The 112,979-nt window shown below is 56.0% G+C and overlaps 4 protein-coding genes and 1 long non-coding RNA gene across 10 annotated transcripts; 3 read left to right on the forward strand and 2 right to left on the reverse strand.

The window, feature by feature from the left end:
* The first annotated feature begins 8,713 nt into the window (after positions 1–8,713).
* Positions 8,714–52,202, forward strand: P2RY8 (P2Y receptor family member 8). 3 transcript variants are annotated; one of them, XM_032474450.1, is made up of 2 exons: positions 8,714–9,162; positions 50,922–52,202. In XM_032474450.1, the coding sequence occupies exon 2, from the start codon at positions 50,957–50,959 to the stop codon at positions 52,037–52,039; it is 1,083 nt and encodes a 360-aa protein (XP_032330341.1). In that variant the 5' UTR covers positions 8,714–9,162; positions 50,922–50,956; the 3' UTR covers positions 52,040–52,202. The 3 variants fall into 3 exon arrangements, with proteins under 3 accessions (XP_032330341.1, XP_032330343.1, XP_032330342.1); XM_032474452.1 differs by lacking the exon at positions 8,714–9,162 and adding an exon at positions 29,651–29,781; XM_032474451.1 differs by lacking the exon at positions 8,714–9,162 and adding an exon at positions 37,167–37,569.
* A 6,657-nt stretch (positions 52,203–58,859) lies between these two features.
* ASMTL (acetylserotonin O-methyltransferase like) lies at positions 58,860–79,894 on the forward strand. Of its 2 annotated transcripts, none has more exons than XM_032474422.1 (13): positions 58,860–59,064; positions 60,767–60,898; positions 62,156–62,203; positions 64,190–64,254; positions 64,975–65,036; positions 66,409–66,517; positions 67,978–68,374; positions 69,942–70,104; positions 71,854–72,038; positions 73,353–73,470; positions 74,266–74,409; positions 76,227–76,349; positions 78,804–79,030. In XM_032474422.1, exons 1-13 carry the CDS (start codon positions 58,972–58,974, stop codon positions 79,028–79,030), a joined length of 1,866 nt encoding a protein of 621 aa, XP_032330313.1. In that variant the 5' UTR covers positions 58,860–58,971. The 2 variants fall into 2 exon arrangements, with proteins under 2 accessions (XP_032330313.1, XP_032330312.1); XM_032474421.1 differs by having other exon boundaries at positions 58,876–59,064; positions 64,111–64,254; positions 78,804–79,894.
* Positions 79,895–79,958: 64 nt separating this feature from the next.
* LOC106731126 lies at positions 79,959–83,784 on the reverse strand. Of its 3 annotated transcripts, none has more exons than XR_004317793.1 (3): positions 81,259–83,784; positions 80,323–80,436; positions 79,959–80,082 (listed from the first exon to the last, which is right to left on the reverse strand). It is a non-coding gene; the product is annotated as an uncharacterized LOC106731126 (long non-coding RNA). The 3 variants fall into 3 exon arrangements; XR_001367547.2 differs by lacking the exons at positions 79,959–80,082; positions 80,323–80,436 and adding an exon at positions 80,760–81,032 and having other exon boundaries at positions 81,259–81,406; positions 82,423–83,784; XR_004317794.1 differs by lacking the exons at positions 79,959–80,082; positions 80,323–80,436 and adding an exon at positions 80,760–81,032 and having other exon boundaries at positions 81,259–81,406; positions 81,721–83,784.
* Positions 83,785–83,908: 124 nt separating this feature from the next.
* Positions 83,909–87,061, forward strand: SLC25A6 (solute carrier family 25 member 6). Its single transcript, XM_032474457.1, has 4 exons — positions 83,909–84,153; positions 84,824–85,310; positions 85,959–86,099; positions 86,512–87,061. Exons 1-4 carry the CDS (start codon positions 84,043–84,045, stop codon positions 86,667–86,669), a joined length of 897 nt encoding a protein of 298 aa, XP_032330348.1. The 5' UTR covers positions 83,909–84,042; the 3' UTR covers positions 86,670–87,061.
* Positions 87,062–88,656: 1,595 nt separating this feature from the next.
* IL3RA (interleukin 3 receptor subunit alpha) lies at positions 88,657–108,048 on the reverse strand. Its single transcript, XM_032474446.1, has 12 exons — positions 107,787–108,048; positions 105,814–105,936; positions 99,911–100,029; positions 97,794–97,908; positions 97,224–97,356; positions 96,959–97,137; positions 95,150–95,268; positions 92,829–92,852; positions 91,475–91,592; positions 90,210–90,306; positions 89,070–89,151; positions 88,657–88,827 (listed from the first exon to the last, which is right to left on the reverse strand). Exons 2-12 carry the CDS (start codon positions 105,893–105,895, stop codon positions 88,759–88,761), a joined length of 1,137 nt encoding a protein of 378 aa, XP_032330337.1. The 5' UTR covers positions 105,896–105,936; positions 107,787–108,048; the 3' UTR covers positions 88,657–88,758.
* Positions 108,049–112,979: the final 4,931 nt, after the last annotated feature.

Below are 112,979 nucleotides of genomic sequence, written 5' to 3' on the forward strand. Positions count from 1 at the left end.
TGGGTTTGGGGGGAGGAAGACCACAGAGGGAAAGGCTGTGTCTCATGGCGTCATGCCAAGGTTGCATGCCCTCAGCCTGACTTATCACGGTGGATGTTGACCTTGCTCACCTGGCTCAGGTGTGTTTGTAAGGTGTCTCGGTTGTAAAGTTATCAGGAAGTCACCGTGCTCAGCCCACACTGAGGGGTGCTGAGAAGTCCTCTCTCTCTGCCTGTGGGGGAGTTTGCACAGATGGCTGCTTCTTAGAAAACGGGAGCAGAATCAAATCTCTTAGCACATCATCACCCCTCCGCACCCAGTCCCGTGATACCCAGAATCCACCTTCCATGTGGACTGTTGAAGACCTATTTTTCGGAGGCTACTGCAATCATCCAAGCACAGGGGCTGGGTCGGGACAACTGCACTGGGTTGGGAGAGCCCTACGCTCAGCCACGTCCTCACCCCCACTGCCTTTCCATCTAGAATTTCACATTAGAGATTCATTCCTTTGGCGTTGACGACATGGTTCCTAAAGACGTTCTTAGCTAGTATGTCAGCAGGATAAGGAATCCCAAGCTCAAAGGCAGAGGGGTGATCTGAATTCTTGGGTCTTCACTTCACTTCTCGTGGCGGGGGCAGGGTGGGGCAGCCAACAAAATCAGGGCACCTCCCTTTCCTGATTTTTCTGGCACAGGGACTCCCTGACTTCTCCTCCCCATTTTCCCAGTCTGCCTGTCTCTCCCCAGGCTCCTCGTGGCTCCCTCCCACCCCAGGTCCTCCCATCTATCCTCAGGCCCTTTGATGCTTCAAGTGAGGCCCATGTACAGAGGTCTCCGGAAAGCGTCTCTTCTCCAGACCAAGGCGGGTAAGGAATTGTTGTTCCGGGGCAGGCATTTGTAGAACTCCCATTCATAAAGGGAGTTTAGGAATTTGCATCTCCACTGTTGCCAATCTCATCACGGTTACCTGCTAAGACTCTGCTTTCTCTCTCAAATCGTTGACTACGCCCCAAATCTTTCTTTATCTGTATAAATAGCCATCACTAATTTTGACCCCTAATTTTCTTGACATCGCTGTAATGTAAGGGGCCTGGGGGAAACGCTGTGTTTGGGGACATCCCAAGGGGCTGCAGTAACTCCAGAAAGGTGGAAAGGTAGCTTTCAGCTCCACTCACCCCATGGGGAACCCCAGTCCCAGAAAGAACCTTCAAGATTCTCCTAAAAACGCAGAACAATTTGGAGAAGGCAGTTAGCTTCAGTGTTACGGTGGTTTTGAACAGACGGAAATATTTTAAAAGCCCAGAGCGGATTAGGAGGTTTTATTGTGACTTTTCATATCATGCAGAGGGGTAAGGGATCTCTTTTTATCCAGCTGATTCACAAATGCCATGTTCTTTAGTGGGGTGGGGATAGCACATAACACAATCTGGTGAGTTCAAGTCTCCTTGTCCTGGCCGATCCCAGGGCCCCGGTCTATTTAATGAGTGCACCGGTGCACCCAGGACGGGTCAGGACCCTGGGTGGTGTGGCCGCTATTGGCCAGGTTCTAAATGACAAGCACTGCTGAGAACCTTTTAACACAATGCCTTGGATCCAACCCAGCACTCAGCCAGCCTGATTTTTGCATGACAGAGAGTTTTGCTTTTTGCCAAGGAGAGTGTGTGAGTGCCTGTGTGTACATGTCTAGGCATGTGTGTGAATACCATGTGTTTATTGGGGGCCACATAAGCCTAATCCGATTTTTAATATCTCACCAGTAAAATATGCCTGCGCAACACCGTCTGAGAGCCGAGACCTGGAGACAAGCTCACTGGCTGTGGATGGCTAAATGGACAAAGGAGTTGTGGTGTATGCACACAACGAAAGACCACCCAGCCATAAAGAAGAATGAAATCACACCATTCACAGCACATGGATGGCCCTGGAGATGATCACACTAAGGAAGTAAGTCAGACAGAGAAAGACAAATATCACGTGGTGTCACTTCTATATGGAATCTGAAAAAATGACCCGAATGAACTTACTTACAAAACAGAGGCAGACTCACAGGCATAGAGAACAAACTTACGGTCACCAAAGGGGAAGGAGGGGGAGGGATAAATTAGGAGTTTGGGATGAGCAGATACACACTACTGTATATAAAATGGCTAAACAACAAGGTCCTACTTTACAGCACAGGGAACCATATTTAATACCTTGTAATAACCTATAATGGAAAGGAATCTAAATATATATATATATATATATATATATATATATATATATATATATATATATATCTGAATCACTTTGCTGTACACCAGAAACTAACACCACATTATAAATCAACTATACTTCAATTTAAAAAAAAAAAGAGAGTGAGTAAATAAAGAAGGTATATATATGTATATGCACACACACACACACACACACACGCACACACACACACAATGGAATATTACTCAGCCATAAAAAGGAAGAAAAGGATGCCATTTGAATATAATGTGTATGTGCAGTCGAACTGTAATAATTCTACATAATAAAACTGGAAAAAAAAGTAAAAAAAATAATAGTGCCATTTTGACAACGTGGGTGGACCTGGAGGGCACTGTGCCAAGTGAGATGAGTCAGACAGAGACGAATGACATGAGGAATCTCAATTAGCCAGATTTGCAGAAGCAGAGAGTGGAATGGGGGTTCCCGGGGGCTGGGAGGTGGGGGAAATCGGGGGTGTTGGTTAAAAGGTCTAAACTTCCAGTTTAAAGATGAATAAATTAGGAGCTCAAAGCCAAAATCGACTGTGTCTCCCGCTGATGACAGCACCGAGTCTGGAGAGCCAACCACAGGAAAAAAGGCAGGTCTCATGGTCTGAGCGCACACCCTCTCCAGGAAGCAAGCTGCAGCAATATTTGTTCCTGTTCAATGGCCGCTTTTAGTTTTAGTTCGTTTTGCATGGGTGTCAATAAATATCAACGTTACTCAAAAAAAACCCCCAATAGGTGAAAATGTTCCAGAGATTCAATGCACAGTGTGGTGAGTATGGTTAACAATACTGTAGGAATGCTGGAAATTTGCTAAGATGGTGGGTGTTAAATGTCCTCACCACACAGACACACACACACAACAAGGTGGCACTGGGAGGTGCCAGGCGCATTCACTAACTTGGCTGGCGATCATTTCACAATGCATGTGTGTGGAAACCTTGCACTGTATACCTTAAATATGTATCATTTTTAGTAACCTATTATATACCCATAAAGATGAAAAAATACTGTTTCTCAAAGCAGATTGCTTAAGCCTTTTTTTTTTATTGAAGTATAATCAGCTACAATGTGTCCATCTCTGGTGCACAGCACACTGTCCCAGTCATGCACATACATACATATATTCATTTTCATGTTCTTCTTCATTAAAGGTTATTACAAGATATTGAACATGGTTCCCTGTGCTCTACAGAAGAAGCTTTTTTAAAATGTATTTTTATATGTAGTGGGTAACATTTGCAAATTTCAAACTGCCAGATTTATCCCTTCCCACCCACTTTCCCTGGTAACCATAGGATTGTTTACTATGTCTGTGAGTCTGTTTCTGTTTTGTAGATGAGTTCGTTAGTGTCTTCTTTTTTCATTTTTTTTTTTTTTGGATTCCACATATGAGTAATACCACATGGTATTTTTCTTTCTCTTCATGGCTTACTTCACTCAGTAAGACAATCTCTAGGTCCATCCATGTTGCTGCAAATGGCATTACGTCATTCTTTTTTATGGCTGAGTAGTATTCCAGTGTATAAATACACCACATCTTCTTTATCCAGTCATCTGTCGATGGACATTTAGGTTGTTTGCATGTCTTGGTTATTGTAAATAGTGCTGCTATGAAAATGGCATGCATGCATCTGTTTGAATTAAGATTCCCTATATATATATATGCCCAGGAGTGGGATTGCTGGATGATATGGTAAGTCTATTCCTAGTCTTCTTAGGAATCTCCATACTGTTCTCCACAGTGGCTGCACCAAACTGCATTTCCACCAGCAGCGTAAGAGGGCTCCCTTTTCTCCACAGCCTCTCCAGCATTTATTGGTTGGACTTTGCTGGGAGTTTCTGGATGGTCTCATATGGGGACGTCCCCCCTCCTGCAACCCCATCCAAGTGCCATCCAGGAAAGCTGGTTGCATTCCTGCCTCTGGTGCTCAGATCCTTTTCCAAGATCAGCTCATGATCCCTCAAGCCCCCTATGGGGAAAAACAGGGATGCGGACCCCCTGGGTTAGGACAGACCCCTGCCAGGGAGAGCAAACCTCCCTCTCCATCCCACTCCCCATGTTGTTTGGAAAAACATCGGTTAGTTGAGCTTTAAAACAGGTAACTAGCTCCTACTGTGTAACCACATGGCCCCGAAACCTACACAGTTTCATTGTCAGCTGCCATAGTGGGTGCTCAGTGGCCCAGAGAGTGTGAACACACCATTGTGACATCAGAGCAGTGGCAACCCTTGTGTCAGGATGAAATGTGCCCTACAAAGATATGTCCACATCCTGACCTCCAGAACCTGGGAACAGGACTTTGTTTGGAAACAGGGTCTCTGCAGATGGGATGACGTGAAGGGTCTGAGAGGAGGTCCTCCTGGAGGAGGTGGCCCTGCATCCAAGGACAGTGTCCGTAGAAGAGACAGAAGAGGAGAGACACAGAGGAGAAGCCACGTGGAGACGGAGGCAGAGACGGGAGGGAGGCGGCCACCAGCCCAGGGATGGACACCTGGAGCCCCCAGAAGCTGGAAGAGGAAGGAAGGACCCTTCCCTGGAGCCTGGGGAGGGAACATGGCCCTTGGACACCTTGACCTCAGACGCCTGGCCTCCAGGACTGGGGGAGGGTGGATGTCTGTGGTTTTAAGGTGTCCAGCTTGTGGTTATTTGAGTCCCCAGGACCTGGTATTTAAAACGTGCCAGGTTTTGAGCAGTTTGGGGGTGGAGAGAAGTCAGGGATCTGGAAGGCCCCAGGCCAGGAGTCCGAGAGGGAACAGACAGGCCTGGCTGGTGAGGGTTTGCTCTCTCTCAGGGCCAAGTCCTTGGCTTGGATCCCACACAGGTCCCCACAGCCCAGTCAAGTCCAGCTTTTTCAGTTTTACGATCAGCAATGCCTTTTCATGAACCCTCGTGGGGAACTCCCACTGACGGGGCCTTAGAAACTAGAACTGGGGTGGGGAGGGGGCACTTCCTCAGGAAAATCAGATGTGTGCTATTTATTTTACATCCGTTGTCAGTTTTGCTTTTAGTTTTTGTCTCCAGTGGACAATCTCCATCTGGCTGTGCTCTGCAGAATGTGACAGCACAGGAGCTCGGGGCTCTCAGCACATGCCAGGCGCGGTGGGGGTGCCCAGTGGGAGAATCAAAGGCCCTGGTGGAGCTGACAGTCCCAGGGATGGAGGCAAGGCTATCTGATTCTTTAAAAAAAAAAATGTTTTTTAATTGCAGTGAAATCCACATAATGTGCAAATCATCCTTTTAGAGCAAACAATTTGGGGACATTGAGCACGTTCACAATATTGTGCTACCGGCAGCTCTGTCGAGTTCTAGAACCTCCTTGTCACTGCAAAGGAGACCCCGTTCCCATGAGCAGTCACTTCCCTCCCCCTCCCCCAGCCCCCGACAGCCACAGACCCACTTTCTGCGTCTGTGGATTTGCCTGTTCTGGGCATTTCCGGTAAACGGAATCACACCCTGTGTGTCCTTCTGTGTCTGCTTCTCTCTCTGAGCACCCTGTGTTCAGGGTCCGTCCACAAAGTAGCCTGTGTCAGAGCTTCACTCCTTTTCCTGGCTGAGTAATATTCCCTTATGTGGATGGACCCCATTCTGTTTATCCATCCATTCATCGATCCATCCATCCATCACCCATCCACCCATCCATCCATCCATCTATTCATCCATCCATCCATCCATCCACTCATCCATCCATCCACTCATCCATCCATCCACCCATCCATCCATTCACCCACTAAACCACCCAACCACCCCCATATCCATCCATCCATCCATCCATCCATCCATCCATCCATCCACGGACACTTGGGTTGCCTCTAGCTTCTGGCTGCTGTGCATCCCACTGCTTGAACCACCTTTGTTGCCCTCTCTTCTTGACAACCCAGAACCATCACCTCCCGAGTCCCAGATAATGCCTTTCTGACACCTCCTGAGGCCAGAGAGTTCCTTACGCACCGAGACTGCGCAGCATGGCCTCCTGTACCTTGTTTTTTCCCTTCTCGAGGTTTTGTGGGTACCCGCCTCTGGAGGGAAATGGGCTGGCCGGATGGAGAGGGCCCGAAAGGGTCTGCGGTGTGGGGGTGTGGAGGGTGGGTCCCTTCCTTTTCCCGTGTGTTCACCTGATTTTCAGCAGGTCCACCCAGGGCTGCAGAGACACCAAGAGGCCATGGGGTGGGGGAAATGCCTTCCTGGGATGGCGGTCGTGGTTCCTGTGAACATGAGGCCTGACTTTGCCACCTCTTGGGGTCTGCTTTGCAGTGAAGGCAGTGATGAGAGTCATGTGCAGGCACGGGGCTGTGACCTGGCCCATGGTCTGGTCTCGGGACAGGGAAGTGTGGGCATTTGGTTCCCACACCCACACGCTGGGGGCTCACGCTCACCCCAAACAGCATTACCATCTACCCTGGGGGGGGTCCGGACCCTCCTCTGTGTCACATCTCCCTTGTCTTCTTCCCATTTGCCAGAGCTGGGACCCCCCCCCCACCCACTGTGAGGCAGGAAGGAAGGCACACCCTCCACCTGCTGGAAAGGCCCCAAGTGGATGGGCTCTTGAGTGCGGGGCTAAGTGCACTGAGCTGACCACCAAATTATCACCTTGTCATCTGAAAATGCTTTATAACAGCTAAACAATCTCACGTGAGTCCCCTCACCGGACGTGCAGTAATGCTGGTCTCTTCCCCGAGGTTGTGGTGAAGGACAGAGCAGTGTTTACTGCAGGCACCGAGCAAGGGGTCCAGGCAGCTGGTGCTCAACACACCCCAACTTCCCGATGGCTTTCAGGGAAAGGGTTTTAAAGACGGGGGAGGGAGGGGACAATGGGTGCATGATCAGCTCATGCACATCCTTCTGATTGGCTGGTAGTGAGGTCATCGGGAGTCAACGCCATGAACTTTCTGGTCCCAGTGGTCTGGGATCTCCGTGCTGGTGGGCAGCACACAGTTAACTTCTCCCACCTGGTGGGGTTTCAGTGTCTGCAAAACAGATCAAAGAACATGGCTCAGAATATGTAGATCTACAGCACTTGAGGGGGAACTCAAGGTCCTTGACTTTGTCTGATGGATGGATGGATGGATGGATATGGGGGTGGATGGGTGGCTGAGTGGGTGGGTGGATGGATGGATAAACAGAATGAGGTCCATCCACACAGGGGAATATTACTCAGCCTGGAAAAGGAGTGAAGCTCTGACACAGGCTACAACGTGGATGGACCTTGAACACAGGATGAGAGAAGCACACAGAAGGACACACAGGGTGTGATTCCTTTTTACAGGAAACGCCCAGAACAGGCAAATCCACAGACACAGAAAGTGGACAGAGACTGATTAGTAGGCTGCCAGGTGCTGGGGAAGGGGGATGAGGATGGATGACTTAATGGGCACATGGTCTCCTTTTGGGGTAACCCTCGTATACACCTCAGGATGTGAATCTCATGGTCGCCAAGACAGCAGCTCAGGGATGCTAAGGGGGCAGGATACATCTAGTTACATACTCCATCCACAGTTCTGCTTTGTGCAATTTAGTTATAGTGAGATTTTTTCCCTAATTCCCGTAATGCCTGCCCCAGTGTGTGTAGAAATCCTAAAGCCAGAGGCATCAGGACCAAGGGGCTTACAGCTTCCTGGGTACACCAGCCCAGCTGGGGCCTCACAGACTGGACTCCTGAATGTGACCTTCCATACTGCAGTGGGGGAGAACTGCGCAGACCCACAGCATCCCAGGGCCACGTCCTCTCAGCAGGGCCGACCCCTCCACCGTTAGCTGCAAACTTCCAATGTGGGAGGACCACTGTCTGTACAAGAATGATATGGATACATAGAGGGATGGACTGAGGGATGGGAGACATAGATAGATGAGAGGTACAGAGAGAGATTACAGGCAGAGAATAGAGAGATAGATGAATAGATAGATGATAGATAGATAGATACATAGATAGAGGGAAATAATTGGTGCATGGATGGGTGGATGGATTGATGGATGGATAGATACATGGATAGACGGACGGACAGATGGATTGATGGATGGATGGATGGATGGATGGACGGATGGATGGATAGATACATACATACATACATATGTAGATAGACAGAACAATGGATGGATGGGTGGATGGATGGATGGATGATAGATCAGTAGAAAAATAGATGCAAGGGGCTGTAGGCAGGTAGATAGAAGAATGGATGGGTGTGCGTGGGTCACTGCGCACGTCACTTTCTTCTGGTGGCGAGACCAGAAGAGTTGGCCAGGCACACAGCTATGGCAGGCAAGAGGAAGTTCTTTTGGTTAGCCTACTTCTGAAACTTTTTTTTTTTTTAAATAAAAACCCCAGGTATTTGCTCGTCTGGAAATACAACTTCAGTTCACCGCCCGCGGTACCTTCAGCACCGGGGCCCCTCCTCCGTGCCACACCTGAAGCTCCTCTGTCAGCGGCAAACCCTTTTGGGAAAGGCAGGGTCTGCCTGCAGCCGCCGTGGGACCAGGACGAGCCCGCAGCCCCGAGGCCCCTGCTCCGGGGGCCGGCACCCCGCCCACGCGGGGCGGGACGGGAGCTGATAGGAGGCGGCGGTGGCGGGCTTGGCCGAGACCGGGGACCAGAGAAAACAGACCAACCGACTGTTGCACAGGAAATTTCAAAACGGGTTTCCTCCCCACCAGCCTGACTCCGCCGCCGCCGCCGCCGCCGCCGCCGGGGCGGCCCGGGAGGTGGACCTGGGAGGCTGTGCATCCGGCGAGGGCGCAGCCGCCGCGCCATGGCCCCCGCGCGCCGGGCCGGACACGCAGCGCGGACGCCGGGCCCGGAGCCCTTTGCCGACCCCGACGACCGCCGCGGCTCGCCCGGACGCAGCAGGGCTCCGCTTGCCGACGGCCGGCTCTGAGGCGCAGCCGGCGCGCCTGGACCCCGGCGGGCTCTGCGCCGCCGCCACCGCCGCCGCCGCCGCCGCCGCCCCAGGTGCGTGCAACGCCCGTTCCCCGCCGCGCGCCTCCCCAGGAGCCCTGGAGGGCCGGGGAGGGTCGGCCGCGCTGAGCGGCTGGGGGGAAGTCTGCGCCCCGTCTCCCCCCGGGGCGCAGGCGGGACGGGAAGCGCCCCGCAGAGACCCGCGCGCCCACGGAGCGGGGAGGCGGATGCTCGGAACGCGCTCTGCGGCGCAAGCTCATTCAGGGAAGCTCACCTGCGCACAGGTGCGCCCTGAACGCCGCCAGGCCACGGGGGCCCCAGCCCAGAAGTGTCCCGGCCGCCGGGCCCACCCCCGTTTCGCCCACTGAGACCAGCGCACCTGCGCCGGCCCACGTGCCAAGCCAGCTTCCCGGGGCGTTGGGTAAAGCGTCGCAGACGGGTCTCGCCGACGGGGCGCCCCAAGCGCGGGCCGCGGCCGCTTCGGCACCCCCCCCCCCGGCCGCGCTGACCAGGCCGTCTGGGGCGCCGGGGTCACGCTGGGCCGAGGGGAATGACGAGCGCCTGCTTGTTTCCAGACCCAGGAGGGTTTTTTTTCTGCCCTCTGTCACGTTGTCGTGTCCGTTCAGCGCGCGGGCTGAAAAGCGGGCTTGTCAGGCAGGAGCGCGGAGGGTCGGAGCCCCCCCATCCCCGGCGGGAGAAGCTGGTGGAGTCGATGGACAGGGGACGGGGCACCTGGGGGCGGACGGAGCGCGCCTTGCCCTTTGAAGGCGTTTCCAAGCTAGAGAAGTGGTGTTTTCATTTGTTGCGGTGTTGCCTACGTGGAGGGAGGGGGCGTGCGCCCCCTGGACGTTGTCCCCCGAATCCTGGCTACACCCCCCCGCCCAGGGGGAGGACCCAGGAGGTGAGAAGACTCAGGAAATACCCTGCTCAGAGGGAGGGAAGGACCCTCTACAGACGCGCCGGGGGCCCCTCCCCCAACCCTCCCTGGGGTCTGTGTTGTCGTCTTGGGGACCAGGACGGGAAGGGATGTGTGAGTGACAGAGTGGCCGGTGATGGTGGGTAATCACTCATCAGCAGACGCCCCTTGGCCGGGCACCTGAGCCCTCCAGCCCCCGGGTGCGGCTCCTCACCTGGCCCAGCCCCTCCATCTGCGCTTCCTCCGTGGGCGTGACCACCGGCGGCGGCACGTGTAGGGCCCTCCCTGCCACATCCCCACTTCTGGCCAGGAGGCAGCATGGTGGTTGGGCAGGATACAGGAGCCCCACACTCACCTGCTCCCTGAGGGAGGGCAGTTGTCCAGCCCCCCCCCCCCACCCCCGGAGATGACCCATGCCGGCCTCTGACCCTCCGCAGGGCCAAGGTCACACCGTGGAGAGCCATGATCCCGTGGACAAGCACAGACGGGGCTGAGGGATGGGCTCCCCGGGAAGGTCCCAGGGGACAGCGCTGGGCACTGGGAATCCCCAGTGAGAGCTGGGCGCCTGCATCCACACCCTCCTGCCACACAGAGGGATGGATGGACGTGAGGTCTGCCTTCATTTAGGGAAAGCAGTAGCCGGAAGGGCAGTTGGTGACTGGGTATGCTTCTGAGCCATGCAGGGAATCCGGCCTGAGGGGCTGCTTATGTGCTGTGACACTGGGGGTCCGAGTCTGTCCTGGGATCTTGGGGGGCCGTGTCTCTGCTGGGACCTGGGGGGTGTGTCCATGCTGGGACCTTGGGGGACTGCATCTGAGCTAGGGCCTCGGGGGCCACATCTGTGCCGGCGTCTGAGTGGGGAACTGCGGTTACATTGTTGCACAGGTTGTCCTGCCGGGGTGGAAATGGCCAGGACTCAGGAGCAGGCAGTATGCAGTGCCGTCTGCCCCAGGCCCTCCTCATCCCAGTCCCCTCTGAAAAGGAGGGCGATGTGTCAGAGCAAGCAGGTTGGGTGCCCGAGCACTGTGCTACAACACTTTTTCTGCACCGACTGTGTACAGCCATGCACACCCTGCCTGCACACCATCTCCTTCCATCCTAACCTCACCGTCCTCAGCCCCAAGTGTCCAGTGCGGAAACTGAGGCTTGGACTTGGCTAAGCACACAGAGCCCGTGAGAGGCCTAGCAGGAATCTGGACCCAGACTTTTGGACTTCAGGGCCCTCTTGACTAACCGCTGGCCTGCTGTCCCACTGATGGGGGCAGTGGACAAGTCACCATGTGCCCTGTGCAATGGGGAGCACTTCCAGGGAATAGAAAGATCAAACAGTGAGACACAGGCTCGGAGGGTTCAGGGCGGGAAGGAATCCAGGAGGGCTTCCTGGAAGAGGTGGCATTCACCAGGGGCACCTGGGATGTCCAAGAGAGCAGAGCTGTGGCAGGACAGATGTCGTGGGTGAGAGCAGGGGTGAGGATGGGCTGTGTGTGCCAAGTGGAGGGAGGGTTCGGGCACAGGGGTAGGACAGTCCCAGAAGGAGGATGACTTTCATGGGCAAAGTCATGGAAGCGTCGGCATGGCTGGTCTATGCTTTGGAAAGAGATCTGGGCGGGGCTGTGGGGCCAGGACCGAGGTGTGAACTAGGTCACTGGTGCTCTGAGCAGAAAACAGCACAGAGGTAGAATCTGTGGTTCACTGACACGATGGGGGCTGGACATGAGACAGAGGCCGAAGTGGCTGGGGGTAAGGGCGGCATGGACAAGGCAGGGCAGGGGGTGGGCCAGGCTGTGTTTGTGGAAGATGGTCCTGGCTGGACCTTCAAGGAGGTTGCCGACTAGGTGGGAGTCGAGAGTGGGGACCCCAGGCTTTGAGTAGTCTTAGGGTCCGGGGCATTGTTTCTGGGGGACAGCATGAGCAGGAGACCCCAATGGAGAGAGGGGATGCGGGAAAAGAGAATCGAGGGGTGTCTGGGGGCAGAATCAAGTGTCAGATACACAGGGCCAGGGCGTGGCCTCTTGGATGGGACATGAGTCACATTCGGACTGGGTGGTCCTGTCATGCACTGTGGGGTGTGGACCAGCCTCCCTGATCTCCACCCACCAGATGCCAGCTGTTCTCTCCTCCCCAAGTTGGGACAACCAGAAATGTCCCCAGACATTGTCCTATGTCCTGGAGTGAGAGGGGCAAAGTTGCCCCTGGTCACAAAGCACTGATTGACAGATAAGTGACAGGTAAATAGATAAATTAGATGACAGATGACTGATTCATTGATTAATTGATGATATAGATCATTGACATGACAGATGAATAGATAAGTAGATGACAGACAAATAGATTAGATAATAGATAATTGATAGATGGTAGATGAATTGACAGCTGACAGTTGGATAGATAGATAAGTAGGTGATTGGTAGATAGGTACATAGATAATAAATGATAGAGGTACATAAATGTAAATACACACATGCATTCATAATAGGGAAATGTGTGATAGATGGATAGATAGGATGGATGGATGGATAGATAGATAGACAGACAGATAAGATGGATGAATAGGTAGGTAGATAGGTAGATAGATAGATAGATGGATAGATAGATAGACAGACAGACAGACTGATACACAGACAGACCGCTCATGTCAGGCAGGGCTTCTCAACGCAGACTACTGGCATTTTAGTTGGGATAACTCTTGTGCTGTCCTGCGCACTGTAGGGTGTTGAACAGCATCCCTGGTCTCTACCCACCAGATGTCAGTTGCTCCTACACAAATCGTGACACCCCAAAACTGTCCCCAGACACCACCAAGTGTCCTCTGTGTGGCAGAACTGCCCCCAGTTCAGGACCACCAGGGAAGAGGCGGGAAGGCTGGAGGGACAGTGCAGCCAGGCTGGGAGGAGATGCAGGACCAGGTCACATCCCCCAGGTCTCAGGGGGAGAACCTGGCTGAGTCAGAACATTCCGGGCCGCTTCCTCCCATTCTCAGTTCTAGCTGTGTGGTCCTGTTCCTATAACAGAAAACTTAAAATTAAGAAGGCCCTGTAATAGGGCACAGAGATATGTGTATAGAGTAAAAAGATTTCCTTTTGGCAGGGGAAACGGGCCAGGGTTGATTCCCTGCCGTCCACACAGAGGGCCTGGTGAGAGTGTGTGTCACCCCTGCAGCATGGGATTATCTGCCCAAGAACCAAACGTTGGTTCTGACAAGTGGCACTTTGGCTACAAAACAGGAACAACAGGAAGACACTTTTGTAATAACTTGTGCTATAAAGGGAATAGAGGAAGTGGGACGATTAGGAGACGCAGCTCCGTGTAGGGCTGCCTGGTAGCTCACTGCCACGGACGTGGCCCATCTGCCAGGATGTGTGAGCTCCTCCGAATACCCTGTGGTTGGAGGCATGGGTCTCCAGGGGTTTCTGTCATATGCACGTGTGCTGGGGGTGGAACGGGGCAAACCCATTCTTGCATTGAGGACAGGGGCAGTCCAGCAGGCAGACATATGGGGTAGGATCCAAAATAACCCCTCAGTCTCAGCCACAGGGAACAAATGGGGGCGTGCCTGCATGAGCTGTGACCTTGTGCATGAGAGACCACAAGAAATCACCACGGGCTCTGTAATCATTTGTTAGGTGGTGGATGGAAAAAGGAGTGGATAGATGGATAAATGCATGGATGGGTAGATGGATGGATGGATGGATAGATGGATGGATGAGTAGATGGATGGATGATGGATGGGTGGATGGATGGATGAGTAGATGGATGGATGACGGATGGATGGATGGGTAGATGGATGGATGGATGGATGGATAGATGGATGGATGAGTGGATGGATAGATAGATAAATGCATGGATGGATGGGTGGATGGATGGATGAGTAGATGGATGGATGGATGGATGGATGGGTGAGTAGATGGATGGGTGATGGATGGATGGATGGATGGATGGGTGATGGATGGATGGATGGATGGATGGGTAGATGGATGGATAGGCAGATGGAGGATGGATGAATGGACAGATAAAACAAGAGAGGAGGCTGGGTCCCAGTGAATTCCTCTGAATTAGTTTCTTGAGGAAGCTGTAACAAATTACCACAAACTGGGTGGCTTAGAACAATGGAGTTTTATCCTCTCACATTGTGGGGGCTGGAGCTCCAAGGTCAAAGTATCCCAGGGCTGCACTCCCTTCGGAGGCTCCAGGGGAGGGTCCTTCCTGCCTCTTCCAAGTTCTGGAGGCCACAGGTGTGTCTGGGCTGGTGGCCGCCTCCCTCTCATCTCTGTCTTCACCCCACTTTCTTCTGTCCATGTGTTTTTGTGCCTCTGTCCACCTTCTCTTCTTGCAAGGACACAAGTCACGTTGGGTTAGGGCCCATCCTGATGGCTTCATCTTAGCTTGTCTCTTAACTACATCTTCAAAGACCCTAACAAGCTCACCTTCACAGGTACAGGGCTTCAATCCATGTCAAGCAAATTCTCCACAAAGCCCTGTGGTCTTCATCCTACTCAGAGGAAGAGAGAGGGTGTATTGGATGGGTGGAGACCTGGGGGCCCCACTCAGATGCGCCCGAACCCAAATCCCTCACCAAGTCATGAATCCCCACTACAGGGCTTCCAGTAGGTGGAGCTGTCCCCGGCCCAGGCCCCCACTGCCTTTTTGTGCACCTGCATGGGGCCCTGCTGTGTCCTTGCTCTGCAGAAGGAATGGGGGAAGATGTTGGACATATGCAACCTGTCTGGGTGTGCACAGGGACCTTGCTGCTCCAGGTCTTCAGGGACTCACAGCAACTGTGCAAGACCCAGCTCTGCCTCATCACCGTGGGGTCAGGGAGGAAACTGAGCTAGGATTAGGGTAAAGGATCAGTCATCAAAATAACGACTGTTGTCTTTACATTTTTTTCATGCATGGAGGAGAAATCCACATAACCTATAATTCACTGTTATAAATACAATCCGATCTAGAACATTCATGGTGTCGTGCAGGCACCACCTCTAATTCCAGAATGTTTCCATCACGCCAAAAGGCCGCCCCGTACCCATGAGCCGTCACTACCCACTCCCGTCCCCAGCCCGTGGCCACCACCAACCTGCAATATTCTTCAGCATAAAAAGGAAGGAAGTACAGATAGACTGTACAATGCGGAGGAACCTTGAAAATAGGATGGTCAGTGAGAGAAAGCAGCTGCCGAAGGTCACAGAGTGTGTGACTATCCCGTTCATAAGGAAGTCCAGAATGGGGCAATCAATATCTACTATTTTAAGGCAATGTTTTCACCAAACCAAATGAATGCAAAAATCTCATGGTGACCCAAACAGTAAGATTTCAAATAGAGGACAGTGCCACACAGACACCCACTGGAGAGTGAGGCAGAAAGAAAAATGTACTACTTTCAAAAATGATACCTTTTTGCCAGACTATTAAATGACTCAGAGAAGATTGAAACATTCAAAAGTAAATGTATTGAAACTCACAGACTTGTGTTAGGTTGAAATAGTTTATTGTGCAACCATTATGGAAAACAGTATGGAGATTCCTTTAAAAACTAAAAATAGTTACCATATGATCCGGCCATCCCACTCCTGGGCATATATTTGGGGGAAACTCTAATTTGAAAAGACACCTGCACCCCAATGTTCATAGCAGCACTATTTACAATCACTAAGGCATAGAAACAACCTAAATGTCCATAAGCAAAAATAGACTAGATAAAGAAGATGTGGTCTATATATATAATGGAATACTACTCAGCCATAAAAAAGAATGAAATCATGCCATTTTCAGCAACATGGGTGGACCTGGAAATTGTCATACCAAGTAAGGGTTGAATAAGATACACCTGTTCAACGCTGCTGGCAAGTCAGTAAGTGCCTGAGACATGTCATTCTCCTTGAGGGGCCGATCCCAAGTCCTGTGGGATTCCTTGTAGGGCCGTTGCTGTACGTGCTTAGCTTGGACTCACAGAACCCTCATGGCGTCCCTCTGAGAACACAGTTGACATCCCTTTACACACGGGGAGCCTGATGCACCGAGAGACAAACTCTCCCAGCCAGATGGTGGTCTACACTGCCTGCCATTAGTGTGGCTATTATTATTACTGTATGCATGGGGCTTCTACCTGCTGGCTGTACTTAAGCTAAAATGCCCATCCACGTGGGGGCGATGGACATGTCCTAACTCTGCATAGAGGCAGTGTGTGCACAACATGGTGAACGGACCCAGTGCCACTGAATCATTCCATTTACAAGAGAGAGAGAGAGAGAGGAGTCAGATAACTGTCCACTACAATCCCTGCCCCCCAACTCTTACTTCCTCATCCCCGGCTACAAACTCTCTGCAGAAGCATTCGAGCCTCACCGGCTCCTGCAGGTTCTGAGTCACCATCACAGGAAACCAGAGACGGAGAGCCCCACCCCAAGGTGCCTGTCCGCAGCCACGGCTGGCTGGCTTCCTTCACGGAGCACGGCGCCCTGGCAAGCAAACACGGCCGCTGTTGCCTTTTCTAAACAATCATGTAAATCGGCGGGGAGAGGGGGGCAGGTTTTTTTGCACGTGGGGCCGGGGCAGCTGGCTCTGTGCAGCACAAGGCAGAGAGACCTCCCTTCTGGCTGTCGCTTTGGCTCCTAGCTCGCGAGATGCCTTGCAACTGGGTACCGTGCTGGCTGCTCTGTGAAAACGTCAGGCTTTGTCGAAATTGCTTTTGAGTCAGACGGACCAGACGAGAGAAATGATTGCAGACCAGACAGGATATCTGGGGACCGGAGACACTACAGGGGCCAGAGAGAGGACTTGGGGCCAGAAAGATGATTGAGAAGCAGAGAGAATGATGATGAGCAGAAAAAATATTGGGTACTAGAGAGAATACTGGGGACCCGAGAGGTTACTGGGGGGCCAGAGAAAATATTGGGGACCAGGAGATTATCGGGGAACCATAGATTATTGGGGAATCAGAATAGTGAGGCATCAGAGAATATTGGGGATCTAAGAGGTTACTGAGGGATTAGAGAAAATATTGGGGACCAGAGAAATTATCAGAGAACTAGAGATTAACAGGGGACCAGAGATTTCGGGGACTACAGACATTTGAGGGACCAGATAGATTATTGGGGAACCAGAGAGAGACCATTGGGGAGCCAGAAAAATTATACAAGAGCCAGAGAAATTAACCAGGGAACCAGAGATTGCTAGGGGACCACACAAAATATCGGGGAACCAGAGAGATTACTGGGGACACATGCTTAAGATTTTGGCCTCAATACTCACCACTGGGGGGGATGTCGTCTGGGTCCCAGTGATGGCTGAGCACACATTTCCTCGGGAACTTGAAAGCAGGCCCCGCGTGTCCAGAAGGACCCCAACTCAGAGGATTTGATCTGTTCCCAAGCTCAGCCCATGTATCAGCCCCAAATCCTTTTTTTCCACTTTCAGTGGCTGTCATTTTGCTCAGAGCATCAAAAAAAACCTTCCTTAGCACCTTGGCCTTGGTGCTCAGACTCAGAGGCGGGTGAGGGAGGGTGCGGCCTAGCAGCCCCAGGCCATGTGCAAGGGCTTCCGTTAGGGCCGTGGGGCGGGGCGGGGGCTGGAGGCTCCTGCGTGTTTGGGGTGACATCTGTGTGGCATGCTTACAGCTTGTCCCTGAAGGTCTCTGCCACCCTGAGCGTCCAGCCCCACCAAGCGCAGCCCAGCCCCGGCACAACACCGCCATCCTCACCTCCTCACCGCTCCCCTGGCACCATCCCACCACCTCCATCTCCTCCCCTTAAGTCCAGGAGTTGGGTGTGGGGTGACCAGCCATCTCGATCTGCCCAGGAAGCAGGACGCTCCTGGGAGCAGGTGGGGCAGAGCTTTGGGGGCTAAAATGGGGCCAGCCCTGGGAGAATGGGATTACTGGTCACCCTGGTGCAGTGCGTCCATGATGGCTTCCCCAAACATCGGCCCACGTCCTAGTCCCCAGGACCCAGGAACGGGACCTTATTTGGACAAAGGGACTTTGCAGATGGGATGACGTGAAGGGTCTGAGAGGAGGTCCTCCTGGAGGAGGTGGCCCTGCATCCAAGAACAGTGACCTTAGAAGAGACAGAAGGGGAGAGACGCAGACACAGAGGAGATGCCATATGGAGACGGAGGCAGAGATGGGAGGGAGGTGGCCACCAGCCCAGGGACGGACGCCTGGAGCCCCCGGAAGCTGGAAGAGGCAGGGAGGACCCTCCCCTGGGGCCTCCAGAGGGAGCTAGTTTAGGGTCACCTGCTACAGCAGCCCCAGGGCATGCATATTCTAGACTGCACCCTGGACAGGAGACCTACAAGCCCTGTGCCCACCTTCTAGGAACCCTCTGTTGTTTTTACTCATTTATGGGCTGAGACGGGCCCCTGGGTGAGGGGCCGAGAGGGATGCAGGAGGGGCAGACTGGCCCTGAAATTCTCGGGTGGCCTTGGGAGGGTCACTGCATCTCCCTGCCTGCTTCCCCCACGTGCCGTGGTCTCCGGGTCTCCCCATCGTTGCTCCAGGTCCTGCCGTCCTCCCCACACTTTGATCCCAGACCCAGCACATTGTGCTTCTTGCTGGGAACCCTCGGGGCTGTGGGGCCGTGGGGCCGTGGGGGGAGCCCCGCCCTGATGCTCCTCGTCCATCATCACAGAAATCGTCTGCGAGGGTGATGACTCAGGGGGATGGACACAAGGCAGCCCTCGTCCTCCACTCGGCCCTAATAGCAGTGACGCAGACCGGCTGTGAGGACCCCACACCATCCAGGGGCTGTTGACAAAGACTGGACCACCAGCCACCCCCGCCCTGCTTCTTGGCCACAGTCAGGTGACCCTATGCAGGAGAACCTATCTCACCATTGCTCGTGGATGTCACCTGATTAAACGGGAGCATTGACTCCCTCTCCTAGATGGAACGTCCGTGATATTGAGGGACACTGGGGCCTCCTAAAGTTTCAGGGAACCCCCAGCAGTGTTGTCGCAGAAGTTCAGAGTCTGTAGTGTCAAATCCAGTGGATTATGGCCCAGATAATTGATAAATAGGTTGCTAGGTAGATAGACTGGGATGAATAGATGAATGAACAGATGGATGAATGGATGGATGGGTGGGTGGATGGGTGGGTGGATGGATGGAAGGAAGGAAGGATGGATGGATGGAAGGAAGGATGGGTGGATGGCTGGAAGGAAGGAAGGATGGATGGATGGATGGATGGGTGGATGGATGGGATGGATAGATAACTAGATAGATAGATATGGATGGATACTCAGATAGATGGATGAAAAGAAAGATGGATAGATGATGGATAGATAGGTGGGTAGACAGACATTAGATAGATAATAGATAGACAGACAGATAGTATAGAGTCTCATACTAGACAGTCTGTCTCAGAACGACTGACACTGGGGCTGGAGGACTCTCTGATGGGGACATCCTGTGCACTGTGAGGTGTGGAGCTGTGTCTCTGGTCTCCAGCCACCCCTTCCCAGCTGTGACAACTGGAAAGAACGCCAAACATTGCCACGTGTCCTGTGGGGGGCACAGTCACCCACAGCTGAAATGAAAAGGCAAGGCCAGCTGCATCTTGTGGGCTGGCCACCCACAGTTTTCAGGGACACTGGGGCTTCTAATAGGACCAGAAAACCGGCATTAGTTGCATCGAATCCAATGTGCTCTGACCGAGGCCAGCCCTCGGTTCTTCCCCAAAACCCACAGGGTGTCTGCCCTGGGGCTCCGTCATGAGAGTGAGTCCGGAGCACGCTCGGGTCCTGTGTGAGAACATGGAGGTGGGAGATGAGGACCGCGGGCCACCTCTAGGGTCGTGACGTGGGCCGTGCGTGGTGCGGCCCCGCCATGAGGAGAGGGGTGTGTGTGTGTGTGTGGCGGGGCCAGACGGGGCTTTGCTTCTTCTATGAGGTCTTTACTCCTCCCCAGCTGTGTGTCTGACCATGACCACCCTGTCACCTAATGACCTAACCTCAATTTCCTCTTCTGTCAAACAAAAAAAGCTCATCACTTTCTCATCACAAGGTTTGTATCTGATAAACGAGGTTCTGCGGGCATCAGACAGCACAAACGGGAGGTGTGGACCCGTGAGACGGAACTCCCGGCTCTTGAAGGAAGGTCCTCAGCAACTCCGAGCCCCGGCCTAGGAATTCATAGCGTGGGTGGATCGCCGCTCTGTGGGCTCGAAACTTAAGTCAGCTGCGTGCCTCTGTCACAGGACACACCGTAAATTAGGAAACGTCGATTATGAGCTCAGTGATGATTTCCTGGCACTAGGCTTGGTGGTGTCCCAACGTTGGCCTGAGCGATGGGTCTCTAGACTGTAGACGGAAAATGCCAAGACATCTCCTCCTCCACGATCGTGGGATGACCTGCAGCACATGCCAACACCCCCCTCTCGGGTAACTGCCCGCCTCTCTCCACTTTCTAGACCCTCCTGGCCCTGCTCAGAGGCAGGTGGTAAGTTGTGCCTGAGAAGGGGTCTCCAGTAGCCTGATGACAGTGGAACAGGGGTCCCTGGACATGTGGCTTCTGATTCAAATCTTGCCCCAGGACAGATCTGTCCCCCTTTCTGGCTTTGTCCCCCTCCTGGGGCCCCCAAGTCTCTGATGCTTCCAGAAACATTGCATCTTACTATCACCCCATATATCCTATCCCTCCTGCTGTCCCAAATCACGCCATGCAACCTGGTTCTGCCATTGATTGAGAGTCTTGTGGTTGAAGTTCAAGGGGGGCCTGGTGGGAGGACAGCGTGGTGGTTCAAACATGAGATGGGAGGGGCCTTTGGAAGGCAGGGGTCTCAGAAGTCAGAGAGAGAAATGTGCTCGCCCTCCATGCTGGGAGAAATCGGGGCGTTGCCTAGTTCTTGGGTCTCTGAACGTTCGTGTATTGGTTCTCCAAAGAAACAGACTGTGCTGGTTAATTTTATGTGTCCGCTTGATGGGCCAGGAGATGCCCAGATATTTGTCAAGTGTTACTCTGAGTGTGTCTGGCAGGGTGTTTCTGGATGAGATCAGCATTTGAATGGATGGACTGGGTGAAACAGATGGCCCTCCCCAATCTGGGTGGCCCCCCACCCCATCCTCTATCCTTTTGAACAGAACAAAAGGCTGGGGAAAGACGACTGAGCTCTCTCCCTGCCTGACCATCCTTGGGCTGGACATCGCTCTTCCCAGAATGAGACTTATATCATCCACTCTCCGAGGCCTCTAGATTGTAGACAGCAGATCCTGGGATCCAGTTCTTTATTGTCTATACTGTATTTGCTCTGTTTCTCTGGAGAATGCTAATACACGAACCAAAAGATGGATGGATAGGTGGACAGGTTTATCTATAGATGATAAATAGGTAGATAGATTGTTAGGTAGATAGATTGATAGGTAGATAGACAGACAGACCAGAGAGATGATAGATAGATGATAGATGTGCGTAGCTATATTTATCTATAGATTAGTAGACAGAAAGAGAGAGATGAGAGACAGAGAGACAGATAGAGAGATTTAAGGAATTCGTTCATGTCATTTCTAATGGCAAGTCCAATTCTGCAGGGTAGACCAGTAGTCTGGAGACCCACGGACGAGGTGACACTGCCGCTTGACTCTGAAGTCTGTTTGGAGGCAGAATTCCCTCTTCCTCGGGGGACCGCAATCTCTTTTCTCTAAAAGCCTTCAACTGATTAGACGTGGCCCACCCACACGATGGCGGGTCATTTGCTTTACTCAAAGTTCATCAATTTAATTGTTAATCCCATGTTTGAAAAAAAAAATACCTTCACAGTAACGTCTAGACTGGTATTTGCCCACATATCTGGGTACCAGGGCCCAGTCATGTTGACAGATAAAATTCACCATTCTGGTTTGGTAGAAATCCACCTGGATGACGCCTGGTCCTTGGGGCCATGCTCAGGGCTGACCCTGACTCTCACAGCCCTACCTGGCTCCTGGGGTCCAACCAACTCCCTGAGTCTCTGCTGTGTCCTCCATCAGGCCCCCAGACCTGATGTCCACCCTGGTTTCTGGGACCAGCCCCTTCTTTCTCCTTTCTGGGTGATAAACCTCCCAGCTCATCCTCCCTCTCAGGAGGGAGCACGGTTTGCCGTGTTTTGTGGTCTGGCACACATCTTTATGTGGACGTATCTTTTCCTTTCTTTATGCCCCCAAGTTATATCGAGATACAATGGACATATAACATTGTGAGCCCAAAGAGTACAAGATAATGCTATGGTGCAGATATGTGGGAGCGTGGTGTAAGAAGGCAATAAATATGCTGTGTTTGATATCAATCAACATAGATTTCTGTATAAAGCTTAGAAACGGGAGACAGTAAAAGAATGCATTGCTCAAGAAGTTATTACACGGTGGAAGACAGGAAAAAAATTACAACGCTTGCATTTGCAAACCTGTCCTCTTCCCCCCTCCCCAAATCTAACTAACAATAGTCTGAATTCTGTGCTCAGAACCTAAATGGAGAAGACATCTTTAGTTATGTCCTCAGAGTTGCGTCAGATGGATCAGGACAGAGAGAGGCTCACTTTTTTGATCCCTGCCTTGGTGAACGCTAGAAAAATCCAGCAAGCGGTTAAGGTGCTTAGTGATCAACACCCCCAGGGTAAACAGAGAGGCTTGGTGCAGAACACTCATCGCTCCCTTCATGGAAAGATAAACATCTGCTTCGTGCGATCTTATCAATTTCACAACGACCAGCCCCCTGGCCTCCACGTCGTCAGCCAGGAAACCCAGTCCTTCTCCACCGCGAGGCCCTGCTGGGTCATTGTGGGAGGGGCAGCCTGCGATTTTTCCTGTCTGCAGAAGCACTGGTGTGCAGTGGTTCACAGCCTAGAACACAGATAAATGGTGAGGGCTCATGGGGAAGTTCCACGTGATTCATTAAGTGGGAAACGGACAGAATAACCATATACCTAGTGCGGCATCGTGCAGACGTGTGAGCCGAAAGATCACCTGCTTAGACGTGGGGCAGTGCTGTGCACCTGAATCGCATCCGTACAAAATTTAGTTGTAGACGTCCTGATCCCCAAGACCTCAGAATATGACATTATTTGGAAATTGGGTCTTTGCAGAGGTAATTACTGAAGATGAGGTCATTCTGAAGTAGGATGGGTCCCTGAGCACATAGGCCTGGGGTCCTTATAAGAAGAGGAGATGAGGACCCAGACACACACAGAGGGACAGCCACGTGAGGACACAGGGAGGAGACGGCTGTCCACACACCCAGGAGAGAGGGCTCAGGAGACACCAGCCCTGCTGAGACCTGGATCTCAGATTCCAGCCTCCAGGACCGGGAGACAATAAATGTCTCTTTTTTCAGCCACTCAGTCTACTTTGTTGCAGGAGTCACCAGACCCTCATACAGCTGGGGTGAGGTCCTTCCCCACATTGAGACTCCAGTCAATGTGGTTTTCCCCTCTGCTTCTTGTTCTAAAGTGTTATTGCTCAGAAATGATGACCAGCCCCCCAGATGAGAGACAGGCAGCCTTGCCTGGTGGAGGATACCTTCCGTCCAGAAGCAGGCATGCTGGCCTCTGTAATTAAATGTGATCTGGGGGCGGTTTCCAGGAGGAACTCATTGCATCTGTGGTGTCTTCTGGCTGGAGCCTTCTCTGGAACAGATGGACATGGACCCCTCTGTAGTTCTCTGTGCCATCAACCATTGAAGCAAGATACCCCATGCGTCGGAGACCGTGAGGAAGAGAATGTGGACGGCATCTGACCTCAGGCCACCCAAGGCTTCCTTGTCCCAGGCTCTGGACCTCACAGACATAATAATGATAATCTACACAGTCGCCAAACAGAACGTCTCCTGGGTCTGCAGCAAGCCTCGCGCACGTCAAAGGACTGAACACACTCAGCACATGTTCTGAATTAGGCTGGAAAGCAAACAGTGAAATTTGGAAGTATCTGCCTCCTGTCTACACCCATTGAAACCAGAAAGGAAGGAAAAACAACTTTTGAAACGTAATTGAGGTTCAAAGATTAATTTTATTTATTCCAGTGTCTTCGTTGTGTTCAGTATAATAATGCCTCCGAGTCATTAAGGCTCTTAGTTAGCAGAAGAGTTAGTCCTCCAAAGTCACTGTGCTAGCCCTAAGAGCGAATTTTCACTCCTACCCTCTGCTGGAATTTAAGCGGGTCGGTCGAAAGCAGACACTTTCCCACCAAGATTCCTTCCCTTGCAGGGTACCGTCCAGCCAGGTTGCACGTCAGTCTACACTCAGGGGTCGGTCCTGAGGCTCCTGCCCCCTGCCTCCCCTTCCGAAAAATGCCCAAAGGTCATCCTCCCTCACTGAATCCAACATTAACGCATGTGTTTATGATCCCACACACAGCAAAGCAGTTGCACTTAGGAATCGCGTTTGCACCCGGCCAAGCTCCCCTCGAGTCGTGGGTTATCTTCTACCCATCGCTGCACGAGGGTTTGGGGCAGTGGAGTCTTCAGGGCACCAAAGACCATCTTGGGTTTAGAATAATCAGTGCTCAAATTCTCTACAGTTCACGAGGATCAGAGTATCAAACAGAGACCTCTGTTTGAAGGTGTTTCATCCATCACCCCATCCAACTCAAGACAACAAACGTAGAGTTCTATTTTCCCAGTTCGCGTTCAGATTCTCTACAGTTCAAATGCAAGTTCAAGAAAGTTGCAGAATTCTGGGTGAACAGGAAAAAAGCAAGCCGTCCCCCAGAATAGGTCCTGCTACAGCACGTCTCCCCAGGGGCCCCAAACAAAGGAGACGCCCACCTTCTTAATACCCAACCCAGAGGGTCCCTGCTCCCCACTCCAGGAGGCACCCGTGTTGACGGTTGCGGGGCTGGGGACCACCATGCAGGGGGAACTGCCCTCCTCCACCCGCGACACCGTAAAGAAGCGAGAGACACCAGCTGGACACAGTGATTCTTTTCAACGTGGCGGGCTCATTTCCCCGCAATTTTCAAGATTCACGGAGAGGAAACCTTCGCACCGTCTCCTTCAAATCTGCTACACGTCACTCCGCGAGTTTGCAACGGCTTATTTGAACAAACAGAGCCTGCTCGCTCCGGAGTCCTCGTTCTCCATCAACTGTGTGAAATGCGCAATTGATTCAATGCCTATGAAGAGCTCCAATAACACGCTGGCTGCAGGACGTTATACCCCTTTAGCTGTACGGATGTCTCTTTTTGTTAAATCTGTGGAAAATCTTGACCGGAAGTCACCTGATTCAGGAACTAATGCCCAGTACATTTTTTTTTTTTACTTTAATGTTTCATTATTGTGCATCCAGGTGCGCAATGTCGCTTTGATCAACATTTGTCCCAATAACCACTCACTCAGAAGAAATGCTTTAGCACCTAAGAGCCCAATGACGCAGGAAGCGAAACCCGTCTGGACACCTCAGCGCGCACACATCTATTTTTTGTTGTCATGACTTGGATGTGGTGACAAACCAAAGACCTTCCAACATCGGTCTCGACACTAGGATTGGAATCTGTAAAAATGGTAAAAATGAAAGACAGTTTCAATGAAGGGAAAGGAATGGTGTAAATTAAAAAAAAAAAAAAAAGAATTAGGGGAAAAAAGAAATGAATAATGTGGAGTTCTCCCTTGTCTAACAAAGAGTTTCTCCGAGGACTGTTTCAGTGGTTGGCGGAGCGTGTGTAACCGACACGGCTACCGTCGGCAGGGCACCTTCAGGACGGCCGGCTCGCCGTTGTCTTTCTAAATGGTGGTGTTCACGGCATGTCGGAAATTGTTTGCATCCTTGAGAACTTTAAAAATATTGGCTGCCAACGTGGAAATTCTTTCAGAGTGCAGAGAAAGTTAGTTCCCTGGGGCAGGCATAACAAAGTACTACAAACGGGGAACTTAAACACTACAAATTCATCAGTCCTGGAGGCCAGACGTCTGAGGTCAAGGTGTCCCAGGGCTGCGCTCCCTCCGGAGGCTCCAGGGGAGGGTCCCTCCTGCCTCTTCCAGCTTCTGGGGGCTCCAGGCGTCCATCCCTGGGCTGGTGGCCACCTCCCTCCCGTCTCTGCCTTCGTCTCCATGTGGCGTCTCCTCTGTGTCTGTGTCTCTCCTCTTCTGTCTCTTCTAAGGTCACTGTCCTTGGATGCAGGGCCACCTCCTCCAGGAGGACCTCCTCTCGGGTCCTTCACTAACTGCATCTGCAAAGGTCCTACCTCCAAATAAGGTCCCTTCCCAGATTCTGGGGGTGGGGATATGAACACATTGCCGGAGGTGGGGGTCGCCACTCAGCCCGCCACACTATCGGAGGCCACGAATGCCCCTTTGCTTCGTGCAGGCCAGTGATCATGGCTTTACCCTCATGGGGCCAGCTGGGGAGAGGGCTGTCCCACTACGGGGACCCCACGTTGGGGCCGAAGAGGGTGGATAGGCGTGGCAGGCGGCACGTGCAGGGAAACAGGGCCCCCTGAGAGTGAGGGGAAAGAGGAAGCAGGCCCCTGGGGGGCCCGTCCCCGCCGGCAGCACCAGCTCCAAGTTACCAGGGAGGGAGGGAGGGGGGAGGGCTGAGCAGAAGGACAGATAAATTCATTCTCTCTGCGGCGCACACGTGGGGACATTGCCCCACCCATCAAACGCCTGGAAATGGCTTTATTTCCAAACACAAAAGTGAAAGCTAAAGAGAAACTCGTAGACACACAGAGCTCTGAGTGTCCCCCCCGCCCCCCCCAGCCCTGCTGTTCCGTGCCTGTGGTCCGGTCACAGAATCCCCTCCCAGCCCAGACACGGCGTCTGAGAAGAGCACACCCTGTCACGCTGCCCCGTGGTCACGGGGAAAGGTCGTGGTGAGAAAGCCCCAGCTCAGCAGCACAGGACCGAGATGCCACTGCCGGGCACGCGGCCGGGGCCGCAGACAGCGCACTTCCCTCCCTGGGGGCTTGTGGCTCGCGTGTCCCGTCATCTCCCCGAGGGGCTGTGACCCACAAGGGTGACCGGCTCCAGCCCGTCGGCTGCTGGGGACGCTCCCGGGTCAACACTGGGAAGGCCCTGGGTCCCTGCAAACCCGGCCAGCTGGGGGCGGCCACTGACAGCCACGCTGGTCCCCAGACAGCCCTGATGTGCCCGGGTGCGGCGCCCCGGCCGGGGGTGCCCGGCGAGGCCAGGGGCGCAGACACACACAGAGATGAGGCGTCCTCGCCAGGCGTACGCCCGAGGGGTCCCCGCCGGGCACACGGGGAGGAGCTGAGCTTGTGAGGGGGTCGGCGAGGCGTGGGGAGAGGGTGGCCCCCAACCCCACAGCCGCCTTCTGCGGGTGACATAATAGTACCAGTGGCTCCCTCCGAGCCTGGTTTGAGCTGAAAAGTCCTGAAATTCAAACAGCACCCACGGTAGTCACCCCCTCCCGCCTTCCCATCACACGTAGAAGGACTGGGGACACCCGGACAAGCCCGGACCAGCTGCCAGCTCTAGGGCAGCCCCTGACCAGAAAGGACTCACGTCTGTGTGGGCAGGGTCGTTACCAAGCTGTGCAGAGCTGACCGAGATATTCACCGAAACTATTGTAGAAGTCCGCCCCCCTTTTCCCCCACAAAGTCTAAATAGCTTTATTTCATTTCATTCTGTTTTGTTTTTATTTTATTTTGTTTTCCGTGTTATCTTGTGTTTTTTTTTTTTAACATTTTTTATTGAGTTATAGTCATTTTACAATGTGTCAAATTCCAGTGTAGAGCACAATTTTTCAGGTATACATGAACATACATATATTCCTTGGATCTTATTTTATTTTACTTCTGAAACTTTTTCATATTTTATCTCTATCTTGTTTTTGTGGTAAGAACACAGTTTCCTAACGGGTCTTTAAGTGCATGATACGGTATTTTGATCCTTAGCTGCAATGCTATGCGTCTTCCTCCAACGGAGAGTCTGTCCCCATGAAACTCACTCCCCACTGCCTCCCCCAGCCCCTGACACCCACCATCCTACCTTCTGTCTCCATGAATCTGACAACTCCAGGGACCTCGGATAAGCAGAATCACACACTATTTGTGTTTTTGTGGCTTTCTTATGTCACAGAGAAGCACGCCCTCAAAGTTGATCCAGGCTGTAGCCTATGTTGTAATTTACTCCCTTTTCGTGGCTGAATAATATTCCACTGTATGGATGGACTGGTTCTGTGGACATGTTATATGCCTATGTAGTAATAATATTACACATGGATGGACCACTTTTTGTGGACATGTATTTCTCAAATAATTAAAAATAGAGCTACCGTATGATCCAGCCACCCCAGATCTGGGTATATACCCCCAAAATAATTGAAATCAGAACCTCAGAAGGAGACCTGCACCCCTGTGTTCACAGTGGCCTGAGCCACAATAGCCAAGATGTGGAAATGTCCCAAGTGTCCCTCTAGGCTGAGTCAGTGTTAAAATTCTCAACCTCTGAGCAAGCCCCGGGTAACCCACATGAGCTGCTCACCCAGCATGGGGTCAGGGCCCTTTGTCCTTTTAATTACAGGTTTATCCGGGGTGGAAATATGTTTCAGGTAGTTGGGAGGACGCTCACGGCACCCTCAGGAGGGGCTGGGTCCAGGAGTGGGGGCTTTATAGGAAGCTCAAAGCAGGGGGCCAGGCTGTGGGGTGCTCCAAGAGAGAACAGAACCCAAATGTGGGGAGAGAAAGCGAGAGGGCTCCCCAAGGCAAAGGCTCCTTAAACAGAGGTATGTTAGGGCTGCCACGGACAGGCAGCTTAAACATCACACATTTATTCCTCCCGGTCCTGGAGGCTGGGATCTGAGGTCAGGGTGTGAGCAGGGCTGGTGTCTCCTGCGCCCTCTCCCCTTGGGGTGTGGACGGCCGTCTCCTCCCTGCGTCCTCCTGTGGCCGTCCCTCTGTGTGTGTCTGGGTTCTCATCTCCTCTTCTTATAAGGACCCCAGTCATGTGGGATCAGGACCCACCCTAGTGACCCCATTTTACCTCCATCACCTCCTTAAAGACCCGTCTCCAAACACAGCCCCATTCTGAGGTCCTGGGGGCTGTGATCCCAAAGTACAAATCTTGGGGGGACAAAATTTAGTCCCTAACAGGGAGAAACCTCAGAGAACATAGCACAGCCCAGCTGTTTACTTAAGAACAAGGTGCCCTCTTAACACACTCTAATGAGTAAGCTTTTAAATAATTAATATGAACAGAGTTTTCTGTTTAAAAAAAATTTCCCCCTTAATGGAGGCATTGGGGATCGAACCCAGGACCCTGTGCACGCCAAGCACACACTCTACCCCTGAGCTATACCCTCCCCACCCCAATATTAACAGTTTTTGAAAAATGAACTAATATTAACTATATTCTAAGGAAGCCATACTTAAATTTACTGCAGTTTCTCATTATAAACTAACAGCCCTCAGAAAGTGATCCCTGAATATATTTCGGTGAGATTCATTTTTTTTACAGAAGTGTTTTTTAAAAATATGTGAAGTCCCCTCTGGTGACCTACTCCACCCTCCCAGGGGACCCACTGTGAAAAAGAGGAACCTTTTCCATCCATTGTGGCTCTGCTCTCGGGCTCAGAGTTTCATAACCTTTGTGCATTTAATTAAATCTTCAGATGACAGGTTACCGTTACAAGCAGCCTGCTGGGTCCCGGGAGAGTTGGGGACTGTGTGTGGTGCAGGCCTGGTTGGGGGGAGGGACGGACAGTGGGGTCCGCAGGAGAGTGGGGTTTCCTGTGCTGACCTCTCTTTGAAGGGGCGCCCTCCTCTACGCCAGAGTGAGGGTCCCCACCGCCTAGCTGCACGGCGCCTGCTTGCACAAGACCTCCACCGTCCCGACAGCCACCGTAAGTCACGGGACCCAGAGTGGGACAGGCAGAGATGCCCTGGGTGGCAGGCGGACTCGGGTCTCTGTTTTAAAGATGCCACTGGATTGTGGGGAAAAGGCTCAATTCAGCTCAGCTCACCTTTGGGCTCTGTGATTTTAACCCCGGGCACTCCAACGTCCTAAAAGTATCTGTGGGATTTGCAGAGAGAGGACAGGGGTTGCAAAGGAATCGTGAGACTAGAGTCGGGGCTCTGGCGATGGCCAAGGTTTCCATAGAAAACCCTCTTTCTTGTACATCCTGGGATGGTATTATCGTCATTTCTGTCGAAATGGGAACTGAGGCTCTGAGTTAAGGAACTTGCCCAAGGTCGAAATCCAGAGAGGGGCCGAGGTGGGGGCCGGGGGCTGCACACCCGTGGCTACTGTGGAATGCTCAGGTGTTGACCAAGGCAAGAGGTGTGAGCTCTGTGGATGCCCCGTGTGGAATTCTGTCCCCCAGCTTGGGGCACGCTGGTTCCTGGCGGGTGAGTCATAACTCTTTTCGTGGCGAACAATAGAAACTTGACTCATGCTAGCTGAGGTCAGTGTGGAAATCGTCAAATTAGATCGTTAGGCATTCCAGAGGCAGCTTCAGGCATGGCTGGATCCAGGAGCATTAATGGTAGTTCGTTCTTGTTTCCTCTCTTGTCCCAGACTTCAGCTCCGCCATCCTCTTGCCTCCCTTGCAAGTTTTAGTGTGTCTGGAGGAGGGAAAGGGGGTCCCTTCAACCCTGACCCCCATCTTTGCACAGCAGAACTCAGAGGGAAAGGAGACCGCCCTCAGTCTTCCACCCCACCTTGAGGGTTCTGACTGGCCCTGGGAGCTGGGTCAGATGACCACCCCTGGGCCGATACCTAAGGACAGAGTGGAGTCAGGCTTGGGTCATTTCGCACTCTTGTGTGATTGACAGTCCGTGGACCAGAGGGTCGGAGAGGGACAGATCCCAGGGGAAGGAGGGATACTGGACACCAGGTCCACTGCAGCTTGGGGACAAGAGGGGTTTCTGGACAGCACGTCCACTCCAGCGGGGGGACAGCAGAAGGGAGCTGGTTAAGTTGCCCAAAGTGACAGGCACGGGGCCAGGTCACAGTGTACCCTGCTCCTCCCTTCTGGTCACCCATCCATGCAGTGCTCCATCCATTCACTCTGCATTTATGGGAGCAACCTTGAGTCCCTCATTCATCAGTGCATCGTCCATTCCTCATCTGTCACTCACTCCACGTCCGGGACAACGTTCTGTGTGTCATCCATTCACTCCCTCTTCCTTTACCAAGGATGCCCTGGCATCCGGCTCTGAGGTCAGAACAGAGCCGCCTGCATCCCACACAAGCTCCTGAATGCCTCTGTGCCTCAGTGTCCCCATTGGTAAACCAAGGACAGTGACGGGGTTGTCTTCCCAGGAGGGGTCTGGGAGGAGACGTTGGCAGGCAGTTCACAGTATGTGCGCCAAGGGATGGGAGGTGCCGTCTGAGGGCTCAAGGCGCGAGCCTCTTCCACATCATCCCCGGGGCACAGAGCCAGGAGGGAAGCTGCCCGTGACCTTCAGAAGGAGGAAGTGAGGACAATGGGTGCCCCTGGGAACCTCGGCCCCGGTGACGACGCTGGCTTCTGAGATCTTCCCAGAAAACTTTCTGCAGCTGGCGAGGACCGTCGGCTGCCCTTCCCTCCTGCTCGGTCCTGCCAGCATCAAGTCAGCCGTGGGGGCCACAGACCAGAGGATGCGGGTGGCCAGCTCCAGACACCCCGCAGTGACCCCAGGAGTGACAGGGAGGACGCTGGGATACACGAGGAAAAGTCTCAGAAATTGGGGTGAGCAGGGAGCCAGGAGATCACGGGGCAAAGAGCCAACTGAGCTACGGGGAAGGATGGCACAGACGTCCTGACGCTTTTTCCGGTGATTCAAGAACCGTGTCTTAAAATTGAGGTGAAATTCACACAACATGCAATGCACCGTCTTAGAGTAAAAAATTCAGGGGCACTGGGCACACTCACATTGTGCTGCACCCATCACCTCTGCTTCAGGACAGTTTCATCCCCTGAAAGGAGACCCCATCCCCATGAGCTGTCACACCCCCTCCCCTCCTCCCAGCCCCTGGCAACCAAAAATCTGCTTCCTGTCTCTGTGGATTTGCCTGTTCTGGGCGTTTCCTGTAAATGGAGTCACACCCTGTGTGTCCTTCTGTGTCTGCTTCTCTCACGGAGCATCCTGTGTTCAAGGTCCATCCACGCTGCAGCCTGTGTCAGAGCTTCACTCCTTTTCCTGGCTGAGTAATATTCCCCTGTGTGCCTGGACCCCGTTCTGTTTACCCATCTGTTAGTGGACGCTGTGCTGTCTCCAGCATCAGGCTCTTGTTCATAATATGGCTATGGACATATGTGTCCACGTTTCCACGTGGATGTACATTTTTATTTCTCTCGTGCGTGCCTCCTAGGGGGGTCATTGCTGCTTCACACAGTAACCACATTTAACCAAGGGAGGAACCACCAGACTGTTTCCATGAGGCCATTTGTAAATGTTGGGGAGTTTTAAGGGATGGGAAGACGTCTATGGAAACGGTGACAGTCATAATCAACGTATGAGGTGCTTTCTCCTTGGAAGGACCACACACATCACCATGTGCCCATGACCCCGTTTCATCTCAGAACAGCCCTTTGGGTTATCACTACCTCTTTCTTGGATTGAACCTGTACCCTCTGAAAATTCACATCTGTCCACAACCTCAGAACAGGATCTTATTTGGAAACAAGGTCTTTGCAGATGGGATGAAGTGAAGGGCCAGAGAGGAGGTCCTCCTGGAGGAGGTGGCCCTGCATCCAAGGACAGTGACCTCAGAAGAGACAGAGGAGGAGACACACAGACACAGAGGAGATGCCACATGGAGATGGAGGCAGAGATTCTAAAGTCTAGATAGAGAATGAGATTAGGTAGATAGACAGACAGACAGATAAATAATTAAATAGATAGAGATGCATGTATGGAGGGGTGGATGGATGGATGCCTCATTTCAAAGCACAATGTACTGTCTTATTTTAAAAAGACCTCATGTGTTCATGGAACCTTCCTTCAGAGGGACCCAGGCCTGCTGACACCTTGACTTTGGACCACCGGTCTCCAGCATTGTGAGAGAGAGAAAGCGCCCATTGATCCAAGCCCCCAGCGTACAGTGAGGAGGTCAAGGAGCCAAAAAACCCCAAAAGGACCCCCACCTTCCCTTCACTCTGCAAGAAGGACCCTGGGCTCAGAGGGAGGAGCCTGCCCGAGGTCCCCCAGCTTAGTTTTGACAGAACTGAGACTGGACCTCGACCCTCCCCGACCCCGGCCCCGGGCCCCTCACCACCAGGCCGTCCTGCCTCCGTGGACGCACCGCGGGGCAGGATGATCTGTTTCACACGGAAAAAAGTCAATGTAAATGGGTCCGCTCAGGGGACTTTCCACTCCCCCCACCCCCACCGAGTCATCACCCTTAGGTTTCCTTCCATTCATGTGACGCTACGGCTTTTCTGATGGAACAGCGAAGATCTAATTTCATGTCGTCTTTAACCGGCGATGGAGGGCATAGAGCAGATTCAGCTCAGTTAGCGGGTGAGGTCTTTCTTAAGTCAGACGGCACACTGTGCCTTGAAATGAGATGGTCAGGGGACACACTGGAGGCCAGCGCCCTTCAGCTTTTCGCCCATCTAGCTAGGCTTCCTGTCTACCTGTCATCTACCTGTCTGCCTACTTATCCACCTGTCATCTATCTAGTCTGCCTGCTTATCTGTCTATCTAATCTACCATCTGTCCATTTCTGTCTTACTGTCTTTCTCTTCTATCCAATCCAATCCTCTCTATCAATTATCTATCTGTGTATCCGTCCATCAATCCATCCACCCATCTTACCTATTTATGTATTTATGTATCTACCTATGTATCTATGTATCTATGTAGCTAGCTAGGTATCTGTCTGTCTGTCTATCTATCCATCCATCCATCCATCTTATCTATCTATCTATCTATCCATCCATCTATCCATGCAACCATCCATCCATCTATCCATCCATCTATCTATCCATCATCCATCTATCCATCCATCTTAACTATCTATCTATCATCTATCCATCCATCTTATCTATGTATCCATCTGTCTATCAATTATCTATCTATCTATCTATTCATCCATCCATCCACCCATCTTATCTATGTATCTACCTGTGTATCTATGTATCTAGCTAGCTGTCTGTCTGTCTATCTATCCATTCTATCTATCCATCCATCCATCTTATCTAACTTCTGTCAGTGTATCTCTTCTCCCATCCTCTGTCTGCACTTCCCATTTGTGTCTCTAACCTATCCCATCCATCTCTCATCTGCCTGTCTCCCTATGTATCCATTTATCTATTCATCCATTTAACAAGATCCATCATCTGTCTACCCATCTAACCCTACCCTCTATCAATCATCTATAGATGAATCTGTCTATATCCATTTCTATCTGTATCTATTTTCTACCAATATATCTGCCTTATTGTATCCTCTGCCTACACTTTGTCTCTCTAATCAATGCACGGAGCTGTCTGCTCATCTATCAGCCAGTCATCTGATCACACGTATCCATCCATCCATCCATCCAACTGTATCTATCATCTCTCCATTTACTTGTTTATGTAACCCTACCTTCTCTAGCAATTCCTCAACCATCATCTACCTCTATCAACCGTCTGTTGATCTAGACGCATCCAAGGGCTATATTTTCATATACGTAACTTTTTTTTACAATCGCCCACCATTCTTCACACCCATTTCCCTTGGAGCTGCACACAGCGTGGCCTCCGAGGTCTGCCTGCTCTTGCGTGGCCACCCTAACAGTGGGAGGGAACCACGGTGCAGTCCCATTGGTACATGTAACATCAACACAGCCCTTTTGTCTCTTGACCGTCGGTCTTTCTTCCATGTTTGTGGGCTGCCCCTGTCAAGTCCCATGTAGAAAGCACACCCAGAGTCCAGTCCGGGGCCATGTGGCTTGTGCCATCCAGCTCCTTCAGTGTTTCTGAGACATTTTTCCAGAAAATTCATCTCTTATGACTTTCATATTTTCTTAGCAACATCCTCCTCCTTTGGGGGAGTGAATGTTGGGTGCTTCCCCCGGGTCACATCTAGGTGTGTGTTCTCAACAAGAGCCCTGCCCAGGTGAGGACGGTGGGTCCCTCTCAGGGCCTCTCACCTGGGGGCACCTGGAGTTGGCTGCCCCTCTCACAAATAATGCTCATCTTCATCACCCAGCGAAGGTGTCGTGTGATTTCTCCACTTCGCAGCTGCATCTCCCTCCTTCACTACCCAGAGGACACCTGTGAGATGACCACGTGTGTGTCCTGGTCCTCATCGGAACCTCCCCCCAGCCCCGGATCAAACACCCACTGATCAGTGTTGTCCGATCCAATCATTATGATCACACTCGCTTATTGTCGTGGGTTGAACTGAGAACCTCAAAAGGCCACGTCTGCACCCTGACCCCTGGTACCTGCAACAGGACCTTGTCTGGAAACAGGGTCTCTGCCAATGGGATGACGTGAAGGCTCCAAGAGGAGGTCCTCCTGGAGGAGGTGGCCCTGCATCCAAGGACAGTGTCCTCAGAAGAGACAGAAGAGGAGAGACACAGACACAGAGGAGAAGCCACGTGGAGACGGAGGCAGAGACGGGAGGGAGGCGGCCACCAGCCCAGGGATGGATGCCTGGAGCCCCCGGAAGCCGGAAGAGGCAGGAGGGACCCTCCCCTGGAGCCTCGGGAGGGAGCGCGGCCCTGGGACACCTTGACCTCAGACGTCTGGCCTCCAGGACAGGGGGAGGATGACTCTCTGTTGCTTTAAGCCCCCAGTTTGAGGTGATCGGTCATGACCATCCCGGGCGACTGACACATACTGACAAGTCTCCGTTGTATCGGTCGGCACTGGAAATCACGGTCACCTGACGCTCAGTTGCTGCCCTCTGGCTGTGCGCCTCCTCTGGCGGTCGGGTGGCGAGGATTTCTTGTGGAAGGACGGCGCCCCACTGACCCCCACCTCTTCTCCATGAAGCGGCTTCCAGGCTCTGTCCGTTTTGCATTTGCTCATGTCCAGACCCAGCCCTTGGGGCCAAGGTCTGACTGTGCCTCCCAAAATGCGTGTGTTCACTTCATGCATAAACCAGACACACACGCACGGTCAGTCCTCTCTCTTAGCAAAGCGCAATGTCTTTCTTGTGTTCCAGGTGGAGAAACAGAATTCGATTTGCAAGCCCTAAAATGTTCTTCGTGGGCCTGTGGGTCACCTCGCATGCTCTTTGTGGGAGGCATGGGGGCTCCTTCCTTGGAGACCCTGGTTCCAGGTCATGTCTGATCCACAGGAGACCCTCTTAGGATTTGCTGTGTGGTCTGCCCAGCCCAGAAGACCCCCGTCTCTGACCTCGGCCTGGGCCTAGGGGCGTGGGCGGGACGCAGGTGGTGGGGGCGTGTCTGTGAAGTGTTATGTCTCGTGCAGGTTCCTGCCCAAGACGGCCCAGTATGATGCCTTCCTTTAAAACATCCCCTCCTGGGTGCCAAGCTCTTCCTAAGAGGTTAGGAGATGCACCTGCATGTGTTTGTTTGCATTTCAGGAAGCGTCCCCACTTGGCCAAAAGAGGGGTTTAAATGGCATCTGAAAAGCGAAAAAGAAGGTTCTGGTCCCCGGGGGGTCTGAGTTGACAAGACAGCAAGGAGGGAGCCCGTCTGTGGCGTCTTGCAGGCGCGAGACGGCCCCTTGTCAAACTTCCCTTGGGTGGTTTGCTCCCTGGCGTGTTGGCCGGACTCGCTGACTCCGGAATTGGATGCGGGGAACGCTCCGGATTAAACGGTTGTGTGGCAGGTGAACGTACCTGTCAACCTGGAGGAGAAATTCCAGCGGCTGTCTTGAGATTGAGAAGAGCTAGGAGTCAGTGAAGGGTGTACGCCTCTCTCCCCGTCTCTCTGTTTCTGTTGTGTCTCTCCTTGGACTGATCTGTTAAGCAAAGCCCTCCAGCATTCTTAGCACACCTGGCGCTCTGGTTTACCCATAAAGGCAGTGCTTTTGAATGTCACAATACGTGCTACTTGCAAACTCCTATTTCCCGGCAGATCCCCCACCCCCAGGCCAGCTCTTTTTTTTTTTTCTTCTTCTTCTTCACAGAATAGCACTTCACATTAATTAATGCGTCCACCTCGGGTGGCTTCCTGCCTGACAGACAGAGGCTCAACTTGCAGGTGCGATTCAGACAAAACCGCTCAGAGGTGCAGCTCGAAAAAGGGGGAAAAAAAAAACACATTGTCATGCAAAAGAAAAGCAGCCGGTACTTGCTCTGGGCAGCACGTGGTCCCTGGCTAGTTAGGAAGCCTGTTCAGAGGTGTCCTTACTTCGGGGTGGTGGGGGAAGGAGACAGAAGGCAAAGCACGTTGAACGGGGCTGGGTCGTGCCTGCAGGAGGCAGATCAAAATCTCGGGCATAAAGACACAGGCATGCAAATCGCCTGCCACGTACTGTGTCCAGATTGTGCAATCGAGGGGAACCTGCACGCGGGGGCAGAGATAAGGCGCACAGCGAGGCCGGGGCAGGGGAGCCAGCCCGCCGCCCGGCCGTCCGTGCAGTGGGCAGCGCGCCCGCTCGCCGCCCGGAGGGGCCTGCGGGGAAGCCGGGCCGGCCGGCCGCCCGCTGCGTCCCCATCGCCCGCCGCGTCCCCATCGCCCGCCGGCCGCCCGGCGCCTGCGGCTGTGCGCTCGCCGTGAAGGCCGCGGCCAGACGCAGGTAACGGGCATCTCGGGGCTACAGAGGGGAGCGTGAGGGCCGTGGAGGCGTTGAAGGCATCGCGTCGCCCGTGAGAAAACGCGGTCACACCTCGAAGTGACCAGAGGGCCACGGAGGAGGCGAGGACCCTCCCGTAGCGCCCAGTGCGGGCTGAGGGTGCCCGTTCCGCAGCTCACCGGCGCGTGTGGGGTCGGTGTTTTTAGGTCTTAGTCATTCTGAGACCGGCCTGGTGGCATCTCGTGGCGGTGCTGACTTCCAGTTCCCTGACTGCCTACAACGTAGTCACCTGTCTTCTTGGGTGAAGTGCTCAGGCCTTCGGTTCGTCTTTAAGTTGGGTTTTCTTCCCCTAGGGTTGAGTTTTAAGAGCCCCTTGTCTGTTCCAGATACAAGGAGCTCCCTGTGCACTTTTGTCAACTGCAGATTTGTCTCTTGCAAGTATTTCCTCCCAGCCGGTGGCTTGTCTTCTCACTCTCCTGACGTGGTTGTTTGCAGAGCGGACGTTTGCCCAAGTTTTCATTCTGACCCAGTCCAGCTTCTCTGTGATTTCCTTCACGGTGGCACCTTGGGTGTTGTGTCTAAAAAAGTCATCGCCTTTCTCCTGCATTTTCTTGCAGAAGTTTTATAGTCTGTGTTTTACTTGTAGGTCTGTGGTCCGTCTTGAGCCAATTATGGCAAAGACGGTCACGTACGGTCTACATTCTTTTGCTGTTGTTGTTTTTATTTTATGCGGATGTGAGTTGTTCCAACACTGTCTGCTTAAGTCACTCTCTCTGCTCCACTGTGTTGCCTTTGCTTTTTTGTCAAAGGTCAGTTGACCCCGTTGACTTTGCCGATTTCTGGGCTGTCTACTCTGTTTCTCTATTCTGTCACAACACCACATCAGCTTTTTTTTATTATTATTATTAAATTTACCTGGCATATTCCTGAAAGGTCACGAAGTTCTCTCTCTCTCTTTTCTTTTTTTTTTTTACAATTAATGTATAATTACCGTGCAGTATTATATACGTTTCAGGCGATTCACGATTTTTAAGGTTTTACTCCATTTGTAGATATTATGAAATAATGGCCAAACTCCCGTGTTGCACACTATATCCTCGTAGCTTATTTATTTTATACCTAATAGCTTATACCTGTTACTCCCCTCCCCCTATGTTGCCCCTCCCCCTCCCCTCTCCCCAGCTGGTCACCCCATGGTCTTGATGGCTGTCGCTTTATAGGTAAGTCTGGAATTCAGGCAGTGTCAGCCTTCCCATTTTGCTCTCCTTCAATATGATGTTGGCTATTGTGGGCTTTTTTTTTTTTTTTTTTTTTGCCTGTCCCTATAGACTTGAGAATCAGCTGGTCTACTCCCACATCTTGTAAGGAGGTATACGATTGCAGGTGTCTCTGGGGTGGCTCCCACGAGCACCTTAAGCCGAGGGCTTACAGCCTCAGTGGTGAGCTCAGGGATGTCTCAGAGACCGTTGCTTTACGAGAGGTTGGGATTTCACCTTGTGTTTCTTGGCTCCCACCACACCATTGCTGAGCAGACACCGAGGCTCGCCAAAGAACAGGCCCAGAGACCATCCCTGTGTGTGATGGTCCACGAGGAACAGTTACAACACAGCCCGGGCAGCAGGAAATAAAAACCGTGAAGGCCCTTGAAGAAAAAAAGAGAGGGGAGGACCTTTTATAGTTACGGGATGGAGAAGGCACTCTTGGGCAAGGTGTAAGATACAAAAGACGCAATGGGCAAGATCTTGTGACCTGAAGATACCGAACGTGAGTGCAACTTGAAATGGCCCTGACAAAACTAAAAGGTGACCAGCAAGTGGTGAGAATGACGGCAGCACACACACCAGAAAAAGTGACGTGACTCAGAACAGCCAGCACAGCATGAAAGGAAAAGAACCAAGGCGGAGGACGGCCACTCCCCGACGTCAAGACTTGATCAAGACAGTGTGGTTTTGGTGAAAGACGGACACCTGGGTCGATGGGACAGAAAAGAGAGCCCAGAAATAGACCCACACAGATAGAACCAATTCCTGCTACCATCATGCTAGTAGGAGAGAGTTGAGCAGCTCCACACGGCAAACTCATGCCCGGCGGGAAACCCCAGTGTGAGAACGTGAGAAAGATGGTCAAACTTTTGTGGCCGGCGTGACGGTGAGCGTTGACACTTCAGTGAGAAGCCACTTCTCGTGCCTCGGGTGGGAAAGATGAGCCAGGGCAAGACAGATTGTCGGTGACCACACGAGGAATGAGTCCCCTTGCCCCTTATTGCATTTGCTGCAAGTGCAAATTGGCACAATGAAAGGGAGGTGGATATTTTCTCATAGTCCCTCTGCTTCCATCTTCTGGGAGAGGCTGTAGAGAATGGGTACAATTCCTTCCTTCGATGTTTGGGGGAATTCACCAGTAAACCCATCTGGACCTGGAGCTTTCTGTTTTGGAAGCTTATTCATGATTGGTTTCATGTCTTTAATACACATGGACCTATTCAAACGGTGTGCATTTTAGCACGTTATGTTGAGGAAGGGGTCCATTTCATTTAGGTAGTAGCATTTGTGGGCACAGACTTGTTTATCGTAATCCATCATCATCCTTTTAGTATCCGTGGGATCTGTAGTGACGTCCCCTCTTTGATTCCTTTCTTTTTTAACATTAATTCTTCTTTTTTTAATTGAAGTACAGTCAGTTGCAATGTGTCCATCTCTGGTGCACAGCACAGTGTCCCAGTCATGCATACACATACATAGTTCAATTTTCATAATCATTTCCATTAAAGGTTATTACAAGACATTGAATGTAGTTCCCTGTGTTTTACAGAAGAAATTCCGTTTTTTAATCTACTTTGATATGCAGTGGCTAACATTTGCAAATCTCAAACTCCCTAATTTATCCCTTCCCACCCCCTTCCCTCTTTCATTTCTGATATTAGTCATTTGTGCCTTCTCTCTTTTTTTCTTAGCTAGCCTGTCCAGACCTTTATCAATTTTACTGACGTCTTCAAAGAACGAGATTTTGATTTCTTTTTTTTCTCTCTGTGATTTCCTGCTTTCAATGTCATCGATTCCTACCCTCACTTTTATTATTTACTTTCTTCTGCTGACTTTGGATTTACATGGCTCTTCTTCTTCTTTTTTTTTTTTTTAATTGAAGTAGGGTCAGTTGACAATGTTGTGTCCATTTCTGGTGCACAGCATCGTGGTTCAGTCTTACATACACATACATATATTCCTTTTCATATTCTTTTCCATGTACGTTACTACAAGCTGTTGAATATAGTTCCCTGTGCTGTACAGTAGGACCTTGCTGTTTATCTATTTTATATACAGTAGTGTGTATCTGATGATCCCAAACTCCAAAGTTACCCCTCACTCTCTTTCCCCTTTGGTAACTATAAGTTACCATAAGCCTCTACTTCATCTTGGGGAGAGGGAATTCGGGAAGCTGAAGAGAAGTCTCAGCTTTGACCCTGGTCTCGTTGGGATGGGTTGGGGTCCAGTAGGGGACAGACCAGCAGAAAACCAAAGGGAGTCCCGTTTGGTGGAAGGCACAGGGGTGAGGCCTCTGGTACGTTCTTCAAAGGCGTCTTCATATCCTCAGCCACCTCCCTGTTCCTCCACTTTCCCAGCTCCTGCCCTCCCTGGTCAAGCTTCTCTCTTGTTCTAGAATCTCTGCAGTCTCTCTAGTTCTTGAGATCTCTGTGCCCAAAAGACAGAGAAGGAACGCTAGAGAGAGATAATCAATAGATGATAATAGATGATTCACACATAGATAGATACATGACAGATAGATTTGTAGATAGATCCTAGAGAGAGAGAGAGAGAGAGAGAGAGAGAGATAGATAGATAGATAGATAGATAGATAGATAGATAGATTGATAGATTGATAGATTGATTGATAGGATGGATGGATGGATGTTTGGATGGTTGGATGGATGGATGGATGGATAGATAGATACAAACATACATACATACATACATACTAAGTCTCTCATGTTAGACAGGGTTTCTCAGCCTCACACGACTGACATGGGGCTGAGTGACTCTCTGATGGGGGGCGTCCTGTGCACTGTGGGGTGTGGAGCTGCGTCTCTGGTCTCCACCCACCACGTGCCAGTAGCTCCCCCTTCCCAGTGCGACAACCAGAAACGTCCCCAGGCCTTGCTGAGAGTCCCCTGGCAGGGATGACACAGCTGCCTGGCTGAGAACCCCTGGGCTAGGTCCACTCACTGTCACACCCTCTGGTACCTCTCCTACGTCCAGATGACCTGTCAATCAAGACTCTCGCTCAAACAAGTTTGAGTGTGTGCGTGATGGCATGAGATGTCGTGAAACCCCACCCAGTGCAGTCGGTTGGCCCAAAGCTGAAATCTCCTTGAGGTCAGTGTGGATCTACCTGCAGACAGACCCCTGTACCCCCCTCCCCACCAGCGCTGGAAGGGGTGCTGTGTCTGGGACCCCCAGGGCTGTGGGTTTCAGGAGTAGGAGGTGCAGGGGAGACACCCCACCCACTGTGGGCAGGAGACCTGGGCAGGAGAACTTCAAGCCTTTCTTCAGTCCCGGGGTGGACGGGGTTTCCACTCATCTGGGCTTCTGCAACGCTGGGCACCGTCTGAGTATGTCGGCCAACAAAGGGGGTCGCATGAGTCCATGTTACCCGTGAAATGCAGTTTTCCCATCTGTAACTGTGTCCTTCCTGCTCCATGTCACCGCTGAGACTGTGGCCGCGTCCTCCTCCCTTTCTGCTCCCCTGTGACCTCGCCCTTCCATGTTTATCTTTGCTTGGGGGAGGGCCTTCCCTCTGTTTTATTTTGCAGAATCATTGCTTTCACTTTCCAGAGTCTATCGGCTAAATTCTTCTTCTTTTCCCTTGTACGTTCGTTCCCGGGGCTGCTGTGGCCCTTGACCAGGGGGCTGGAACCACAGAGATTCAGTCTCTGTCCGTTCTGGAGACCAGAAGTCTGAGATCAAGGCGTCTGCAGGGCTGGGTGCTTCTGGAGGCTCCAGGGAAGAACGTGCCCCGGGCCCCTTGCCCACCTTCTGCTGTTTGCGGGGGGTCCTTGGATTACGGAGGTGTCACCTCCGTCTGTGCCTCCCTCCCCAAGCGGCGTCTTCCTGTGTGCACCTGTGTGCATCCGAATGCTCCCTTTTCATGAGGTCCCCAGTCATACTGGACTCAGGTCCCAGCCTGCTTGCGCAGGACCTCATCTTAATGTCACTAATCACATCTACAAAGACCCTACTTGTAACTTAGGTCACATGCTGAGGTCTGGGGAGTTAGGATTTCAACATACAAATTTGGTTGGGGGCAGTCACAGTTCAGCCCATGACAACCACAGAGTTTCCGGTGTCTTTTGTGAGGTCCCCATGGTCGACCAGAAAACTCAAGGCAGCTTCTGCTGCTGAGCAGGACCGCAAGCATCGGCCGTGTCCTGGGGTCATGGGCAAGAAGGGGGTCTCCCACATGAGGCTGGTGGTGCGGACACACAGCCTCCCCCCGGGTCCCAAGTCTCATGGGAATGGTTAGCTCTTCTGGGCGCCATGGTCAGGTTCCCAACAAGCCTTGCGTTGCCTGGACTCCTGCAGGGTGGGCAGCCGGGGCAGTCTTCTCTCCAAGAAAGTGTCTGGCGGGGACGTGTCTGACACCACAAACTTCTCCCCAGATGCACGGAAAATCCAAAGAGATCTGAGGAAGGTTCTCCTTGGCGCCTGCTGTTGAACGGAACAAATGGGGGCCCGCAAAAGGCAAACCCACATCCTGGCCCTGGATCCTGTGAGTGTGATTTGTTTGGAAAGGGGCTTCTCTGCAGAGAAGTCTCCTGTCTCTGCCCAATGCTAAAAAATGAAGGAAAAAGAAAAAGAAAGTGACCTGACAATACTGTTGTCCATTTCACTTAAAAAAAAAAAACAAATCAGAGGTGTGCTTCAGTTACACGTCCTGATAGCTGAATTGTGTCCTCTGAAAACATACGTCCACATCCGGACCCCCAGGACCTCAGGACGGGACCTTGTCTGGAAACAGGGTCTCTGCAGATGGGATGACGTGAAGGACCTGGGAGGAGGTCCTCCTGGAGGAGGTGGCCTTACATCCAAGGACAGTGACCTCAGAAGAGACAGAAGAGGAGAGACGCAGACACAGAGGAGACGCCACGTGGAGACGGAGGCAGAGACGGGAGGGAGGCGTCCACCAGCCCAGGGATGGACACCCGGAGCCCCCAGAAGCTGGAAGAGGCAGGAGAGACCCTCCCCAGGAGCCTCAGGAGGGAGCGCGACCCTGGGACACCTTGACCTCAGACATCTGGCCTCCAGGACGGGGGGAGGATGAATCTCTGTTGTTTTGAACCACCCAGTTTGGGGTCACTTGTCAAAACTGCCCAGGACACCCCCCTCCCCAGTCACTGATGCACTTAATTCTTATGGTCACACCCCAGTTTACACCCCGGCGTCACCATCATTGGGTCACTTGGAACCGTGGCAAGCCTCGGAGGAGGAGTCAATAATCCCCATGTGACAGACGAGGACACTGAGGTCCGAGTGGGGGCCGCACGCCCTGTGTTTTCCCAGCACTTCCTGCGTTGGGCACGTGCGAGTTTATTTTAGCTCGGTTGCATCATGGTGAGTCCTGGGTGCGGTCTCTAGGGAGGGAGCGGCCCTGGGTGTGAGAGGAACGGCCCGTGTGTGTCTGAACACGACTGAATATTCTGCTTAGTCCAAGGCACCGTCCGCGTGGAGCGTCCGACATCACCGGCTCTCTGGAGCAGCGGTGGTCCTGGAAAGCTTTGGGGGTGTCTGAGTCTCCCAGGGCTGCCCTCGCAAAGCACCACAACGTGAGTGGAACCAAGACTCATGCAGCCCAGAAGGGAGGCCAGGCCACACTGACTGGGGTGGGGTCAGGACCTTCTTTTCCCCACTGTGAACTGAGCTCTGGGCACTCAGGAAACACGGGCTGTTATTATGCAAAAAACGCAGCAGGGATCCCTAAGGAGCCCTCACCCGTCTGACTCACAGGTGGTGTTGACTGTTTACCTTGTCACCTCCCCACTTGAGTAAGACGCATCTCAACATTTACAGAAGGACCAAACGTCTCAGCATCTCAGCATCGCACAGCTTCAGATGGGGAGTGGTCCCGGGCCGGGTGTAAGTGATAAGTGGTTTGATTCATGACAGCAAAAAGGTGGGAAAAACCCACATGTCCGTGGATGCATGGATAAACAGAACGGGGTCTGTGCACAGAGGGGAATACTACTCAGCCAGGAAAAGGAGTGACGCTCTGACACAGGCTGCAGCGTGGCTGGACCCTGGACACAAGATGCTCCGTGAGAGAAGCAGACACAGAAGGACAGACAGGGTGTGATTCCATTTACAGGAAACGCCCAGAATAGGCAACTCCATAGACACAGAAAGTGGGTTCGTGGTGCCAGGGGCTGGGGGACGGGGAGGGGAGTGGCTGCTCATGGGAACAGCTTTTCTTCAGGGATACCGAAAATCTTCCAGAAATAGTTATGATGAATGGAACACTTGGAGAACATGCACCTTGCATTGTAGGATATGTGAATTTTAATGTAATTTTTAAACGTGTGTCCACGCAGGCTGGGGAGGCGGGAGAGCGTGGGCTGACGGCCGTGGTGTGCAGGAATTCTTTTAAAGACGCCGGAATCTTTTAGATTCCAGGATCGCGCGACGGGGGCGCTTTGGGGGTGACTGCGTATCTGCAAATAGATGGAAAAGCACTGAAGTGTCCACGTTCCACGGTGGTGGCGGCTCTATGATGTGACAATTGTATGTCAGTAAAGCTGTTAAGAAGCAAGCTGGGCCAGGCGGGCGGGGGCGGGGCACACAGCAGCCCCGACAGGTGAGGAGCGGGGACCGGCTCTCAGATCTGCCCGCGGAGCACGCAGTTCCTTGCACAACAAAATGATGCAGCCTGCCAGCCGCCTGCCTTTTGCAAGAGCCACCTCTGCTCACCCAGCGCCTGGCAGAGCATCGGGTGGCCACCAGCGACCGTTTTTCGCTGGTTTCATAAAATTTCCATCCTGCCGTGCCTCCCCCCACCGCCCACCCCGCCCCGCTCCGGGTCCAAACCGCAAACGCCTTGGGTTTCAGAGAAGCCGGTCGGTGTCTGTTAGAGAGGTCTTTATTAATCACCCGAGCTGCTCGGCAAGCCGACAGGCGCCGCTGTCCTGGGGGGCCAGACACCACGAGGCTGCAGGTGGCGGGGTGGAGGGGGCGGGGCCGGGGCCGGGGCCGGGCCGGGGCACAGGTGAAAGCAGCCGGTGGGGGCGCCACAGTGGGCGGGAGCAAGTTCAAGGCTGCAGGGAGAGGCTGCCGGTGGTGGTGGTGGTGGGGGGGCTCCCGCCACCCACATGGGCTTTCGGCAACCCCTGCTACCTTCCCCTCCCCGGGGCGGCCATGTGTTATGCAAATTTGCACCCTTTTGAAGCGCCCCCCTGGAGGTTACCACAGCGCATCTCAGTGCATTTGTAGCTGTTTGAGCAGAAATGTGAACAATGTTTCCCCAGATCCTGCCCTGGAATTCCAAATTCCTCTGCACCTCCATCCCATCAGAGGGAGATGCGTTTTCTGCCTCCAGGGCTGTCTACCCCTCCCTCATCTCAGACAACTTCCCCCAACCCCTCGCCTCCATGGACACCCGGCAGCCTCCTGCCCCGTCGCTCCCTGTGCCCTGTAAATTACTGGCAGCTCTCCGGCCCGTGCGTGTGAAGACGTACCTCCAGCCACGGCCTGAGGCCATCAGCATAAAGGCTATCGTGGTCAGCCGGGGCCGGGCAGGGTGGCACCCATGGGGACCCCAACAAGGACATGTCCCTTTTGCTGCTGAAGCCGAGGGGGGGCCGAGATGGCCCGCCGCAGGGAGCGGGGCCGGCCCACGGAAAACTGCAGGATCCGCACCTGGCCGTGCGCTTAGCGGAGTGGAAAACTTCCCACTCAAAGTGAAACTTGGGGCCATTTTTAAATGGGTTTGAGGAAGCTCTTTCTGCACATGCTGGCCACAGATGGCACGTCTCCAACGGAGGAAGAAACAGTAGGTCAGGCTTGCGATGGGCCTTGACATCCAGATAAGCTTTGAAGGCCGCATGCCGGCCTCCCCGGCAGCCCAGGGACCACGTTTCCGGCTAACACACGTGCGGGGCTGGACGCCCCCGTGACAGTTACAACCCACGCCCAGCTCACGGCCGTTGGGACAAATCAAGTTGCAGTGGGGACGGGAGCAGAGGGCACCTTGGGGGCAGAGCTCTGAGCGACATACAACGTGGGCCCCTGGAGCCTCAGAGTCCTCGTCTATGAAACGCAGCGTCTGCCTCGCCAGCTGCCAGCAGGGCAGCGGGGACCGTGGAACAGCACAGGGACTCTGACCCCCTGGTGCACGGAATTCAGGCCAGCCACTGGGACTTGTGTGGCCCGGCACCTCCGGCCGATTGCCCGTGTGAGATGCGCCGGCAGCCACTGCCGGAGGCCATCAGTGTGCCGGCTGTCTTGGTCGCCTCGGGCTGCGCTAATGCGCAGCACCCCAGGCAGGGCGGCTTAAGCAGCACATTTTTGTTTCTCATTTTTCGTCCTGGAGGCTGGAAGTCCGGGCTCAGGATGTCTGCAAGGCCAGATTCTTGTGAAGACTCTCTTCCTGGCTTGCAGACCGCCCCGTAAGGGAGCATGGTGTGCCGGGAGGACTGTCAACTTGGCGTCACACGTGATGGTCCCGTGGGCATCTTTATGGCATCCTTGACCCCCGCCGGATGTCCCCACCCACGTGGCTCCGGGCCAGATGGCCCAACATGGGCGCCATCTCTGAAAGTGAGGAAAAAACAGTGATTTTTCTTTCTTCAAACTTCCTCCCCTCCCTCTCTCCCTCCCTCTTTCCTTTTCTTCTCTTTCTCTCTTTCTTTCTTTCACTTTCTCTCCTTCTCTCTTTCTATTTTTTCATGCCTTAAAGCGTGAAAGCTCTTTTCCCAGCATTTAAAGAAAAAGAAAGCTGGTATCATCCAGGTAGATACAGGACAGATAAAATGAAGGGACAAAGCCATCGCCCAGACTCTGGAAAAAAGCAAAAGAAGTAAACAGTGAGCTGCCTTTCAATTGCATTTACATAACAAATTACCAACAAAGTGAAACTTGGACCCCTTGTGCCTGGGAGCTGGGGTGCACACAGCCCCAGGGGTCCCTTCTCCCCCTATGGGCGCTGACACCGTCTCCCCGTGGGTCTGAGGGACCGGCGATCAGAAGGGTGCGTGGTCAGCTCTGCACATGTCTCTGTGTGGGAAGCAGCAAAAACAGAAGTTCAGGAGTGCAAATCTCAAGTTCCAGCTGTGGGAGGAGACAGCTCAGAACCCACTAGAGGGGCTTCCGTAGAGCGCTCAGGACAATAGATGTTGGAGGTCCCTGCACACGGCGGTGCCTCCCACTGGGTCCACACCGAGCTTTATCAGCAACGGGAAAACCAAACCCAGCTGCGAAAGAGTAGGCGGCTCTCCAGCCCTCGTTCACAGCTGGGAAGCTCCGTTTGTGGCGTGCCTTCACTGCCTGGAACAGACGGGGAGCTTGGAGTCCGACCCCCATCTCTGGACCCCTGGGCTGGGCACCTGTCCCTGTGTCGGGCTCCAACACGCAGGGTCCCTCCTGCAAATATGCACATAGCTGAGATGTGGGAAGATGCTGTGGACCAGGTCAGAAAGGTGTCATTCTTGCATGATGACTTTCCTTGAGGACTTAAGGTTGAATGTGCACAGTTCAATATACATGTACACACATGTATACAAACACAGGTGTATATATTTGCACATATACATATACACAAATGTGAAATATGACATATAAAAAGAAATTTATTTCAAGGAAGTGGCTCCCACGGTTGTGGGGCTGGTGAGTCTGCAATCTGCAGGGCCGGTGGGCAGGCTGGAGACCCAGGTGGGAGCTGACACTGCCGTCTGGAGGCAGAGTTCCTTCTTCTCTGGGAAACCTCAGTGTTTGAGCTTAAGACCGTCACCGGATTGGACGAGGCCCACCATCATAGGCAGCACATTGTCTTTACTTCAAGTCAGCTGCTTGTGGACTTCAGTCAAACCTACAAAAAAACATGTGCAAAGGCAGACAGCAATTTCCTAGCCCGACAAAGACACCCCAGGGGAAGCTGCCAGAGGGTCCGGGGGACACCCCGCTCCATTGGCACTCTTAGCCATTCTCCAGTGAGCCTGAAACTGCTCCAAAATAAAGGTTCAAGTCAAAGTCAGAACCTTAAACCTGGAGTAGAAATAAATATGATGGGGAAACTCTCTGTCTCTGTCTTTCCTCTCTCTCTCTCTCTCGAAAATCTCTTTCCCTTTCTTTCTCTTTTTCTTTCTGACTGTGGCAAAGTTCACCCGACATAAAATTACCCCTTTCAAAGTGTGCAGTTCACCAGCACTTGGCATCTGCGCCGTCTCTGCCTAGTTTCAGAACACTTTCATCTCTGTGGGGCCGATGAAAACATTTTGAAGATCACCCCCACTTGGGTTTCTCCATCTGCTCGTCTCGGCGAACCCACCAGAAATTATCAAAAGGTACAACCGAGTATTAAAGCCCTCTTTTTATTTTGCTTGCTTAATGTTTTATTTATTTTGTTTAGTTTTTTTTTTTTTTTTTGCGGGGGAGGTAATTAGGTTTATTTATTTTTAGAGGCAGCACTGGGGATTGAACCCAGGATCTCATGTGTGATAAACATGCATGCTTACACCGAACTGGAGCCTCCCCTGCTAAAGCCTGATTTTTAAAATCTCTGCTGACCACACAGGGATGGACCCCGGGCAGGCAGAGCCCAGGACAGACACGCTCACTCCTCCTCTGCCCGGACCTCCAGCCGGGCCCGCACCGGGCAGCAGCAGCTCACAGACACTGCACAGGTGGGGCCAGATCTGGGCCACCAAAGAGGAGGAACAAAAGGCTCAGAGAAACCTGTGAGCCAAGTAAATACCCCTAATACTTGTGTTCTGAAGTTCCCAGAGTTTGCAGTTTCCCCCATTCCTATAATATACATTCGGCTTGCATCCTTCCTCTGCCACTAAACTGCCCACACTCTGTGCAGGGACAGCTCCGGGATCTAATTCAGGAGTCAAGGAAAGGACAAAGGTGTCACATGCCCACGGCAACGGTGACATCTGTCCGCTGTTCTGTCTTCCGCGTGGTTGGCAGCGGGACGGGCGGCCGGTCCTGGGAAGTACCGCGGGGTCCCGCTTCCTGTATTCTGTGCACTTCCCAGGAGGCTGGGGTTTCAAAACCACGCCAGGGACGTGTGTGTCGTTGTCCGGTGGGGACGCTGTGTCTCGAAGCAAGGACTTGAGGTGACCGACCGTCAGACACTGTTCCCTCCAACCATGGATGCTTGAAGCGTCCCAGGGGAGGCACCTGCGCGGCCTTTGGTGGAGGAGCAGAGGACTCACTGCATGGTCTTGGGGAGCTGCCAGGACCCCCCTGTCAGGGCGGGGGCCAAGCAGGGGATCTGCTCGTCTTTGGAGGTTGGGGACGTGATCCCAGCCCACTTGCAACCCCCTTTCTGGTTTGCACGTCCTGCTGAGGCTACGGATGCTGTTATAATAGGGGATCCAAATCCGTCACAGAAAAGCCCACTGTGGGGGAGGCAGGAGGGAGGGAGGAGACAGGGGAGGTGTCTCATGGACCCCAACATCCCCTCTCTGTCCCAAATAAGCAGCTCCCCATGGGTGCTATGGGAATGGGGCCCCAGATGTGGAAGGGAGCAGAGCTGGGCTGTTGGTGGGGGGTGAGGTGTTACAGGTAGAAGCCCAGAGGCCAGGCACAGGGTGACAGTAATCAAAGTGCTGGGACCCCAATGCCGGTGGCACAGCACCCCCGTCTGGCTGGGGTGGCCGCCAGAGACACCCAGCACAGCCCCAAGGTCTTGGGATCCTGACTTAAACACCACGTGTGCCGGTGAGGAAACCAGGGTTCAGAGAAGCTACTTTGCAGCTTGGAAAGAGGGTCAGTCCATTTGGTTCCTTTGTAACCTTGGACCTCCTCCGTCGCACTCCCCTCCATCCTCATGGCCCCAGGATTGAAGCTGGCGCACCGGGCATTGCAGCACACTCCCTGTGCTTCCAAGTGCAGTCCAGGGTAGAAGGGCAGGTGTCCTAACCCCCATCCTGGGTCGGGACCCTGGGAAGACTCTGGTGGGTATTTTTAAATTGTTGCTTCTGCTTCTGTGTGTGATGGGGGCCTTCAGGATTTAGCATCTATGGGGTCTGGGATACGGGGGAGGGAGTGAAGAGGGAACAGGAGGGAGGGAAGCCAGGGCGCAGGCCAGCCCCCTCTCGGAGTGGGTTCCACCCCTCTCACCCCCGGTGCCGCCCCTTTGCCTTGCAGCTCAGCCCCCCGGAGCCCCCGGCACCGGCGCCAAGATGGACATGAACATGTCGCGTCCGGACAACGCCACCCTCCTGATGCTGCGGGACCCGGCCATCGCGGTGGTCCTGCCCGTGGTGTACTCGCTGGTGGCGCTGGTCAGCATCCCCGGGAACCTGTTCTCCCTGTGGGTGCTGTGCCGGCACATCGGCCCCAAGACGCCGTCGGTCATCTTCATGATCAACCTGAGCGTCACGGACCTGATGCTGGCCAGCGTGCTCCCGTTCCAGATCTACTACCACTGCAACGGCAACCACTGGGTGTTCGGGGAGCTGCTGTGCAACGTGGTGACCGTGGCCTTCTACGCCAACATGTACTCCTCCATCCTCACCATGACCTGCATCAGCGTGGACCGCTTCCTGGGCGTCGTCTACCCGCTGGCCTCTGTGGCCTGGCGCCGCCGCCGCTACGCCGTGGCCGCCTGCGCCGGCACGTGGCTGCTGCTGCTGGCCGCCCTGTCCCCGCTGGCCCGCACTGACCTGACGTACACGGTGCACGCGCTCGGCATCGTCACCTGCTTCGACGTGCTTAAGTCCACCATGCTGCCCAGCGTGGCCACGTGGGCCGTCTTCCTCTTCACGCTGTTCATCGTGCTCTTCCTCATCCCCTTCGTGGTCACCGTGGCCTGCTACACGGCCACCATCCTCACGCTGCTGCGGACGCCCGAGCACCCGGAGGGCCAGGGCCAGAGGCGGCGCGCCGTGGGGCTGGCCGCCGTGGTGCTGCTGGCCTTCGTCACCTGCTTCGCGCCCAACAACTTCGTGCTGCTCGTGCACATGGTCAGCCGCCTGTTCCTGGGCCACAGCTACTACCACGTGTACAAGCTCACGCTCTGCCTGAGCTGCCTGAACAACTGCCTGGACCCCTTCGTCTACTACTTCGCCTCGCACGAGTTCCAGCTGCGGCTGCGGGACTACCTGGGCTACGGGCCGCTGCCCGCCGACAGCCTGGACACCGCACGCCGGGACAGCCTCTTCTCCGCGCGGACGCTGTCGGCGCGCTCCGTGGCCAGTGCCCACACCGACGGGCCCGAGGCGGCAGGCCGGCCCTGCTTCCAGAGGCAGGAGAGCGTGTTCTGAGCCGGGCGCCTCTGGGGCAGCGGGCAGATGGCGGTGGACCCCATCCTCCCCTCCATCCTCCCCTCCATCCCCCTGTCCACCCTCCCCTCCATCCCCCTGTCCACCCTCCCCTCCATTCCCCGTCCATCCCCTCCTCTATCCTCCCCTCCATCTCCCCTCCATCCTCCCGTCCATCCCCTCATCCCCCCTCCATCCCCCCGTCCATCTCCCCTCCATCCTCCCATCCATCTCACCTCCATCCTCCCCTCCATCCCCCGCCCATCCCCCCTCCATCCTCCTGCCCATCCTCCCGTCCATCCTCCCCTCCATCCCCCTGTCCACCCTCCCCTCCATTCCCCGCCCATCCCCTCCTCTATCTTCCCCTCCATCCTCCCCTCCATCCCCCATCCCCCCTCCATCCTCCCGTCCATCTCCCCTCCATCCTCCCCTCCATCCCCTGCCCATCCCCCCTCCATCCTCCGCCCATCCCCCCTCCATCCTCCTGTCCATCCTCCCATCCATCCTTCCTTCCTTCCAGCCCTCCTCCCTCCCTTCCTCCACCGCCGTCGCACAGGCCGCCCCCACTTTGTGGTCGAGTGGGTGACTGGCCAGCCCAGCTACGTCCTCCTGGGGCCCTCAACATTCCAGTAGCCTGGCTGCCTGCCCACTCCCTGTGCTGGGATGTGAGGGCCCCTCTGCTCCCCCAGCCTCATGGAGCCCCCCAACCTCGTGGTCAATTCGGCCTTGGTCACTCTGGGAGCTGGGATTCAGCCAGATGACCTTGGACAGGCACCTTCAGCCCCCACCATCCTCCTGGGGTTCACAGGTCCCCCCCGACATCACCTGGTCCCCCCAAGAGCCAAGCAAACACGGGGGCTTCCAGAGCACTCGGTCACTCTGGGCCTTCGAGGGTCAGTTTCTACCTAAGTGTCCACAAGTGGGAACCCCCAGAGGGGAAGGAGATTGGGCCAGGAGGTGTGGATCAGGCCACCCTGACCGAGGGTCTCTGGGTGGGTGAGACATTGCTAAGGACAATGAGTGTTGAGGCTCCCTGACATGTTTGGGGTACAGCTCGCCTTGGGGCCCCCTCCGGCCTGTTCTATGGCTCCCCCATCCCAGCTGAGAGCCCCAGGCCACGGCAAGTCCTCCTGGGCTCTGGGGTTGCTGCTGGGGTCGGAGCTGGCCTGACCGGTGAGATCCTTTGGGGACCAGGCACTGACCACACAGGCCACAGAAGGGCCCGCTGGCCTGGTCAGCACCCGGATGCACCTGTGCAGCCCCCATACGTGGGCTGCTTTGGGAAAAGGAGGGGCCCAGCCCCCAGGGCATTCTTGGGAGGCACGTTCTTGGCAGGCTGGGATTTGCCTGAAACAACGTTTCGGGAACTTTGTACGTCACAAGGAGACACACAGAATTGGGTTCAGGGCTCCCTTGGAAGTGAAAACAGCCCTGCAGCGTATAAGGTGAGACCTGCGAGGGGCCAGAGGGCGGGGTCTCTGGGACCTCCAGCTGGAGTACCCGTGGGGCAGGACCCCCCCCCCCACTGTGGGTCAGAAATGATGGTGGAGATCAGGAGCTGATGTTCTGGGGATGCCTGGCCCGCCATCACTGCTTTGGAAGTAGGAAGACACGTGCACTGGGGTGAACGGTGTCCCCCCAGAATCCATGTCTGCCCGCAACCTCGCAGTGTGACCTATGGCATTGGTGTGGCCCTGCATCCAAGGACAGTGACCTTAGAAGAGACAGAAGAGACACAGACACAGAGGAGACGCCCCGTGGAGACGGAGGCAGAGACGGGAGGGAGGCGGCCACCAGCCCAGGGATGGACGCCTGGAGCCCCCAGAAGCTGGAAGAGGCAGGAGGGACCCTCCCCTGGAGCCTCGGCAGGGAGCGCAGCCCTGGGACACCTTGACCTCAGACGTCTGGTCTCCAGGACCAGGGGAGGATGGGTGCCTGTGGTCTTAAGCCCCTACCTTGGGGTCATTTGTTACCGCTGCCCCAGGACACAGACACTGAAATTCTGAGGCCTTAACTCTGGCCCCTGGCTGGGTGATTGCAGGCAGCCTTGTGCCCAATGCCGGTTCCGGGCGGGGCCGGGAGGGGGCGGTGCTTTGTGGATCCAACCCTTTGGCTTAGAGGAGCAGCCTAGGGGTCCCCTCCGTCCCCCTCCACGTGTTTGCAGGGAGGCGAGAGACAGCCTCCAGAGCCTTCGGAGAGACGGCTGGACACGCCCCTAAGAAAAGACCCCAGCCTCCCAGGCCAGGGACAGGAAGAAAGCTGGTGTTCGGGACCCCCATCGTCCACGGAGGGTGTGCCATGGCCCGCTCTTCCCGACTGTCCCAAAGCCAAACCCTAGAAAGCCAAGCTGAGTTGGCAGCAGCCTGGGGGCGGAAACCCTGAGCCGTTGAGCCGCCCACACCCACGCTCCGGGTGTGGGCCTCCGGCGTCTGATGCTACAAAGCTGTGAAAAACCTCAAACCACCCTCACGGAGCCTTTCTCTGCTGCAGCGTGAAGAAGTGTCGCTGCCTGGATTCAGCGGGAGCCGGCCTCGTGCGCAACCGCCTCCCCCGGCGGGCGTCACGTCCCTGCGGCTGTCCGGTCACGGGCCGCACGGCCCCGCCAGCCAAGGTCCGAGTTTTGCCACCACTGTCAGCATTACTTGGTTGTGTGGCCAGTCGGCCAGCCATTAGGTCTGCGTCCCGGGGGCCCCCAGTTCCGCTGAAGTGACTGGGGGGGGGGGTCCAACAGCATCTTTCGAATTGCTGGGAATTTCCATGCAGAAGCGGGGTGACCATTAGTCTGTCCGAGGGGTCTGTCTGATAACCTGAAAACTCCACGGCTGGACTTTTTGCTCCTGTTTCCATTTTAATAATGGGGTGTGTGTGTGTGTGTGTGTGTGTGTGTGTGTGTGTGTTTTCCCCACACACTTGCTCAATGTGTTGACCAGGTAACTCTCCCATAAGGATATGTGTGTACTTAAATAGAGATTAAAAAAAAGAAAAGATGTGGGTGGTGTGATTTGGCTCTTGGAAGGGTGTGGGGACAGGGCGCCAAGAAGAGAAACACGTCCATGAGTTATTCCAGTGCAGAGGGCAAACGCCCTTCTCTCTCCATTTTCTGAGACCCCCCTCCCTTCCAAAGACGCCCCCCATCTCACGCCGGAACCACCAGCCCCCTGGAGCTTCAGTGACTGCGGAATCTGGCTGCTCTGAGCACCCGGTGCGAGCACCGGGCAGCGGAACGCAGGCGGGGGCGTGCGGTGGAATCGATTTGTCGGGTGGGCTCTGTTAAAAGCTCGGATGCTGAGAATGTATGTAAAAATAGTCCCATGACGGCAAACGCTAGGTTTACATACAAGAGCAAACACACTCACACATACACACATACCCGTACATGCTTGCACACGCCTGTGTGCGCGCACACACACAGGCACGTTTCCCACGCGTGTGTTTCATCATATCACTCTCTTCACGTCAGCCTATTTGAAAACACCCAGGCTGAAAACCTGTGGTTCCTTGCAAATTGCCACATGAAGACATCAGTGTAGACAAAACGCCTCCCCCAAAGCTGGAAACGGTCCCGAACTGCTAAGTACGGAGGAAGCCAATGTTCCCACTGCAGCTGTTGTTTTGGGTTTTTTTTTTTTCCCACCCTTCCCGATTTTTTTTTTTTAATTGTGGTAAAATATCTGTAACATAAAATTGACCATCTCCACCATTGTTAACTGCACAGTTCAGGGGTATTAAGTACATTCACATTATCGTGCAACCATCACCACCGTTCTCTCCAGGACTTTCTCATCTTCCCAAACTGAGTCTCTGCCCCGCGAAACACTCACTCCCCAGCCCCTCCCAGCCCCCACCCTCCTACTTTCTGTCTCTGTGGATTTGATTCCCCCAGGGACCTCCTGGAAGTGCAGTCACACAGGATTTGTCCTTCTGTGATGGGTTGGTTTCACTGAGCATCATGTCCCCAAGGCTCATCATGTCACAGTTTAATTGCAGCATTATTTACAAACCACAGCAGGCACCCATCTGAACTGTACGGTTCGGCGACTTTCAGCACATTTGTGGAGGTCCCGGAGCCAACAACGTGCAGCCTTAGAACGGTATCATCGCCCCAGAAAGATGCCCAGTGCCCGTCAGCCCCAGGCAAGCCCTCTCTGCCCTCTGCCCCTGCAGCTTCGTGCTTTCTGTTCATGTGAGACGTGAGGTGCTTTCTGGAGGATGTGGCCCGGAAAAGGTGCCCGGGACGTATTAAGACCCCGGAAGGTCCTAATCATTCGACCAAAGTAGTATTCAACACCTTCAACTTTTAACCTGCATTGGCTCTTTTTCTTTTTCTCTTTTTTCAATTTCTGATCTGTCTTTGGAAACCTGTGTGACTCTATAGGACCAGTGACATTCTTTAGTGCTGTTACAATATCTCTAGGGTATGAATAAAAGTAATTCAAGGTGCAGGGAGGGGATTCCTATGGAGAATGAGATGTATGAGGAATGAGCTCTGGGGTGCACGGATAAACCCCAAACAGTGGCCCCGAGCTGGCGAGTGTGGGATCGGGGGGTCGACACCAGCACCCGCCCCAGATCCCCACCCGTCGCCCATGAGAACTCAGGTCGTTCGGCAGGAATGACCTCCCCCAAAATAAAATAAAGGAAATCTAATTACCTCCCCCCTCAAAAATATTTTTTTTAAAAAAGGAAAGAATAAAATAAGTAATAAGGCAGTTCCCATCAAAAGAAAAACTTTAAAAAAAAGGTGCTTCCTGATTGGTTGAAGATTATGTTTCCCTGAAATGCCTCGAATTAGAAATAATAATAATTATTATTACAATATAATAATTTCTAACTCTAAACATTAGAGGAATTGTGAAGTTCAGCCAATCCGGAAATGACTTCCCCTAAACATGGGAGGTCTTGGGGCAGGGTGAGTCCACACGGAGCTTCAGAGCCCACTGTGGAGGGACTTGCTGGTGGGCTGGCCAAGAAGGGGTCAGGGTGGGATCTGGAGGGCTGGGTGGATGGGGACACGGACAGTGGAGGAGGGGGCCGGAACACCCACGTCCTGCCCTCTGGGTTCCCAGCCCCTCTGTGGGGAAAGCAGCAGAAGCAGAGGGGCAACGGGGCCTTTATGATCCACTCTGTCCCCGAAAGTTCGGTGGACAGGGGCCCATGGCTGCTGGGCCCCTGGCCCCCAGCTCCACGGAGGAGCCAGTGAGACCCACCGCTGACTCTGGGTCCCCATATAGGTATCACGGTGCCATCGCAGGCATCGATACCTGGTTTACACGACCATCGGATGCTTTGTGGGGAATCACCCAGCACGGAAGGTGAAGGGGGGAAAAACGGGACATAACACACGTTGATGTATTCCATACACCATAATATTCCATGTGTACGCAGACACATGTGCATATACGTGCACATAGATGCGCATTAGTTCATGTGTGTGTATTAGTCAGGGGTCATTTTGGTGCTCAGCACGAGTTGGGGTAGTGGGGGCGCTCCAGGCATGTGGTGGGTGGAGACCAGGGACGCAGCTCCACACCCCACAGTGCACAGGACGCCCCCATCAGAGTCCTCCAGCCCCTGGGTCAGTCCTGTGAGGCTGAGAAACTCTGTCTAGCACGAGAGACAATATCTGTCTATCCATCTACCATTTATCTATCTACCATGTATCTATCTACTGTCTGTGTGTCTGTATCCCCCATCCATACAACCATCCATCCATCCATCCGTCCGTCCATCCACCCACCCATCCTTCCACCCATCCCCCCATCCGTCCACCCGTCCATCATATCTGTCCATCATCTTTTCACCTTATCAACCTAGCATCTACCTATGGACGTGGCACTGGGCGATTCTGCCCCCAGCGGACACTTGTCTGTAGTGTTCTGTTCGCACTACTTGGCGGGCAGCTACTGCCATCTAGTGGACAGAAATCAGAGCTCTGCTAAATACCTGCAACCGCCCGGGGCCGCCCCACAAAGATGAATGATCCCGCCCCAAGTTGTCACTAGGGCTGAGGCTGCGAAGCGCCGCACCCCATCCAGGCCTGGGGGACCGCCATCTCTACAGCCCCCAGAGCGCTCTGGGGACTCATCTCCACATACCCCCACTGCGCCCTTCAGGGACCCCCCTATCTTCGCCATTCACCGCGGACGAGAGGACCCCCAGCTCCGCCCCGTACCGCGCCCGCAGGGACACCCCCATCTCCACTTCCCACGCGGCGCCCGCGGGGACCCCCATGTCTACAGCCCCCAGCGTGCTCTGGGGACCCTCCCATCTCTACATCCCAAAACCGCGCCCGCGGGGACCCCCATCCCCTCTCCCCACCGCGCCCGCGAGGAACCCTTGCCTCTCCGCCCAGCACCGCACCCCGGGAACCCCTGCACCGATTCTCAAGGACACCCCCATCAGCCCGCCCGGCTCCGTGGTCCCAAGGTGCCCTGCGGCCTCCGGGCTTTAGAGACCGCCCGCAGCCCAGGTCCCCCCGCCCGCGCCCAGCTTGGGTCCTGACAGCCGGGAGGGGGCGTGGCGAGCTCCGGGGGCGGGGCCTCGTGGGAGGGGCGGGGCTTCGTTCGGAGCCCGGCGGGAAGCGGTGCAGAAGCAGGACCTTCCTTCGAGGCGGGGCCGGGGCCAGTGTGCGGCGAAGCTTCTTTGGGGGCGGGGCTCCAGGTGGCGGGGGCGGGGCTCCGTGGGGGCGGGACCCCCGTGGGGGCGGGACCCCCGTGGGGGCGGGGCCGGGGCTTCCGGGCGGGGTGGGGCTCCGTGGGGCGGGGCCTAGGAGGGGTTCCGGGGGATGGGCTCCGCCTGGGCGGGGCTCCGTCGGGGGCGGAGCCCGTTGGGGGCGGGGCCTGGCCGCGGCTACGAGTGCGCAGGGCTCCGCGCGCGGCGTAGGGAGGCGGGTTCCAGGTGCGGACGCGCGCGCGGGTCGGGGTCGCGGCGGCGCCATGGTGCTGTGTCCGGTGATCGGGAAGCTGCTGCACAAACATGTGGTGTTGGCCAGCGCCTCCCCGCGCCGCCAGGAGATCCTCAGCAACGCGGTGAGCCGCCTGGGCCGGGCCTGGGCCGGGGTCCGGGGCGGGCCCGGTTCCGCGGGCCTAGGGACCAGGGGCCTAGTGGCTGGGAGCCAGAGTCTGCAGGGCCCGAGCCTAGCAGATGGGGGTGTCTAGTGTTAGGGGCGGGTGGCCAGGGTCTGGTGGCCGGAGCCTCGTGACCCCGGGGACCTAGTGACCCAGCTTGGTGGGGAAGGGAAGGGGCGGGGTGGGAGGGTGAGGACTGCAGGGCCTGGTGACAGGGGTTGTCCTAAGGAGGGTGGCCAGGGTCTGGTGGCCGGAGCCTCGTGACCCCGGGGACCTGGTGACCTGGGCTTAGTGGGGAAGGGAGGGGTCGGAGTGGGAGGGGTCTGCTGGGCCAGCCGGGTTTTAGTGACTGGGGGACCCAGGGGCCTAGTGGGGGTGGGGCTTACTAATGGGGCCTAGCAAAAGGGGCTGAGGTCCAGGGTCTCAGCGTAGAGGCCTCTAGTGACCTGGGCGGGGCTCTGCAGGGCTGAGGCCTGAGGGGATGAGCGGGCAGGACCTGAGTGGCCAGAGTCCAGGTCTGTGGCTCAGATGAAGGAGGTGTCTCTGTGACCTGCAGCCCAGGGTCTTCCGGCCAGGGCTGGGGACTTAGTGACCTGCTGGCCGCGGTGTGTGGAGCTCCCAAGCCCCTGAGCTCCGTCCATCCTGCAGCTGAGAGGGAGGGAGGGGACAGAGCCAAAGTGAAGGGGATGTGGTCCTAACGGGGAGGCCCTGTCTGGGGGCGGGGGTATACTAGAGTTGGGGGGAGGGACAGAGCCCAGGTGGCCCTGCCTGGGTCTGGGGAGTGGGCTGGGGTGGGGGTAGGTACAGTGTGAAGGGTGCTGTCTGTACCTCCAGCGGGAAGGCTGGCAGTGGGGAGTTGTGTATCGTGGGTGAAGGGTGAGGGACAGGGGAGTTGAAGAGGCCCTGCCTGGACGAGGTGGGGGAGAGAGGGGGGTACAGAGTGAAGGGTGCTGTCCGTACCTCCAGTGCGAGGCTGGGGGGTTCAGAACCCAGGGGGTTCAGTTCCCCAGCGCGGTCCAGGGGGAATTTGGATGCGGGGGGTCTGTGATGGAGGGGGATGGGGGGAGGGCTAGGGTGCAGGGAAGGTAAGAGCCAGCTGGGTGCCCTGTAGGGGTGCCAGCCATGGGGATGGGCAGTTTTACCCATTCTTGTCCCCACCGGACTTTGGATGTTACTGTCTGTGACCCGCCTCCCGCAGGGGCTGCCTGTTAACATGTGTGGGGGACCTTAAAGCAGCCACATCGCCCCCCGTGCAGCCATCGTTCGTGGCACTTTGGTGGCATTTCCTGGAAGTGCTGTGAGTTCAGTAGTTTGACCCCTGTGGGGGCCAGGCGCCGGCCTTTGGGACTCCCTGGGAGCCCTTTGGCCTTTGGGGCCGCAGATCCCAGCTTTCCAATCAATACCGCCCTGCTGGCCTCCGTGTGGCTGCCGCCTGCGCAGGGGTCTTCCCGCCAGGGACCCCGGCCCTGGCTAGTCCCGCTCCCCCGCAGACTGGTTGGCACTGACCAGCTGGCACCTGGTCAGTGTCCAGTGTATAGACGAAGTGGGGGGGGGAGGCGGCTGGGCGTGGGCAAGGCCCCATGACTGCAGACCTTGCGCATGCTGATCAGTGCTCTTGGGGGTCCTCCGACAAGCCCTCAAGACCCCTTTTGTCTTGTTCCAGGGCCTCAGGTTCGAGGTGGTCCCTTCCAGGTTCAAAGAGAAGCTGTGTAAGGCCTCATTCCCCACCCCCTCCGCATACGCCGTGGAAACCGCCAAGCAGAAGGCCCTGGAGGTGGCCAGGAGGATGCACCAGGCAAGGCTTCCCGCTTCGGATTCTCTCAGGGTCTGCTGCTGGGAGCGCGTGTGCCGGTGTTCAGTGTCCACGTTCTAAAGAAATGCCACTTACAGCAGGCGGATAACGCAGCTTACCTGTGGCTGTGGTCCCTCGTCATTCACCTGACGCTGCCATCCATAGAACACAGTTTGTCTTTGCTTTGCCAAGATGTCATATACCGTTGCGATTCGTGTAATAATACCATTTATCATACAAAGAATTGGTGTGCTTTATCTGTTACTCTGTTACTGTGTGATTCGTACAAGAGCATCGTGTGTGATGTGGAAGTCATGTGGTTTATCGCTATGTTTTACGATGTAGAGGCTACCGTAATTAATGTAATAGCCTCATTTATGGTATAGAATGCATGTAGCTTTTCTGTTCCTGAGTGTTAGGATGTGATGTACTGTTGCATTTAATGTAACAGCATCGTTTATGATCTGGAACTGTGGCCTCTGCATTACTATATAATATACTGTTACAATTAATGTAACTGTATCATTTGTGATGTAGAATTAAGGGACCTTAGCTATTACCAGGTGTTACTGTATAATATGCTATTGCAATGAATGTAACAGTATTACTTTTGATACAGAATTAGGGCACTTATCTCTTAGTAGGTGGTACATATAACATACTCTTGTGGCTAATGTAAACGATCATGTGCGATATAGAATTAAGGTACCTTATCCAGGGCTGTGTGTTCCTATATAATACACTCTTGTAATGAATAGGGTAGTGTCGTTTATAACAGAGAATTTCATATGTAGCGTATGTGTGGTTGCTATGTAACGTGTTATATTGTGTCACCATAGGACGTACGTTTGTAATTAACATGGTAGTGCTACTTAAGGCATAGAATTAAGGAGGCTTGTTTATTCCTTTGTGTTATAGTGGTACCCTGTTGCCATTAGCGTAACATAATAAATGCATGGTAGTCAATGCTATGAGAAATATTGCTATAGATAAATGAACATTGCTGGACTGACTTTCAGCTGGCAAGGTTAGTATTGAAGGGCGGTCAGAGTTGAGGGTTGCGCGCACGTTTCGCGTGAGCGTCGCGTGCTGAGGTTCTTCCTCGCTTGCTGCACTGAGGACACCCAGATCTTGCTCTCCGAGCTGAGACTGGATTCGTCAGCGAGCAGTGATGCTGTTCCACACGGCTCGTGGGACGAAAGTGTTTGTGTGAGACACCCAGGGACGTCCTTTCTAATGCTGAGTCTGCATTTCTTGCAGAAAGACCTACGGGCCCCCGATGTTGTCATCGGAGCAGACACCATCGTGGTAAGTCTGCTTTCCGACCTCCGGTGTGGCTGGCGTGTCCTCAGTGACTGAAATCAAGGTGTCGGCAAGGCCGGTTCCTTCTGGAAGATGGAGGAGAGAATCTTTCCCAGGCCTCTCTCCCCGCTTCGGGAGGCTTGCCGGGAATCGGGGCATCCCTGGGCTTGTGGCCACATCACCCCGACTCTGCCGCCATCTTCATGTGGCTTCTCTGTGTCCCAGTTTCCTTCTTCTTGTAAGGACCATAGTCCTAATGGATTAGGGCCCACCTGCTCCAGCGTGACCTTATTTTACATTTGTTACATCTGCAAAGACCCTATTTCCAAATAATGTCTTGTTCGCTAGGCTGGGGGGTCAGGACTGGGTGCATCTTTGTAGAGGACAGAGTTCTGTCCCGGACATGGCCTCCGGCCACTGAGAGTTGTGTTCTTTGATGGGAGGTCATGCTGGTCGGCAGCTCTGGTGACCGCCCTCCGTCTGAGCCCCCTCCTGGCCTGATGGTGACCATCTCTCGGGGATGGTGGGCTTGGTTGCTAAGGTACCGCCACCGTGTCCAGGTGAGGGACCACTCATTCGGACACTGAAGGAGCCCAGGCTTCCTGTCGAGCACAGGGAACAATCTTCAGTATCTTGTAATAACCTATAATGGAAAAGGACAGGAAAAAGAATGTGTACATATGTATACACGCATAACCGAATCACTTTGCTGTGCACCTGAAACTAACACCACATGGTAAATCAACTATAAGTTCAAACAAAAAAGGAAACAGAAAGAAACGAAGAGTCCAGGGTTGGCAAACAGCAGATGGGGTGAGCCTGGGGTCTGCCTTGCCCTCACATGACACCTGTTCCCTGGGCAACCCAGGTGCACAGGACCTGCACGTGTGCGGCTGAGAACACAGACGCCGCTCCTGGGTCACGGTTAAGGGCGTCTCTACAGGGAAATAACAAGTGAGCAGTGCAGGTTCTCCAAAATGTTAAGCAAAGAATTATCATATGACCCAACAGTTCTACTGTGGACTGAAGTGTGTCCCCCGCCAATTCATATGTTGACCTGCTGATCCCCAGGATCTCAGAATGGGGCTGTGTTTGGAGACGGGGTCTTTAAGGAGGTGATGAATGTAAAATGGGGTCACTAGGTGGGTCCTGATCCCACAGGACTGGGGTCCTTATAAGAAGAGGAGATGAGGACCCAGACACAGACAGAGGGACGCCCACGGGAGGACACAGGGAGGAGACGGCCGTCCGCACACCAAGGGGAGAGGGCTCAGGAGACCCCAGCCCTGCTGACACCCTGACCTCAGATCCCAGCCTCCAGACCTGGGGGACATGAAAGTGTGTTCTTTAAGCCTCCTGTCTGTACTACTATGGCAGCCTGACCTAAGACACCTACTGTTAGGTATATGCCTTAAATAATTGAAAACAGGTGTTCAAACAAAAGTTTGTACGTGAATGTTCATAGCATTATTCACAATAGCCAAAAGGTGGAAGCAACCCAAATATCCACCCATGGATGGATGGAGAAACAGAATGGGGTCCATGCACACAGGGGAATATTACTCAGCCAGGAAAAGGAGTGAAGCTCTGACACGGGCTGCAGCGTGGGTGGACCCTGAGCATAGGATGCTCCGTGAGAGAAGCAGACACAGAAGGACACACAGGGTGTGATTCCATTTGCAGGAAATGCCCAGAACAGGCAAATCCACAGACACAGCAAGTGGGTTTGTGGTTATGAGGGGCTGGGCAGGGGGACAGGGAGTGACCATGCGTGGGGACAAGGTGTTCCAGATGATGAGAAGGTTCAGGTACTGGATCGTGGTCATAGCTCAGCTCTGGGGACCTGCCACACGGTTCACTGGAAAATGGTGAACTTTATGTTACACGGACCTCAGCTAAATTTTAAAATGCAGGATCTGTCACGTGGATGGTGCAGTTTTCACAGACAGTCTTAGGGGAGAAGTGACGCCGCCCCTCCCGTTTCTCCTGCAGACGATTGGGGGGCTGATCCTGGAGAAGCCGGTGGACAAGCAGGACGCCTACCGCATGCTCTCAAGGTGGGTGGGGTTGGCCGTCCTCCTGGGAAACAGCCGCGCGGCAGAGAGAGGCTGGGCATCATTGGGTCAGGGGAGGACTGTGTGTGACCTCCCCCGTCCCTCCCGCAGCCCCTGCTGGTTCAGATCAGAGAGCGGGACTGGTGGCCTTGAACGCACGCAGTGTTGGCTGCACCCTAACGGGGCTCGTGCCGGGGTCTACGTGTCCACGACCCACCTTCTGTGGTTCCCCCCATCATCATGCCTGCCTCCACCTGACTGCTTTCCCCAGGGGCCCCAGGAGCGCCTCTGAGCCCCTGCGGTATGGAGGCGGGTCCTGTCCCTCTCAGCATCCTGGAACCCACTTGGTGGACCACCCCCTTCCCCAACCTCAGGGTTTTTTACGGGGTCAGCCACACCCAGGCCACCAAACGGGGAGTCAGTCGAGAGCTGCCTGCATCTGAGTCATCCCAGCACGGCCAGCCGCTCCCCATATCCCAGCTGGACCTCAGGTCCTGCAACAAGGCCCCCCGGGGGCCCCCCCACCCCAACCCTGCCCCAGCTTTGAGATCAGTGACTGCATTCCTGTGGGAACCTGCACTGGTCACTGTAGGAAGGTTTCCTCGGAGACCCGGTGGCCTGAGTGATGGGGGCTGAGGCTGCGTGCTTGGTGGGAGGATGGGGGGGGACATGCTGTGTCATCAGACCTCAGACAGTTGTGCGCTGGCCCCCTGTGTCTTGCAGGCTGAACGGGAAAGAGCACAGCGTCTTCACGGGCGTGGCCATCGTCCACTGCAGCGACAGAGGTACCACGGCCAGCGCCACCCCCCTGCTCCCTGGGGGTGGGGCCACCGCGGGAGGAGACCAGGGTCTTCAGTGACCCGGGTCTGTAGGGCGGCTCTGTTCCCACACGAGTCCTTCCTCTCGTCCTGCCTGGGAAAGCGAGGGTCCCACGTGGAAGAGTTGGCGTTTGCCCTGAGCACCCTGTGGGGGCCGGGGCGGGGCGGTCATGAACCCCTGTCCGGCGCAGTCTGTCCGGATGCTTCCTCTGAGGCTCTTTGGTCTGGAAGGTTCAGGAACTGGGCCCACCTTGGCGTGAGTCTGCAAGGCCCTGATGAAGGGTGTTTAAAAAATGCACCAAAACCCTGAGGAATGATTCTCAAGGCTGCTTACAAGAGGTTTTAAGTCCAGAAAGGACCCTGAGGCTGAGTTTGAGCTCCCGGCCTCGGGGCCCCCTGACCACATCCCATGATGGACCGACGGGCGGCTGAGCATCTGCTTGCTGGCTGTCTGGTTACTTTTCCCTCTCGGTCCACCGCCCTGGACTTCAGCCTGGGCTCTTGGGGGAGGAAGCACTTGCTGGAGATTCTTTCCTCGGGTGGCATAAAACCACAGACATCCATCCTCCCCCGTCCTGGAGACCAGACGTCTGAGGTCAAGGTGTCCCAGGGCTGCGCTCTCCCTCCCGAAGCTCCAGGGGAGGGTCCCTCCTGCCTCTTCCAGCTTCTGGGGGCTCCAGGCGTCCATCCCTGGGCTGGTGGCCGCCTCCCTCCCGTCTCTGCCTCCGTCTCCACGTGGTGTCTCCTCTGTGTCTGCGTCTCTCCTCTTCTGTCTCTTCTGAGGACACTGTCCTTGGATGCAGGGCCACCTCCTCCAGGAGGACCCCCTCTTGGGTCCTGCATGTCATCCCATCTGCAGAGACCCTGTTTCCAAAAAAGTTCCCCGCCTGAGGTTTTGAGAGGACATGACGTTTGAGGGGCAGCCTTCGCTGCAGGACAGCTGGGGTGGGGACCCCTCCCAGTGCGCCGTACGCAGAGCCACCGTGCCGTGTGCTTGGGGCGTCTGCATCCCCGCAGCTGCCCAGCGGAAAGCCTTGTGCAGACCCGGACTGGCTCTGTGACAACTCCGCTCCACGAACTGTCACACAAACCCGGCGGCCCCGTCTCGCCCGGGTCTGCAGGCTCCCAGTTCCTCTCCTGTTTGCCAACGTTGTGGGCCTGGTTCCTTTTTTTCTCTCTTTCTCCCTTGTTTAAAGTGAACCACATGCCCCCATGAATGTTCCGGGCCTGAATCGCATGTAAAGCTCAGGCAGGTTCCCCCCAAATGCAGCGGCTCAGACCCGGGGACCGGGGCCCCAGCGCCAGGCGTGGACCCTCACCGCAGGCCCTGTCCTTGCAGACGGCCGGCTGCACACCGAGGTCCTGGACTTCTACGAGGAGACCACGGTGAAGTTCTCGGAGCTGTCGGAGGAGCTGCTGCGGGAATACATCGACAGCGGGGAGCCCATGTGAGTGTCCGTCAGCAGCTGCGGGCGGGGTCACGCCGGGGACGTGGCTCGGCCTGTGCCCCGGGGCTGTGCTCCCAACGCTGCGACCGGTGCCCCAGCGCAGTAGTGAAGGATGCTTTCCGAGGGGTCCCCGTCCCACAGGTGGCCCTCCCTGTGGGGTGTACATGGCAGTTGGCCACTCTGGCGGGTTGGCTGGCTCTCTGTCTAGAAGGCAGAGGTCGTCATGAAATGTCACACTGACCACCCCAAGCCTGCCGGCTCCAGGCAGCAGTCTTGTCAAGGTCACCGTGTGGGGTGACTGGCTTTCTTGGGCTCGGCCCGTCCATTCTGCATCCTCACTGGCTCCACTCCCCACCCCTGCTGGGGGCTGGCCCTTGTCTGGTGGCCTCGCCCATGGGTCTGACGGTGCCTCAGGGAGCAGCCTCCTGTGTGTCCTCACGCAGGGCCCTCACGGGGGGCCGGGCACCCACAGCAGCGCGGAGGTGAGCGCAGCTTCCCCTGGGCTCCCAGGGCCAAGGGTCAGGGCGTGTGCTCTGCTGGTTGACGCCCCCAGCTCCTAACGTCCTCCCGCCAGGGGTTAGGACTCCACGTAGGAGTTGTGGGGGGGCACGAGCACTCGGTCTGCTGGGGCTCTTTTGTTCTAGTTACTGCGCGGGGGCCAGGCTCAGACGGGCGGTGCAGGAACCCAGGTCTCTGTGCTGGGGAAGGGCCGGGGGTGATGGGCTCTAGGCGGTGCCAGGAGGGTAGTGGGTCATGAACTGAGCTGCCAGGTGTTGGGGGAATCTGACTGGGACAACAAGCCAAAACGAGGGATGGGGTCGGCCCCAGCATCTGTGCCACCGTAGCAGGACCCAGGGCCAAACCAGAGGACACGCGGGCTCCCCCGTCCCGTCTTCCCCCAGGACACGATGCAGGTGCAGACGTGGGGGCCGTGGGGGGTCTCACTGCCTGGGGACCCCAGGTACCAGCTGGGGAGAGGGAGAGGTGGGGGGCCGGGCTGGAGAAGTGCCGGGTGGTCAGTTGGGGTGCAGGGAGGGTCTTCCCAGGCCACTCCTCCCCCTGTAAGGGGGTCTCAGCAGAGGTACCCGGGGAAGACCTGGGCCAGGACCCCTGGGAAGAGGCCTCTGAGTGGGGCTCGGGGCCAGGAATCCAGGTGGCAGGAGGGCACGGCCGGGGCCTGGGTCCTTGGCGGCAGCCCCGTCACCCCAGAGAGACTGCGGTGCACCAGGCCTGCTGGGGGTGGGGGGTGGGCACCTTCCCCGAGGGGCCCCCAGCGCCCCTCCCTCTTGCTGGCCCGTGGTTGGGATCACGTAGGATCTGGGCCTGGAGCCAGACTCGTCAGCCTGCTGCCGCCTGGGTTGGAGGAGGCTGGGGTCCCTGCAGGGGGCCTGTCGACCCGGCTGTAGGTCCGGGGACCGAGGAATGCCGATGTCCCCTGTCTCCCCCCCCCCCCCCGGCAGGGACAAGGCGGGGGGCTACGGCATCCAGGCCCTGGGCGGCATGCTGGTGGAGCACGTCCGCGGGGACTTCCTCAACGTGGTGGGCTTCCCGCTGAACCACTTCTGCAAGAAGCTGGCGCAGCTGTACTGCCCGCCCCGCCCCGGGGACGTGCGGGGGGCCGAGCGTGACTCCATCCCCGCCGTCGACACCTTCGAAGACCTGAGTGACCTGGAGGGCGGCGGGGGCTCGGACCCGGCTTGGGGCGGCCGGGGCGGCCGTGGGGGCGAGGAGGCGGGCGGAGCCCCACCCCAGGCCCCGGGCCCTCGGGACGCGGATCTTAACGGGGCGGCGGAGGAGAAACGGCCCCCGTTCCCCACCGGCCTCCTGGAGCTGATGGAGGGCTTCAAAGCATCAAAGGTACGTGTGAGTGTCGGGGTGGGGGAAGGGGGCCGGAACACGGGACCCCAAGATGGGGGGCTGAGAGCCACAGGAATTCATCGTCCCCCGTCCTGGAGACCAGACGTCTCAGGTCATTTGTCTGTCTCTCCCTCTGTCTGTCTGTCAGCCACTCACCTGTCATCTCCTGCATCCATCACCTGCTTCTCTGTTATCATCACTCTGTGTCCATCCGTGCATCCATGTACCTGACATACACGTCTGTCATCGGTCTGTATATACTGTTACTACCTGTCTACACACCTGTCACCTGTCCATCCACCCCTGAATCTGTAATCTGTGTCTACCATTCCTCTTAATATCTGTCCCCTACGTGTATCTGTCTGCGGTCCATCCGTTCATGCCTCCATTTCTTTTATCTGTCTACAGATCTGCCAGTCAGTCGCCTGTCTGTCCTCTCTGTCTGTATCTAGCGTCTCTGTGTGTCATTATTGATCTGTCTTGTATCCATCCGTCTACGTATTTAGTGATCGTGTATCTGTCTGTCTGTCAGCTGTGTTTGTTGTCAGCGTATGTACTTTGTTACCGTCAATCTGCATGGCTGTCATATGTCTACCCATCCGTCCACTTACCCGTCTGTCGTCCATACTTACCATCTCTATATCCGTCTGTTGTTATTATCTCTCTTGTCTTCATCCATTCATCCGTCTCCCTGTCATTTGTCTCTCCCTCTGTCTGTCATCCATCTGTCGATCAGCCATCTATCTGTCATCTCCTGAATCCATCCCCTGTCCCTGCTTCTCTGTTACCATCACTGTCTGTGTCCGTCTGTCTGTCCATCCATCCGTCATCTGCATCTCTGTGTATCAGCTGTGTCTCCATTTCTATGTGATCATTTACCTCTCATCTTCTGTCCACCCACCCTCTCACGCATTCATCTGTCTGTGTGTCCATCACACACGTAGCTACATCTCCCCCTTTCATCATCTGTGTGGGCATCCGCTGTCCACGCATCCGTGCATCCACCCGGCTAGGACCGAGCTCTGCTTAGCCAGCTCTCCCAATGTCCGGGCGTGCGGCCCAGGCCGGGGGCTGTCGGGGGTCTAGGAGCACGTGTCACCCCCACCAGGCCGGTCACGGTCGTTGTCGACGCAGCTCCGGTCGGGCCCTTTCCCAGACGGCCTCGGCTGTCATGGCAAGTTCCTGCGTTACGAGGTTTCGGGTGTCACGCGAGGGCAGCGTGGAGAATCCGTGCTCCAGAAGAGGCCCTGTCCCCACACCCGGTCTCATCCTGAGGTCCTGGCACTCGGGGCCTCAGCACGGGAATCCTGGGGACACAGACACCACGCCTCCCGTGACAGCAGGGTTTGTGTTCCAGCCCCTCAGCTCAGTAGTCATCACTGTGGTCTCACCTTGAGCCAACCTTGTACAGGCCGCAGCCCGCACCCACTGTTCTCTGCAGACGACGATTCCGTCCACGAGGGCCAGGCTGGGGACAGCGCTCACCACCCGCTCCTGAGTCCGTGGCAGGGAAGGGCACCGGGTGAGTCACGCCACACATCTGACTGTAGTCCTTGCTCACGGACAGGCCCTGTTCACGGCATGCAAGCTCAACGTGTTTGACGTGTTGAGAGACCAGGGGCCCCTGAAGGCCGTGGATATCGCCCGCAAAATCAACGCCTCTGTGTGCGGGACCGGGCGGCTGCTGGAAGCCTGCGCGGCCCTGGGCTTACTGCACAAGACGGACGCAGGTGAGGGGACCTCCTGGACGGGCCTGGCCGGGCGTCTCTGCAGGTGGACCCAAGGCACCGAGGGACGGTGGCCTCCGAGTGCAGGCAGGGGGGGCAGACTGTCTGTTCCTCTGCCCCAGGAGCGTGGCTTTCCCTCAGAAGGTGACAAGCAGAGGATGGATAGAAGGGAGGAAACAGGCGAATGTGTGTGTGTGCATGTGCATGTGTGTATGTGTGTGCGTGGAGAGAGATTACAGGCCCTGGGCTCAGGGGGGCGGTGTCAGCCCTGGTTCTGCAGAGACACAACCAGTAGGGTGTACACACGTGTGCACGAAGGAGATAGCTGTGTCCTCTTCCTTATTTGTCTGGACAGACAGATGGGGCGAATGGATAGATAGATACGGATTGATAATAGGGATGGTAGATGATGGATGGATGAATAGATGGGTGGGTGGATGGGTGGATGGATGGATACATAGACAGACAGACAGAAGTAGAGGACAGATGAGGAAAGCGGACAGATGGAGGGAGACACTGCGCGTTCGCTGAGTCGCACAGAACTCTTGAGCGGGCTCTCGGAGCAGAGGGTGCTGTGGGTGGTCTCTGAGCAGATGGACAGGTTCACAGGCTCTGAAGACCCCAGAGCGGGAGAGACAGCTTTGCTTCTGAGCTAAGGAAAGCGGGGTGCTGGTAGAGGCCCCCCAAAGCTGCCCTTCGTACAAGAAGCACATGAACATATGCTTAGGGTTTGGGGTAAAGGGGCCTCCTCCCCGGCCAGTACATTTTAACAACATTCTCCTCGACTGAAGATAACGACTGAACGTGCAGAGGGGCGCCCACGCCCAGACTTCCCGTCCCCGGGGCCTGGGGAGCGTCCCGGAGCTGGTTGTGGCCGATGCCCTCCCTCCCCGCACGGCCCCCGCCTGGCCTGGAAGCTGTCCCTGCTCGTCCGCACGGAGGGAGGCGGGGGCGCTGCTGCCATCAGAGACCCCAGTATCAGAAGGAAGGACACTTCATCATTAGAATCGACACCATCCTGTGCTTTCCATCTTCTGTGGACGCAGAGGGGGTCCAGCGGGGTCCCCTCGACCTCCAGCCTCCGAGTCCGTAGGCGGTGGCCTCCCGGAAGGGCCCCCAGGGGTGCGAGGCCTAATGACGAGCCCCCGTGGGCGTGAAGTGCACGGAGGGGGCACCCATCAGGGCTCTCCGGAGAAGTAGAACCTACCGGGTTTGGACTGGATTTGTTGCGAGAAATTGTCATCTGTGCCGCCGCGGAGCTGGCACGTCTGAAACCGGAGGCCGGAGCCTCAGCCGGTGCCCCTGCAGCAGCCTTGACGCAGGAGTCCTCAGCAGAACCCTGTCTCTGCTGTGAGGGCCTTCAACTGATCGGACGAGGCCCACCCACGCTACCCGGGGTCACCTGCTTTACCCACAGTCTGGAGGTGCCAACCACGTCGACGATCCGCCACCCCCACCCCTGGCGGGGACACCTAGCCTGGTGTCTGACTGAACCCGTGGGGGCTGTAGCCGGGCCAACTGACCATCCCACAGGCCTTGGCCGGATTGCCTCCAGAAAGAGCGGCCTCTTTGCATCATCGATGGGCCATCTCCCCAGGGAGCTGCCCCCGGGCGGACAGTTGGCACTAGTCAGATAGATGGTGTTCATGGTGACATCCGGGTGACGCTGGGCAGTTGCTCCCCTCCCATTTCCGACGTCAGGCGAGCTCAGGAGTCCCCGTCAGGAGGCCACACGACGCCCCCTCCTTTCAGGTTACAGCAACACGGAGGCCGCAGACCTGCACCTGGTCTCCGACAGCGCACACTCTCTCCACGGCCTCGCCGTGTACAATGACAGTCACGTCTGGGACCTCTTCACTCACCTGGACCTGGCCGCCCGGGACGGAGCGGAGCAGGCCCGCGGGGCTTCGGGGACGAAGGCGGAACGCCTGTTTCAGGTAGTGTAACCCCGGCGTCCCTTCTCACGGCCCGTCTGTCCTGCTGAAGGACTGGGGGTGAGGGGTCTCGGGCCGGGGATCGCGGGCTTTGGTTCGGGAACGGCGGAGCGTCTGCCTCCTTGACGCCAGGGGTGCTGCCTGGAGGCCGTGGACGGCCAGCTCGGGCAGGGGATGGCGTGGGGGCGGCTGGCTGGTCCCAGCTCCTGAGAGAGGCTTTTTCTGGTAAGGGGTTGCCTTCAATCGATGCACCGTTTCCCCTGCATCGTTAAATGCAACAAACTCTTGCTTCTGAGCGCTGGGTTTGCAAAGGGCTTTGCTCCCCTCCCTCCAGCGAGAACCTTCCGGGTTGACCTGCAAGACTGCGTGTGTCCCATCAGGCCCTGTTCAGGTGGCAGGGTTGGGTCTGCCAGGGTGGACGCAACCCTTGGCCTCCTCGGTCCCCGGCAGCCTTTGCTGCGACCAGAGCACGGGTGCGGCTGGAGTCAGGCTGCCTGTCTGCTGCAGGAGGAAGCCCGACACGGCGTGAGGCCCAGAGCATGTGTGGGGGAGAGACAGACACAGGGAGACAGAGAGACAGACAAAGAGAGACACACGAAACAGAGAGACAGAGACGAAAGGGGGAGATGGAGACACAGAGACAGAGACAGAGATGAAAGGGGGAGACGGAGACACAGAGACAGAGACAGAGACGAAAGGGGGAGATGGAGACACAGAGACGAAAGGGGGAGACGGAGACACAGAGACAGAGACAGAGAGAGACTCTGTTCCGGCGGGTATGACCAAATACCGTAAACCGGGGATTTAGAAACACCGGGTGCAACCCGTCCCCCAGCCCCCCAGCCCCTCCAACAGCTGCGACACAAGGGACCTGGTGGTCACGAATGGTCAGTGTGGACCCTCGGGCCACACACAACATACATCATTTTCAGACACACCCACTTAGACTTCTTCAAAAGGCTTTTCTTTCTTTTTTAAGTGGGTGATTGTGTTTATACATATATGTGCAAATAATAAATATATAAAAGACACATTTTTTTAATCAGCGTAAAATTTACATAACTTAAAATTTACCGTTGTGAACCCCTTTAAGGTGTACAGTTTAAGAGCACTGAGGACATTTTCACAGCATTTTACAACCACCACCTCTGTCTGGTCCCACGCCATTCCCCTGCTCTGTTGCCACCCACCCCGCGACCCCTGGCGAGCCCCCCACCCGCCGCGGTGCTGGGTGGCTCCTCACCCGGGGTGCAGGGCCACCTGGGCCCCCGGTGGCTCTCCTCCGACCCTGTCCCGTTTTGGGAATCCCACCAGCAGAGCGCGGAGACGACACTGCTGTTCATGAGGGCCATGCACGGCCTCAGCAAGCTGACCGCGCGTGACGTGGCCACGGCCTTCGACCTGTCCCGATTCACCTCTGCCTGCGACCTGGGAGGTGAGTTCAGCCCCGTCGAGAGTTGGCTGGAAGCACCTCCATGCGTGTCTTTTCCTGTGTTAAGTTGCCGGCACCTTACCTGCCGATAAGACTTGCACAGTGGGTTTATCTCTGCAAACTACCTGATGACCCGCATTTGTCCAGGGTGGGTACAGGGGCTTGAGCAGGTGTTCACAATCGCTAGGAGGTCCTGGGAAGGCCAGGACCCCGGTAGAGGTTACAGGACCCATTCCGGTGGCTGCCTGGTAGGGGATGGGCCCATGTGCCCCATCTCATCAGATCTGATTAGGCCACACACATCCTCTACCTCATCTCAGCCAGTCCTCACCCCAGGACTGCAGACAAAGGAGGAGCAGACGCCTGCCCAGGGTGTGCAGTGAGACTGGGGTCCTAGGAGGACTGAGCTGCCAGCATGCATTTCCCCATCCTCTGCCCACCGTTCCTCCTGGTGGTCCTGACTGGCTGGTGTGGCACCAGCCATCGTGTCTGCATTCATGCAGCAGAAAGGAGAAGGGAAGAGTACAGCTCCCCCAGAGCTTTGCTGTAAGGATTCCCCGGGGAGTCTGCGCCCACCCTGCTCCCCTGCTCTGGACCAGCACCAGCTCCGACACCAGCTCACGTGGCCCCGACTTGGAGACACCAGTGATCTCCCCACCGGGTGAGCTCACTTCACGGCACAGGCCTCGGGCCGCATCCTGGAGCATTGTTCCCGTTTAGCCAGAGCTGAACTTTGGAGACCCACCAAGGCTTTTGTACACACCGGGAGGGTCCAGAGTCCACGTTTGCTTCCCACAGGCTGCACGGGCGCCCTGGCCCACGAGCTCGCCCGGGAGTACCCACGTCTGCAGGTGACCGTGTTCGACCTCCCGGACGTCACTGAGCACGCCAGGGGCTTTCAGCCCGACGGACAGCGGACGGAGCACGTCCGCTTCGTGCCAGGTCAGCGCAGCTCTGCGTCGGCTGGGTGTCAGCGCTTGGGCGACCTTACTTATTGCTTATTCAGAGCGCGTGTGTGTGCCTCTGTATGTATATGTATCTGTGTGTGCATGTGTGTGTGTGTCTGCGTGTCCGTGCACGTCTGCACACACACAGGTGCACATCTCCAAATCCCAGGAGCAGGAGTTTGAGGTTATCTGGGTGGGGAGTAGCCGGGCGGGAGGGCAGGTGGAGGTGGGACTGGCGTCGGCAGGTGTCTAACCACTGACTGAGGCCACAGCAGCAGGTGACAGGGGAGCTACAGCAGGAGGGCCTTGGGGTAGACGTGAGAAAGGACTTCCCGGCAGGACCGGATTGAAAGGAAACTTGGCTTCCTGTGACTCCTGCGCACTGCGGCCCGGCCCGAGGAGGGATGTGCTCGCGGGACCTCTGCCCCACGACTTCATACTGGTCTAGTTTAGGAAAGAGCCAGTCAGCCTGCTGCTCACTGACTCGTATGTTGGAGCCCCACCCCCCTGCAGTGTGACTCTATCTGGAGGTAATTAGGGTGAAGGAAGTCATGAGGGTGGAGTCCTACTCCAGTAAGACTGTGTCCTGAGGAGACGAGACGTCAGGGACATCTATCTAGCTGTCACTTATCTATTATCTGTCTGTCTACCGATCTATCAATTACCTCAGTCATCTGTATCTACCATCTAATCATCTGTCTATCCGTCCACACATTGATCTGTTCTATCTATCTTTCTATCCATCCATCCATCTAATCAATCTATCAATCTGTCTCTCTCCCTCCCCACTGTGAGGACACAGCAAGTCAGCCACCCTCTACAAGCCAGGAAGAGAGTTCTTACGAACTGACCCTTCTGACACCTTGATCTTGGACGTCCAGCCTCCAGACTGGGAGACACAGTTGAACCACCACCCTGCCCCCAAGTCTGTGGGATTTTCTTGCGGTCCCCCCTCCCGAGCTGACAGAGACACGTCCTAAATCTTCAAATCTAGGCGCGGCTTGATGGGAGCTACCGCGCTGTTGACTCACCACACATAGGAAGACAGACACCGGAGCAGGAAACAAAGCCAGGGCACTGTGGTCCCGTTCTCCACGCAGCCAGGACCACCACCTGGGGACTTGTCTGCAGCCCCGCGTTAACTCTCCCTTCACGCCAGTTTGCAATGCTCTCCTTCTTTGCTTTGTTCTGTGTGTGTGTCCGCGAGCTACGGCTCATCCTTTGTGGAACGAAGCATGGGGGTAGGAGTGACAAACAGCAGATGAGCATTTGGCAGATGTCTGAGTGTCCGGGGGTGAGGGGGGGCGGCTGGAACAACTGACCCCCCAAACGGGGGAGCTTAAAGCCACAGGCATCCACCCTCCCCCGTCCTGGAGGCCAGACGTCTGAGGTCAAGGTGTCCCAGGGCCGTGCTCCCTCCCAAGGCTCCAGGGGAGGGTCCCTCCTGCCTCTTCCAGCTTCTGGGGGCTCCAGGCGTCCATCCCTGGGCTGGTGGCCGCCTCCCTCCCGTCTCTGCCTCCGTCTCCACGTGGCGTCTCCTCTGTGTCTGTGTCTCTCCTCTTCTGTCTCTTCTGAGGACACTGTCCTTGGATGCAGGGCCACCTCCTCCCGGAGGACCGTCTCTCAGGTCCTTCACTTCATCCCATCTGCAGAGACCCTGTTTGCAGATAAGGTCCTGTTCTGAGGTTTCAGGGGGGCGTGAGTTTTGGGGGACATGACGTTCCCCACGGCAGGCAGCGTCTCTTTCTGGGGATGGAGGACCAGTGCTTCTGTCCCTGACGGTTGGTTCAATCCTGTTTCTTTTCGAACCAGGCGACTTTTTCACAGACGCCCTCCCGAGAGCACAGCTGTACGTCCTTTCCAGAGTCCTGCACGACTGGCCGGACGACAGGGTCCACCACCTACTGAGCCGGATCTCCAGCTGCTGCGAACCAGGTGAGACCACGTCATTTACCTTTTTTTTTTTAATCACATAAAGACAGTTTCTTGACTTTTAAGAAAAGAGTAAAATTTTCTCAAAAGACTAACCCACCCCGTCCAGCCAGCCCGCCTCCGTGCATAGTTCCCCGTCGCCCAGGGGACGGACTGCATTCTGGGGTGGAGGAAAGGAGTTTTTGAACTTTTCAGCGACCACGTCTGGGGCCTCAGGCTCCACTGCCTCCTCCTGGAAGGCCCCCCTGGGGCCGTGTCCCTCCCCGCGTCCCCGCTCTCTCCCTCTCGGACAGTTTCCGGCTGCGCCGTGTCCCCCGGCCGTCTCCAAGGCACTCGGGGCCGATGTGGGTCACCAGGCCCCTCCTCAGGCTCCCGCGTCCCCGCAGCAGAACGCACGTGTGTCCTGCGGGCCCCGCGTTTCCCAAGGCGCCCCCACTGGCTCTTCTGGGCGGTTATGAACCTTGAGCCGAGTAGCGGTCCTGGGGTCATCTTTAGTGCCGCCCCCATTTTCCACCTCTTGAGGAGATGACCCCCGTCCTTGGCCTCCTATTTCAGACAAACACCAGAGCAAGGGTAAAGTCCATCCCAGGGGCTGGGGGGGGGGTCTTTCCAGGAACTGACCCTGCGGTGGATGTCCTGGGCTCCCGCCTCCCAGGACTTGTGTGGTTCAGCGTCACGGCGGCCCCTCCCCGGGGCTCTGGGCGCCCGCAGGCTGGACCGGGCATCTCCGTCCCGGGTGCCCACGGCTGCCAGCTTGGGCACAGGCCCGGGCGGGGGGCGCAGGGGGACGTTTCCTCTGCTGCCCCCTTTCCTGTGTCTTCGCCCACAGTATCCACGTGCCCCCTGTTCTGTGTCCTCCCAGCTCCCAGAGGAAAGCCCCTCCCCCTTGCCGACTCTCGGGGGCGTCCCCCCGCTCTCACAGACTCCCGGATGAATTTGTGTGGTTTTAAGGTTTTGTTCCGGCCACCCCAGGTTTTCACGTGGTCATGGCAAAGTCACCTGGACATCTGGGCTACCTCCCCGAGATGGTGGCCCCTGGAGGGCAGGTTCTGTTTGCTCCCTGCTGTGTCCCCAGCTCCAGAACAGAGCTCAGCACAGTGGACGTAACACAGTTGAGGAGGGAGGAGTCACAAAACTGTTTTTCCAGGGGGTGGGACAGGGTCCGGGGGAGGTGTGTGAGAGCTGGACGCTCACCCACCTTTCTTCCTTCTTTGCTTCCTTCTTTCCTTTCTTCTATGTTATTTTATTGAGTTGTAGTCAGTTTACGGGGACGGTTGGTTCTAAGTAGCACTTACACTGTGAAGGATTCAGGGGCGGGGCTGGGGCACGGGGGTGTGGTAGCTCTGACCTGCCTGCAGGAACCTCTTGTGAAAGTTTCGGGAGACCTGTCGGCCCACTCAGGCCGAGCTGGCCGCTTGAAACCGGCCGTGGACGGACTACCTAGAGCTCAGAAATCGGCAGGCACTGGGAGCCATGGCTTCCGTCCACCTCCCATAGCTGGGACTTCAGGTTGCCTGCACCCTGGGGACAGTGGGGTCACAGATAAGTGACCTCCTTAATAGAAGTCTTTTGGAGCCAGTTGAGTTAACTCTGTGTACGTATTACTTTGAAAAACATAAAAATTGATAGAAAGCAGAGTGCGCACATGCCATGATCCCAATTTTTGTTTTAGTTGAGGTATAGTTGCTGTACAAGTTACAGGTGTACAATGTCGCGATTCACCATGTTTAAGGGTTATGCCCCGCTGATAGTGATTATAAAATATTGGCTGTTTTCCCCGTGCCGGACACCACATCCTTGCAGCTTATTTTATGCATCGTAAAGTTTTGTAGCTATGATCCCAGTTTTGTTAACTGCATGTTCACTGACATGCCTAGAACCCACATCAGATTTTGCACCAAAAGTCTCTGTGTTCGCCCAAACCAAGGGGAGAAGGCCGCCGTGAGCTACCTCCTCCTGCCCCTCCACTTTGTTCCCCTGGCTTAGCTTCTCCATCCTTCACAGACGTTTCTGAAAATAACTGTCATAGGGAGGTGGACAGGTACATGTGTGCGTATACAGACGCACGCGCGCGCATGCTTGCTGCTTCTCAAAGCTGTTCACAGTTTTCTGCACCAACAGCCCAGTTCTGGGCGCCAGCGTGACTGGTGCAAACTCGGATCCAAGCAGGTCTGGCCCTGCTTATCCGGTTTCCAGACTTAACTGAGGGGTCCCTGGTGGCACCGCGGGGGCTGCGGCTGTGGCCCCGTGGTCAGAACTCCTCCCAGATGTCCCGGACGTGAGTGCCTTCACGGAGCCCTTGGGGCGCCCTGCCCCTCCTCCCCCCCACCCCTTCTCTGTCTCCGGCTCGGTCTCTCTGGCCCCCAGGCTGCGCCCCTGTCTTCAGCCCCTCACCTGTAACTGGATCCCCGGGCCCCACGAGTGTTGGGCACGACCCCAGCCGGCTTCTCCCCGCAGGCGGCGGCGTCCTGGTGGCGGAAGCGGCGGCGATGGAGGAGGAGGAGGCGGCGGCGGCTCGGAGGCGAGGGCTGCAGCCCCTGGGCCTGCTGCTGCTGGGCGCGGGGCGGCCCCGGAGCGCCCGCGAGCTCGGGCAGCTGCTGCAGCGACACGGCTTCAGGGACGTGCGGGTGGCGCCCGCGGGGGACCTGCTGCGCGTGGTCCTGGGCACCCGGGCCGCGCCCTGAGTTGGAGGGGAATCGTCCCGGGAGCCCCGCGGACCCCCGTCCGGGCGGGGAAGGCTCCCCGCAGCGCGGGCGTCCCGGGCGGATTAAAGGAGGCCGCAAGGAAGCACCGAGGTCTCCGCGCGTCCTCCGTGCGTCGCCGCGCGCGCAGCCTCGGCGGCGCTGCGGGCCCGAGCGCCCGGGACCCCAGCTGCTGCCAGCGCCCCGCTGCTGCCCTCGCTGCGTCTCAGCCTGTGCGGACGCCTCGGTGTGTCTAGACCCCACTTGCCCATCTTTCACCCCCATTCCTTTGCGCCCTGTGCCCTCCCGACTGCCGTGTGCAGCGGGTCACGCCCCTCACCCTCAGGAACCCTGGACCGCGGGGCCGCCGCCCCGGTCAACGGCTAAACCTTATCCGCGAACGCAAACGAGTGGCAGTTTACGGGGTTGAGATTGTTCACAGCGTATGTCCCCAACGTTCCCATTTGAGGCTAAGTCGGCTTTGTATTCAGTAACAGATCTGTTTTCGCCAAGAGGAGACCAGTACGAAACCTTTTTTTGTATGTTAGGCAGCAGTAAGTGGGTAGCAACTTCTACACTGACAGCTTGTAAGTTATTGTTAGGAAAAACATCCCGTCAACGGTGTGCCTTCAAATCGGCCCCCTCTGTGTGTTGACATACCCGGTGTCCTTTCAGCTAAAACCACCAGAGACCGTTAGATAGAGACAGACCCCTTCGAAGAAGAGATGTTTATATAAATTAATTTTCTCTATATAGGAATGTATTTTATAAGCTATGTATGTTTTATATATGTGACTAGCTACATGTTTGTAAGTTACATAGTACTACACACACACACCCACACACAAATACATAATTTTGAATGGACTCCAATTGTTTTTTTTTTAAATCACAAATTCTGTCTCCGTGGGAGGCAGGGATACGGGAGGAAGGAAATTAGAGACGATTATAATGGGGGCCGTTTGGTCCCCCCGTGCGGTGTCCCGAGCGCTCCCGGTGAGATGGACAAAGGAGAAGGGTCAAGGCCTGTCCTGGCCGTCTGACCCGGTGGGGACCTGCAGCCTCAGTGAGACAGCAGCCGGCGTCAGGGGACGGCAGAGCGCTCCGCCCGCCGCGGGTCCCTCCCCACCCCCCAAGTCCTGCCCCTCACGTCCCGGCAGGGCCACACCCTCCGCGCGCCAGACCCGGCCGGGCGCAGCTGGGGTGACGCCGACCCGGTCACCTTGGGCCACTCCCGTCAGCCTCCTTCCCATCCCGGGAGGAGAGCTGAGTTCCTGCGGGGGCCCCTGCCTCACCCAAGGGCACCTTGTCTCCAGCGGGCTGAGCGGTAGCGACCTGCCAGTGTCCCCGATGACAAGTGACGGCATACGGTGCCCGCCCTCCAGCCCCTCGGCCCTCCGGACGCCGGGCTTGGTGGGAGAAACCGCGCTTCTTACCAGAGGGGCCCTGGCGCCCGTCCTGGGGCACCCGACCCCGTCGGTCCCGGCTTTGGGGAGCCCAGCGGGCGGGGGCGCCGGGAAGCTGCTGCAGGCAGGCCTAGGACCTTCCCCCTCACTGCCCCCCAAGTTCCCACACCCACACCGCGCCCTTAAAACAAGGGCCCGCCCAGGGGACACCCCCAGGCCACGTGTGGAAGCGGTGATGGCCCACGGGTTTCCTTAAATGTCTCTCCCTTTTGTGTGTTGGAACTTTTGGATTAGAAGTTTTTTAAGATGAGGAGATGAAGTAAGACTTACACGGAACCTGTCTCTCCCTTTATTAGAAATGTGTGCAAAACACAGTATCTTTAGGGGAGTTAGAGTAAGACTGTGCAGGTGTGGGTGCACACCCAGGCCCGTGTCCATTCTCTGTGGATCAGTGGGGATTTCTAGGCTGGAATTCCGAGCCTGAGCTGACCCCCGCCCTCCAGGTGGCATTCATTCATTCATTCATTCATCCAGCACATGTCCGAGTGCCCACTGCCTTCCGGGACTGTCTGGACGCATCACTGGCTAACATCTTTCCTCTGCACAGGCCAAAGGTGGAGGGGGTAGGGAGAGGGACCATAAGCCACCAGCATGCGCTCCCCAACCTACATTCCCTTGCAGGGTCCCACCCCAGTCGCCCGATGGTGTCACGTAAGGGCAGGGCTGGGTGCCTGGTGGAATCTCGGGCTGAGTCCGAGACTGACTCACACAGGGCCTGGCTGTGGGCACATACCCGCACCCCCACCCTGTCCCCCGGATGCCAACCTCATCCCTTCCATGAGTTGCTTGGAGTCATCAGCTAAAACTTCGTATCTTTTAAAGCGCCTCCTGTTTCTTTTAATGAATAAATCTGTTTTTCAGACACTCTAGGGGTACAGATTCAAAGTATCTTGCAGGCCAGCAGGGAGTTTACCTGTAACACCAAGTCCTCATTAAACCTTGGGACGGAGCTGAGGAAGGCAGGACAGGCCTCAGTCTCCCCAGCCCATCCCTGGGGGTCCTGGAGTGTCACCTCTCCCTCCCCACCATGCCCATCCTCTCTCCCTTTCCAAAGCCAGGTGTGCCTTCTACCTGGACCCTCTTTTCCCAGGTACAAGGTATTCTGGGTTCTTGATGTGTACGGTCCAAATGCTCTCCTGGGTCGGGGATTACGGGGGCCATGCCAGCCCCCCAACACACACACGCACACACAAGTGCGCGGGGAAGATGGATGGGTCTAAGACTCACCTGAAATGCTCTTTAGGAAAAAGCATGTTCTGAACCCCATTTAGTGATGGGGTCACAGTCATCCATTTGTTCCAGGCGTGTTTGCCCAGCAGTCTGGGTGCTGGGCCCAAGCAAAAAGGGACCCTCAGAGGAACCAACAGATAGTGTAGTGCTGACCCCTGGGGTGGGGTGGAATACAGGCAGAGCACAGGGAGGGGCGTCCCCAGGGAAGGAGAGGGGTTAGCCGCCCCCATCGGCCAGAGAGGAAGGTTCTGCTCTCCCCAGCAGGCTGTCAGGCAGAGGCACCTACACCCGGGGCCTCCCAGCCTGATCCTGACTGACCAGCTTTGGCTGGTTGGCCCCTGTGGACCCAGAGGGCAGTGATAACCATCACCAGGGTCCCTCCCCACCGAGACAGGTTGATCCTGTGAACAAATGAGGTCAGAGGCGAGATGCTTTCTGCATCTGGGAGTACCCAGAGATGGCCCCCTGAGCAAATGCCCAGTCCCGGCCCAGAATCCACGGCCGCCCTGTCCTCTACTCCAGAGCCTTCTGGCCACCGCAGGACCAGCCCCCCAAGTCCGTTCTCTATTCCCCAGTCCTGATGCCTCAGAATGTGCCAGAGCATCAATGCCCTTACCCACAGTCACCTGTCACCCTGTAAGTGACTGGAGCTGCCCCCACGGCCCTGGAGCTGGTCCAGCCTCAGTCCCCACCCCTTACCTGCCTCTCCGGGGAGGTCAAGAGGACAGAGGAAGATGGAGAAATGGCCGGTTCAGGGTGCCCCAGGCTTGAGCATTCCTGTTGGCATGCATCCATTCAGTGTCAGCTGCTGGAGGGGATGCAGGCCCCCCTCCCCAAGTGAAAAACAGAGATGAAAAGAGTAAGGGAATGAGAAAGAGAAAACGAGAAGAAACAGAGGCACGGAACTAAGAAACAAAAAAAGAATCCTTGCGCCTGGGTTGTTACAGAGGACCTCGTGGGTGCTGATACACCACCCTATTCAGTTTGTGAAAATCCAGTGATTCACTGGGACTTGGGCCACTGAGCTGCGGTTCAATAAAAAGTGCACATTTCAAAACATCTAGGTCTGATTTCCTTGGGGGGTGAGAAGTGCGCCTGTGTGTGCGCAGCTGTGTGCACATACGTGTGCATGTGTGTGAAGATCTACGTCTGTGAGCGTGTGTGCCCAGTGCATGTGAGTCTGTGTGCATGTGTCTGTGCATGTGAGCCCCTGTGTGCGGATGTGCGTTTCGGAGCGCGTGTGAGCATGGGAGTGAGCGTGCGATGACACACACGTGCTGCAGTCCCTCCTGGAGCCCCCATGTCGCAGCGCGCGGCCCGGTGGGGGGACCCCGAGTCCAACGCCATCTGGGCCCTGGGAGTGGGAGCCCCGGGCCACCCCACCCCATGCCCTGCGCGCCGAGTGCACCCGGAGTCTCGGGGTCAGGGCTGGGGTGCCCCATGGTGGGGCAGGGCGGTCGGAGAGCTGGGGGGCGCTTCGGCGGGCGGACACTGGCCGAGCTGGGGTCTCCGGGGCAGGGGGCGAGCAAGCCCTTGAGAAGCCAGGCCTCGGGATAAGCAAGTGTAGGGACTTGGGCGCCCTGGCGCGGTCGGTACGGCCTCCGGTTCCGGGCCTGAACCCGCAAAAGACGCTCCTCCCACGGGACTCACGGGTCTGCGAGACGCGACCGGGACTCGCCCGGGGGTCATCAGGGCGGGTTAGCGGGGGTCGCAGCTGGGACTCAGGGCTGCGGGGCGAATTCGTTAGTCAGCGGGGTGAAGCTGGAGGGTCGCAGCGGGGCCTGGGGCGTCACCAGGGCGAGCCTAGGGATCCGAACGGCCGGGGCTGGAAGAAGAACGGGCGTGGGACTCGGCGATCCCCCGCCTTCTACCTCCGCCGCCGCCGCCCGTCGCGCCTGGGGCCCGCCCGCCGTGACCTTGACAAGGTCAAAGCTGCCGCCGCGCCCGCCGGTCCACTAGGCGCATGGGCGGGGCTCGGCTCCCTACATGCCCCGGGGCGCGGCGCGCGGGAAGGGGCGGGACGTGGGCGGCGGCGCAGCCAATGGGCGCGGCGCTCGGGGGCGCGGGGCGCGGCACGGCGCGGCTCCCGGCAGCCCGCGGGGGCGCGGCGCGCGGGAAGGGGCGTGGCGTGGGCGGCGGCGCAGCCAATGGGCGCTGCGCGCGGGGGCGCGGGGCGGGGCGTGGGCTCCTTAGCGGCTGCGCGCTGGCCGCCCCGTCCTTTTGGTCCCGGCGGCGGCAGGGCTGACCAGCGGCGCCCACCTTTCGGCTTTCCGCGCCTCCGTTCCGCTCTCCTCCCGCTGCGCTGCCCGCTTCGCCACCATGACGGAACAGGCCATCTCCTTCGCCAAGGACTTCCTAGCCGGAGGCATCGCCGCCGCCATCTCCAAGACGGCCGTGGCCCCGATCGAGCGGGTCAAGCTGCTGCTGCAGGTAGGAGCGGGCTGCGCTCGCGCGGGCCCCCGGGCGAGTGGCCAGCGGCCGGTATGGGCGGTCAGCGGACTGGGAGAGCCGCGTGCACCGGGGCCGGAAGCGGGAGCCCGCGCCGCTTTGTCCGCGCGCGGCGGGCTTCCGGCTGCGGCCCGGGCGCGCGTCACGTGGGCGTTGCCGCATGGGCAGAAGTGGGGCCGCGGGCGCGCACGCGCTGTCGGAGGCCCGGCTGCGGCGTCGGCGCGTGCGCACTGAGCGCGGCGACGCCGGCCGGGGGCGGCGCATGCGCGGGGGCAGCCGCGTGGACAAACCCACGCAGCGCGCGGGCGGTGACCTTGGGCGGGTGGCAGTGGCCGAGCTAATATCTTTCGTCGGACTTGGGCGGTTTGCCTCCTTTTGTACTTGTCTGTGTGGCTCTCAACCGGAATAAACTGCGTTACTTTCTTGCAGAAGCGTTACAAATGTAGTCGTAATAGGAACATTGTTGCCAGGTAGTTGCTTTAGAACACTTGCAGGGACAGTGGGTTCCCAAAAAAGAACGGGTTTCTACACATGATGTCTGGGCAGGTTTAAGGCCTGGTAGGCGAGTTACCCTATTTTAAGGCCAAGCTTTTCGTTGGAGGGGGCGGTAATTGCGGGCGTATCGGGTAAAGCCCTCCCCGTCTGCCCTCAGGTGCAACATGCCAGTAAGCAGATCGCGGCCGACAAGCAGTACAAAGGCATCGTGGACTGCATCGTGCGCATCCCCAAGGAGCAGGGCGTGCTGTCCTTCTGGAGGGGCAACCTGGCCAACGTCATCCGCTACTTCCCCACGCAAGCCCTCAACTTCGCCTTTAAGGACAAGTACAAGCAGATCTTCCTGGGGGGCGTGGACAAGCACACGCAATTTTGGAGGTATTTCGCTGGCAATCTGGCCTCTGGAGGCGCGGCCGGAGCCACCTCCCTCTGCTTCGTCTACCCGCTGGATTTCGCCAGAACCCGCCTGGCAGCCGACGTGGGGAAGTCCGGCAAGGAGCGGGAGTTCAAAGGCCTGGGAGACTGTCTGGTGAAGATCACCAAGTCTGATGGCGTCCGAGGCCTGTACCAGGGCTTCAACGTCTCCGTGCAGGGCATCATTATCTACCGGGCCGCCTACTTCGGCGTGTATGACACCGCCAAAGGTGAGTGTGTGCTCCTCCCGGGGCTGCGCATTAACGTGTCCAGCGGGTGGGGCTGGTGGAGGGGGCTTCGGGACCAGACACTTGGGGTCTCCCAGTCCTGGGGGCTGGAAGCCCGAGATCAGAGTGTCAGCACGGCTGGTTCCTTTCGGGGCCTCTCGGTGTGTAGACCGCTGCCTCCTCCGTGTGTCCTCGTGTGGTGGTCACTGTGTGTCTTTGCCCTAATCTCTTAGGTGAAGGCACCAGTCCTTTTATTACAATCTTTTATAGTCTTTTTTATTTGTCATCCTTTTTAAGATTTCACGTCTTACTGTAGTTGGTTTGAGGTCCTGGGCTTTAGGGCTTCATCGTGATTTGTGGGAGCACCCAGTTCAGACCCTGAGAGTGAGCCACTCCAGCGGTCACGGCGAAAGCCTGCTGCCAGCTCAGCTGCAGATTGGTGTGGAAGTGTCTGCTCCCCGAGGCCCACCTCTGTCCTGCCTTGGAGACCACGCCCAGGCAGTGGGGGCTTCCCCCTCTCCAGGGCCCTAGGGCCCCTGTCACCTCCCGAGCGTCACTTGGTCCTGGGATCTCTGCGTGGAGCTGGGGGTGGGGGGGTCCTGTTCCCGGGCAGCCGTGTGTGGCGCTGGGCCTCATGCGGTGGCCCCACAGGCATGCTCCCCGACCCCAAGAACACCCACATCGTGGTGAGCTGGATGATCGCGCAGACGGTGACGGCCGTGGCCGGCGTGGTCTCCTACCCCTTCGACACCGTGCGCCGGCGGATGATGATGCAGTCGGGCCGCAAAGGAGGTACCTGTCTCAGCTCTGCTCCGCAGTTCATGCTGGGAGGGGGTGGGGGCTCCCCGACTGGGCACGGGGCCGTCCCGAGAGGTGCTTCCCCCGGGGCATTTGGGGCAGCGCTTTGTCCCAGGGTGAAGTGGTCTGGCTCGGTGGGGGAGGCGGGGCAGTGGTCTCAGGGGCCCTGTGTGGGGGTCTCTTCACGCCTGTTCCCTTGACTCTGGGGTGTGCACGGGCCCCGGCAGGGGGGGCTCGAGTTCTGGGTCTGATCCCCCTCTGCAGTGGACCCGGCAGTCCGTCCCGAGCTTCCTTTTCCCTGCAGTCAGCTCCGAGTAGCTTGGGGACGGCCGGGGCTCCGTGTCCTGGGGCTTTGCTCCGTGCTGTGCCGCGGCCCCGCCCGTGACCCCCGCCCCTCTCTCCGCAGCCGATATCATGTACAGGGGCACCCTGGACTGCTGGCGCAAGATCTTCAGAGACGAAGGAGGCAAAGCCTTTTTCAAGGGCGCCTGGTCCAACGTCCTGCGCGGCATGGGCGGTGCCTTCGTGCTGGTCCTGTACGACGAACTGAAGAAGGTCATCTAGGCGCCGCGGGCCCGGGCCCGCAGGGCCCCGGAGAGTGATACTGACACCTAACTGTTACGGACCACTGACCTTCGAGAAATTCCAGGCCTTGCGGAGGGCCGGGCAGCTCTGGCCGAGGGCACGTTGTCAGCGCGGCCGTCGGCACCGCGGGTCCATGCGTTGATTGGGGGGAGGGGAATCATGGCGTCTTCGTGGGTCCACAGGTGAGGCAGCTCCGCCAAGGCAGACCTAGACTCCAGGTGCTTGTAGGACCAACCCGTGTTTAAGTATTTATTTAAAACAAATCATGTCTCCCATTTGTACTTAAGCACTATTCTCTTTTGCACAGCCGAATACTTGCAATGACGTTCTACGTTGGGCATTCCGCTACAGAATAAAACCGGGACTCAAGACGCGGTTGTGTTTGTGATTTGCTTGGACTTGTACAAGGGGAGGGGTGTGGGGGTCTGAGCAGACGGGGTGGTCTCCAGCTGCCTCCAGGAGAGGTGGCTGGGGGAACAGCCAGGCATGTCGTGGGGTCCACCCTTGGGTGGTGAGGGGTACTTGAGATTTCTGAGCTTCCCTGCCGCTCACCATCCCAGCCCACACTGTAGCTGGAGTCGAATCACAGGAGCCCCGCAGCGGCAGGCACTGTTCAACCCATAGCCTCCCCTGTGTGGTGGGCCTGCGCCTCCACCTGACGTGCTGGGCCCCCAGCCCCAGGCATGTTGGCTTCCTTCATCCCCCAGAGCCGTTTCTGCACAAATTCTCAAGGTCACTGCAGGGACAGAACTTGTCGGGGAGCTTCCACCAGGCGGACCCCGGATCCTGGTATCTCACGTTGAGGGCCAGCTCCCCTGGTTCCCCTAGAGGTCAGGGAGCATCGCCGGTGTCTGCCCTGCACTCGGCCGCCCAGGCGAGAGCTGTCCCCTGGCTCCTAGGACCAGGCGACGCTGAGGGGGTTAGTACAGGAGCTGGAGGCGGGGACAGTCCCAGAGGCCAGCTTAGTCCCCTGGAAGGCAGATCTCGCGCTACACCTCGAGACCACAGCGACGTCAGGTTAGAAACGTTAGCAGGCTTCCCCAAGGTCAGCTGCAGGTAACCAGGTGAGAAGCAGCAGGACATGACCGGTCGGCACTCACACCTGCCCCTCGCTGTAGCCCTGCCTTCTGAGCCTCAGCACGGGCGGTGCAGTGACTTCAAACCCGGACACCATCTGGAACTGTGCTGAAGCGTGCTAAGTTCTGGATTCAGAGTTGTGCAGTTTAACTCACTGGAGAACCGTCCGTTTAAGGGCTTGTTCAACCAGCAGCTTGAAACAGAGCCCCCGCAGGGCTTTGCGCTAAATCGGCAGCAGCAGTGACCTCGACCTGAGCGAGTCTGCATCTGTGATTCAGGGTGAATTCTTTATGCACAAACTGGCGATGCTGACACATAACAGAGGTTGAGGGATGAGGTCACTCCTGGGAAGCGCCACTGCGTGGAGACCTGCTTTCCCGTGGGGTGTCTTTCCCGGGCGCCTGCCCGTGGGTGTCCTTCAGGGTGGCAGACAGCTGGGCTCCCCGGCTTCCCCCTCCCCCGCCAAGTCTCTGGACGCAAGGCCGCCCCTCTGCATCTGCCCCCCTCTACAGGAAACGCTGCCCTGACACCCCCTTGTCTGCTGCCCGAACCCGTGGTCTGTGTGCCGTCCCTGGGGTCGCCTCCCTTGCACGGGATCTAAGGGGCTTCCAAAGGGGATTTGCTGCAAGAAAACAAAATACAGTTAAAGACAGAGAAACCAGACCAGCAAAGGCCGCTCAGGACTCAGGAAGGAGCCAGTCCAGTGGACGTGGGAGCAGATGCAGCCAATTCCAGGAGGCTGGAAAGTGCGTCCTGGTGGCGTTGGGGTGACCCCCCACCTCCTGGACCAAGTAAGGGGGTGAAAAAGCCCTTTATTTGAGAAATAAGCACAACAGAAATTTTATTTTCTTCTGGGAGATAACCCCGCGTAAACTGCATTGGGCTCCCCACCACCCGCCCCCACAAACGCCCAATCGTCCCACCACCGCCAGGCTGTGCGCCTCCACCCAGCCCCCTCCTCCCTGCAGAGAGCGAGGGCTGTGCACCAGTTTCAGTTTTCCCCCAAAATCTGCACCTCCGCCACTGGGCACTCCTGCTGCTTCTCTTCCTCCCAGGCCATCTGTGGGGTGAGGAAGTCGGGGTGAGCGGCGGGGCTGCGGGCGAGCAAGCCTGTGCCCTCCAATGCCTGGCCAGGGCAGGACCAACCTTGGCACGAGGCTCCCTGGGCCCCACCTGCCCCAGGGAGCACCCCGGGGTAACCACCCCGTGTCACAGGCTGGGAGACAGATCACAGCACCTGGCAATCTTTCCTGGCCACCCCTCGTGGCCAACAGACCCACGCACCGCAGGACCACCACGTACCATCCTCTCGTTCTGAAGGTGGTCACTGATGGGGTCTTTCACGTGAGGGATGGGCGGGAACAGCTGCTGCATCACCGCGTACCTGGCAGGAGAGAGCAATTCACCAGCTCGGAAACCCGCACCAACCGGCGCATCACCGGGGAGACGCAGCGTCCGCTAGAGGGCCTCGGCAAGGCCACGGTGGATCCGGACCCCAGTCTCCTTTGGGAGGGGTCTCTGTTCCCCGCCCCCAATCCGGAGACGAGCGGGAACGAGAAATCCGAGTCTTTGCAGAGGCGCACCTCCCCAGCTCACCCCACCCCCGCACCTCACCAGAGACCCTGTAAAGATGGAGGCGGCCCCAGGATCCTATCACCATGGCAACCTGCCTCTCCCGACAGCGCCCGCCCGCAGCGGGTTGTTCCCTCCCTGCGACATTGGCCCATCCACTCCAAAACCGAGCCTCCGGGCAGGGCGGCTCAGCCTGAACCGCCTGGGTGGGGTGAGAGGGACGCCAGGACAGAGACGGGACTGGAGCTAGAGGCTGGCGGAACAGCTCTCCCCGGACCAGGCAGGGCAGGCCCTATGCCCGGGTCGCCAATTAGGCTGCAAGCGCAGGTCTCCAGAAGGGACCTCCGTCGCAGGGAAAGGCGGTGATAACTGGGCCACCCACCTGCTGCTCGCTGGGTTGGGGAGGGGTCCCAGAGCCACGTCCTGAGGTTGCTGGGGGCGGGGGTGGGGCAAGCAGACGGGGCAGGGGGGCATGTGGTCATGCTGGGAGGGAGCAAACAGTGGGGGCATGTGGGGACAATTGGGGGTGGGTCTGGCTGAAGACCCCTCCCCCACGTGTGCTGGGGGTCTGGGGAGGGACAGGCCCCCAAGATGTTGCACTGGGGACCCAGCTCCTTGGGTTCTGCGGGCGGCAGGGACCAGATGGCGGAAACCAGGGTTCTGTTGGAGAAAGACCGTTGGGACGACTGGAGGAGGTGTGGTACGCATGCGACGGGCGGGCGCGCGTTCCGCAGCCACGACGCGGGCGCACGGGTGGATGGGGTGGAGGGGCGGAGGCGGCGGACCGGGCAGTGCCGGCTGCGTGGGAACTGCGCCGCGGAGCCGGCTCCAGGAAGGGACCCCACAAAGCCAGGGGCGGCGGGCGCTCACCTTCTGCAAAGCAGGAGCACCAGCGCCAGCGCGAGCAGCGTCCCCAGCGCGATCAGCAAAGAGGTCAGCCACACCGGGAGGGGCGCGCGGCCACATACTAGGGAGAGGGGCGGAGGGGACGCGTCGGGCCGGTCCTGGGGGCTCCAGGGACGGCGCTTCCCCGGGGGCTCCGGGAGGAGGTAGGCCGGCACATGTCCAGGAGCGCCGTCCACCTGGCGACCGCGGCCACCTGCGCGCCGGGCCGATCCCCCCGCGGGAATCCCTCCCACGTCGCCAGAATCCCGTTGCCCCCCGACCACCGACGGACACTTGGAGTGGAGGGCTGGTGGCGCCGACCACTGGGGGCTCCCTCGGGGCTGCCCACTGCGCGGGACGGCCGGCCGCGCCAGGGTTTTCAGAGAGCTCGGCCTTCGCGCCTTCTCCGTGCGCTCTGGGCGCGTCCGCCGGCGCGGCTTGGGGGGTGGGGGTCAGCCACGCCCAGCCGGAGGGCCCTTGCCGGTGCCGGTTCTGCCGGGGCTGGGGGTGGGGGGCGGTAACGCCACGTCCCTCCCTCCCGCACTGCCTCCTGGGTGCGCACTGCCTCAGTGCTTGACTTTGACATATGATCATCATGGATTTTTTCTCGTCGATTTTGATTTAAAAAAAAACTTCATTAAAAGGTTTATCTTGTGACTGAGACAGGAGGGAGGCCGCGGCAAGCCCAGGGACCCTGGAGTCCCCAGAAGCTGGAAGAGACAGGAAAGGGTCTCCCCTGGAGCCTCCGAAGGGAGGCTCTGATCTCAGACATCTGGTCCCCAGGACTGGGGGAGGATGAATTTCTGTTGTGTAAGCCCCCTTTGTGGTCATCTGCTACAGCCGCCGCAGGGCACTCAGGGGCACGGCCTCAGTTTCCTGCTGTTCCAGGTTCTGAGTGCCAGGTTCCTTGGGGCCTGGGAGGAGGGTCTGGTTTCAGAACAGCTCTGGGAGAAACCCTTCCAATGAGGCTGGGAAGCCAGTACCCAGGGCGGCTTCGGATGAGACACCAAGGCCCCATTGCCGGCGACTGCTCCATTATTGCAAGACCTCAGGTGGAGGGGGAGAGGGACCGTCTGGTCCCCTCTCACCCTCTGTGGGGTCACCTGTCATCCTCAGAGAGGCATGTGGAACGCCAGCCCCTCCTCTGGACACCTCCTCCTCTGCACAGGGTGTCCGTCAGGCTGGTCGCCAGCTGTCTGTGCCTCCTTGAGCCCCACCCTGCAGGGGAAGGGAGAGGGCGCTCCACTCACCGAAGCGCTCCCGGACACTCCATTCGCCCCACGAGGGGGCCAGCATGGCCGTGTGCCTGGCTCTTATTCTCACGGTGTAGGTTCCAGGATTGCTCAGCTTCAGGAAGTTGTCCTCAGTCTGCAGGTGAAAGGAAAGTAAAGGAGAAAGCGTGTCCCCGGTCCGTGGGGAGGGAACGGGGCCTCCACTCGGGTTGCGTGGGTCCTCCCCAGATTCACGTGTTGAGGCCCTAACCCTCAGCATCTCAGACCTAAGTTGGAAATAGGGTCCATGCAGATGTAATTAGCTAAGAGAAGGTCGGGCGGAGCACAGTGGACCCCGTATGGATATGACTGGTGTCCTTATAAAAAGGGGGAATTTGGAGACAGACACACCCAGATGGGGAGTCCGCCATGTGGAAACGGGAGGGACGCCTGGAGCCCCCAGGTGTGGGAAGGACCCTCCCCTGGAGCCTCTGCAGGGAGCACGACCCTGCCCCTGCCCACACCTGGATCTCACCATACTGGGCTTCAGGACTGAGACAGGGTGGTTGTAAGTCACCCAGTTCATTCATGGTCCTTTTCATGACCAGCTCAGGGAACTAAGTCAAGCCCCCAAGAGAGAGCCCGGCCAGACCCCTCAGGGAGACAGGAAGATGTCTGGTGCTCAGAGGGGCCCGGGGCCTGAGAGCCACTTTCCCATCTCAGCCCGGGTGCTTGGAGTCCAAACAAAATTGTTCTTGATAATCACTAGAAGGTCGATAACCACGGCCACCACCAGTGAGGCCAAGATGAGCAGTGCCGTCTGCAGGTGCCAGGTGGTGAAACGTGTCCCCCAAGAAGGACACGTCCCCCCAGAACCTGGGAATGAGACCGGGGTCTCTGCAGGTGGGATGACGTGAAGGACCTGAGAGGAGGTCCTCCTGGAGGAGGTGGCCCTGCATCCAAGGACAGTGACCTTAGGAGAGACAGAGGAGGAGAGACACAGACACCGAGGAGAAGCCACGTGGAGACGGAGGCAGAGACGGGACGGGAGGCAGAGACAGAGAGAGAGACAGAGGAGAGATGGGGGGTGTGGGGTCTGCAGCCGGCAGTTACAGGATATTTGTCTAATGCAGGGGCCACTGGTGTGGGAGCCCCTGCCTCTGCTCCTGAGAGGGAGTTAATTATGTTCATTAATTACAGCATGGTGGCTCTCCCACCGCATCCTGAGCGACTCAGAGGTGAAGGGCAGGTGGGCCTCCTTGGACAACACCCGGCAGGTGACAGCGTCTGGTCTATGGACCTGGGAGCTTCACCTCAGAGTCCCCGGGCAGTGATGGAAATACGGAGCTGGCACTTGGCGATGCCGGGCTCGGCGAGGGCAGGGGACACCCACCTGTTTGTGTTCGAGGTGCGCGCCCTGGAAGAGAAAAGCAGAGTGTGGGGGCCTGAGCCTGTCCCTAAGAAGGGCCCTCATTTTTGTGGCAGAAAAACTGAGGATCAAATGCGCGGTCATTGGGGATGAATAATAGAAACAACAGTTCTTCAGACACAAATAATTACTAGAGGGAACTAGTCTAACGTATCAGTGAACTAAAACACTACCTGGTCTTTAAAAAAAATAAAATTAAGGGACTTGATCTTTTTTTTGAGCAGTTTTGGGTTAACAGGAAAACTGGGCATAATCACTGAGTGTAAATAATAAATATACAATAATACATAAATCAGGAAAGAAAAATCATGAATGTAAGTAAATAATGGAGGGTAACCTACCAACTACGTCCAAAATATTTGGTCTTTTTTTTTTTTTCAATCGATAGAGTTGATGTTTTTTGAGTAGTGTTGGTTTACAGAAAAAATAAATCTAAGCAGGAATGGAGCATAAACAACCCTCATATAAATAAGTCGACATAATGAATAAATATACTAATTGAGTGTAAAAATACCAAAAGGAGCTCTAAAGTCATTTCCTTTTCATTTATAGACTAATTTTTTGAGCAGTTTTAGGTTTATAGAAACATTGAGTATGAAACAGTAATTAAGTGTAATAATGAACAAATAAAATATACAAATAGGTGAATCCAAATAATGGATAAATGTAAGTAAGTAATTGAGTATAAAACACTGATTTAATTGACTCAGAAACATTTTTTCTTTAAATTAGCAGGTTTTTGGAGAATTTTTAGAGTTATTGGAAAATTAAATGTAAGCAGTAATTGAATATAGATATTAAATAAACATAATAAATGTAAGTACGTAACTGAGTATAACATGCTGATTAACTCAAGATATTCAGTCTTTTTCTTTTCATTAATAGATTCTTTTTAGTAGTTTTGGGTTTACAGAAAAGTTAAGTATAAATAAATACAGAAGTAAATAAACAGCAACGAACCAGGAGTGAGCAATTAAGTGTAAAATACCACCTAGTTAAGAAACAGTGGATGCTTTTAATCTATAGGCTTAAAAACTTTTTTTGAGCAGTTTTAGGCTTATGAAAAATTCAGTCAGTGTACCACAATGAAAGTGTTAAAAAAAAAAAAAAGGAAATCAGTAATCAGTAAACGTTAACTTGGCACATAAGTAAATAAACATCAAATAAATAAATAGACTAAAAATGCCAGTAATTATCAACAAGGTCCTACTGTATCGCACAGGAAACTATATTCAACATTTTGTAATAAAGCAACTGGAAAAGACTGTATACATATGCACACATTATAACTGAACCATTTTGCTGTACACCAGAAACTAACGCAACATTGTAAATCCACTCTACTTCAGTTTAAAAAAATTAAAATTTAAAAAGACTATAGAGCACGGGGAACTATATTCCATTTCTTGTAATAACACATAATGGAAAAGAATTAAAAATAAATATATATATATATGTATAACTGAATCGCTTTGCTGTACACCTGAAATTAACACTGTCAACCAGTGACACTTTAACAAATTGTTTTTTAAATTAAAAAAGAAAAAAAAACGTCAGTAATTGAGTAGAGAATACTGGAAGCTCTGGTCATTTTTACGGTGGACTGTTTTCAAACACACTTGCACATTTTCACTAATACTTTTTTCCGGCATGTTGTGCATGGAGCAGCCCACACCTTCAAAGCATAAAATCTGCTCCTCCCCGCACCCCGCGCCCCAGACCTCAGGCCTGTTCCTGTAGCTCATTCTCAATTTTCCTTCACAATTCTTTTCTTTTAGAATACGTTCAGGTGCACCCACGGGACCATCCAGGCTGGTCCTGGCTCACGGGGCGGAGGAGGGTGCCACTGCACGGCTATATTTTATTCCTCCCTCCCTGGGGTTGAAACTGGGGACCATTATTGTACACAGAGATGCTACAGATATTCACATGCCATATTTGGGGGGCTACTGATTTCATGTGACTGGGGTGCAGACCTCACAGGGACTTCATGTCACTGGGAATCCCCAAGTGGCCGGTGAAGCCCTTGGCGCTTTTTCTGTGGGGCTGTTCGTCTGGAGTGCTGACGCGCAAGCTTTCCACGTCCGACGGGCCTGCAGACGCGTCGGGAACCCACCCGAGGAATGTCCTTCCGAAGGCATTCTGACTTCCTGATCGGCGTCAGCGACGCTTTTGGTTTGGGTGAAGCTAATTTACTGTTCTCTTTCACACGTTTTCTCCACCCGCGAAGCCCCAGAGCCCCGGGCATGAGAGCAGCAGCGATGCTCAGGGCGGACGCCGTTTACCTGCTGCATTTCAAGTTCATACTCGAAGTCCTCCCTGAAGTGGCTGCGCACCTGCCACTGGACGATGGAATAGGTCTGGTTGCACCAGGCACTCGTGATGGTGGGCGCAGTCAGTCTCTCTAGGGCGGGGAGGGGGGAGAAAAACACACACACACTTTTATGAGTAAAACACATCAAAGGGAAAAGAAAAGTTCTTCCTGGAGATACTTTTAAAATGGACCTACAAACTCAGGGGGAAACGGAGACCCCACCTGCACCCTGAGACCCTTCCAGAGGTCTCTTCAGGCCCTGCACCTGGCCTCCCTGAGAAGAGCCCTATTGTTTCTCCTCTTGGCCCGTCCAGTCCCCGGACGGAGAAGAGTCTGGTCCAGCTGCCCTGTCTGTCCCTCCCTCCCTCCGTCCCTCCATCCTCCACCCACCTCGACCAACTCTGCTCAGCCCCGACCCCCGGGCAGCCTGGCCTGCTCCCGCCCTGTCCAGGGCCTAGCCCTCTCCCACGACCTTGGCCAGCCAGCTCTGCTCCCAAAACGTCACGTGGCAGCTTCTGCCCCAGCCCCGGACTCGGACTGGGACACACCTCCGGCTTTTCCCCACCTGCCCCAGACCCCACTCCAGGGGGGCCCAGCTCTACCCAGGACCCTCCTGCCCCTTCTGTGGGCTGTCCCAGCCCTGTGTCTGCTCAGCATCGCACCTGGACCCCGGCAGCAGGTCCAGGCTCACTGGGAGATGGTCCCCAGGTCTGCTTCCTCCACTCACGTGCGCTCACGTCTCCTGCCACCGCGTCCCCGCCTTTCTGCCAGGCTCTCAGACACCCTCTGCCCCCGCCCCCGGGGCTGCCTGCCGTCACCCCTCACCCCCTACTGGGAACCGCTCCATGGATGCCCCATGTGGACGGCAGGGCTGGGCCGGGGGATGCCCTGAGTCCCAGGCGGAGCCGGACCTGTGGGTCTGCACCTGCTGGGGACAGCTTCGTGTAGGAGAGGCCACAGCTTCAAAGTCACGTCACCTCGAGAGGTGGCAGAGCAGCAAGAGGCCCCCACCTCCTCCCCTTTTGCACCAGCCTCTCAATTCGTGGAGGTGGAGCCGGACCCTTCGCGGGCGTCCCTGCCTCGTGGGGACGGGCTGGTGGGGGTGCTGGTTTGGTGGGGGGTTCTAGTTTCAGGAGAAGGACACTGACATAGTTTTGCTAAGATGGTCTTTGTGTCCCCCAAACCAGTCGGCGTCCTCATGCAGGGCCTGGAGAGGGGCTGTGAGCCTGAGCCCTCCCTTTCCCCCAGCCTCTCGGTGAATCCGGCCCACCCCCCACCCCGGGGCGGATCCACAGAGCCATCTGTGCTGTGTGTTCTGGAAGTGCTTCCTCCGGCCCAATGAAGATGTCACAGCTGCTGTGGGCTGAATGTCTGCGCCCCCCCAGCACTCGTTCCTACGCTGAGGCCCTGACCCCCAGGGGGATGGTTTGGGAGGCGGGAACTTCGGGAGGTGGGTAGGGTCAGATGCGGTCGTGAGGGTGGGGCCCCAGGGTGAGATTACTGCCCTTAGAAGAGGAGGAAGAGACACAGAGCCGTCCCTCCATCATGTGAGGACACGGGGAGGAGGCGGCCTCCGTGAGCCAGGAAGCGAGCCTCACCGGGAGCTGACCCGCCCCCTCAGGGATCTCAGACCCCCACCTCCAGCGCTGGGAGAAATGAGTGAGTTGTTGAAGCCCCCTCCGCCCCAGTTTGGGGTTTTTTGTCCCAGCCACCCCAGCTGACACAGGAGCATCTCAAAGCAGAGGGCGGCCCGTGCAGGACGTGTCTCATCCTTACTCACCAATTTCGTGTAATGTTTTTGTGATTTCAGAGCAGGGGATCGGGGACTCTCGGCTGCTGCCATTGACAGAGAAACGGTTCAGCTCCGGGGACAATACAGAGAGGTCGTCGAAACGACACTCGACGTTTGTCCCCCACTCGTCCTGTCTGTACTGGGAGCACGGCCACTTCTGCAAGGAACTGGGGCGAGGAAGGCAGGGTCACCGCGGCCGTGCGGCCGCCCCGGTGCCCGGGAGAGCCCGCGGGGCGCCCGGGTCACACCCTACTGTAGGTTCTCCAGGTACAGGTGATACTGCGTGTCCCGCGGGGCCTCCCTGCCCACCGCCCAGGTGCACGTCAGCAAGTCCGCGTCGTGAACCCAGCAGGTCAGGTTCTCTGCCGCCGCCCTGGCCTTCCCTTCTGGGCTTGCAAAGAAGAGAGGGGAGAAAAAAAGGAGTCCTCTTTGAGATCCCTGTGAATTCTCACCCAGTCCTAAGAAGCCAGACAGACACGTTTGCGTGCTGATTTTACTGTGACGGTTGCATGTCCCCGTAAACATGCAGACGCTTGCCACACAGGACCGCTGCATCCCAGCAAGCATTCCCCGCCTGGCCCTTCACAGTTCCTCCAAGCCCGCCGGCCCCCGCCACCAGCACAGCCCCCGCCAGCCACCGCTCTGCTCTGCCTTTCTGCACGTGGGTCCCTCCAAGCAGGGGCTGTCCCTGAAGTCACACCGCTACGTCCCAGGAGACCCATCCAAGTTACGAGCCGTCACTTTGATAGTCAGGACACCGAGCGAGGACGGAATGCCAGCCCCCTGCCCTCCCCCCCGCCACCAAACAGCGGTTTCCCCTCACCCAGCTTAGGGTGCTGAATCCACCCGGAGAACGGTGGCCCCTGGGTCACACTCACGCTGTAGTTGGTCGCTTGGCACGGGATGTGAGCAAATTTGCAGTAAGTGTTGTTTCGTGCCTAAGACAGAAGGGGGCCATTTATTAAAAAGTGCAGAGGCGGGGCTGTACCTCGGGCATAGAGCGCGTGCTTAGCATGCGTGGGGTCCTGGGTTCCATCGCCAGCAGCTCCACTAAAAGAAAATTAATAATAAACAGATCTAATGACCTCCTCCCCCCGAAAAAAATATTAAGGGAGGACTCAGAGTATGCAGTACTGAGTCTTCATGTTGTTTCCATTTTGTGAGATGGTCTTTGATGCATGAATAATTTACTCAGTTGAAGTTTGTGTGAATCGGCTTTTTCTTGAGTTGGTCTCTGTGGTTCAGTTCAGGGTGAATTTTTATGAGGGTCATAATCCAGCCCCTTTCCACCTGGACTTCTCCCATACCCTTGGCTCTGACCTCAGGCACGCCCTTTGGGGTTTTTGTTTTTTTCTTTCATCTTCTATTTTGTTTGTTTGTTTTTTAATGTTAAAAATTTTTTTTTTTGATTTTGTTGTTTGTTTGTTTGTGGGGTATTTTTGTTTTTGTTTTTTAAGGGGAGGTAATTAGGTTTATTTGTTCAGCTAGTTCTTTTAGATGGAGGTCCTGGGGCTGGAACCCAGGACCTCACGCGTGCTAGCCATGCACTCTACCATCTGGGCCAGCCCCTCCCCCTCGGTTCTCGTCCACTCTCACTGGCTTCACCACGATTTTCTGTAAGAATCATCTGCACATAGATACAGGTTTACTTCTCTTTTCTGATAGGCGTTTTTGATAAAAACCTTCTACTTTTAAAAATGTTTTCCTAATTAGCCTGGCTAGACCCACCAGGACAACATTGAGGGTCAGTGGGAAGAAAGACATCTTTCTCTTGTCCTTTTTTTTTTTTAACTGAAGTCCAGTTGATTTACAGTGTTGTGCTAGTTTCGGGCGTACAGCACAGTGATTCAGGTACATATATATCTTTTTTCTCAGATTCTTTTCCATCATATGTTATTACAAGATACTGACTATAGTTCCCTGTGCTCTACGGTAGGTCCCTGTTGTTTATCCACTTTATATAAAGTTGTGTGTCTCTGCTAATCCCAAACTCCTAATTTGTTCGTCAAGATTGGTTGCTGCAGGTACAATTAAGGGTTGATTTTCTAAGCTCCATTAAGATCCCACTGAGGTTTGTTGCAAGTTCACTTTTGTCCCCCTGAAAACTCATATATTGAAATCCAACCCCCCACTGGGACTGTCTTTGGAGAAGGAGCCTTGAAGGAGGTAATTAAGTCAGGTGAAGTCACAGGGCTTGGGTCCTGATCCCAGAGGACTGGGGTCCTTCTAAGAAGAGGAGATGAGGCCCCAGACACACGCAGAGGGACGCCCACGGGAGGACACAGGGAGGAGCCGGCCGTCCACACGCCAAGGGGAGAGGGCTCAGGAGACCCCAGCCCTGCTCACACCCTGACCTCGGACTCCAGCGTCCAGGACCCGGAGAGAGAAATTAGTCTACTATTTAAGTCCCCACCCCATCCCACCCTTGGTCTGTGGTTCTTTGTTACGACAGCCTGAGCAGACGAACACAGGACTGTGGTTTACACTGTATTTCACGAAGAGCAATTTGAAGATACCAAGGCTCTTGTCAGGAAAGCTGACAGGTGCTTCCTTCTCAGGAAACACTTTCAGTGGCCGGAATCCTCCCTGCGGCTCCTGTCCTGGTTCTCACACCCGTGAACCCTCCGATACCCTAGGGGGCCTGAGTGGGGCAGGCGCTGGCGGGAGTGGTGGGGCCAGTGTTTGCCAGCGGGGCTGGGTTCTCTACCCCGATGTGTCAGCTCCTGTCACCCCTGCCCTCTCCAGTGGGTACCACCTCAGACATCTTCCAAATAAGGAGCCTTCAGCCACGGTGCGCATAAAAGACCCCACATTCCACAGCTGAGCCCAGGACTAGAACCCAGGTCTCTGACTCCGGACATGCACGTGGCCTTCAGGCTTTGCTGGTCTCAGGTTCCTGAGACTGCGTCTGGTGTGCAAAGTACGGGGAAGATGCTTTACCTTATGGGCACGTCTTGAATTCACAAAGCACCAAATTTGGGAAACATTTCCGTGGAGGTCCCAGCTCATCCTTTTTCTCTCTGGATCCATCCTTAAGTTCTTAATCACTGGGTCTGGATCTGAAATGTTGATAAGGTTTGTGTTAGGAAAGATACACACGGTGCTTAAGGCAGGGTCCCCACGGGAACCTCCTTTCCCGCCGAGTTAGCCGGCGCCCGGGGCAAGTCCAGTTCTCCGCGGACAAGCGGTTGCCAGCAGCTGCCGGAGGCCAGGAACGCATCGCAACTTCTTGATCTCACCAGCTCAGCCTCCCAAGGATGGGGGGCAACAGTCAGAGGAGCAGGTCACTTGCACTGTCCCTGTCGGTGTGAGCTTTACCATTTTCACTGAGAACCAATTCAGGCTTAAAGAGGTGACTCAAAATCTCCTCCACAGACTGAGATGTTGCCGTGGTTTGCCAGTCGCAACAGAACGTATGTTTTTATACAATATATAAATATATATGAATCACTATCTACAATAGAATACGGATTTTCATAAATTATGAGGCACGCTCGTTACACGGCGATATTCATGTTCTAACAGAGCTCACAGATTGTTTGGCCGGTTCTCAGATTGTCGGGGAAAAGTCACCCGGAGGGCTTGCATCTAAATACATTGTGAAGCGTAACCCAAGCACGCTGTCGGTGGGGAAGGAGGTCGGTCTTCGCGGGCCAAAGGATTCAACGTCTTGGATCAGTGACTGTCCTCATGAAGGAAAAAGAGCTACTCAGTCACGTCGTGGCCAGTAACTTGAAGCTTTCAAGCTCCATCAGACACTTCAGGTTTTATCTGTCAACCCTCATTTGGACGATTTAGGGAAACGACTGCTTATAAGCCATAAGCACTGTGATCCGTTAAGACCAACAAGGTTACTTTGATTAAGCAAGACCGAACCACAGGGTTATCTTCATTCCTGGCATCACTGCCTCCCCACCTAGAAAGATAATTTATTCCTCAAAAAGTAATTCAGCTAGGGAAACCTCTTATAAGTGAAAACAGAATTTTTAATGGATGCTTATGCCTCAAAATGTATAGTCTCTTCTTCCAAAACAACAGTAAATATCATTAAAAGAGATTTGACAGATGCAGTAGAAAATATTAGCTTTAGCATAGTTTTATTACATTTTACTTTATTTTTAATTTTTATAAATTTATAATTTTGTTTTAAATTCTTAATTGTTTTAAATGTTAACAAATTTTAAATAATTTGATCATTTAATATAAATTATAGATCATTATATAGTATAATATATAATTATTGATTATGTATTATGATTATACATGTACATATGTATGTAGGTAAATGATAGAACAAGAGAGTTTTCTGTCACTAATTATTCCATGAAGTCTACCTATGTTCTTTCAGATTGGTTACTTTTCACCCAGTTACAGTCATGCTTACAAATAAAAACCTTTACTGGAAAAAAAAAAGAAAAGAAAAGGCAAATCTGTAAAGACAAAATGCAACAAAATGAAAGCCAGTACACATAAGCGTGTTTACCGCGATGTACTCATGACCCACCCGTATTCTAACAGAATGTGGGGGTGGTGTTCTCAACCTGAGAGCTTTTAAAAGTCTATAGATGCTGGGACGTACTCTTGTAGTCATGATAAAGTCACGATTCTCAGATTTACCTCTCACCATAAGCACCTAGAAAACTGGGCAAAATACATAAATCAACTATTTCCAGACATTGGATAAGAGGCAATACAACAAGATTCCAAAAAGAAAAAAAAAAAAAAAAAAAAGACTGGGAAGAAGCTACTATGGAGATGCAAACGGGGCAATTCTGAGGGTTTATCTGGAGGTGGAGGGACATTCAAGGTCCACACAGACAAGGTAGAGACTCAACACCCAGAGCAGGTAGCAAAGACCCCAGAAGGATCACAGCTTTGTCATCAGGGAGGAAAGACATAAAGGTGACTCAGCCTGCAAAACATCAAAACAAGATGACCCATCGATAAAGTAACGGCCTGCTGAAACAAAACTCACCGTCTTTAAGGAAGCCCACAACGGCAGACACTCCCCAACACATCATTTACAATAATCAGCACCCAATAAAAAAAATCACCAGATACCCAGAGAAGCAGGAATATACTGCCTCTGACCAGAAGACCTATCAGGGTGCAGACATTGTCCCCAAAATGACAGGTTATGAAATGAACAGAGACGTCTGTTCAAACAGCCATTATTAAATCTGTCCGAAGATTTAAAGGAAAACATGAACACTATGGACTGAGGAATGGCAGCTCTAGCAGAAGAAGTGAACAGAACTTCCAGAGGTAGAACCTACAATGTCCAGGTTGCAAAACCACACAGATAAACAAACAGAAACTCTAAGCAACATCATAGTCAAATGGCTAAAAAAAAAAAAAGTGGTATCAAGAAAATCTTAAGAACCAACGGAAAAAGACACAACTATCAGAGAACAAAGATAAGAATTTCTGTTGATTTCTCTTTGCAACCAGTGGGACCCAGAAGATAAGAGAATGACTTCTCTAAATGCTGGAAGAAAACAAGAAACACCGCCGGAAACGTAGAATAGGAACAGGTAAATCTTAGCGTTGAATGGACGGGGAAATCGAGACTCTTTATAGCCACAAAAAGTGAAAGAATTTTTTTTTTTTCCCCAGAAGACTAGGTCTACGAGAAAAGTTAAAGGAAGGGAAAACATACCGACGGAAACTCAGATCCACACGAAGGAATGTGGAGGCAGTTCTGGAGTCACAGCAGAAGCAGACCAACAATAGTAAAACTCAGGCAAAGATATGAAACAGTCTCGTTTTTAATGTCTTAAAAAGATAATTGTTTAAAACAACAATGGGAAAGGGTACAGCTCTAGTGGTAGATGCATGCCTGACGTGAACAAGGTCCTGGGTTCAATCCCCAGTACCTGCTGAAAAAAGTAAAATTAAAAAAAAAGTTTAAAATGAACAAATAGCAAAGGGGTAGGATGAAACTCGGTCCTATTAATAATTGCATCACGCGCAAATGGCCTAAACGCTCCAAGGAAAAGGAGAGTTTGTCCGACTAGATTAACAGAACTACAAGAAAGATACTTTACTGTTGTTTTTTTTGGGGGGGGGGGAGTGGGAAATTAGGTTTATTTATTTACTTTTTTTAAATGGAGGGCCTGGGGATGGAACCCAGGACCTCGTGCATGCTGAGCACACGCTCTGCCGCTGAGCTCCACCCTCCCTGGGAAGATACTTTATTTAAATAGAGTTTAAATGTTACTAATAGGAAAGCAAGTTTTATGCAAACTCTGGTCTTACAAAATCTGAGATTGCTTATGTTAATAAGATACAAACAATACTTCAGGACGAGGCATATTTCCAAGGTCAAGAAAGGACCGTTTTAAGTGACAAAGTGGCCAATTCGCCCTAATAATATGCTCCCAAAGATGAGCTTCAGAACACGGGACCCCAGCATCACCGCCACCCGCCTCCACCCCCGCTTACTGACAAAGCAAATACTTAGAAAACCTGCCAGCGCTGCAGGACCTGAACAAAAACATCCATGATTTGACCTAACTGATACTGTTGGGACGTTCTAACCAGTAACGGGAGGATGGGCATTTTTAGCAAGTACGAATGGATGGTTCACCAAAATAGACGGTGTCCTGGCGCGTGAAGGGTCAGTGCATTTACGAATTGCACCGAACTTCCCAAACCTAGAGAAGGAATCAGATCTCCAAGTACACGAAGCACAGAGGGTTCCCCAGCAAGAAGAACCCAAACAGACCCACACCAAGAGACACTATCATTGAGATGGCCAAAGTTTAAAGGTAAAGAGATGGTTCTAAAGGCAGCAAGGGAAGAGCAAAGAGTTAGTTACAAGGGAAACCCCTTTAAGGCTCTGGGACACCTTGACCTCAGACGTCTGGTCTCCAGGATTCAGAGAGGATGACAGTCTTTGCTTTCAGCTCCCTGGTTTGTGGTCCTTCATTCCTGCCGCCCCCAGGAAACCACCTCAATACCCAGGCCTTTAACGTGTGCATTTGGGGGACATAATTCAGCCCAGAACCTGCCAAGGGAACCTTATTTGGAAACGGGGTCTCTGCAGATAGGATGATGTGAAGGACCTGAGAGGAGGTCCTCCTGGAGGAGGTGGCCCTGCATCCAAGGACAGTGACCTCAGAAGAGACAGAAGAGGAGAGACGCAGACACAGAGGAGACGCCACGTGGAGACGGAGGCAGAGACGGGAGGGAGGCGGCCACCAGCCCAGGGATGGACGCCTGGAGCCCCCAGAAGCTGGAAGAGGCAGGAGGCAGGAAGGACCCTCCCCTGGAGCCTCCGGAGGGAGCGCGGCCCTGGGACACCTTGACCTCAGACGTCTGGTCTCCAGGACAGGGGGAAATAAATAGCTTTCACATCAGCCCCCAGACAATGGCATTTTGTTAACCAGCCCAAGGAACCTAAGCCAGCAACCCGAGGAGACTGACACACACCCCCACCCCCGCCCACCAGCACCCCGTCTGAGTTCCCCTGCCTTTTGAGGAAGGAGCAGGCCTCTCATGGGTTATGCAACGCTGTGGCGGTTACTGCGGCTCATGTCGGCCCACCTGCTGTGGTCCCCAGACATCCGTGGTGACGGGGTGGGGGGACCAGCTCCGGTCCTGCTGCAGAACCAAGCAGCCCTGGTGCCCGAAGCCTGGCCCACATTGCACGGTCTGGCAATCGGAGGCGAGGCTGGGGTGGGCAGTGTTCAGGGGGCCCCTCTCAGGGGTCTGCTGGCCAGCCAGGGATCCCTGACGGCACTGGGCTTCCCTGTGGACCCTGCCCGGGGCCGCCCGCCCGCCCAGTGGGCGCCGTATCTCCTTTAACTCCCACCAGCACCCGGGCCTTGCCGCCTGGTGGGGGGTCCATTCACTGCTGGGCGCCCCCGCGACGTGTGAGCTCTGCACCCGCAGAGCCGAGGGCGTGGCTCCCGTTGAGGGTACTGGGGAGCAGCTGGCTGGTCCCCGCACCCCGTCCCTGCCTGGGATAGTCTCTGCCGGCCGCACCTGTCACCCGTGGTCGGCCGGACACTGACAGGCAGAGGTGGGCACGGTCAGCTGGGGAATGTTCACTGGTACCCGTCCGCCTCTGTATCCGGCGATCTCACTGTCACTTGTGGATTCCTTTCCTGTCCACCGTCATTACGACTGTGTATCGTGTGAACCTCCCGGACCCCAGGGAGGCCCTGGTTTGTCCCCTCCATAAACCTCCGTCACGAAAGTGAGAAAAAACAGGATGTATGCTCCCACTGGAGAGCCTCTCCAGCTTCTGGGGATGCCCCACGCCCTAGGCACCCTCGACCTGTGGCTGCGTCACCCCAGTCTCTCCACTGTCATTACACGGCTTCTCCCTGAGCCCAGGTTTCTCCTCTTTAGAAGGACGCTGTCATTCTGCTTTAGGACCCACCCGCATGACCTCATTCCAACCCGGGGACATCTGCAAAGCACCCTATTTCCAAACAAGTCCCATTGGCAGCTTCTGGAGGTTAGGAGGTGAGCATGTGAGTCTGGTGGGGACCCAGCTCAGCCCCGTCACCCCGGTCTTCCCGCCGTCCTCCCCCGACTCAGGAAGAGGATGGTGATGAAGCAAGATGAGTGAGGGCTCCCGGCACCCGGGCTCCCCCAGCAGCTCTTCACGTAGCCCCCCGGTTTTGGTGACCGACCTCCCGGCTCTGAGATTGCACCAGTATCGGAAGACCAGCCCGCCGGGTGGGGGTGGGAGAGTGAGGCGAGGGCCACAAGGGAAGTCTCTGCGTTGTCTGCGACGAGGCACGGGATTCTACAGTGACCGCAAGGTGAGCAGTGTGACAGCCGAGGGGCCCACAGACCCCCACGTGACTTTCCCTCCGGCTTTTCCCTACCCTGGTCCATCTGCAGCAGGCAGGAGATGGGCGTCAGGCACACCGCCAGCCAGAGGAAGGCCATGGCGAAGGCAGCCCCCATGGGAGGGCCGGCGGGCGGGCGGGCGGGCGGGCCGGCGGGGGCTGGAAGAGAAGAGAGAGTTACCGGTGGGCGCGGCCGCGGGGACGGTCGGGGGAGGCGGGAAGGGGGCTGAGCCCTCCAGGGCACGTCGCGCTCGGAAGGCAGGGAGCTGCTTCCAGGAGGGGAGCCCCCTGTGCGTGTGTGTGCATGCGTACACACACGTGCGCACATACGACACACACATTTATGCCTGTACACTGCATGCATGTGTGTCCACATGCATGTATATGCAAATATTACACATGCATTTGTGTCTGTGTGCACATGCATGCCTGCCTGCGTGTGCATGCGTGTATCTGGGTGTTTGTGCACACATATGACACATGTATTGTGTGTCTGTATGTGCACTGCATGTCTGTGTGCACCCGTGTGTGTGCACACATCACACACATGGTTGTGCCTGCAAGTCTGTGAGTTCATGTGTGCACATATGTGTGCGTGTGTGTGTCTGTGTGCACATGTGTGTGTATGAGCCTGTCTCTAAAGAGCCCCCACCCTGGGATCTGAGCACACTCTTGGCCTCAGCCCCATTGTGACCTGGAAAGCACGCTCCACGCAGGGCACCAGGAAACGCTGGGGTCACAAAGCAGGGGAAGGAAGTCCAATTAGAACCATGAAATCAACGCAGACTGAGTTTCCTGAGTGGATGGGATATGGGAACTGAGCTCTGCTGTCTCAGCATCCCAGCCAGTCTTTCCCCAGGGTCCCCACGGCACCCCCTCCGCAGGCCAGCTCTCCGGGACCCTCACCTGGCGGGGGGCCACCTTCTGCACCCTCAGAGCTCCAGGCACAGGGTCTCCTGATGGACCCCACCTTTTCCTCCCCAGCCACCTGAGTGGTGTCATGCAAACGCCATCCACACCTGGGGGCCAGCTCCGGGCTGCCACACACACAGACCCCACCACAGAGCCTTGGACGCTCGCCTGCCTAGGGGGCCACCCTCTCTGCAGGACACATGAAAATCGCCCCAAACTGCCCACACTGGGCCATCTTGCCTGACGCTGGGGAGCAGACGGAGGCTCTCCCTGCCTCACTGAGGACGTTCCCAGCCCCCATCAGGAGACCCCACCCAGACGGAGCCTCGCCTGCTCCCTCGTCCCATCCCAGAGCTCCCAGGAGATTTCCCAGGACTCACACGATCCCCAGTGAGTGCCAACTTTCCCAACAATCTGACGCCAAAGGCTGACACCCAGGGTACTTCTGGCTGAACCGGGGGTCAGGCCCGAGAGACCCCTTTTCCTAAAGTCCAGGACTGCCTACCCGTGCGAAGCGTCCAGGGATGGATGTCTTGTGGTCCATTTGTAATACAGGGATTGGAGAAAAAGATCAGAATCGTGCACAAAGATCGGATGAGAGCGGCCTAGGGCTTGTCCTTAATGCACGCAGACAGGCCGGGTGGGTGTCCCGGGGGGCGCGGCTGTGCGTTCCCGGCCCCGCAGGCACGGAGGCTCCAGCGTCCTGACTAACGCTCACCCCACCCCTAAGGCACCGCTCCTCACGTGCGAGGCTCACATCCTCTGAAGAACCAGAATGCATCAGGTCCGTCGTGATATCATGCTGTCCCCAGATTATGAAGGGACGGGGGGCGTCTGGACAGAGTCGAGCCCCCAGGGGCTGAGGCTGGGGCTGGGCTCAGCAGAGTAGGGGCGAGCCCAGGGGAATGCCTTCTTGGGCACGAGGACTTCGAGGTCGGCGTGTGTTGCCCCGGACGGCACATCACAGCGGCCGTGAGCCGCCTTCAAATCCGGGGTGCCCCCCTCTCCGCCCTGGGGCTGGCAGTCAGTACCCCGTCTGCAGGGACAGCAGCCCCGGCCACCTGCCTTCTCCCCCTCCACCCGTCCCGGCTTCTTACCGGGGATGCAGAGCAAAGTCCAGCGGGACAGAGGTGGCCCCCTCCTGGCTCTGGTCCAGCTGGCCTGGAGTGGACCCCGGGCTCCTCACCCCCTTGCTTGACTGGCTGAGCGGCAGGCAGACTCTTGAAAGACAAAGAAGCTAGTCTTTCCCTACTGAGTGTTTTTATAGCCTCCAGCTGCAGCCCCACCCCTAAACGTCACACCCAGTGAGGGTGGGACGCGGTGCGTGACCTGGTCAGGGAGTCTTCCGCGCCCCCGCCTCCCGACTTCGTCCTCGCAGCGCGGGACTAGAACGTGCGGTCACCAGCACGACAGCCGCTACGGGCTCACCCTGCAGGGAGCACTGTTTCTTTCAAACGATCCTTTTCCTGTTCTCGCTTCTGTTTGCGGGCCCCTCTTTGCCCCGGTCTTAATGACTGCCCGGATTTCAGACAGGCTTGAGCAATTTCCTGGAAAGGTGTCGTGGGTTAATGGGTGGGGTGGGGGTAGGGGTGGGGTGAGCGTGAATGGCCGGGGCCCTGGCCGCCTTCTTCCGAGGTCGGGAAGACCCCCCTCGTGTCCTCGGGGACCGGCAGGTGACCCCGGGTCCCCGATTCGCTGGCTGCCCGAGGCCCACTCAGTCAAGTCCAACCGTCAGCCTTCCCAGCGGCCGTCTGTGACGTCCCCATGCCCGGCCCCTCCAGGGCTCCCTCTGCCCTCCCTCTGCACCCACCCCCCTCCCATCGTGTCACTGCCCACTCTCCCATAGGTAGCCCCGTCCTCTTCTCTCCTGCAATGTTTTGTGTCTACGCCCACTGCCCCCCGAAATGAACGTCCACCTGGAACCTCTGAACGCGAATTTCTTCACTAACGGGGCTGTCGCAGGTGTAAGGGATTGAGGCACAACTGAGCCCTGCTGGAACAGCCTGGCCCCGACGTCCCAGGGGACTGCTGTCCTTATGAGAAGGTGGCCATGGACACACAGGGACACAGGGAGGAGACGCCACGTGGAGACGGAGGCAGAGACGGGAGGGAGGCCGCCACCAGCCCAGAGATGGACGCCTGGAGCCCCCAGAAGCTGGAAGAGGCAGGAGGGACCCTCCCCTGGAGCCTCGGGAGGGAGTGCGGCCCTGGGACACCTTGACCTCAGACGTCTGGTCTCCAGGACACGGGGAGGGTAAGTTTCTGTGGTTTTAAGCCGTCCAGTTTGGGGTCCTGTGTTACGGTCACCCACCTGCCACGGACCATGTGTCTTGGTGGCCGACCAGCCCCACTGGGAGAATAAAGCCGTCTCCCCCCACAGGAAGGACCAGACCCCCCTCCGGTCATCCGTCCTCAGGGGTGATGCACCTGTTACAAAGAATGGACACCTTTGTCCTCCTGGTCCCTTTTAGTCTGGGACGGAAGCAGGGCACTGGTGGGGGGCGTCTAGGCAGATCAGAGCCGGGGACGTGGGGACGGATGACAGAGCTGAGCGATGACAGTCAGTCCGGAATGGACTTCGCCCGCGGGGCTGCAGACGGCCGTCCAGTTGGGCCCCAGAAAGCGGACCGCTTTCCCCAGGCAATTTCTGCAGAAATTGGGCCTTTTGAGAGATAAGAAGGCAAAGCTGACCCCAGAGGTTGCCCTGCTGTTACAACATGTACCCGCTTTCCTGCAACTCAGGGCTCTGATTAGGAAGGTGTGGAGAAGTGAGTCAGATGGAGCCGCGGGTATAGACATGAACTTGCCGGGGATCAGCACCATGTGGGGGGGCTTCTGGTTCCTCCCTCCCTCCCTCCCTCCCTTCCTCCCTTCCTTCCTTCCTTCCTCTTTCTTTTTTCTCCTAAAAGCCCAAAATCCTAATAAAAAAGGAAGAGACAACAGAAAAGCAGCAGGTAGCCCCCCTGCCCTGCCCCGCCGGCCACAGGACAGGTGCCAGTCCGCTCAGCAGACCCAAGGAAGCTGAGCCCTGACGGCCGCTGGGCAGAGGCAGCTGAAGTGCCCCAGTGGGTGCAGCGCACTTCCCTGGTGACCAGGAGACCTCGGGCGTCGGGACGTGGGGTGACAGCAAGACAAAAGGGTGATCGCAGGTGACAGGTCTATTTCACGAAGGCTCTGCCCCCTCCTGCAGCCCCGCCAGCGTCCCTGAACCCCCGGGGGGAAGACGAGGTATTGTGTTGGGGGTCTCTGAACGGTGGAGGGACCCCGATGGGGCAGAGGATGGTGGCATCGCCCAGAACAGGTGACTGAGGCCCCCGGGCACGTGAATGCTGAGGTCCCTCCCTCCACAGGGTGGCAGAACTCTCTCCCTCCTGACCCGTCCCCGTCGCCGGGAAAGCGGGCTCCGTCCCCACCTGTTTCCTCCAAGCTTCCCAGTCACCTGTTTGGTGCTGGAACATGATCAGACAACCAGGGGACCAGGTTTCAGAAAACCAGGCAGACAACCGGGGAGCTGGGGTGGGACGGCTTCCGTAGTGCACCCAGAACCCGGGCCCCCAAGGGCAGGGCGCGTACATGCGGGGAGGGGGCCACGAGGAACAGAAAATGGGGAAATGGGAACGGGGAATGGGTGAGGCCCGCACACGTGCAGCTGGGCCGGGGGGAACCGCAGTAACTGACCCTGGACCCGGCGCCCCCCGCACCTGTCGCACAGCACCCCCCCCCCCCAGAGGGCAGGGGACAGCTGTTCCGTCACCTAACGGTGCTGGTGCCTGTGGTCAAACAACCTGAGTCCTGCCCCACAGCAGCCGAGCGCTGGGATTCAGACAAATCTTTACGGAACCCATCACACAGTCGTGGAAACCGGTCCCCTTTCCAGGGATGTGAGGGGGTCCCGGGTGCCAGGCGTGTTGGATGCGACCACCGCAGGCATCCTCACCTGCAGCCCCCCTCCCCGTAGTCCTCCCTGCTGTGCCAGGCGGAGCACCCCCCGCCCCACCGGCACGACTGCATTCCTGCCTCTACGCCAGACCCCGGTCTCACTCGGAGCTGGCACCCCTGTGTCCCAGCCACCTTGGAGGTCCTCCCGGGCAGGGGACCACCGGGCTCTGTGACAGCAGCGAGAAGTTACACCTCTACTGCCAGCATATGTGGTCGGGCCCAGGCCTTGTGCGGGTTTTCTGGGGCGGCCCTAACAAACCCCATAGGCTGGGGGCTTCAAACCACAGGAACCCACCCTCCCCGAGTCCTGGAGACCAGACGTCTGAGGTCAAGGTGTCCCAGGGCCGCGCTCCCTCCTGAGGCTCCAGGGGAGGGTCCCTCCTGCCTCTTCCAGCTTCTGGGGGCACCAGGCATCCATCCCTGGGCTGCTGGCTGCCTCCCTCCCGTCTCTGCCTCCGTCTCCACGTGGCTTCTCCTCTGTGTCTGTGTCTCTCCTCATCTGTCTCTTCTGAGGACACTGTCCTTGGATGCAGGGCCACCTCCTCCAGGAGGGCCTCCTCTCAGGCCCTTCGCTTCTGCAGAGAACTTATTTCCAAATAAGGTCCCCTTCTGGGGCTCCAAGGGACACAAATGAGGAGGACACCACTCAGCGAAGACAGTTATTGACAGCTGCAGGAAGGATGTCCACCCTCCAGACAGTGACCTGGTGAAGAGTCATTAAGTGCCTGGTGCCTGGAGGCAGCAGCCGTGTGGCCCAGGTCCACGGTTCCCGGAGGAGCCAGGGGGCACGCCTCACCCGCAGCGCGGCCAGACTGCTGGGCATCTCAGAGCCAGGACTGTCCTCCCCCCGGGGGGAACGCGGGTGGGCAGGACGCCCGGCCACCAGGGCCGGAAGCGTCTTTGCTGGGAAAGTTGGTCAGGGAAGCCCCTTATCTCCGGGGAACCCCGCGGGCGACTGTCGGGGTCACCAGGCCCACCTGACCCTGAGGGCATGGCCAGTCGTGTGCCCGGGACTGGCCCTGAAGGCCCCAGGGGTGCCTGGGGTCAGCACAGCTGGGTCACCGCTGACCTCAGAGCCCAGGGGCCATCTCGGCCCACGGATTTCACGTCTTGCTTTTGCCTTGGGCTCTGGGACGGATGCGACTGTGGGTCCTTCCTACCAGCCCTGGATCAGGGGGAAAAAAAGGACCCCTGGGTGCTGGCTCCTGTGTCCACCGGTGCCTGCAGCCCCGAGGGCCGGGCCGGGGTACCTGGGACTTGCAGGCGGGACTTGCTTCCCTCTGAGATGCAGAGACAGTAAACAAGGGGGCACATTTGCAGGGTGGGGTGGGGGCACTGACTCCATCCTGTTTAATCCATTGCAAGATGGCGAAGTCCAGCTGAGGAGTGGGGGGTGGGAGGGGGGGTGGTCAGCTCAGTAATGTTCCCCCAACTTGTCCAGAGCCTGGGAGAAAGGTACCTTCAGGACCAGGTGATGAAGTGAAAGATGAGAGGAGGTCCTCCTGGAGGAGGTGGCCCTGCATCCAAGGACAGTGTCCTCAGAAGAGACAGAGGAGGAGGGACACAGACACACAGGAGCAGCCACGTGGAGATGGAGGCAGAGACGGGAGGGAGGCGGCCACCAGCCCAGGGATGGACGCCTGGAGCCCCCAGAAGCTGGAAGAGGCAGGAGGGACCCTCCCCTGGAGCCTCTGGAGGGAGCGCGGCCCTGGGACACCTTGACCTCCGATGTCTGGTCTCCAGGACAGGGGAGGATGGATGCCTGTGGTTTTAAACCAGTGCTTTGTGGTTGGTTCAGCTGCCCGGGACTCTCATATAATGCTCAGATGAATACTCCTTTTTCCCTCCTGACACTCCCCACTCACCCCTTCCCCCTCCATCTGGCTGCCAGAGTCCTGCCCTGGGTCCCCGCCCCCATCCCAGGGAAGGAGGCTCAGCCATCCCTCGGGGTCCCCACCCCCCTGGTGTACAGGTGACCCGTCCATCCTGGAACCTGCCGGTGGCCGGCACGGGCTTCGGCTGAGTTCCCAGGTTCCGATTTGTAATTGAGACCCACGCACGTCGATCAGAGGCCCCCCGGGGCCAAGCACACCCAGAGGAGCCGGAGCTGCTGTACGCAGAGAAGCCCGCCTTCCCGGGCCCAGGCTCTCCCCGGCCGAGCCGGGCGCCTTCCCCGAATCTCGGCCGCATCCGCCCTTCCCAGTTATTGGTGGCACCACCTTGACGAGGAGGGGGTTACAACACGACACGGGGTCGCCTTGGGGTCACAGGCCCCACAGCCACGGCCACAGCGGGTGTTTTCTTCCCTTTAACAAAGTTGTCTTTTCCAATTTTCTCGAAACACCACAAGT

The sequence above is a fragment of the Camelus ferus genome, chromosome X, assembly GCF_009834535.1.
Source record: "Camelus ferus isolate YT-003-E chromosome X, BCGSAC_Cfer_1.0, whole genome shotgun sequence".
Classification (NCBI taxonomy): domain Eukaryota; kingdom Metazoa; phylum Chordata; class Mammalia; order Artiodactyla; family Camelidae; genus Camelus; species Camelus ferus.

Coding starts and splice junctions, on each gene's coding strand:
- P2RY8 (XM_032474450.1), top strand. CDS start 50,957: ATGGACATGAACATGTCGCGTCCGGACAACGCCACCCTCCTGATGCTG.
- ASMTL (XM_032474421.1), top strand. CDS start 59,012: ATGTGGTGTTGGCCAGCGCCTCCCCGCGCCGCCAGGAGATCCTCAGCA. Junction 66,518..67,977: donor ATCGACAGCGGGGAGCCCAT/GTGAGTGTCCGT, acceptor CCCCCCCGGCAG/GGACAAGGCGGGGGGCTACG. Junction 68,375..69,941: donor AGGGCTTCAAAGCATCAAAG/GTACGTGTGAGT, acceptor GCTCACGGACAG/GCCCTGTTCACGGCATGCAA.
- SLC25A6 (XM_032474457.1), top strand. CDS start 84,043: ATGACGGAACAGGCCATCTCCTTCGCCAAGGACTTCCTAGCCGGAGGC. Junction 85,311..85,958: donor CGTGTATGACACCGCCAAAG/GTGAGTGTGTGC, acceptor GTGGCCCCACAG/GCATGCTCCCCGACCCCAAG. Junction 86,100..86,511: donor GCAGTCGGGCCGCAAAGGAG/GTACCTGTCTCA, acceptor CTCTCTCCGCAG/CCGATATCATGTACAGGGGC.
- IL3RA (XM_032474446.1), bottom strand. CDS start 105,895: ATGGGGGCTGCCTTCGCCATGGCCTTCCTCTGGCTGGCGGTGTGCCTG. Junction 97,357..97,793: donor GATTCAGCACCCTAAGCTGG/GTGAGGGGAAAC, acceptor TTGCAAGCCCAG/AAGGGAAGGCCAGGGCGGCG. Junction 91,593..92,828: donor CGCACCTCGAACACAAACAG/GTGGGTGTCCCC, acceptor TTTCACCTGCAG/ACTGAGGACAACTTCCTGAA.